At 37.0% G+C, this 144,179-nt stretch overlaps 2 protein-coding genes and 1 non-coding gene across 5 annotated transcripts; 2 read left to right on the forward strand and 1 right to left on the reverse strand.

Moving 5' to 3' along the window:
* Positions 1 to 4,888: 4,888 nt before the first annotated feature.
* Positions 4,889 to 109,176, reverse strand: FAAH2 (fatty acid amide hydrolase 2). Of its 3 annotated transcripts, XM_045538094.1 has the most exons (11): positions 108,831 to 109,174; positions 105,296 to 105,378; positions 89,211 to 89,347; positions 81,192 to 81,401; positions 70,983 to 71,102; positions 51,507 to 51,642; positions 49,515 to 49,632; positions 42,042 to 42,161; positions 38,157 to 38,268; positions 29,283 to 29,477; positions 4,889 to 5,321 (listed from the first exon to the last, which is right to left on the reverse strand). In XM_045538094.1, the coding sequence occupies exons 1-11, from the start codon at positions 109,020 to 109,022 to the stop codon at positions 5,143 to 5,145; spliced, it is 1,602 nt and encodes a 533-aa protein (XP_045394050.1). In that variant the 5' UTR covers positions 109,023 to 109,174; the 3' UTR covers positions 4,889 to 5,142. The 3 variants fall into 3 exon arrangements, with proteins under 3 accessions (XP_045394050.1, XP_045394051.1, XP_045394052.1); XM_045538095.1 differs by lacking the exon at positions 29,283 to 29,477 and having other exon boundaries at positions 108,831 to 109,176; XM_045538096.1 differs by lacking the exon at positions 81,192 to 81,401 and having other exon boundaries at positions 108,831 to 109,172.
* Positions 95,338 to 96,528, forward strand: LOC123628393 (high mobility group protein B1-like). Its single transcript, XM_045538097.1, has one exon. It carries the CDS (start codon positions 95,437 to 95,439, stop codon positions 96,073 to 96,075), a length of 639 nt encoding a protein of 212 aa, XP_045394053.1. The 5' UTR covers positions 95,338 to 95,436; the 3' UTR covers positions 96,076 to 96,528.
* Positions 109,177 to 130,096: 20,920 nt separating the features above from the next.
* LOC123628948 lies at positions 130,097 to 130,202 on the forward strand. The gene has a single exon (XR_006731827.1). It is a non-coding gene; the product is annotated as a U6 spliceosomal RNA (small nuclear RNA).
* The last annotated feature ends 13,977 nt before the right edge of the window (positions 130,203 to 144,179 follow it).

The raw sequence follows: 144,179 nt of genomic DNA on the forward strand, positions 1-144,179 counted from the left end.
TTGTAGGTTAGATATGTTTCCTGAAGATGGCAGATAGTTGGCTTGTATATATTTTTCTGTTCATTCAGCCTATGTCCCTTCAGTATGCAGTTAAAGCCATTCATATTTATTTATTCATTTATTTAGACAGAGTCTCACTCTGTTGCCTGGGCTACAGTACTGTGGAATCAGCCTAGCTCACAGCAACCTCAAATTCCTGGGCTCAAGCAATCCTTCTGCCTCAGCCTCCCAAGTAGCTGGGACTACAGGCATGTGCGACCATGCCTGGATAATTTTTTCTATATATTTTTAGCTGTCCAGATCATTTCTTTCTATTTTTAGTAGAGATGGGGTATCGCTCTTGCTCAGGCTGCTCTCGAACACCTGACCTCTAGTGATCCTCCTGCCTTGGCCTCCCAGAGTGCTAAGATTACAGGCATGTGCCACCACACCTGGCCACATTCATGTTTACTGAAAGAATTGATAAGTGGGGTGAATTTCTGTTCATCCTGTTGGCTTAAACTTTGTTGCTTTGTTTCATCTCTTGAGCCATTGTGGTTTCTGGTGTTTAACCTTTATCTTTTTGGTAACTTTACATTGGTAAGCATTATTTTGCTGATCTGAGAATAATACAGTTCTCAGTACTTCCTGTAGGGTGGGTGTTGTTTTGACGAAGTCCCTCAGTGTTTGCTTATCTGAGAAAAAATTTATTTTTCCCTAATATACAAAACTTAGCTTTGCAGGATACAAAATTCTCAGCTGGGCATTATTCTGTTTGAGAACACTGAGAATGTGCCCCCAAACCCTTCTGGCTTGTAGGGCCTCATATGAGAAATCTGCAGTTAGTCTGATGGGTTTTCCTTTGTAAGTTACCTGCTGTTTTTACCTTATGTCTTGTAGGAGCACCTCTTTGGTGTTTATTTTAGCCAGTGTGATGACTATGTGTTGTGGTGTATTCCTCTGTGTGATAAGTCTCCCAGGAGTCATATGAGCTTCTTGTACATGGATATCTAAATTCCTACCAAGGCCAAGGATATTTTCTTCAATTTTTCCCTCAAATAATTATACAACCATTGTGTATTTTCTTCATCACCCTCAGGGATGCCTGTGATTTTCATGTTAGGCCTCTTTACATAATCCCATATTTCTTGTAGGCTTTGCTCATTCTTCTTATTTCTCTGCTCTATCTCTATGACTGACTTGTTTAATTGAAAGGTGTTGTCTTCAATCTCTGAGATTCTTTCTTATGCCTGATCTAACCTATTCTTAAGACTTTCCACTGTGTTTTGTAATTTCTTGAATTAATTTTTCATTTCCAGAATTTCTTTTTTATTTTTCTTTAATAATTCAATTCCTCTAGTGAATTTTTCATTCATTTCCTCCATTGTTTTTGTGGTTTCTTTGTGTTGGGTTTCTGTGTTGTATCATGTCATTAGCCTTCCTAACAATCCATGTTTGAAATTCTTTATCTGTCTTTTCAATATTCTGCTTTTGGTGGGTATCCCTAGCTAGGGAGCTGATGTTCTTTTTGGAGGGTAAATTTTTGCTCTGATTCTTGATATTTCCAGAGTTCGTTCACTTGTTCCTTCTCATCTAGAACAGATGTTGCTTCTTACTTTTGAAATTTCTTTTGTTTGGACAATGACACATGCATTTTAATCTCTGAATATTTAGGTGGTGTTTGTGGTTGATGATCCAACACACCCTCTATTATTCACTCAGTGAATTCTCTAAAAGATGTGCAAATTTACCTCCCTGTCAGTAGGTGGTGTTTGCTGGATTGAACAAGCTGCACTGTTGTGTTTGAATCCTGTGACCAGCTCTAGTTCCTCCAGAGAAGCCCTTTAATGCCTCTGGTGGTGGGTGGGGGCCTGGGTGTTCCAGGTGATGCCTTTTTTAACCACCACAGTAGAGGCAGGTGGGGGAATGAGACTGGGTGGCATTAGGTTGGGTGAACTTTCCTTCCAGCTACACAAACACTGGTAAGTTGTATGCAGGGGTTAATAGTCTGTTCCCTGCCTCTGGGCTAAGCTGCCTGGGAGGGGCTGAAGTGGCCACACTCAACCAGAGAGTCTGCTCCCTATCCCCAGAAAACTCCACTAGGGGACATTCCCACGAGGGGAATAGTGGCAGCTCAAGGAACTCTTGGATCAAACTGAACTCCCTATTAAAATGAGTGGCAAGGGAGGGCAGCTGCTGTGCTTCAGCATGAGGCATCAGAGGCATTTGGTTGCCATGGGAACCTGTACTTATGCAACTTAAGTCTCCCAGGTTCGGTAAACTCCAATTTGTCAGTTCTCTGGGGAGGTGGGAAGGGGGCACACTTACACAGCCCTGTTATTCTGTGCTCCTTCACACCTGCCCTATAGGCACAGGCTCTCACTAGCTGCCCAACCCTGAAACTAGGATCTCTCCCCAGTGCCTCCCCACCCACCTCCTGTGCTGGCAGCAGGTGCATGCCCCAAACACCTGTAGGGAGAAGTTTACAAACTGAGGCTGCTCTGCTGGCTTGGGGAGGAAATGCTGCCCTGGTGCTGAAAGTGGGCCACTCATCACAGACCACTCCAGCAACTGCTATGGTGGGGGGAACGGGCCTCGGTCTTTCTGTATCACTCTCGAGCTCAGGAGAGCACCAGTTCACCCTCCTTCTCTCCATGGCTTTGGCACAGTGACCGCCCTCCTCTCTGAGCTGCAATGACGGCTACTTTGTTTAAGGCAGGCTCGGCCGGGATTGCACTCCCCATTGTCTGAGGCAGGCTCAGTCACTTAGCACAAGGCACTTTGGAAGCCGCTATGGGGTGGGTGCAGCCACATGGCTATGAGCAGCTTGAGCCAAAATTACCTCCTGGGATGTCATGAGTGGAGGAGATGCAGAGAAGGGGCGCATCCAGATGCAGGGATGCTGGCTTTCTGGTTCCTTGTGACACTCCTCCATAGGATGAGAGCCCTTTTCCCTGTTGCACACCTGAAGCACCCAGGTGAGGGAGGGGAAAAATCCCTTGCCCTTTCCCCAGGCTCTGGAGCTCCCTTGACTTGGTTCATGCCAATTTCTCCCTTCTGTCCACCTGTCTCAGCTGTTCAGCTCCTGCTGGTGGTGTCCTGGACTTCACTGGTGTCAGACCCTGTGGTCCACTCCCAATCAGCTATCACCCTCCACTACACTCAGTCCAACCCTCAACTCCTCTACTGGGAATGTTTGACAAGCCTTGACTCTAGTTGGCCATCTTGAACTCTCTCCCATTTCTCTTTCCACTCTGTCTGAACATACTTCATTTATGTTATATTTGCTGAGATGATTATGTCATTGCTAATGACACAGACATTCTCCTACCACCTGGAAAATCCAGATAAGTCACAGTAGGATAGCATCCACGTGAAGTTCTATAATGTGCTGAATAAAACCTCAGAGGTTGTCTGTGTCCAGGAATTTATCCATTTTCTATAGGATTTCCAATTTGTTAGTGTATAGTTATTTATACTAGTCTCAGATGATCTTTTGTATTTCAGTGGTATCAGTTATAATATCTCGTTTCTCATTTCTGATTTTGCTTATATGGGTATCCTCTCTTGAATTATTGCTTGGTCTAGCTAGCAGTTTACTGATTTTATTTATTTTCAATAAGACAGCTTTTTGTTTCATTGATACTTTCTAATTTTTGTTAGTCTATATTTCATTTAGTTCTGCTCTGATATTTATTATTTCTTTATTTCTACTAATTTTGGGTTTAGTGAGTTCTTGCTGTTTTTGTCCTTGAGGTGCATGATTAGATTGTTTATTTGAAATGTTTCTACCTTTATGATGTAGGCATTTATTGCTATAGTCTTCCCTCTTTAGCACTGCTTTTGTTATTTCCCATAGGTTATAATATGTTGTGTTTCCATTTTTATTTGTTTCAAGAAATATTTTTATTTCCTCTTTAATTTCTTGCTTGACCCTGTGTTCATTCAGGATCATGTTAATTTCCATGTATTTACACAATTTCCAAAGGTCTTCTTGTTATTGATTTCTGATTTTATTGCATTGTAATCTAAGATACTTGATATGATTTTGATTTTTTACTGATACTAAATATTTTACATGTGTATGGGGTACATGTAAGTGTTTGGTACATGCATAGAATATGTAATTATCATTCAGAGCATTTGGGGTACTCATCACCTTGAGTATTATTTCTATGTGTTACTATGATTTATATAGTCGGTCATCATTTTGCAATCATCTTTATCATCTATCTATCTATCTGTCATCTATTTATCTCTTCCCTCTTCTCTACTCTCATTTGAATTGTAATCTATTACTGTTATTCATTTCTATATTCAAATTGTCCCAAGTTGGGCCAGGGGGAGCCTCATTAAACTAGTCCCTTGACATCTTGACATAGCCTTATTCAATTTTGAGCACCTAGTATCTGGTGAAAAATATGTTCCAGGTTTATCTTGTTTTTCTGTCTCAGTCCAGAAACAGTCTTTTTCTCCAAGGAGCTTTTCTTCCTTTTACTGGAGAAAGGTATTTGAAAACAAAAATATGGGTGCTATGTGTGATTATTTGTACTGAGATACCATTGCTGCTAGGACCTCTTAGTGGAAAAAACTATGAAATATTTTTTCCTTGGGATATTGGAAAAACTTTTCCTGGTGCAGTTGCATTGCTTCTCTACCCCTCTTCCATTCTCTACCAGTCATATTATTAATAATGTACAACTATGTGAACACACCGTGTAGCTTCATGCCTTCCTTTTGTCACTATAACTCCTTCTAACTGGAATTCCCTTACTCCATGTCCTGCCTGAAAAACATATAACTCTCAGTTTAAACATCATCTCCTCTGTGAAGTTTCATAACACACCCTCATTAGAATTGAATATTCTATCCTTTTATCTTCCTACTGTACCCCAAACAGATTCTATTACAGCATCTAGGAAACTTTATTGTATTCATTCATTTACATGTCCACATTCTCCAGTAAGTGAAGGCAGGAATGAAATATTATCATTTTAGTTAGACCAACAATTGGTGCAGGAAATAAAAGTAGAAAGAAAAACTGAATGAGTAAATAAACTACCCAGTTGTTTTTTCTCTACTTGCCTGCTGGTGCTTGATCTCACCCAATTAATAAAAATACACACATGCACATACACACAATCTTTGACCTTGGAGAAGGTCCTACTGAAACTTTCCAGGACAAACCCAGCCCCCAAAAGTTTTCTCAAAATACTGGGCTACAGCGATGGTCAAGTGATCATTAAAGGGTCCAGCCACAACCTGGATGCCTAGAGGAAGTCCTTCAGCATTCAGACCCAGTGGGCACTGGGTCACAGGCAAACCCAGGACATTGAAGATACCTGAAGGAAATAAATAAGAATAATGTGATAAGTCAAGGCCAATTTCTGAAAACTTCTTTCCACCCTCATTTGATTAATAATGAATATAATAGCTTCAAACATATAATTATAGTTTACTACCTGCTAAGGATTCATCTAGGGACTTCATGTGTATTAAACACTTGAATCATCACAGCAAACCCATTATATAGGAGCTATTAATTATCCCTAATTTACCAATGAAATAACTAAAGAATAGAAAAGTTAGATAACACGTCCAAGGTTACTTGGATAATAAAAGTTTGAATCAGAATATGAATGCAGAAAATGTGAATAAGAGCCTTAATGCTTTCCCACTATGCTATTCTTAACTTGTCCCATGTAGCATTTTCAGAAAAATCACAGTAAATGTAAGGTGGGATAAAATGTTCTCAAATACATTGATTTTCTTTTTACTTGTGAACTTTTTGTAAAATCAATTTGCACTAATCAAGAGTTGTAATTTTTAATTACTTACCTAATTTTTGCTGTTAAAAAGCTTTCTTACAGCATAATTTACATAAAATAAGATTCTCCCTGTTAGAACTATACAATTCAATGTCTGTTAATAAATTTACAGAATTGTGCAACCATCACCGCAATCTAAGTTTAGAACATTTCAACACTTCCTAAAAAAAACTCCATAACAAATAACAGTTATTTTCCATTTCCAGATATTCCAACCCCCTAGAAACTAATAATCTACTTTTTATCTCTATGGATTTCATATTCTGGTGATTTCCAATATGTTGAATTAGATAACACATAGTGTTTTGTATAATATATAGTGTCTGACTTCTACTTAGCATAATGCTTTCAAGGTTTATCCAAGTAGTTCTTTTTTATTGCTGATGATTATTCCATTGAATAAATGTGCCAAATTTTGATTATCCATTCAACAATTGATGGACAATTGATTTAACACTTTTTGTCTATTACAAATTACATTGTGATAAACATCAGCACTATTATATATATATTTATAATTCTTTGTATGAACATATATTTCCATTCCTCAAGTGTGTATACATGGGTAAAATTGTTGGATCATATAATAAATTTCAATTTAACATTATAAAAAAATGTCAAACTGTCTAGGAAAGACCTTGCACCAATTTTGCGATAGTCTCATGGCCTCAGAACATAGGCAGCAGCTCAGCCCAACTAGAGAACCCAAGAACAATGTTAGACTGTCCAGGGTTGCTACCAGCCAGTCCATCCAAAATCCCAGGTTGGAATAAACAGAGGAAGACTATCACTGCCAAAGAGCACCTGCAAAGGCTGGAAGATGTGGCTATTTCCTCAAATTCATAGACATCAACACAAGTACACAGCATTTGCAAAAAATTTGGAAAATATAACACCACTAAATAAACTAACAAAGCTCCAATTATGGACCTTGAAGAAATGGAGTTCTATGAAATAATTTACACTAATCCTCTTAAACTAGTTAAGGGAAGTTTAAGGAAATATGGATAAAATATTAAATAAAAATTGGAAAACAATTAATGAACCAAATGGGAAGTTTTAAAAAGGAACACTAAATAAAACCAAAGAGAAATCCTAGGATAAAGACTATAACTGCATATTGCTTTCCACAGAGGTTGTAAAAGTTTGCAGTCCCACCCGCAGTGTATGAGTACTCTTATCTCTCAGCATCCATGCCAGCATTTATTGTTTTGGTACTTTTTAATAAAGGTCATTCTCACTGGAGATAAGTGATTCCTCATTGTGGTTTTGATTTGCATTTCCCGGATGATTAGAGATGTTGAGCATTTTTTCATATGTTTGTTAGTCATTAGTCTATCTTCTTTTGAAAAGTTTCCTTCATGTCCTTTGCCCACTGTTTGATAGGGTTGTTTTATTTTTTCTTGCTGATTTTCCTGAACTCTATATAGATTCTAGTTATCAGCCCTTTATTGGATGTGTAACATGTGAATGTTTTCTCCCATTCTGTAGGTTGTCTGTATGCTCTCATAATAGTTTACCTGGCTGTAAAAAAGCTTTTTAAATTAATCAGGTCCCATTTGAAAGCAATATGGAGGCACCTCAAAGAGATACAAGTAGAACTACCATTAAGGCCGGGCGCGGTGGCTCACGCCTGTAATCCTAGCTCTGGGAGGCCGAGGCGGGTGGATCGCTCGAGGTCAGGAGTTCGAGACCAGCCTGAGCAAGAGTGAGACCCCATCTCTACCAAAAATAGAAAGAAATTATCTGGCCAACTAAAAATATATATACAAAAAAATTAGCCGGGCATGGTGGCTCATGCCTGTAGTCCCAGCTACTCGGGAGGCTGAGGCAGTAGGATCGCTTAAGCCCAGGAGTCTGAGGTTGCTGTGAGCTAGGCTGATGCCACGGCACTCACTCTAGCCCGGGCAACAAAGTGAGACTCTGTCTCAAAAAAAAAAAAAAAAAAAAAAAAAAAAAAGAACTACCATTTGATCCAGGAATCCCATTACTGGGAATCTACCAAAAAAACAAAAGACATTCTATAAAAAAGACATTTGCACTCGAATATTTATAGAAGCACAATTCACAATTGCAAAGATGTAGAAACAACTCAAGTGCACATTAATACACGATTGTATCAATACAATGTGATATATGTATACCATGGAGTTCTACTCAGCCACAAAAGAACAATGGTGATTTAGCACCTCTTGTATTATCCTGGATAGAGGTGGAACCTATTCTACTAAGTGAAGTATCCTAAGAATGGAAAAACAAGCACCACATATATTCACCATCCAATTGGTATTAATTGATCAACACTTAAGGGCATATATGGTAATAACATTCATCGTGTGTCGGGCAAATGGGAAGGGGTGGAGGGGATGGGAATATACACATGCAATGGGTGCGGTGTGCACCATCTGGGGTATGGACATGCTTGAAGCTCTGACTCAGGTGGGGCAAGAGAAATGCATGTAACCTAAACATCTGCATCCCCAGAATATGCTAAAGTAAAAAAAAATTAATAAAAATAAAAATATATAACTGAACTAAAGAAATCAACAGAAGATTTCAACAATGGTCTTGATCAAAGGAAAGAATCAGTGAGCTTGAAGACAAGACATTTGAAATTATACAGTCAGAAGAGAAAAGAATAGAAAATAATGAAAATAATGAAAAAAAGCATATAAGGATTATGGAACATCATCAAGATAGTTAATGTTTGCATAAAAGTATTTACAGCAGATGAGAGAGAAAACATCCCAGAAAGCATATTTTAGAAAATAGTATGACAGTGGTCCCCACTCTTCACCACTTCTTTTCAACAGTACTGAAAGTGCTGGCCAAAGCAATTAGGCAAGAAAAAGAAATAAAAGGTACCTTAATAAAATAGGAAGAAATAAAATTAAAATTTTCTTTATTAGCTGATAACATAATCTTATACATAGGAAACCCCATAGATGCCATAGATATCACCGAAAAACAGTTAGAACTGATAAACCAATTCAGTACAGTTGCAGGATATAAAAATCACTGTGTAAAAAATCAGTAGCTTTCCTATAGTCTATGATATAACTTCAAAAAAGGAAATTGAAAAACAGGCTCATTTACAATAACTACAAAAAATGAAATGCTTAGGAGTAAATTTAACCAAGTAAGTGTAAGACAAGTATGCTGAAAACTATCAAACACTGATAAAAGAAATTCAGGTAAACACAAATAAATTTTTAAAATCCCATGTTCATGAATTATAAGAATAAATATTGTTAAAATATCTATATCACCCAAATCAATCAACACATTCAATGCAATTCCTATAAAAATTCCAATATCATTTTTTACAAAAATGAAAGAAAAATCCTAAAATTTATGCAAAACCATAAAAGACTCCAAATGGCCAAAATGATCTTGAGTAAAAACAGCAAAGCTGGAAGCATCATTCTCCTTGATTCCAAAATATATTATGAAGTAATAGTAATCAAAATAACAAGGTACTGGAATAAAAACAGAATCATAGATGAATGAACATAATACAGAGGCCAGAAATAAACCCATACATTTAAGGTCAAGTGATTTTTGACAAAGATGCCAAGAACACACAATGGGAAATGAACAGTCTCTTCAATAAACGGTGTTGGAACAAGTGTATATCCAGATATAGAAGAATGAAACTTGATACTTAATTCACATTGTGTACAAAAAATCAATCCCAAATAGATTAAAGACTTAAATATAGCATCTTAAACTATAAAGCTATTAGAAATTATAGGAAAATGCTCTATAACATTTATATGGGCAATGATTTTTTGGATTTGACCCTGAAAGAACAGGCAACAAAAACCAAAACAGACAAATGGGATTATATCAAAGTAAAAAGATTCTGTGCAGCAAGAGAAACAATTAACAAAATAAAGATACAACCCACAGAATTTTCAAACTGTATATATGATAAGGGTTTATTATTTAGCATATATAAGAAACTCAAACAACTCATTAGCAAGAAGAAAAATAGCCTGATTTTTTTAAATGGGCAAAAACCCTAAACAGACAGTTTCAAAATAAGACATATTAATGGCTAAGAGGTTTCTGCAAAAATGTTCAGTGTCACTAATCACTAGAGAAATCCAAATTAAAAGCACAATTACGGATCACTTCACATCTGTTAGAATGGCTGTTACTGAAAAGCAAAAATATAAGTGTTGGTGAGGATGTGGAGAAAATGGAACCCTGTAGTATGTTGGTTGCAAAAAAAAATTAATAGAGCCATTTTGGAAAATGGTATAAAAGTTCCTCAAAAAAATAAGAAAAGCACTTCTCTATGATTCTACAATCCCCCTACTGGGTATATACCCAAGGAATTGAAATCTCTATGCCAAACAGATGGCTTCACTTCCATGATCATTATAGCATTATTTACAAAATCCAAGATGTAGACACCACCTAAGCATACATTGATGGATGAATGAATTAAAGAAATGCAGTATATACACCATGAAATACTATTTAGCCTTACCAAAAACAGTTCTTTCACTTGAAACAACATGGATGAACCTAAGGGATATTATGTTAAGTGAAATAATCCAGGCATAAAAAGACAAATACAACAGGATCTCACTCATATTTGGAAACCAAAAACACTAAACTTATGGAAATTGAGAGTAGAATTATGGTTACTGAGGCTACAAGAAGAGGGCATGAGAAGGAGGGGACTGGGGTATTGTTAATCAAAGAGAACAACTACAGAGCATTCAACATGATAAAGAGAACAGTATCTCATATATCAATACTAACATTGAACATAAACTCATGATGCAACATTTAAAACATGTATACTGGCTGAATGGATAAAAACACGCACCACAAGTATATTCTGTATCCAAGAAACCCAGTTAACTCACAAGAATTCTCATAATCTCAAGGTAAAGGGGTGAAAAATAATATTCCATGCAAATGGAAACCAAAAGCAAGTAGGAGTAGCTATTCTCTTAAAGAAAAAAATAGCCATTAAATAAAAATTGGTACAAAAAGACAAAGATGGTCATTATATAATGATAAAACGAGAAATTCAACAACAATATATTACAACCATAAATATATATGCACCCAACACAGAAGCTCCCACATTTATAAATTAAATACTCCTAGATCTAAGCAAAGAAATAAATAACAACATCATAATTGCTGTAACCTTAACACTCCATTGACAAAACTGGATAGATCATTGAGGCAAAGATCAAAAAAGAAACACTGGACATAAACAGGACTCTAGATCAAAAGGACCTAATGAACACCTACAGAACATTCTACCCCAAAACTGCAGACAATATATTATTTTCATCAGCACATGGGACAATTTCGAAAGTGATCATGTGTTACTCCACATAAGTTTCAAGACTATTAGAAAAATCAAGATCATTTCATGCATCTTCTCATATCACAGTAGAATAAAACTATAAATCAACTTCAAGAGGAACTGTAAAATCTATGCAAAGTCATGGAAACTAACTTCCTGCTGAACAATCCTAGGGTCAATGATGAAATAAAGATGGAAATAAAAAGATTTTTTAAACCGAATGATGACTGTGGCAAAAGAATCTATAATCTATGGAATGTATTAAAACCAGTGTTAACAGGGAAGTTCATAGCCTTAAATCCTTCATCAAAAAGACAGAAAGAGATCACACATTAACAATTTAATGTCACAATTCATGGAACCAGAAAAAGAACAAACCAACCTGAAGCTAGCAGAAGAAAAGAAATTACAAGATCAGAGCAGAACTGAAATAATTGAAACAAATAAACAAAAATCAGTACAAAAGATCAGTGAAACAAAAAGTTGGTTCTGTGAAGAGATAAACGAAATTGATAGACCACTAGCCAGATTAACCATAAATAGAAGAGAAATGATTCAGGTAAGCTCAATTAGAAATAAAAAAGGAGAAATTAAAACTAATACCAGAGAAATATAAAATATTATCAGTCACTACTATGAAAACATCTATGTGCATTCAAAATAGAAGATCTAGAGGAAATGCATAAATTTATGGAAACACACAAACTCTCGAGATTGAATCAAGAATAAATGGAAATCCTGAGCACACCAATAATAAGTAACAAGATTGAAATTGTAATAAACAGTCTCCCCCTGCCAAAAAAGTAAAAACAGATGAAACAGATTCACAAGAAAATTATACCTGACCTGCAAAGAAGAATTGGCATTCATTTTACTGAAACTTTTGCATAACATCAAGGAGTAAATCCTCCTGAACTCCTTGTACGAGGCCACTACCACCCTGAAAACAAAGCCAAGATAGGACACAACAAAAAATAGAAACTACAGACAAATATCCCTTATGAGCATAGATGAAAAAATCCTCAACACAAGACTAGCAACCTGAATTCAAAGGCACATCAAAAAAATTATCCACCATGATCAAGTGGGATTCATTCCATTGATACAAGGTTGGTTCAATATTGTAAATTAATAAATGTGATTCTCCACATAAATAGAATTTTTAAAAAATCACATGATCATCTCAATAGATGCATAAAAAACACTGGCTATAATCCAGCACCGCTTCATGATAAAAACCCTCAACAAATTGGGCATAGAAGAAACATACCCCGAAATTATAAAAGCTATATATGGCAAACACATCCTCAACACCACACTGAAAGGGGAAAAGCTAAAACCATTCCCCCTATGACCTGGAACAAGAAAAGTGTGCCGACTGTCACCACATCTATTCAAAACAGTATTGGAAGTCCTAGCTAGTGCAATGAGGAAAGAAAAACAAATAAAGGTCATCCAAATCAGGACATAGGAGGTCAAACTATCCTTGTTTGCCACTGATATGATCTTATACCTAGAAAACCCTAAAAACTCCAATGAAGGATTATTAGAATTGATAAATGCAGTAGTTTCAGATTATAAAATTATTGCACAGAAATAAATAGCATTTCTATATACTAATAACAGTTAAACTGAGAGTCAAATCAAGAACTCAATATTATTTACAATAACTATGAAATAAATAAAATACCTAGAAATGTACTTAACCAAAGAGGTAAAGAATCTCCATAAGAAGACTCACAAAACACTGATGAAAGAAATCATAGATAACACAAGCAAATAGAAAAACATCCCATGCTCGTAGAGTAGAAGTATCAATATTGTTAAAATGTCCATACTACCCAAAGTGATTTAAAGATTTTACACAATTCCCACAAAAATTCCAATGTTATTTCTCTCAGATCTAGAAAAATAATCCTAAACTTCATATGGAACAAAACAGTACCCAAATAGCCAAAAAATCCTAAGCAAAATGAAAAAAAAATTGTAACCATCTGCTTGCCCAACTTCAATAATACTACAATGCTATAGTAACATAAACAGCATGGTACTGGAATAAAGGTAGACACTTATACCAATGGAACAGAATAGAGAATCCAGAAATAAAACCATCTACTTACAACCAGCTGATTTTTTATAAAGCAGACAAAAATATACACTGGGGAAAGACTGCCATTCAATAAATGGGGTTGGGGAAACTGGATATAGCACCATGCAGAAAAATGAATCGAAATTGAGTCTTTCACCAGATACAAAAATTAAATCAAGTTGGATTAAATACTTTAATGACATAACCAAATCCATAAAAATTCTAGAAATAACCATAGAAAAAATCTTCTAGATGTTGGCATAGACAAAGAACTTATGAGTAAATTAGCATTCAAATTATAGGTATCCCTGAAGGAGAAGAAGAAAGAGGTAAAAGCATGGAAAGCCTATTTGAGACAATTATTAAGGAAAACTTCCCTGATATTGACAGATATTCAGAAATACAGACACAAGATAGTCATTGAACACTGGGAAGATTCATAGCAAATAGGACATCTCCAAGACACATAGTCATCAACCTGACCAATGTCAAAATGAGGAGAAAATTCGGCAAGCAACTAGATGAAAGCAACAAATAGCATGAAAAGGAAAACCATCAGGCTAATGGTAGACTACTCAGTGTAAAGCTTACAAAACAAAGGTACTAGGGCCCCATCTTCAATCTTCTTAAACAGAACAACTGCCAGGCTACAATTTGTATTCTGCAAAAGTAGGTTTCACAATTTCTCTTGATAGAGAAATTAAGACTTTGCCAGACAAGCAAACACTGAGGGAATTTTCCATGACCAAACCTGCCCTGCAAGAAATACTCTCAACTGCATTATACACTAATCAGCACAACATATATCCACCAGTGCAGAATCACCTCCAAAACCCTAAAACTTACAGCTCTTATAAACCAATAGGAAAAGAGGGTAAACAAAGCAAAAAGGTACTACCCACCATGAAAAACAGATCAACATCCCACATATAAATTCTATGACTCAAAGTTAACGGTCTGAATGAAAGACATAGGCTGGCGGAATATATGAAAAAACACAAGCTAAGCATCTGTTATCTCCAGGAGACACATCTAAACCACAATGACACACACAGGATCAATGTGAAAGGGTAGAAAAAATATTCCATGCAAATAGAAATCAAAGGAGAGTAGGGATAATCATTCGCATATCAGATTAAATTGACTTTAAAGCAACAAAGGTAAGGAAAGACAAAATGGATCATTTTATAATAGTAAAGGAAACACTTCAACAAGAAGACATAACAATATTAAATATGTATGGGACTAATATAGAAGCTCCTAGATAAATAAAACAGATTTTACCAGAGCTAAGCAGAGAAATAAAGAGTACCATTGTAATTTCTGGGCACCTCAATACTCCACTGTCACAGCTGGACAAATTGTCAAAGCAGAAAATAAATAAGGAAACAATGGACTTAAACTGGACTCTAAATTAAATAGACCTAACAGACATTTACAGAACATTCTACCCAAAAAGTACTTAATACACATTGTTCTCAGCATCACATGGGACATTATCCAAGACTGACCATATCTTAAGCTATACAATAGGTCTCAACAAATTCAAAAAAATTGAAATCATACTATCTATATTCTCAGACCATAGAGAATAAAACTAGAAATCAATCAAAGAGAAACACTCAAACCAATACAACATCATGAAAATTAAATAACCTGCTAATAAATGGCTATTGGATCAAGAATAAAATTAAGATGAAAACCACAAGATTCTATGCGCTGAATGACAAAGGTAACACAAGCTATCAAAACCTATAGGGCTCAGGAAAAGTATTCCTAAGGGGAAAATTTATAGCCTTAAATGCCTACATCAAAAAGATAGAAAGATCAGAAATTAACAACCTAATGTCACAGCTCAAGTAACTAGAAAATGAAGAGCAAAGAAAACCCAAAACCAGCAGCAAAAAATATATAATGAGGTCAGAGTAGAGCTCAATGAAATAGAAAACAAAATGATAATACAAAGGATCAACAAAACAATAAATTCATTCTTTGAAAAGATTTAACAAATAGATATAACTTCTGCTAGATTATCCAGGAATAGAAGAGAAAGGACCAAAATAAGCTCAATCAGATATGAAATATGAGATATTGCAACTGATACCACAGGAATATAAAACATCACCCATAGATAATATGAAAATCTCTATGCACCTAAACTAGGAAATGTAGAAGAAATGGACAAATTTCTGGAAGCACACAATCTCTCAAGACTCATACAGGGATAAATCGAACTCCTGAACAGACCAATAGTGAGCAGTGAGATCAAAACAGTAACAAAAAATTTTACAGCAAAAAGTAGCCCCAGACCAGTTGGATTCATATCCAAAAACTACCAGATCTATAAAAGAGGTGGTACCCATATAACCCAAATTATTTCATAATATTAGACAGAAGGAATCCTCCTCAACTCAATGTATGAAAATAATGTCACCTTGCTACCAAAGTGAGGAATGGACACAATATACACAACAACAAATAAAATAAAACAGACCAGTACCCCTTATAAATATAGATGCAAATATCTTCAATAAACTATTAGCAAAGCGACTTCAACAGCACATGAAAAAGTAATCCACCATGACCAAGTAGGCTTAATCCCAGTGATGCAAGGATGGTTCAACAAATGTAAATCAATAAATGTGATTCACCACATAAACAGAAGGGAAAACAAAGATCACATAATCATATTAGTAGATTCAGAAAAAATATTCAACAAAATCCAGCACCTTTTCATAATTAAAAAAAAAAAAACTTAAAATACCTTAAACAGATTCAAGTAGACCTACCATTCAATCCAGCAATCCCATTATTGGGCATCTACCCAGAAGAACAAAAGTCATTCTATAAAAAAGACACCTGCACCCGAATGTTTATAGCAGCACAATTCACAATTGCAAAGATGTAGAAACAACCCAATTGCCCATCAATACATGAATGGATTAGCAAAATGTGGTATATATATACCATGGAATATTACTCAGCTATAAGAAATGGTCATATGGCATCTCTTTGGTTCTCCTGGAGAGAGTTGGAACCCATTCTATTAAGTGAAGTATCCCAAAAATGGAAAAATAAGCACCACATGTACTCACCAGCAAACTGGTTTCCCTGATCATCACCTAAGTGCACATTTGGGAATAACACCAATTGGGTATCGGACAGAGGTGGGGGCCGGGGGGAAGGGATGGGTGTATATGTACTTGATGAGTGCAATACGCACTGTCTGGGGAATGCCATGCTTGAAGTTCTGACTGGGGGGGATGGGGGAGGGGATGGGTGCATACCTACGTGATGAGTGCAATGAGCACTGTCTAGGGAATGGACACGCTTGAAGCTCAGACTCGGGGGGATGGGTGGGTATAGGCAATATATATAACCTGAACTTTTGTACCCCCATAATGAGCTGAAATAAAAAAAACAAAAACTAGGCATAGAAGGAATACATCTCAGAATTATAAAAGCCACAGATGACAAATCCACAGCCAACATCATGCTGAATGGGGAGATGTAGAAAACAATCCCACTAAGAACTGGAACAATACAAGGGTGCCCATGGTCACCACTTCTATTCAACATATTGGTGGAAGTCCTTACCAGAGCAATCAGACAAGAGCAAGAAATAAGGCAGATCCAAATTGGGAAAGGGGAGGTCAAACTATGGCATTTTGCTGATTATATGATCTTGTATCTAGAAAAATCTCAAAGACCCCACCAAGAGACCCCTGGAATTGATAAACAAATTTATCAGTGTCTCAGGTTACAAAATTGATGTACGTAAATCAGTAGCATTTCTATATACGAATAACAGTCAAGCTGAGAATCAAATCAAAGGCTCAGTACCATTCACAATAGCTACAAATAAAATAAAATACCTATGAATATGCTTAACTAAGGGTGTGAAAGATCTCTACAAGGAAAACTGCCAAACTCTGAGGACAGAAGTTTTAAAGGACACCTACAAATGGAAAAACATATGCTAATGGACAAGTAGAATCTACATTGTTAAAATGTCCATACTATCCAAAGTAAATTACAGATTCAATGCAATCCCCAATAAAATACTAATGTCATACTTCACAGATTGAGAAAAAATAATTCTGTGCTTTGTGTGGAACCACAAATGAGCCTAAATAGCCAAATCAATATAAGCAAAAAGAACAAATGAGGACAAGCAGCAAGATGGAGGAACAAAGATACCACAAGCCAAAACATCTCCATAAGAAAGAGAAGTTTTAGATGAAAAAGAAGAAACAAACAGACAAACATAGATCAGAAGAGGGTCTGAAGGAAGGTTACCTGAACCTACAGGAGACTCCTGGGGAAGAGGTTGCAGAGGATAACTGTAAGGGGAAAGGCATCAGCACGAATTAAGCCCCGGGAGGTTGGGAGACCAGCGAGGAGGGTAAGTGGCTTGGTTAGGATCCCCCTCTCTTGGACTGTTGGTGGTCTCCTAAGCTGCTGGAGAGACCTTCTGCCAATGTAATCCCAGAGACTGCTGCTGCCAGTGAGTAGAGAGCTTCTTGTTTGCAGGGCACCAGGCCCCCAGCTCCATCCAGGGAGACTCCACCCCACAGACCTGAGCCAGATGGGAGGTGCCATACTGTTTATTTGCCCACCAGTGCCTTTGTCCTCCCCGGGGGGGCACAAAACCTCATGTTCTGTCTTGCTCATCCCCACAAAGACATTTTGCAACTCCAGCCAAGACTGCAGGAGCCACAAGGGTCCAGTGGGAGCTGGGTGATCTGTGTGACTCCAGAGCCCCATCATTTTGGGAGGACTGCCTCTTGAGAGAAGGTTGGAGATGACCAGAGGGCAGACATAACTTCACCTAGACTTCTTCTCCCCTTCCCCTCCCCCACCAGAAGCTGTTGAGATAGAGAACTGAGCCACCACACAGAGGCTTCCACAGGAAATGGGGCTCAGACCTTTCCTTTTGGGATCCTGCAGCAGACTGAGAGCTGCTCAGACTATGAGCTCCCTGATTGCTGGCCCTTCCTGGTGCTGCTTTCCTGGTGACTCCAGCATAGCAGGACATACCCCAAGATGGAGGGACACTTAACCAGCTTGGGCACCCCCGTCAGACACTTGGGACTGGCATCCTTGTCCCTAGCATGGTCAGGGATTGATCTCTGGGATCCAGATGACAGGCCTGCAGTCCAGATCCTGTACACCCAGGTCTCAATTGCATCACCCAGGGGCACAGAGGAGGTATTCGTGAATTAGTCTTGTGAGGTATGGGTGCCTCCAGGAGAAGATTGGGGTGAGAGTGCAGTGTGGGTCCAAGTAGCAGTGTGCTTAAATGATTCCCCTTCTCCCAGGTCTGGCTGGGATCCTGGGCAGGGAAAATCCCAGTCCACATCACAGCCATGGGGAGCTCAGCTGGCTCAAGGTCTTGCCTGCTGGCAGGGGCCAGGAGACATGGTGGAATACGGGAGGGTGGAAAGGTGCAAGTCCTGCTGCAGTCTGCCTGAGTGAGTGTTTCATACAGCCCCATCTTCACACAGAGACTTTCTGGCCGAGTGGGAACACATCAGCCCCTCCCTGGCAGCTTTGCCCAGAGCCAGGGAACAGACTTTTGACCCTGGCTAAAAGCATTTGTGGAGCTTGAGGGCAAGCTTACCCAACCCGGCCACACCCAGCCTCACTCCCCCTTGCGCTCCTGCTGAGGTGGAGAATCAGGAAATACCTTGAAGTTCCAGGGCTCCACCTACTACCTGGGGCATTAGAGTACTTCTGAGGAACTAGAGCTGAACACAGGAACCAAAAACAACATTGCAGCTTGTTCCTTCAAGAAAGCCCGGCCTACTGGCAGGAAGGTCAATTTGCACACCCTTTTACTGCATTTACTGACTCATTATACAGAATGTGGTTGATTCTCACACACAAGCACCACCTACTGGCTCAGAGATTAAAGTGGGCATGTCTTTATTTAAACAAAAGAAATTCCAAAGGTAAGAAGCAGCAGCTGCTCCAGGTGAGAAGGAATCAGCAAAACAACTCCAGAATTATGAAGAATCAAACAGAAAGGATACCCTCAAAAGGGAAAATGAGCTTACTAACAATGGCTACCAACCAAAATCAGAATATTAAAATGACAGATGAAGAATTTTGAACATGGATTGTAATGAAGTTCAATGAAATGCAAGATAAAACGGAAACCCACCACAAAGAAACCACAAAAACAATGCAGGAAATGAAAGAAAAAATCAGTAAAGAAATTAACATATTAAAGAAAAATAAAAAAGAACTTCTGGAAATGAAAAATTCATTCAAGGAATTACAAAACACAGTGGAAAGCCTTGAGAATAGGTTAGATCAGGCAGAAGAAAGAATCTCAGAGATTGGACACATCACCTTTCAATTAAACATGTCAGTTATGGAGCTAGAGCAGAGAATAAGAGGAATGATCAAAGCCTACAAGAAATATGGGCCTAGCATAATAATCATAGGCATCCATGAGAGTGAAAAAGAAAATACACAAGGATAATTTATTTTAGGGAATAATTTAGGAAAATTCCCCTGGCCTTCCTAGAAATCTAGATATCCAGGTACAAAAAGCTCAAAGGACACCTAGGATATCACAAAGAGGCAAACATCACAACACACAGTCATTAGACTGGCCACAATAAACACGAAAGAGACACTCCTATGCCATAAGGCAAAGTAGCTTATAAAGGAAAACCCAACAGACTAACTAAAGACTTCTCAACTCAGACATTACAAGCCAGAAGGGATTGGAGCCCCATTCACAAAGTGTAAACAAACAGAAGAATTCCCAGCCTAGAATTTTGCATCTTGAAAAACTAAGTTTCATATATGAGGCGGATATAAATAAACACTGAGGGAAGTTGTCAAGACAAGACCTACCCTGCAGGAAGTACTCAAAACTGCATTATGCTGGGATCAACATAATAGACATTCAACAGTATAAAATCACCCAAAAGGTAAAGGTCAAAGGCCAAATACCACAATGGCTCAAGAATTTAAAAAAGCAACAAAGTTCTACTCAACAGGATGAACAGAAATCCACCCCACTTATCAGTTCTTTCAATAAATGTGAATGGCTTTAACTGCACACTGAGGAGACATTGGCTGGGACACAGATCTATATACACAGAGCCAGGTATCTTCTGTCTTCAGGAAACAGGCCTAATCCAAAAGGACTCATTCAGACTCAAGGTGAAGGGACGGAAAACAATATGTCATGCAAATGGAAACCAAAAGAAAGCTTGTGTAGCAGTTTTCATATCAGATAACTTATTCTTCAAATCAACAAAAGTAATAAAATATAAAGATGGTCTTTGATAATGATAAAGGAAAGAATTCAGGAAGAAGACATAATGATTCTAAATATGTATGCACCCAATGCAGGTGCACTCAGATTTATAAAGCAAATCCTACTTGATCTAAACAAAATGAAAAGCAGGAGAACCATAATGGTTGAGGACTTCGACACCCCTTTGACAGGACAGGACAGATTCTCCAAACAGAAAATGAACAAAGAAACAATGGACTTAAACAGAACTCTAGAGCAAATGGACCTAACAGACTCCAATAGAAACACTTATCTCTACACAAAGTCATGGAAACTAAACAATCTACTACTGAATGATACTCAGGTCAAGGAGGAAATTAAGATGGAAATCAAAAGACTCTTTGAGCTAAATGATAAAGGGGCACAAGTTATCAAAATCTGTATGACACAGCTAAAGTAGTCCTGAGAGGAAAACTCATGGCCATAAATGCCTACATCCAAAAGACAGAAAGTTTACATATCAACAATCTAATGAATTGGCTCAAACAACTAGAGAATGAGGACCAAACCAATTCCAAACACAGCAGAAGAAAAAAAAATGGCCAAGATCAGAGCAAAAGTAAATGAAATAAAAAACAAAATAACTATACAGACAATTAATTTTAAAAAGTTGGTTCTTTGAAAAGATAAACAAAATTGAAAGGCCTCTTGCCAGATTAACTGGAAGGACAAAAGAAAGGTCTCTAATAAACTAAATCATGTCTGAAAAAGGAGAAATTGCAACTGATACCACAGAAATACACATCATCTATGAATACTATGAAAACCTCTACGCACATAAACTTCAAAATGTGGAGGGAATGGACAAATTCTTAGAAACACACAGCCTCCCTAGGCTTAATCAGGAAGATATGGAATTCCTGAACAGAATAATATCAAGTACCAAAACAGAAGCAGTAATAAAATCAACGTTGTCAAAATATCTATAATACCAAAAATGATTTACAGATTCAATGGAGTGCCTATTAAAATACCAACATCATTTTACACAGTCCTAGAAAAAAAAAAACAGTTCTATGCTATGTATGAAACTAGAGAAGACCCCATATAGCCAAAGCAATCTTAATAAAAAAGAACAAATTTGGACACATAAATTTACCAGACTTCAGGGTATACTACAAGGCTATAGTAATGAAAACATAATGGAAACAGCATGATACTGGCACAAGAACAGAAACATAGACCAATGGAACAGGGCTGAGAATCCTGATATGAAACAATCTTCATATGGCCACCTGATCTTTGAAAAAGTAGACAACAGCATACACTGGAGAAAAGAATCCCTATTCTATACATGGTGCTAGGAAAATTGGATAGCCACATGTAGAAGATTAAAACAGGATTCACACTTCTCACAAAACAAAACTCACGATGTATAACAGACTTAAACCTAAGGCAGGAAACATAAGAATTCTAGAAAAAATGTTGGAAAAACTCTTATAGACATCAGCCAGGGCAAAGAATTTATGAAGATGACTTCAAAAGCTATCACAGCATCAATAAAAATAAGTATATGGGACCTGATCAAATTAAAAAGTTTCTACATGGCCAAAGAAAATATCACTGGAGAGAATAGACAACCTACAGAAAGGGAGAAATTATTTGCATGCTGTATATCTGATAAAGGGCTAATAACTAGAATCTATATGGAACTCAGGAAAATCAGCAAGAAAAAAAATCAAACCACCCCACTAAATGTGGGCAAGGGACATGAACAGAAACTTTTCAAAGGAAGATGGACTAATGGCCAAGAAACATATGAGAAAATGCTCAACATCTCTAATCATCATGAAAAAATGCAAATCAAAACCACAATAAGATGTCATTTAACTCCAGTGAGAATGGTTTTTATCAAAAAGTCCCAAAACAACCCATGTTGGCATGGATGCAGAGAGATAGGAACATGAATATACTTCTGGTGGGACTCCAAACTAGTACAACCTCTATTGAAAATAGTATGGAGATAATTCAAAGAACTAAAAGTAGAACTACCGTTTAATCCAGCAATCCCACTACTGCGTGTCTACACAAAGGATGAAAAGACATTCTACAAAAATGACATCTGTACTTGAATGCTTATAGCAGAACAATTAACAATTGCAAAGATGTGAAAACAATCAAGTGCCCATCAATACATGAGTGGATAACAAAATGTGGCATATGTATAACATGGAGTACTAATCAGCCATAAAAAAGGATGAATTAATACCTTTTGCAACAATTTGGGTGTGACTGGTAGACCATTATCCTCAGTGAAGTTTCTGAAGAGTGGAAAACAAACCCCACGTGTACTCGCTATTAAACTGGAACTAACTGATGAGTACACATGTCTACAGAGGGAACTAAAACTCAGTGGAAATCCTGCAGTGAGGGGGGGAATGAGGGTAGGTGCAAAAACCTACCTGATGTGTACAATAATCATTCTTTTGGTGATGGAAACTCTTATAGCCATGACTCAAGTATTACAATGTTATCCATGTAACCAAAAACATTCGTACCGTTACTATTTTTTTTTTTTCGTTAAGGTTCTAATTCATCTGGACTTTATTTTTGTGAATCACATGGCATAGAAGTCTGATTTTGTTAAACTTTTTAATCAGATGACTAATTGTCTATTTTTTTACTTCAGCATATTATGGGGGTACAAAAGTTTAGGTTATGTATGTTGCCCATGCCCCCCCCAAGTCAGAGCTTCAAACATGTCCATTCCCCAGATGATGTGCATTGCACTCATTATGTAGGTATACACCCATCCCTTCCCCCCCATCTGCCCAACACCCGATTGGTGTTATTCCCAAATGTGCACTTAGGTGATGATCAGGGAAACTAATTTGCTGGTGAGCACATGTGGTGCTTATTTTTCCATTCTTGGGATACTTCACTTAGTAGAATGGGTTCCAACTCTATCCAGGAGAACATAAGAGATTGTATATCACTGTTACTATTTTGAAATTAAAAAATGCTTATCCTCACTAATTGTTAGGGAAATGCAAATTAAATCCTCCATGAAATCCCACTTTATCCTTGTGAGAATACCCATTATTAAAAAGTAAACAGAAAAAAATTATAGCTATTGGTATGGTTGCAGTGAATAGGGAACACTTATACACTTTTGTTGGGAATGTAAAAGAGTATAACTGCTATGGAAATCAGTATGGAAATTCCTCAAAGAACTGAAATTAGCCCTACCCTTTGGCCCAGCAATCTCACTACTAGATATCTACCCAAAGGAAAAGAAATCATTTTATAAAAAAGACACCTGAACCTGATTGTTTATTGCAACACAATTCACTATAGTAAAGATGTTGAATCAATCTAAGTTCCCATCAACTGATTAGTGGATAAAGAAAATGTGGTATATATTATATATACTGTGGTATACTACTTAGCTCAAAACCACAATGAGATATCACTTAACTCCAGTGAGAATGGCCTTTATCAAAAAGTCCCATAACAACAAATTTTGGCATGGATGCAGAGAGACAGGAACACTCATACACTGCTGGTGGGACTGCAAACTAATGCAACCTCTGTGGAAAGCAATATGGAGATACCTTGAACAGATACAAGTAGATCTACCATTTGATCCAGCAATCCCATTATTGGGCATCTACCCAAAATAACAAAAGACATTCTATAACAAAGATATCTGCACCTGAATGTTTATAGCAGCACAACTGTGAAGATGTGGAAACAACCCAAGTGTCCATCAATACATGAATTGATTAATAAAATGTGGTATATGTATACCATGGAGTACTACTCAGCTATAAGAAACAATGGTGATATAGCACCTCTTGTATTTTCCTGGAAAGAGTTGGAACCCATTCTACTAAGTGAAGTATCCCAAGAATGGAAAAATAAGCACCACATGTACTCACCATCAAATTGGTTTCACTGATCATCACCTAAGAGCACATTTAGGAATAACATTGGTTGGGTGTCGGGCAGTTGTGGGTCGGGGAGGGGATGTGTGTATACATACATAATGAGTATGATGCACACTGTCTAGGGGATGGACACATTTGAAGCTCTGACTCAGGGTGGGTGGGGGGTCAAGGGCATTAAACGTAACCTAAACTTTTGTACCCCCACAGTATGCTGAAACAAGAATAAAAAATAAATAAAATAATGTCTTTTGCAGCAGCTTGGATTGAATTGAAGATCATTATCCTAAATGAAGTATCTCAGAAATGGAAAAATGACACACGTTTTCATTTATCAGTGGGAGCTAAACAAAGGACAAAATGGTCATAAAGAGCAATGATATACATTGGAAGCTAAGAAGAGGAAAATATGTGGAGGGATGATTGATTAAAAAATCTATCTGTTGAGTACACAATGTACACTCTTCTTTTGACTGGTACATTGAAAGCCCTGACACAAGCATAAAACAATTTATCCTCATAAAACCAAAAACTTGCACCTCCTACATTTTTGAAATAAAAATAAAAAATGAAAAAAAGTACAAAAATATTTATTCCTAAGCATTTTACCTTTTCTATGCTATTGTGAATAGAACTATCTTAATTCCATGTTCAGATATTTTGCTATTGTAAAAAATAAAATGGAATTTTATATATGCACCTTTTATCCTATGACATTGCTGAACTAGTTTATCAGTTTTATCATGTTTTTGAAAAAATTCTTTAGGGATTTTTACATACTAATCATACATTTAGTGACTGAAGACAATTTTATTCTTTTTAAAAATCAAGATGCCTTTATTTCCTTTTTCTTGGTTAATTTCAGTCACTAGAACTTCCTGTACAATATCAAATACAGTTAGTTTAAATGTAGGGGAAAGGAAATCCTTTTCTTATTCCTGATTCCATGGGGAAAGAATTCTTTCACTATTAATTAAGAAGTTATTTGTGCGGGGTTTTTTTTTTTTGGTAGAATCTATTTATCAGGTTGAGAAAGATCCCACTAATTTTTAAGTTTTTGGATTTTTTTTTTTACCATGAAAGGGTGTCTTATTTTGTAAAATGATTTTTCTGCCTCTATGTATTAAGTTTATATTCTTTACCTTATTAATATATTACATTACCTGATCATTGAATGTTACAGCCACCTTACATTCCTAGAATAAATCCCATTTGGCCATGGTATATTATCCTGTATATCTTACTGAATTTTGTGTGCTAATATTGTGTTGAGGGTTTTTCATCCATATTAATGAGGGATGTTGATTTATAGGTTTTTCTTGTGATGTCTTTAATCTAGCTTTGGTATCACAGTTACTGGCCTCATAACAGAAGGGAAGAAATGAAAAAAGAGGAAGAAATAAAGAAAGAAAAGGAAAAAGAAGAATAGAGGAGAGGAGTGGGGAGGGTAGGGGAGGGGAAGAAAGAAGGAGACAAACTTTATTACTGGACTCACAGAATAAATTCAACACTTATGTGCACATATGGAAATACACATCAGAAATCAAACAGATGGGGGGATGGGGAAATTCACACCTAATGGTACAATGCACACCATCTGGCGGATGGACACACTTATCACTTTGACTCAAATGGTACAAAAACAATTTATATAACCAAAATGTTTGCACCCCCATAATATTCTGAAATAATTTTTTTTTAAAAAAAGTGTTTCCTCCTTTATTTTCTGGAGGTGTTTGTGAAAGTTAGCATTAATTATCTAAATATTTGGTAAAATTTGCCATTGAAGCCATTTGGATCTGGATGTTTGTGGGAAGTTCTAAAATTACTAATCAAATATCTTATTATAGGTTTTCTATCTTTTCTCAAGTCAGTTTTGGCAGTTTGAGATATTTGAAGACTTCTTTCCATTTTATATTAGTCTAATATCTTGGCATATACTTGAATATGGTATTCTCTTACAATTTCTTTAATTCATTTAAGGTTGGTAATGATGTTGCCTTTTTCATCTTTATTTTAGTAATTTGAGTCTTTCTTTTTTATTGATCAATATAGCTAATGATTTGTCAGATTTTTTGAGGTTTTCAAAGAACTAACTTTTGGACACCAGCAGTATAGCAGAATAGGAGGTACATGAGTCTCTCTCCTTCCAAATTCATGCCCTTCCTATCAATAACAATAACTCCTCCAATAACAATTTTCATTCTCTAGTTAGTGTAATGTTTACACTCCCCATCCACAATGCTCCGGATGTGCTTTTTCTGTGCTATAGCTCATGGCATTTCTAATGCCTAGACAATTGTACCCCTTTCTCAACTCCCTTAGCCTGGAAAATTTCTACTCATTTAGGACCCAGGTCAGGTGTCACCTTCTCCAGAAAGTCTTCCTTTGCTGTTGTATTTGCTTCCCTCTGTGGAAATTCCTTGGTTACATTTGTCTGTTTCTTGTACTAAGCTGGGAGTTCCCTGAGGGCAGAGAATGTGTCTGGCTCATCTCTCTAACCCCAGCACACACAGACTGGTCTGCAATAGTGCTTGATAAATCTCTTCTCATCCAAAGTGTCAATGTAGCAAAGTAGGAAATGGCACTATGGTGTACTGAGTAGCAAAAGAGGCAGAAGAACAAGGGAGGAGAGTTAAGAGTAATAGAATTTGGAGTTAGACAGACCTGGGTTTGAATCCTTATCCCACGACTTCATAGCTGAGGGACCTTGTCTAACCTCTTGTTTCCTCCTCTGTATAGTAAATTATCTCACTAACTCTGGAATCAAGAGGCCTGTGTTCAATTCCCAGGTCCAATACTGTCTTAGCTATGTGACTTTGGAAATGTATCTGAAGTTCTTTGTGCCTGAATTCCTTCATCAGTATAATGAGGATAATAATAGTATTTCTCCTTTTTATAGAGCTGCTATAGGATAAAATTACATGCAACATGTAAAATTATTAGAACAATTCCTGGAACAGAGAAAAGAAGGAAAACATATATAGCTAATATTATTAAGTAAAACAGAGATATTAATATTACTTACATTAATGCCAATATAAACATACACATATGTTCAATAAATGGTTTTATTACCACTATTCTTAATACTTTGAAGGCACTTTATACACATTATCACATTAAATCCTTCCAACCATCCTGCAAAGTTTATGTAGGATCATTATCATTCCTATAAGAAAACCAAGGATCAAAAATTAAATATCTGACTTAATTTATCCATCTTGTAAGTACAAGACATACATAAGAAGCATGATTAAGAAACTGAGAGGGATATTGCTCAGCATGGAAAAAAAAGTTATACATTTTGACAGAAGGTCTCCAAAACCTGGTAAGTTTTCAGCTTCATTGAAGAGAAAGAAAACAAAATGGGACTGAGTATTATCAACCCATGCATGTAGTGAAAATCACATTGGCTGTGAAGTCAGATAGAACACAGTTGAATTCTAGCCCTGACCCTTAAGGCAATTTTTAAGTCACTTAGTTTCCTCATCTTTTACACAAGGATAACTGCACCTACCATGAAGGATTTTGTGGAGAATTGAAGGGAATAATGTATAGAATTCCCAGCTTAGAGTATCTTTCACATAGTACATATTTGATAAATTACAGCTATCACCTATCATAGATCTTGTATTTATATCACCTGGAGCACCACCTGACTTATGATGGACATTGTCTGAATGTGTTCAGGATTAAAGTAGAGGAAAAGGTTCAAAATTATGGGAAACTTCAAACTGAGGAAAACGCCTCCAAAAAGCTGTAATCAGTAACTTTCTCTTTGGGTTCTCCTCTACACACTAAAATATTCTTCCTGTCTTCAGAAGCTGAGTAACGAGGTGATACAAACTGAACCAGAACAATTTAGGCAAAAACTTCTTTCAAAGACTTAAAGAATTAGATATGAGTGGCAAAAGCCAAGGAACAGAGTAAGGGTGAGGAAATGAAAGATAAGAACTATTTTATACCCTCTCAGCCCATCCTCCATAACCCTTATGCTATTTACTTTACATGAATTATTTAACTTAATCTTGACAGCAACACTGCAAGGCATAGATTACTCTGACTTCCTAGATAAGAAAATATGTTCAGAAAGATTCAGTATCTTGCTCTAAGATGCACAAGTAGAAAGTGGCAGAGCCAAGGATTTGAACTCAAATAAGTAAGCTCCAAATTCCAAGTTTAAGTGGACCACAGGCTTCTTGAATGGGAATTCATATTTAATGAAGACCCTTCTACAGTCATACCAGAAAGCAGTGTCGTTCCCTGGAAAAGATCTTAGAGAAGTCATACAAACTGACCTACTACATATTGAGGGGATTTTATATCTTATATAACCATGGTTCAGCCACAGCTCCCAAACCAGCTGAAGAAAGTTAGTTTGATGAACAGTAGAATGAATCAAATTCACAAAGGATGATAGCTAAGGCAAATATGTGGTCCCCTGGGAATTATTTATATACTAGAATCTTCTGGAGACCACAGATCCTCAGAAAATCTTTACTTGGCTTTACCATCTATCAAAACAGCCAGAGGGGCCTTTGGATTCAGTGATATCACACTGTGTTGATTGAAGACATGTCACAGAACCTCCCTGAGGCTCACTTCTGTAAAACATGGATACTGATACCCACTTACACGGTTCTATCTGAAAGACTCCAGATGCTAGCAAAGTATCTTCCACATACAACATTAGCATCTGTTTTCTCAAGCTTATTTTTAGGCACATAGCATTTTTATACATGTATCTCCAAAACTTTCCAACAGCAAAGAAACTATGCTTTTCTTGGAAGGTATCTCTATTTCTTTACGATTGCAAAGTTCAAGGAATACAAATAGGTACCTGTGTAAGCAAAGTTGAAAGGCCTTGTTAGAGGAACATGATGCTTGGGTGCCACTGTGGGATGTGAGGGATATAAGAACACACCATCATCACTTAGCATCTCCACCAGTTCTTTATGCAGGCTTTCTTCCACTGCCTTAAACTTTTTGTATTTTTCATTGTTATATTTGAGCTTTTCCTCCAACAAAGCCAACCCTACAGAATGGTAACATATATAAAGTTAACGTAAGAAACTTCATTTTAGATCCTATTGTTCTTTATTTTCTCTTATTCAAGTAATACATGATCACTATAGAACACTAAGAAAGTAAGACAGTGATGCAAAAGTAAACCCTATAACCTTACGACCCACACACGAGCATATTTGATCATCTACTGGTCTCTCCTTTTAGTCATTTTTAGTAATGCTATATAAAGAGTTTCTAGCCTCTCCCACAGCATATTATATCATAAGGATATTTCATATCATTAAAAACCCATTACAGATATGCTTAATCATATGAATGCATAATATCTTAATACTAGGAATGTATCATAGTTTTTCTTTTATTTAACTAGCCCATGATTTGGGGGCATGTAGAATGTTTTCAAAATTTAAATGCTATCGTACACATCTTCATGAACAAAACACTTGACAAAAGTTTATAATAGAAGTATATCTCTAGAAAATTCTACCCAAAATGTCTTCATGCTTTTATTTATTTATTTTTATTTTTTTAATTTCAGCATATTACAGTGGTACAAATGTTTAGGTTATGTATATTGCCATTGCCCCACCTGAGTCAGAGGTTCAAGCCTGTCCATCCCCCAAACGGTGCGAAACAAAACACTTACGTGTGTATATACCATTCCCTCCTGCCCCTTCCAATCTGCCTAACACCAATGAATGTTATTACTACATATGCCCTAAAGGGTTGATCAGTTAATACCAATTGAATGGTGAGTACATGTGGTGCTTGTTTTTCCATTCTTGGGATACTTCACTTAGTAGAATGGGTTCCAGCTCTATCAACAATAATAAAAGAGGTACTATCTCACCATTGTTTTTTGTGGCTGAATAGAACTCCATGCTATACATATACCATATTTTATTAATCCACTCATGCACTGATGGGGACCTGGGTTGTTTCCACATCTTTGCAATTGTGAATTGTGCTGCTATAAACATTCTAGTGGAGATGTCTTTTTATAGAATGTCTTTTGCTCTTTTGGGTAGATGTCCAGTAATGGGATTGATGGATCAAATGGTAGTTCTACTTGTAGCTCTTTGAGGTATCTCCATATTGCTTTCCACAGAGGTTGTAGTAGTCTTTTTGTGGTTTCTTTGTCCCACCAGCAGTGTATGAGTGTTCCTATCTTTTCGCATCCATACCAACATTTACTATTTTGGAACTTTTTGATAAAGGCCATTCTTACTGGAGATAAGTGATATCTCATTGGGGATTTGATTTCCATCTCCCTGATGATTAGAGATGTTGAGCATTTTTTCATATATTTGTTGGACATTAGTCTGTCTCCTTTTAAAAAGTTTCTGTTCATGTCCTTTGCCCATTTTTTTGATAGGGTTGTTTGATTTCTTCTTGATGATTTTCCTGAGTTCTATATAGATTCTAGTTATTAGCCCTTTATGTGTAACATGAATATTTTCTCCCATTCTGTAGGTTGTCTGTTTGCTCTCCTGATAGTTTCCTTAGCTGTCCAGAAGGTTTTTAATTTGATCAGGCCCCATTTATTTATTTTTGTTGTTGCTGTGATTGCCTTTGAGACCTTCTTCATAAATTCTTTGCCTAGGCTAATGTCTATAAGAGACTTCCCAACATTATCATCCAGAATTCTTAAGGTTCTACACCTTAGATTTAAGTCTCTTATCCATAGTGAGTTTATTTTTGTGAGAGGTGAGAGGTGCAGATCCTGTTTCAGGATTCAACATGTGACTACTAGTTTTCCCAGCACCACTTATTGACTAAGGATCCTTTTCTCCAGTGTATGTTTTTGTCTGCTTTGTCAAAGATTAGATGGATATATGAGGATGGTTTTATATCTGGGTTCTCAGTTCTGTTCCATTGGTCTATGTCTCTGTTCTTGTGCCAGTACCATGCTGTTTTAGTTACTATAGCCTTGTAGGATAGCTTGAACTCTGGTAAATTTATACCTCCCAATTTGTTCTTTTTGCTTAAGATTGCTTTTGTCATATGGGGTCTTCTCTGGTTTGATACAAAGCATAGAATTACATTTCCTAGATCTGTGAAAGAGACATTGATCCAGCCTGGGAAACTCGTGGGTGACTAGAGATCAACACTTCTTTCCCTGGCAGGGCTAGGGATTGATCTCTAGGGGCCAGGTGACAGGTCTGAAGATAAGATCCCATACACACAGGTCTTGATCACATCACCCTGGCGCACAGATGGGATATTTGTGAACAAGCCTATTTAGGTATGTGTGACTTCAGGGGAAGATCAGTGTGCTTGAGGGGCAACCCTCCTTTCACAAGAGGGATGTAAACCCAGCTCAGGCTGTGATGCTGGAGAGGGACCCTCCTGGCCAGCATCACAGCTAGGGGAGATCCACTGGCTGTAAGTCCTGCCTGATGGCAAAGACCTGGGAGAAACTGTGAAATAGGGGAGGGTGGAAAGGAGCCAGGCCTGCTCCAGACTACAGGTCTCAGACAGCCCCACCCCACAAGCAAAATTTTTGGCTAAGTGGGGCCATTTGAGCCCCTCCCTGACAGCTTTGCCCAGAAGCAGAGAATAGAACTTGACCCCCACTAACAGCATTTGTGGTGTTTGAGGGCAGGATCTCTCAACCCAGCTCTGCCCAGACTCAATCCCCATCTGGTACTACTGAGGTGGAGAATCTGGAGACACATGGAAGTCACAGGGCACCACACACCACCTGAGGCACTAGAGTGCCTCTTCAGAGTAACAAGAGCTGGTTACAGGACCCCAAAACAACACTACAGCCTGCTCCTCCCAGCAAGCACCACCTACTGACAGGGAGGTCATTCTCCACACATTTTAAGTACATCTACTGACTCATCATACACGGTGTGGTAGAATCTCACCCACAAACACCACCTGCTGGCTCAGAGACTAAACAGGGCGTATCCTTATTCAAACAAAAATCTAAAGGTAAGAAGCAATAGCTGATCTATATGGGAAGGAATCAGCAAAAGAACGCTGGAAGTATGAAGAAACAAACGGAAAGCACACCACCAAACGGGAACACCAGCTCTATAGCAATGAACATCAACCAAATTCAGAACACTAAAATGACAGAATTTTGAGCATGGACTGTAAAAAAACTGAAATGATATGCAAGAAAAAATGGATAACCAACTCAAAGAAATCACCAAAAAAAATCTAGGACTTGGAAGAAAAATTCACTAAAGAACTTGAAATATTAAAGAAAATCAAACCAAACTTCTGGATATGAAGTATTTATTCAAGGATTTCCAAAACATAGTAGAAAGCCCCAAGAACAGGGTAGATCAAACAGAAGAAAGAATCTCAGGGATTGAAGATAACACCTTTCAATTAAATAAGTCAGTTGTTGAGATAGAGCAGAGAAATAAGAGAAAAGAGCAAAGCCTACAAGAAATGTGGGATTATGTGAAGAAGCCTAAGGTGAGAATCATAAGCATCCCTGAGGGTGAAGTAGAAAATGCACAAGGGTTGGATAAGCTATTTGAGCATATAATAGAGGAAAATTTCCCAGGCCTTCCTAAAAGTCTAGATATCCAGGAACAAGAAGCTCAAAGGACTCCTGTGAGATACATTGCAAACAGTCATCAGACTGACAAAAATAACCACCAAAGAGGCCCTCCTATGAGCTGTAAGGTGAAAGAAGCAGGTAACCTACAAAGGAAAACCTTTCAGACTAGCATCAGACTTCTCATTGAGACCTTACAAGCAAGAAGAGATTGGGGCCCCATTCTCACTCCTCTCAAACAGAATAATGCCCAGCCTAGAATCTTGTACTCCACAAAACTATGTTTTGTACATGAAGGAAAAATAAAAACCTTCACAGATAAGAAAAGACTGAGGGAATTAATCAAGACAAGGCATGCCCTCCAGGAAGTGCTCAAAACAGTATTACAAATGGATCAGCACAGTATGCGCTCACCAATGTAATATCATCAAAAGCTAAAAGTAAAACGCCAGATACCACAATGGCTCAAGAGAGAAAACAAAGCAAAAATGTTCAACTCAACAGCATGAACAGAAACCTGCTCCAATTATCAATTGTCTCAATAAATGTGAATGGCTTCAACTGCCCACTAAAGAGAAACGGGCTGGCCAAATGGGTAAATACACACAAGCTAAGTATCTGTTGTGTTCAGGAAACACATCTAACCCAGAAGGATGCATTCATAGTCAAGGTGAAGGAATGGAAAACAATATTTCAATCAAACAGAAGCCAAAAAAAAAGCTGGCATAGTGGTCCTTATTTCAGATAACTTAGTCTTCAAATCAACAAAAGTGATGAAAGACAAAGAGGTTCAATATAATGGTTCAGGGTAAAATTCGACAAGAAGACATAACAAACCTAAATATTTATGTACCTAAATGAGGTGCACCCAGATTCATAAAGCAAATTCTACTTGACCTAAACAAAATAATAAATAGCAACACCATAATAGCCAGAGACTTCAACACTGCTGTGACAGAACAGGACAGATCCTCCAAACAGAAAATAAACAAAGAAACAATGGACTTAAACAGAACTCTAGAACAAATTGGCCTGATTGACATTTACAGAAAGTTTTACCCCAAAACCACTGCACATATATTTTTCTCATCAGCTCATGGGACATTCTCTAAGATTGACCATATCCTAGGCCACAAAGCATGTCTAAAATATCAAAAAAATAGAAATTATACTATGCATCTTCTGAGACCACAGTGGAATAAAATTAGAAATCAACTCTAATAGAAACTCTAATTTCTACTAAAAGTCATGGAAACTAAACAAACTTCTGCTAAATGATTATTTCATTAAGGAGAAAATCAAGATGTAAATCAAAATATTCTTTGAACTAAATGATAAAGGAGACACAAGTTATCAAAATCTATGGGACACAGCTAAGAAGTCCTGAGAGGAAAATTTATATCCATAAATTCCTACATCCAAAAGACAAAAAGATCACAAATAAACAATCTAATGATTCACCGGAAAGAACTGGAAGAGGATGAGCAAACTGACCCCAAACCCAGCATAAGAAAAATAATAACAAAGATCAGAGTAGAACTAAATGAAACTGATAATAAAAAAGTAAACAGAAGATTAATAAAACAAAAAGTTGGGGTTTTTTTTGAAAAATAAACAAAACTGCCATACCTCTGGCTAGATTAATGAGAAGCAGAAAAGAAAAAACTCTAATAAGCTACTTCAGGAATTAAAAAGGAGAAATTACAAGTGATGTCATGGAAATACAAAATATCATCTATGAATACTATAAAAATCTATATGCACATAAACTTTAAAATGTAGAGGAAATGGACAAATTCTTAGAAACACACAACCTCCCAAGGCTCAATCAGGAAGAAATAGAATTCCTGAACAGACCAATATAAAGTACTGAAATTGAAATAGCAATAAAAAAACCTCCCTAAAAAGAAAAGCCATAGACTAGATGGCTTCACACCTGAATTTTACAAGACTTACAAAGAAGACCTTGTGACTATCCTGAAGAAATTATTCCACAACATCGAGAAGGAAGGAATCCTCCCCAACACATTTTATGAAGCCAATATCACCCTGACACCAAAACCAGGAAAGGGCACAGCAAAAAAAAACAAATCTGCAGACCAATATCCCTTATGAATATAGATGCAAAAATCTTCAACAAAATCCCAAATTTTCTTCTAAAATTCTAATAGTTTCACTCCTAAGATTTAAGTCTGTTATCCACCGTGATTTGATTTTTGTGAGAGGTGAAAGGTGTGAGTCCTGTTTCAGTCTTCTACATGTAGCTATCCAGTTTTCCTGGCACAATTTATTGAATAGGTATTCTTTTCCCCAGAGCATGTTTTTGTCTGCTTTGTCAAAGATTAGATGGCTATATGAGGATGGTTTTATATCTGGATTCTCGATTCTGTTCCACTAGTCTGTGTCCCTGTTCTTGTGCCAATATCAAGCTGTTTTAATAACCACAGCCTTGTAGTATAGTTTGAAGTCTGGTAAATTAATATCTCCCATTTTGTTCTTATTGCTTAAAATTGCTTTTGCTAAACAGGGTCTTCTCTGGTTCCATACAAAGTGTAAAATTATTTTTTCTATATCTGTGAAAAATGATGTCGGTAATTTAATAGGGACTGCATTGAATCTGTAGATCACTTTGGGTAGTAGAGACATTTTAACAATGTTGATTCTTCCAATCCATGAGCATGGTATGGTTTTCCACCTGTTTATGTGCTCTGTGATTTCCTTCCTCAGTGTTTCATAGTTCTCCCTGTGGAGGTCTTTTACCTCCTTGGTTAAATGTATTCCTAGGTACTTTATTTTCTTTGTTGCTATCATGAAGGGTATTGAATCTTTGATTTGGTTCTCAGTTTGACTGTTAATGGCATATATGAATGCCTCTGATTTGTGTGTATTGATTTTGTATCCTGAGATTCTACTGAATTCATTTATCAGTTCCAGAAGTCTCTTGGTTGAATCCTTGGGGTTTGCTAGATATAATATGATATCATCAGCAAAGAGTGCGAGTTTGATCTCTTCTGTGCCCATTTGGACACCCTTGATTCTGCTCTCTTGCCTGATTGCTCTCACAAGGACTTCTAGCCTAGCAAACTGAATTCAGGTGCTTATCAAAAAAGTAATCCATCACAACCAAGTGGGCTTCATCCCAGAGATACAGGGATCATTCAACATACGCAAATCTATAAATGTAATTCACCACATAAACAGAAGCAAAAACAAAGACCATATCATCCTTTCAGTAGATGCAGAAAAAGCATTTGACAAAATTCAACACCCTTTTATGATAAGAATGCTTAACAAAATAGGCATAGACAGGACTTAGCTAAAAATGATACAAGCCATATATGACAAACCCACCACCAATATCATACTGAATGGGGAAAATTTGATAGCATTTTCACTTAGAACTGGAACCAGAGAAGGTTGCCTTTATCACCACTTCTATTCATCATAATGCTGGAAGTCCTAGCCAGAGCAATCAGAGAAGAGAAAGAAATCGAGGGCATCCAAATGGGGACAGAAGAGGTCAAACTTCACTCTTTGCTGATGATATGATCTTATATCTACAAAACCCCAAAGTTTCTGCCATGAGACTACTGGAATTGATAAACAAATTCAGCAAATCTCAGGTTACAAAATGAATGTACAGAAATCAGTAACTTTCCTATACACCAAGAACAGTCAAACTGAGAACCAAATCAAAGACTCAATACCCTTCACAAGAGCAACAAAGAAAGTAAAATACCTAGGAATATATTTAACTAAGGAGGTAAAAGACCTCTGCAGGGAGAACTATGAAACCCTGAGGAAGGAAAAGCAATGTATCTTCATGTTTTTAATTATTTCATAAAAACCACAAACATATACATATATATATCTTGCACTTTAGTTAAATAGACATTATAAGTGCTTAATAAATATTAGAATATTTAGTATTTAATATTTTCATCTTGTAAAATAAGGTTTATAAGTTTATTTTTCCTATTATGAAAGGAAAACATAAGTCATGCAGAAAATAAGAACAATTTCAAATGGTTAAAGTAGCATAAAAAACTCACACAGAAATAAAATGTCCCAAGGAAATAATTGTAAACATGTTATTACACTTAGTTTGTATACTTTGTTATACAAATATTGTATTCTTATAGCACAGTTAATACCATATGTAAAATTTTTCCTTTTTCCACTATTATACACACATTTCCATGTCATTAACACAGCTTCATGAACTTGACTTTACATGACTGCATGCAATTTCATCCTATATATGAATAATAATTTGCCACCTATTGTTATACATTTAGAATGTTTCTAATTTTGAGTCTGGCTTTTGGACAAAAACCCTATATGTTTTCCAGGTCCAACCATAGTCAGTTACAAAGGCTTTAACAGGCAGACCTCACTAGGAAAAGCTGCCTTTCCCAAACCAGACATAGTGGTCAGCCAGTGCATTCCAATCTATAAAGGGTGTTTCAGTCAAGGACTCAGAATCCTCTGGCCAGTCATGCTGTTATGTATATTTCATTCCTATCTAAAGCCTCTTCATTTCAGATATATATTGTTATTCTTTTTATGGAGAAATAGCATACAAATTTATTAGCATCCATGGGGGAGACTATCTTGAATGAATATTTTTTTTACAACAGTAATCATCAACTCTGTAACAAGTATGCCCAACTACACTAATTTGTTGAGCTCCTTGAATTGAATTTACTCTACATAAACAATAATTATGATTTTGATAAGTTAATCATTCAAAATATTCTTGAGCATGCCTATCCCTAAAGTCAAATATATTGTCCAAAATTTACATTTCACTATTAAGAAATAATAAAAGATGCACAGAAAACATCACAGGCTTTTGAGTTTGTAGAACCATTGCTTGAAGAGTGCTTCATAACTTGGTTGCAATGTAATCTTGCTGAATTATGGTTTATAATCATACAAAATGGGCATCATAATAGATACGCTGCAAATCTATAGGATAAAGTGCACATGACAGCACTTGGAACACAGTGAGAAATCAGCATATGGATGATACTTTCATTTATTCATATGTTACAGCTTCCCTCAAAGGATTGAGAGTGATTACTATTAAGATACTTTTGGTAGAATGCTCTTTTCTCCCCTAAAGACATCAAACCAGTGTAGGAGAAAAGATGATTTACATACCAATAGAAGGAATGGTGTACACTGACAGACCCAGGCACCATTTGATCAATTCCCACAGAGGATTAACAGGCTTTCCATGGTCACCAAGCAGATCCACAAATTTCACAGGTTCCTGAGATTGAAGACAAGAAAGAAAATCCAAGAGTATTTTCTCTAAAAAGTATGGTTAAGACAAAACCACGTATAGGAATTTTCATAGCAGCATTATTCATAGTAGCCAAATACCAATTAATTGGGGAATAGATAAATAATACATTGATCCAATAAAATATTATTTAGCCTCACAAAGAAATGAAATACTGATACATGGTACAACATGGATAAATCTTGAAATATTATGCTAAGACAATGAAGCCAGTAACAAAACACCACACAACGTATGATTCAACTTGCATGACATGTTCAGAATAAGCAAAGTGATAGAGACAGAAAGTAGATTAGCAGTTACTTAAGGCTGAGGAAGGATGGAGAGATTGCAGAGTATAAGGTCTCTCTATAATATGATTAAAATGTTCTAAAATTGTGGTGATGGTCTCACAACTCTGAATATACTAAAAACCATTAGATTGTATGCTTTAAATGGGAAAATTGCATGGTATGTGAATTATAACTCAATAACAACGCTATTAAAAAACAGCTACATTACAATAAAAAGCATAGTTCAGAAAATGGCCACATCCTTTTCCCATGTTAAAAGCTTCAAGTACTATCACAGAATCTACCTATTATTAAGAGATGAGCTATTAGTGAGTGACATGGTACTGTGGTTATGACCACCAGCTCTCAGTGAGGCATTACAATTCAAGGTAACAAGAGAACATTATCTTTCCTTCTTTATCTTTCTTCAGGTTTTTAATTTCAAGACCAATTTTAATAACCAGTATGTGTTGAGCCTAAGAATACTGAGTTATAGAAATGCCCCCTGTATTTTTGGAGACAAGATTTGATCTCAGAAGTCAAATAAGGCTTTGCCTTAAAGAAAAAATAAATGTATTAGTTCAAAGGCTGCCTCGCCTCAGGAGAGCGTCTCATTGGTCAGTAACAGCTGTACTTCAAAGAGACAGCTGTAAACTGGGTCTATGGTTCTCACCTGTTTTGAAAGACAAGACAGGCTTTACCTAGGGCCATGGGTTGCGGGAGCTGACTGACAAAGACTCCCCCCTCAGATGAGAGCTGATCAAATAGATATGCTAATGCCCAAGCCAGGCCCAGATGGAACCATGTGGTTAAAGTAATTAACACAAAGCACAGCTCACGTTGACTTCTGAGATCATCTCTGTCTCCAAGAACACAATCACTGGAGCCAAGATGTCTCTGTTTTTTGCTAAAGTAATAGCCTTATCATAAAACTTAGAAGTTTGCCCCAAGAAGATTTTTTTAACTCATTGTTCCCCTAGATAGAGTTAGTTAAAGGATCTGTAGTAGCCTTCTAGAAGACTTTGACCCTAAACCAAACTGCCTGTTAGTATGTAAATCCTGTTGCCCTTGGCAACAGGAGCCTGTATCTACCCTATAAAATAACTGTGTGGAGTTTCAGTCTTTGATATATTTTTTGCAGGAAGAAATATATCCATCCAGACATCCTCCTTTTGTCTACTTTCATAAACCTTTACTTTATAAACTATATCTTTGGCTCTGCGTATTATTATTATTCTTTTATTTCTGTTTCCTACTGTTTTTTCATTCTTTGCGACGACCCCTGCCTGAGAGATCCGACCGGAAAGAGAAAAACCTCTCTGCGGGGAGCGTAGCTAACTCCCCGCAAGTATGCATGTTAAGAGGTTCTCTAAATTACAAGAGAGTATCTCCTGGAAGTGGATTCAGAACAAACATTTTATTAATGACCTTTGGTTTAGTTTTTTTTATTTATTCAGGAAATTATGGGGGTACAAACATTTTGGGTATATGTAATGCTGCTTACCCCACCCAAGCCAGGGCTACAAGCATGTCCCTCCCCCATACAGTGTATTCTGCTTCTAGTAGTTGTGAATTTATTCCACCCACCCCACCCCTACCGGCAACCAGTGAGTATAACTACCATGTGAACAACTTAGTGTTGGTCAGTTAGTACCAATTTGTGAAAATTCTTTACTTTAGTTTTGATCCAATACTCTGATTATGAACTTACATTTCAGAATCAAACATCCTTAGCTTGTGGATTTACAGAAACTTCCTGTTTGGGAAGATTTCTAAGGTATTTATATGAAGGAAATTGGATACTTATTTTTTAAAAATAAGGATAGTGACTGATTATTTATGTTGTTTAATGTAGAAAGGAATTATGTGAGTTCTTATTGAAGGGCTACTCTATGACAGACACTTTACAAGAAACATTCTTACCACACAATTCTCCTGTAACAATAGACATCAGTAGCCTCATTTTTCATAGGAGTAAATTGCAAAATACATAAGTAACTTGCCCAAGATAACAAAGCTAGGAAGTGGTCTCAACAAGCATAAAGAAATCACAGTATAAGGGAAACTTCTTTCACAAGTACCCATATCAGCTTCTAATCTTGCAGATATAAATATGAGGGGAAAAATACACAAGAGAAAAGCAGACAGCTGTGTGTATGTCTCTAAAAACATGAGCAGGGCGTCAGAGCCAGAATCAGAGCCATACATGTGGCGAGGCTGATCTGACCTGGAGGGTGGGATCAGGGCCAAGCAGCTGGCAGGCTGTTAGGACTTCAAGGGCAGGGTCAGGGCCAAGCAAATGTAAGGCTGTTCTGCAGGCTTGGGGACCCCACAGATGCGAAGTCACATGGACAGACGTTGGTTTCAGTGGCCCAGGGGCTGCAGAATTATCCACAAGCCCCAGGACCCACCAAAGCAGTCACCCAAAGCCTCCCAGGTCAGAGACTGCAGTGCCCATGCTCAGATCCCATTGTGCTGTGGGAGAGGACAACTTGGCTTCCAGTCACAGGGTATGGCTCAGAGGAGCCTCCAGTTAGTCCATTACCTCCTCAGCCCAGTGTGAGTGATGTGAAGGCTGCTGCCACAAAGCTGAGACCCATGTCAACCTTGTGCCATGTACCCAAGAGCTCAGGATGGCTTTAGCTGTTGCCTGATCCCCACTGTGCCTGTCACTTGGTGTAATGACTGCACAGACTCCAGGCAGGTTCCCAGTCTGTCCAAGCCAAGGTCTGTGGCAGTGGAGAGAGACCTCTCACAACTCAGCCACAGCACCTGTTGGCGAATGTGGCACTCCAGCACTCTATCCTCCTATTCTTTCCCATATGTACTTTGATTTTGTCAAATGTATCACCCTGTCATCTTTACTTCATATGCTGAGTGTCCTGCATTGCTTCTCTATGATTTCTCAATGTTCCTTCTGAGAACAATCCACATACAGGCAGCTGTCTGTAATTTTCACTTCTTTCTTTGAGAATAGCATGTTCACAGGCTGCTTCTAGTCCACCATTTTTCAGTCTCCTCCCAAGGTTATCATTTCCAAATACAGTGTTCTATCTTGCTTAGGTAAACAACCTGGCAACTTTTTCTGTTTTTTGTCGACATAGTGTGTTGCTCTTGCTCAGGCTGGTCTCAATCTCCTGGTCTCAAGCAATCCTCCTGCCTTTGCCTCCCAAAGAGCTAGGATTATAGGCATGAGCCATTGCAGCAGGCCTACATCCTGTAATCTGAGGAGTGTTTAATAAAATCACATGTTACAAAAGTCTAGGAAAGAGTTAGGAAAGCCCCAGGAATCTTCCAGAATCCTGAAGCTAATTACTGAAAGAGGAGGTGGGGATAAAGGAACCAAGGGGAATTCCTTATTTTTACTGTGATTTTCTTTTCTCTATATCTCTAACATATGGCACACAATAGAAGCTCATTAAATATTTACAAAAGAAAAAAGGGAAGGAAAGAAAGAAGTGAACATACCTTCCCATCATGTCCCTTTGCTGACATCATTGTGATCCACAACTGCAAGGAATACTTCATTTTCTTCAGTTTAACATGTTGCACTGAGGCTCCTAGAATAGTTTCGAGGTGAGCCACAACCTTATAAAATGAAGATATAAGAATAGACAAATATGATGAGAAAAAGATTTACCACTGTACAGTGGCATGAGCAAGACGGCATACTAGGAGGCTCCAGGCCCTCATTCTCCCATGGAAATACCCACTCGTGTGTATGTATATATATACACATATATATATATATGTGTGTGTGTGTGTGTGTGTGTGTGTGTGTGTGTGTGTGTGTGTATACCAAAGTACCTTTGTGAAAACTCTAGAAACCAGTTAAGAAGCTGTGGCAACCAAGAAAATGCATAAAAGCCTAAAAAAAACCCAAAATGCTAGGAAATTTCATAGCACTTTTGTTTGCCATTGTCCTACCTGTGCCCCACCCCCACCCCCCAGCACAGCATGGTACAGTTGGGAAGAAGCCAGCCAATTACTGGATTCTCCCTCAGTATGAAAGGAAACATGTGGAACTTGCTTACAAAGTTCTGGCTTGTCTGGGGGCAGCCAAAGGAATTGTTTTCTCTTTTGCCTGACTTGAAGCACTGACAAGAATGGTGGAATAGTTTAGATTGTAGGTTAGAGGCTGATTAAAGCAGTGATGGGAGCTATAGCATTGAGTGAGATGCAGGATTATTGTAGACCTGTGGGTGCCTGTGGGCAAGAGATTATCAGCAGAGAATAAAGAACTAAACTTCTGAGAAGAAGCAGGGGTGAGACACTCCTGATGATCCTCAGGACTCACCATACCACCCTCCTTTGCTTCTAGACACAATTCCAAGCAAGCCATGAGGTATAAAGTGCTACCCATGAGGAAGTACAGTAAACTCCAAAAGAGCTACATGATTTTTACAATTTATACAGACATAAATTCAGAGAATATGCATGGCAATGGATATTCAACATATGGAATAATGGTGGAAGGAACACAAAGTTGGAACAGGCCAAATTTATTGACATGGGCCTACGAAGAAGAAAGTCTGGATTTAATATTGCAGCTCACAGTATAAGGAAAAGCTCTAAACAGTTGAGTGAAACATGGACCAAAGGTGCTCTACACTAAACGAAGTTGAAATTCTACTCCTGCCTTGCATGCTGTAGAGGGAGGGATTCAAATTCTTACTGAAGTTTATCATTTAAGATTTTCTCACTCACCTTGGGAGGGTCTAGGGAACAACTTTTCATGACAATTGTAAGAAACAAATTTGTGAGAAACCCCGTAATCTTAGAAAAGCTCTGTGATTACTTTTTTTCTGTAGGTCCAATATTAAAGGAAGGAGTGCTGCCATTCAACTGAAAAATCTAATTTCAATGGGAGTAATTGGATACTCAGGTGGCAGGGCCCAAGTGCCAGCACTTAATTGGCAAAATCTGGGTGGACATGGTTACTGTAATAGGCAGAAAAGTCAAATCAGCAATCAGAATAATCTGACTCACACACTCATATAGACCCATGACATTGGCTAGTTATCATGTTTATAATAGTGAGATAGATGAGAAATCAATTAAATTCTTACTAAATCTGTATAAGCAGAAGAGTTCTCAGTCAACAGAAGTCTAATGTGTGCTGTAAATACAGAGTCATTGCCCCTCAATCGATTCTCAGACTTGAGTCAATTTCCAGACTCCTAACCCTTTGAATGAAAAGGAAAATGGGTCCCCTAGAGGAAGGATCCCACTATACTGCCAAAAATTTATACTGTTAATTTTTCTCACAGTCTTCTCCAAAAGGACATACAGCCTTTTACTGGGAATTGGTGAAAAAGAAATAATCAGAATTATCAAGGATTATTGGACATGGGTTCTGAACTGGCATTAATGCCAGGAGGCCCAAAACATCACTATAGTCTACCAGTCAGAATAAGAGCATATGGAGGTCAGGTAATCAATAGGGTTTTATCTCAGGGTACTTGAAAGAAGCAAAAGAAATTGCTTGAGAATGTTGAATGTGTATGGGTTAGGTTAAGAGATGCTGGGAGAACTGTGTGAGGTCCCAAGGTGTCTACTTTGAAGGGGAGTAAGGCATCATTGTCCTATGTACAATGTTTCTTGTATCTTGTATTTTCTTCAATAAATGTCTCTATTTTTCATATTACATGGCTGGATACTTTCCAGACAGACCTTGTATTTTGCTCCTTGGTATTGCCTAATTGAATAGAAAATTTATTTCCATCGATAAAGTTCACATGAATGTTTGTAACCATATTGTTCATACATGCTAACACTTAGAAGCAACCAAGACGTCTGTCACTGGGTCACTGTATAAATACATAGTGGTATGTCCTTATAAAGGAATATTATTCAGCAATAAACAATGAGTTATAAAGCCACAAATAATAAATGGAGGAGCCTTAAATGCATATTTCTACATGAAAGAGGCAAGTTTGGAAAGGTTAAATAATGTGTATTCTAAGTATATGATATTGTGAAAAATGTGAAAGTATAGAGACAATAAAAAATCATTGGTTACCAGGGGGAGTAGGGAGAGTGTAGGAATAAATGGATTACATACATGGGATTTTTAAAGTGGTGAAATTATTCTATATGATATTGTAATGGATAGATGCCATTATGCATTTTTCAAACATAGAACTATACAATAGCAAGAGTGAACACTAATGTAAACTATGAAATTTAAATAATAATGTACCAATATTGCTTCATCAGTTGTGACAAATGTACCACACTAATGCAAGACAATAATAACAAAAGCATCTGTGTGCAGAAAAGAAGGAATACCCATGAATTCTCTATACTATATGCTCAATTTTTTGGTAAATGTATAATTGTTCTAAAAGTAAAGTCTACTAATTAAAATAATCCAACAACACACAAGACCTTGGTGTTCTTTTCTATAAAATGAGTAAAAGTAATGTTCTGCTAGGAAATAAAGAAATGATAAAAAAAAAGACTTGGGCCATAAAATATTCTGAACAAAGTTATATGTTCTAATTCCTTCTTTTTCCTTCTGACCTAGAAAGAATTACATACCAACGTCAGTTAGCAGCCATTGAGTTTCTGCTATAAAATCAAAATAGATTTCTCTTTTCATTGAACCTGGAAGTGGCTAAAGTTCAAAAGGCTGTATAAAGTTATTAACCTTAGGAAAATATTTAAATAAATTATGCCACTTAAAAACCCTGGAATACTACATCCTTGAAAATATTTTTGATTCTCTCAAATCAAAAGTTATCATTTCTTTTGGCTGTTTATTCTGGCAGGAGAAGATTAATATTATCTCAACTTACATAAGAAAAATTACCAATTTGATTTTAGTTGCTATCAAATAAAGCCTCACCATCCCCAAATATGAAATTTTTCTGCCAATAGCTTGGGAAGGGTGGAGGTGGCACACATCTTTACCATAGCCCCAACCATATTACAAGGCCTTACCCCCTGACCTCCTCTATCCTCATATAAACACACTATTCATTGTCACCCTTCCCTTCTTCCTCCTTTTAAGAAAATAAACAGAAACTAAATAAACTAATGCATGAATGACAGATTAATCCACATGACAGCGTGTCTGTTGGTGTTTCAGAAACACCTTTGTGTATGATGTAGTTTTGTGCTGTGTTTGGAAACTTTATAAAATGGGATGATAATTGTAATCCCACTAACACTGATCATATAGGCTATGGAGCATAACCTCCAACAACCCAAGCTATAAAATGAAGTTTCTCTTTTTATGTATAATTCATTTTAAAACTCATAATAAAGTTTTATTTTTTGTTTCAATTTTTCTCAGGTAAGTCCTATACCTTTACTTTCAGAGTCTGTAGATATTTTGTGGGTCTCTCTCTCTCTCTCTCTCTGCTGTTCTTTTTTCCACTCTACTTTCTAACTGGTTATTGCTGATAAATTAAATATGCTTGCAATGTTTTTTCCTCATATTCATCTCACATTCTAACCTTTGTTGAACTCATTTATTCTAACATATTCTTTAATAATACTCCTTGACTTTTTTATTTCAAAATATTAAGGGGGTACAGATGCTTTTGATACATGGCTTGAGTCAGGACTATAAATGTGCTTACCACTCAAATACGATTCATTGTACACGTTAGATGGGATTTTGCCCTTCACCTTATCCCCTTTCTCCTGCTTGATTTCCAATTACTTTTACTTTTCTCTGTGTACTTGTGTGGCCATTCGTTAGTTCCAATTAATTGGAGAGTACCTGTGGTGTTTGTTTTTCCATTCTTGAGATAATTTGCTTAGAATAGTGGTCTCCAGTTCATTCCACATTGCTGCAAAAGGCTTTGATTCACCCTTTGTTATGGGTGAGTAGTATTCCATGATATCCATATACCCCATTTCGTTAATCCACTCATGAATTGATGGGCACTTGGATTGACTCTGCATCTTTACAATTGTGGATTGTACTGACATAAACATTCGAGTGCAGGTGTCTTTTTGATAAACCGACTTGTTTTCCTTTGGGTAGATACCCAGTAATGGGAATGCTGGATCGAATGGTAGCTCTACTTTTAATTCTTTGAGAAATCTCCATACTGTTTTCCATAGAGGTTGTACTAATTTGCAGTACCACTAACAGTGTATAAGCATTCCTTTCTTTCTGCATCCACACCAACATCTATTGTTTTGGGACTTTTTAATAAAAACCATTCTATCAGGAGTAAAGTAATATCTTATTGTGGTTTTAATTTGCATTTCCCTGATGATTAGTGATGTTGAACATTTTTTTTTCATATATTTGTTGGGCATTTGTCTATATTCCTTTGAAAAACTTCTGTTCATGTTTTTGCCCACTTTTTAATGGGGTTAATTTTTTTCTTGCTGATTTGTGTAAACATGCTTTGATTTTGCAAGAATATACTCATATCTTAATCTACAAATATGTTTTTCAGTTTTTCATAATTACACCTCTAATCTCTGAGATCTTCTTTACATAATAATGGTGATAGTTGGCATGCTTGTACTACTACAGATTTTAAAGAGATTTCCCCTGTATTTTATATATATAACAAAAAAGAACACTTAGTACGGCAAAATTTAGTTTTTAATCAGAAATAAGTATTTGAATTTTATAAAATGCTTTCTTGAAAAAGATTGACCCAATTGGTAAGGTATACTACAGTATTTTGATTTTTGTCTGCCAAATATCTATTTTTACTAGAGCCTGTTGTAAAATGATACACTATGACATGAAACTCCTGAATGGCTTTAGATATATTTCAATCTGTTTCTTTTATAACATGAGACTATTTTAAACTGTTACTTCAAACTGAAGTGTTCAGCGGTGGCTCTGCCTGCTAGCTGATTCTGGCAGGTTATGAAGTCTGCATCATTTTCACTTCTGGCACTCCAAAGAGAGTCTCAATAATTCAAAGCGAGACTCTTTGTTGGTATCAGCAGCGGAAAAAAACACTCAGGAAAATGGACTGTTCATATAGTACACATGAATTTCAGGCCAGCAAAGACTATTTTGATATGCTAAAGGAAGGTTTTGGGAGCATAATACTAAATAGGTTTGATAATTTGGCATTGAAGATAAAGAAACTATATACTACATTATTAAAATTTTTGCTTAAGTTATTAAACAGAAGTTGGGGGGTCATTCTGCTATGAGAGCAACTTACAGTTGGGACGGGATTCAGTGTGACTAATTTATTTCCAACCACCTATTTTCTCCTCCTTTCTTTTGCTCCTGGCTTCATAATTTTTCATTTATTCTTCAGACTGTACCAATTTGCTTTTCCACTTGCATTCTATGACTTATCCACCCAAACAATCGAGGAATACTATCTTACTTTTTATAGTTGGTTTTAATTTAATTATTTATAAGGTTAAACATTTTTTATGTTTTCATTATTCACTTATGTGTGTGCATGTGTGTATACATATATACATATATTCTTTTATAATTTACCTTTCTCCTTTTCCTATGTCTGTTGTGATATTTCTCTTATCATGGGTTATAGCCTATTTAAGGTTAATACTCCTCTATCATTTTTATTGAAAGTGTTTTCTGTAATTTCTTTTCAGTGTTATCAATGCAGATTTGTGACGCTAACTTAGTACACATAAAAAGTTAATATAGGAAGAAAGTCTGCTTCTGGGTTTATAATTTATTATTCAGATCTCACTTTTCCTTTTTTACCCACTTAACATTATGAAATATTAAAAATCCATCGGGTTTTTATTTTAATTACATTTTACCTATAGATTTTTTAATAATGTATATTATTATAACATGATTTCCAAATCTAGTAACACAGTAAGGTAGTCACATATGCTATTGTATGAATGCATCTCCTCCAAAATTTGGGTGTTGCCAATGTGATAGTATTAACAGGTGGAGCCTTTAAGAGGTAATTAGGCCATAAGGGATGCCCCCCTAGTTAATGGAATTAAGGCCTTTTTAAAAGAGGCTGCACACAACATTAGCTAGCTATCCCTTACACCCTTCTTCCATGTTCCTCCCTCTGGAGAATGCAGCAAGAAGGACTGCACCGGACATCAAACCTGTTGGCATCTTGATCTTGGATTTACCAGCCTCCAGAACTGTGAAAAATAAGTTTCTCTTCTTTATAAATTACGCAGTATCAGGCATTTTGTTATAGTGGCACAAAACAAAGACAGAATTATTAAAGCCATTTTTGTAGCACTCAATTTTATAATTTTCTTCATCTAGTTTTCACATATACGTTTCAGCTAATTCATAAGTATTGCAAAACCATTTCCTACTAGTTTTTTGTATACCAGGATGATTCTGATTTGGGGATTATCTGACTTTCATGAAGATACTTTGCTAACTCTTACTGTGAGTTTTACGTGGATTTTTCTGAGGATTGAATATACAATTACACATTGCTACCAAATAATACTCTGTACTATTTTAAATGGTGCCACAGGTTAATTTACTGTAGTTTTTTTATAAAAGTGCTTTTAAAATTTGATAGGGCTCTTCCCCCTATTACTTTTCTTTTCCAAATGAGCTTTTTATTTTAAAAAGACAAATTTCTTTCATTATTTTATCTGATTGTAAAAGTATTTAAAAATAAAAATAAGACTAAAATTATTACATATATAATGTTATCTCAATCATGTAAATTTTACATCTATACATAGCCATAGAAAAACCACTGGACAGAAATAATCCACATTATTAATAAGTTACCTCTGAGCAATTTCTTTCTTATCTTTATTATACTTTACTTTCAAAATAATCCTTTTATTATTAAAAAATAAAGTATATAAAATGACTGAAAACCCACACCAGAAATTACTGAGTATAACTATTCTGATCACCTTAATTCTGTATGTTAATACAGAAATATCTGGCAGAAAGTAAAGGAAAAAGATCAGAATGGCATCTGTTTGATTGAATATGTATTCTATTAAACAAATTCTATTTAAAATTACCTTTCTCTGAGCCAGGATGAGATCTTGGTCCACCTTGGACATTAAAAATGAACCTCCATCATGTTCCATCCAGTAAAATTTTATGTCCTTCAAATGTACATTTGCATCCAGTTTTAACCTGTGGAGGATGAAAAAGAAACTGATGTCAACAAATTATTTATATATGCTTACTAGTTCATTCCTAATATCTGACCCTACACTCTAATGGAGTCCTCCGCCCCCAGCATTGTGTGCCAGAAACAGTGCTATACCTTCAGAATTTATATTTGGATTTAAGAATATTACTCAGCCTTCAAGGGAAGGAACAGTTTGAAATGGGTCAAGATTGGAGAGGGAGTGACAAGTCAGAAGACTATGGTAGTAGTCCAGGAGAGAAATGATTGTGCCTTAACTAGAATTGTAACCATGGTGGTGGAGAGGAAGGTAAAGATGTAAGAAAATAATTAGGAGGTAGTTTTAATAGGACTCAAACCTATGTGGTCCAGTCACCAAAACTGGGTAAGAATAGAGATAGTGGATCATGTTTGGGGGGCTTGGAAAGAAAACAAGATCAATTTTAGACATACTGAATTTCAGGTATCTGAGATGGGTAGTATGCCAGTGAATACATAGCCCTGTAGCTTAGGTGAGAAGAATAAGCCTGAGATGAAGATCTGGGCATCATCTATGCATGGTAAATAGTTGAAGTGGAACTTGTAGATGGAGTCGTTTTGAAAGGTTGAGTAGAGATAACAGGGAAGCAAACCAGATCCCTCTAGAGTACCAATATATAAGGGATGAGCAGCAGCAGAAGATCCAGCAAGGGAGATTGAAAGTGAAAGGAACTATATCAAAACAGTGTGAATCACAAAAGCCAAGAGCAGAGATTGTTTCATGGAAGGTGTAGTCAATAATATTACCAGTTATGAGATTATGAATAGTAAATATTGAGGAGTTGTCATTATCCTTAGCAACAAAAAAATCAGAGACCCTTGCAAGAATGATTTCAGTGGTGGACACCAGTATGTAGTGGGTTGAGAAATGAGAGGGCAATGTGAGAATTTTGACCCAATGAGTATAATTAATTCATATAGGAAATTTGGTTATGAAGGCAAAAGGGAACATAAAGTAGTACCTTTAGGAGAATGTGGGGCTGAGAAAGACTTTTGCCTGTTTTTAAGATGAGAGACATTTAGGCGCATTTAGTAATAATGAGAAGGTGCCTATATATATATATATAAAATCTCTTCCCCCCACCCTCTGTGTGTGTGTGTGTGTGTGTGTGTGTGTGTGTGTGTGTGTGTGTGTATGAGAGAAGTTGAAGTCATAGTAAGGTAAGTAATGAAACAAAGACCTTAGAGTAAGATAACATGAGATCCAGAACATAGGTGAAAATATTTATATACTAAAGCAAAAAGGAAAGACATTTTCTCCAGTCTAAGAGAAGAAAAAAATGCAGAATGAATGGCTGGAGACCTAGGAAAGTTTGATGGTAAGAAACTGAAGGAAGTTCCGTACAGATTGCACTTTCTTGGTGAAATAGGAAGTGGGGTTATTTACTTAAGTTTTAAGGAGAGGATGAGATTACAAGTTTGCTGGAAACAGAAATACTATGAGATCAGTGCTATAGAGAATGTGATAAAGAGCTATCTAGGGAAAACAGATATTCAGGCAGCATAGATGGCACAAGCAATGCAGAAGAAACAGAAAGGTTCAATTTAAAGTGAGCTAAGTCCTTATACTCAAATTGACAAACAACAAAGTGATCTTCTGCTTCTATCCCAAAATGAGGCCTCTCTTTGCTTGTATTTTCTCAGTAAAATGTTATTACATAATGTCCTCCCAATTTGTGAAGCATGAAGTCTGCTTATATAAAAAGCTCCCTCATAAAAATCTCTAATACTTCTTTGCCTGAGGATTGAAAGTTTACCTCTATGACACTAATAAACAAGGAGAGAATGTCAGAACAGGAGGCAGAGGAAATAAAGGAAATAGATGAACATATGAACATACTTTTTGATCCCAGATCCTGCCATGACCCTCAGCATGGGGGTGAGGTCTTCAGCATAGCGACACATCGGACCAGTGCACTGAGACTGCTCCTGGGCTCCTCCAGCCACAGGAAATTGGCCTTCGTTAGAAACCACACCTTAAAGGTTAGACACTCAAGTTAGCTGCAAAAAATAAGACATGATCCCTGCATGTTCTATTTCACCATGACATTTAGTCTATCTTAAATGTCTTTATCCTGTTTAAAATTTTCAAAGCCTTCTTGTTTTTTATTGCAGTAGTTTTCACAAGTTTGCTAGTGTTTTAAAAAGCAGTCAATCTTTTGGAGGTCCAGTACAGACCTCCAAATAAAAACAGGCAAAACCAGAGCTTCTCTGATGATGGAAACAAGGTCTCTACCCATTAGACTATTCTCTTTCTGGAGATGGCTGTAAAGGCCTATAGACCATAGGTGGATAATGGCTAGATAAAACACGAACCAAAATGTCCTGACTTAGAGGACAAAGTTCAGAATTCCTTTATCTTGTATACAATGCCCTCTGCAACCTGGCACCTAAAGAGAAGCCATAACAAAATGTTTGTAATTTTCCACAAAGAACAGACCATTTTAATTTAATTTCTTAATTTTTTTATTTCAGTAGGTCTAGGGGGTATAAGTGGTTTTTTGTTATATGAATGAATTGTATAGCAGTGAAGTCTGGGCTTTTAGTGTACTGGTCACCCTAGTAGTGTACATTGTACCTAATTGGTAATTTTTTATCCCTCACACACATTCCATCCTCCCCCTTCTGAGTCTCCAGTATCTATTAGGTTGCTCTGTATGATATTGCATACCTATAGCTTAGCTCCCACTTATAAGTGAAAGCAGGTGGTAATTGTTTTTCCCTTCCTGAGTTATTTCATTTAGGATAATGGCTCCAGTTCCTCCAAGTTGCTCCAAAAGACATTATTTCATTCTTTTTTTATGGCTGAATTGTATTTGATGGTGTGTGTACACACACACACACACACACACATATAATGTATGTATATATCACATATTCTTTATCCATTCATCAGTTGATGTATACGTGGGTTGATTCCATATCTTTGCAATTTTGAATTATGCTGCAATAAGTACATGAGTGCAAGTGTCTTTTTGATATAGTGACCTTGTTTCCTTTGGGTAGTAGTGGGATTCCTGGATTGAATGGTAGGGTTACTTTTAGTTCATTGGGGAATATCCATACTGTTTTCCATAGATATTTTACTAATTTACATTCATACCAATAGTGTCTGAGTGTTTCCTTTTTACTGCATCTGCTCAAACATCTACTGTTTTTTGACTTTTTATAGTGGTCATTCTGACAGTCGTAAGGTGGTATCTCATTGTAGTTCTAATTAGCATTTCCCTGATGATCAGTGATGTTAGCATTTTTCATATGTTTATTGGCCATTTGTACCTTTTCTTTTGAAAAATGTCTGTTTATGATATCTTTCCACTTTTTAATAGTTATTTGTTGTTGTTTTTCTTGCTGATTTGAATTCCTTATAGATTTTGGATATTATTCGTTTGTCAAATGTATAGTTTGCAAATATTTTCTCCCATTCTGTAGGTTGTGTATTTACTCTGTTGACTATTTCTTTTGCTTTTTTTAGTTTAAGTCCCATTTGTTTATTTTTGGCTTTGTTGCATTTGTTCTTTGGACCTTAAACATAATTTTTTTTTGCCTAGTCCAATGTACAGAACAGTTTTTCTTAGGTTTTATTCTAGAATTTTTATGGTTTTAGCACTTACATTTGTCTGCATTATCTCTTGAGTAAATTTTTACACAAGGTGAGAGATAGGGATCCGCTTTCATTCTTTTGCATGTGGCTGCCCCATTTACCCAGGACCATTTATTGAATAGGGGGTACTTTCCCCAGTGTATGTTTTTGTGTGCATTGTTAAAAATCAGTTGGTTGTAGACATATGGTTTTATTTCTGGGTTCTCCATTTTGTTTCATTGATCTATATATCTATTTTCATAGTAATACCACGCTGTGTGGGTTACTTATAGCCTTGTCATATAATTTGAAGTTGGGTATATGTGGTGACTCTCAATTTGTTCTTTAGCTATTTAGGGTCTTTTTTGGTTTCATATAAAATTTAGGATTGTTTTTTTCTAAATATCTGAAAAGTGACACTTGCATTTTCATAGGAATTGCACTGAATCTATAGATTACTTTGGGCAGTATAATTGGTCATTTTAACAATATTGATTTTTCATAGGATGTTTATCCATTTAATTGTATCAGCTATGATTCTTTTTCAAATCAGTGCTTTTTGGTTCTCCTTGTCAAGTTCTTTCACCACCTTGGAAAAGTATATTTCTAGGTATTTTTTATTGCAGGTATTTTAAATGAGATTGAGTTCTTCATTTGATTCTCAGCTTGGTCAGTATTGGATTACAGAATTTCAACATTGATTTTGTAACCTGAGACTTTACTGAATTTATTTATTAATTCTAAGAGTATTTGAAGCAGGCTTCAGGGTTTTCTAAGCATAAGATTATATCAGGAGGAAGGAATCCTTATTCAAATAGCCAATAATATATGAAAAAATGCTCAGCATCACTAATCATCAGGGAAATCCAAAGAAAAACCACAATGAGATATCAACTAACCAAAGTGAAAGTGGATTTTATTAAAAAATCCAAAAGTAATAGATGCTGGCATGGATGTGGAGAGAAAGGAACACTTACACACTGTTGGTGTGACTGCAAATTAGTACAACCTCTATGAAAAACAGTGTGGAGATTCCTCAAAGTTCTAAAAGTATACGTACCACTTGATGTAGGAATCCCACTATTGGACATTTGCCCAAAGGAAAAAAAAGACTTTTCACCAAAAAGATACCTGCACTCAAATGTTTATTGCAGCACAATTCGCTATCACAAAGATGTGGAATCAACCAAGTACCCATCAATTCATGAGTGGATTAATAAAATGTGGTATATGTGTACCATGGAGTACTACTCAGCCATAAAAAATGATGAATTAATACCTTTTGCAACAATCTGGATGGGACTGGAGACCATTCTCCAGAGTAAAGTATCACAAGAATGGGAAAAAAAAACACCACATGTACTCACTATTAAACTGGAACTAACAGAACAGCACTCAAGTGAACAGTAGAAAGTAAAACTCAATGGAAATCAAGGAGGTGGGGGGGAGGAGGAGATGAGTGAAATCATACCTACCATGTACAATGTACACTATCTGGGTGATGGGCACACTTATAACCTTGTCTCAAGCAATACAAAAGCAATCCATGTAACCAAAACATTTGTACCCCTAGAATATTCTGAAAAATTTAAAAAGGATTATATTATTTGTAAAAAGAGGTAGTTTGACATCTTGTATTTCAATTTAGGTAATCTTTATTTCTTTCTTTTGCCTGACTTCTCTGGGTAGGACTTCTGATACTATGTTGAATAGAAATGGTGAAAGTGGGCATCCTTGTCTTGTTCCAGTTTTTAGAGGGAATGCTTTCAACTTTTCCCCATTGATTATGATGTTTGCCATGGATTTGTCATTTGTGGTTTTTACTATTTTGAGGTATGTTCCTTCTGTGCCTAGTTTGTTGAGGATTATTATCATGAAGGGATGCTGGATTTCACTGAATGCTTTTGCCATATCTATTGAGATGGTTTTATGGGTTTTTTTTTAATTTCTGTTTAACTGGTGAACCACATTTATTGATTTGAATATGTTGAACCATCCTTGCATCCCCAGAATGAAATCTACTTGATCCTGATGAATTATCTTTTCGAGGTACTGTTGAATTTGATTTGCTAGTATTTTATTGAGTATATTTGCATCTATGTTCATTAGGGATATTGATATGTAGCTTTCTTTTTTGTTGTGCCCTTTCCTGGATTTGGTGTCGGGGTAATACTGGCTTCATGGAATGAGTTAGGGAGGATTCTCTCCTTCACAATCTTTTGGAACTCTTTCAGTAAGATTGGTATTAGTTCTTTTACATCTGGTAGAACGGGGCTGGGAATTCATTTGGTTCTGGACATTTTTTTGTTGTTGTTGGGAGATTTGTCTATTACTGATTCAATATTACTATTCATCATTGGTCTGTTCAGGATTGCTGTTTCTTTCTTATTCAAGCTTTAAGGGGAGGAGTTGTAGGTTTTCAGATATTTATCCATTTTGTCTGGGTTTTCTACTTTGTATGCATAGAGGTCTTCTATGATCAGATCATCATTTGTTTTTCTCTTGTATCAGTTATAATGTTTCCCTTTTTATTTCTGATTGAGCTTATTTAAATCCTCTTTCTTCTCTTCTTGGTTAATGTAGCTAGTGGTATATCAATTTTATTAATATTTTCCAAGAACCAACTTTTTCTTTCATTCATTGGGTTTATTTTTATTTTCAATTTGAATTAACTCTGCTCTGATCTTTGTTATTTGTTCTCCTGCCAGCTTTTGATTTGTTCTTACTTTTCTAATTCACTGAGGTATGATGTTAGGTTGTTAATTTCTGACCTTTCTGTCTTTTTGTTGTATGCATTTAGTGCTATAAACTTACACTATAGCACTGCTTTTGCAATCCCTCAGAGATTTTGATAACTTTTTTCACTGTTATTATTCATTTTAAAAAATTTTAATTTCCATCTTGATTTCATCATTGACCCAAAGGTCATTCAGGAGCAGGCTGTATAATTCCCATGTAATTTATATAGTTTTGAGAGTTCTTCCAGGAATTGATTTCTAGTTTTATTCCCTTATGGTCTAAGATAGTTGATATAATTTCAATTTTCTGAAAATGTATTGAGACTTCTTTTGTGGCCTAGCATATGATCTATCTTGGAAAATATTCCATGTACCAATGGAAGAACGTATATTCTGCAGTTTGGGGGCAAATATCTATTACTTCCATTTGTCCTAGAGTCCAGTGTAAATTTAGTGTTTCTTTGTTGATTTCATGCCTTGATGATCTGTGTAATGCAGTCAGTGGAGTGTTGAAGTCCCCTACTATTACTGTATTATAGTCTATTTTTTAATAAATTTGAGAGCCCTCGTGTTAGGTACATATACATTTAGGAGTTTATATTATTATGTTGATTTGGTCCCTTTGTCATTATATAATGACCTCCTTTGTCTTGTTTTACTGTTATTGATTTAAAGTATGTTTTATCTGATATAAGTATAGATACTCCTGATCTCTTTTGGTATCCATTTACATAAAGATTTTTCTACCCCTTTACATTGAGTCTATAAGAATCTTTATGAGTTAAACTATTCTTTTGAAGGCAACAGGTATTTGGGTTGTTTTATAAATCCATTCCATCAATTAAGTGGGACATTTAGACCATTTACATTCAATGTTAATACTGATATGTGAAATACTGTTACAGTCATCATATTGATTTCTACCTAGTTGCTTTGTATTCCACTTGTGTTACCATTTTATAAGAGTTGTGGGGGGGATTCCTGTGATGGCAGAGTGGAGGTGACCTCCTGGATTCGTGCTCCTGGAGAGGAAGGCATGGATCTCAGCCTGCCACAACTCTAGAAGATCACTCCCCCACAAGAACAGTGGTGTGAATCCATGGAGAATCAGCGTGGGACACAGAGAGCAAGAAAAGACTGAGGTGAACGGGAAATAGGATCGTGAAAATCTGGAGAGTGAGGGACAGACAATAGAGATTGGAGTGCGGGAGGGCTGTACCCGCCTCACCAGTGAGTGAGGTGGGTTCAGCCCCACAGGAAAGCAGCTTGTTCTCCCCACTGACCTCCACACCCACTCAATTAGGGATCTGCCTGAAGTTGGTGCACAATCACCACAGGAGATGTGGGGCTCCATGCAGAGGAGACATCAACAGGAAACAGCTTGGACTCTAGGGGTTCTGCGCCTGGATGGTGCTTAGAGGGGGAAGGATGGAGCTGCGCTAAGGTGAAAGGCAGCTCAGAGATGCCAAATTACAGCTTTTATTTGGTGGCCATCTAGTCGGGGAGCTACTGTGGGCTCCTGAGCTCACCAGGCCTCCGGCTCTGGTGCCTGCTGGACCCTGAACATTCACCCCTAGCGCCGGCAATCTGCAGGTGGGTAGTCGCTGTCTTGGGGTCCACAGCCTAGCCGCTGCGGAGCCATAGCATGCTGGACGGCTCCCTGGGCAGGTCCCTCCCCTAGTCTGGGAACCCATGCTAAGAGCTCTGGCTTTGTATGAACTCTGTGGACAGGAGACATTAATGGGAAACAGCTTGGACTCTAGGGGTTCTGCGCCGGAACAGCACTTGGCGGGGCAGGGATGGAGCTGCGCTAAGGCAAAAGGCAGCTTGGAGACACTGAATTATAGCTTTCATTCAGCAGTCCTCTAACCAGGGAGCTAATGTGCGCTCCTGAGCTTGCCAGGTCCCCGGCTCTGGTGCCTGCCAGATCCTGAACATTCACTCTCAGTGCTGGCGATCTGTGGGCAGGCAGTTGCCATCATGGGGTCCACAGCCTAGCCGCTGCAGAGCAATAGGGTGCCGGGTGGCTCCCTGGGCAGCTCGCTCCCCTAGTCCATGGACCCTCTCTAGGGGCCCCACCCTTGTGTGAACACTGAGGGCTTCCCCACTCCCGAGAGTGTCGAGGCTGGACCTTGAGGACATTGAGGTGGGGCAGACCTTTGCCTGTGGGAGCTGAAGCAATTGGGGCACTGAGCAAACGAGGGCACTGCCCCCTCCCCCTAGCCAGTGTCTTTCCTGTGGAAAGAGGCAGAAACCACCCCTCAAGAAGAAGAGTTGGAAAAAAAAAAAAAGAGAGAGACTTTCTGGCTGCAACTAGTGTGAATCCTGGCTGCTAACTGAAAGTCCACAACACAGTGACTTAACTCGCCAAACCAGTCTTAGATCAAACCAATCTTCTGGGGCTGGATCCATCAGGAGCAGCCCCCCAACTGAGGTGGAAAAAATTCTAAACAATACACAACAGTCTCCCCCCCTAGACAAAGGAAGCAACATACCTAGATTGCTTCACAGCCTAAGAACAGAGTACAAGGCGTGCTGCTATCTGGACTAAAGCTGTAAGAAGAGATCTAACGATTGATCCAGATGGGAAGGGCTCAGCGAAAGAACACGGGGATATAAAGAATGAAATGGAAATCTCATCCCCAAAGAGGAATACCAGCTCTCTACCAATTGACACAAACCAGATTCAAAATACCAACATGTCACAGGAAGAATTTCAATTATGGATTATAAACAAGCTGAATAATATACAAGAAAAAATGGATAACCAACACAAAGAAACCACAAAAAAAAAAAAAAAAACAGGATTTGGAAGAAAAATTCACTAAACAAACCAAAATATTGAAAAAAAACCAAACTGAACTCCAGGAAATGAAGAATTTATTCAGGGAGCTTCAAAACACAGTGGAAAGTGTCAAGAGCAGGGTAGATTAAACAGAAGAAAGAATCTCAGAGGTTGAAGATAACTCCTTTAAATTAAATAAGTCAGTCACAGAGATAGAGCAAAAAATAAGAAAAAAGATCAGAGTCTACAAGAAATGTGGGATTATGAGAAGAAGCCTAACGTGAGAGTTATCGGCATTCCTGAGGGTGAAGAAGATAATAAGCATGGGTTGGATAAGCTATTTCAAGATATAATTGAGGAAAATTTCCCAGGCCTTGCTAAAACTCTAGATATACAGGTTCAAGAAGCTCTAAAAACCCATGGGAGATTCACAACAAATAGGAAAACACCACGCCACGTAATCATCAGACTGACCAAAATATCCACTAAAGAGACCCTTCTTCGAGCTGTAAGGAGAAAGAAACAAGTAACATACAAAGGAAAGCCCATTAGAATTACGCCAGATTTCCCAACTGAAACCCTAAAGCAAGAAGAGGTTGGAGCCCCATTCTCACTCTTCTGAAACAGAATAATACCCAGCCTAGAATCTTGTACCCAGCTAAGCTAAGTTTTCTATACGAAGGAGAAATTAAGATATTCTCAGATAAACAAGGACTGAGGGAATTCACCAAGATAAGACTAGTCCTCCAAGAAGTACTCAAAACAGAGTTACACGTGGACCAGCACAAGAAAGACCCACAAATGTAAAACTACTCAAAGGCTAAAGATCAAATTCCAGCAACGACAATGGCTCAAGAGAGAAAACATAGCAATGAAGTTATACCCAACAAGATGAACAGAATTCTGTCCCACTTATCAGTTCTCTCAATAAATGTGAATGACTTGAATTCCCCACTCAAGAGACATAGACTGGCCCAATGGATAAAAAAAACACAAACCAGGTATCTGCTGTCTTCAGGAAACTCACCTAACCTGCAGAGATGCATTTAGATTGAAAATAAAAGGATGGAAATAGATATTTCAAGCAAACGGTAGCCAAAAGAAAGCTGGCGGGGCAGTTTTAATTTCCAATAACTTAGTTTTAAAACCAACAAAAGTAATAAAAGACAAAGATGGTTACTATATACTGGTGAAAGGCAGAATTCAACAAGAAGATATAACTATACTTAATATATAGGCACCCAACTTAGGTGCGCCCAGATTCACAAAGCAAACCCTACTTGATCTGAACCAAATGATAGATAACACTACTGTAATAGTTGGAGACTTTAACACCCCACTGATAGTACAGGACAGATCCTCCAAACAGAAAATTAACAAAGAAATAATGGACTTAAATAGAATGCTAGAACAAATGAGCCTGACTGACATCTACCAGACATTCCACCCAAAATCCACTGAATGTACTTTCTTCTCACCAGCTCATGGGACATTCTCTAAGATTGACCATATCCTAGGACATAAAGCATGTCTTAAAAAATTTAAAAAAATAGAAATTATACCATGCATCTTCTCAGATCACAGCAGAATAAAAGTAATAATGAACCCTAACAGAAATTCTTATTCCTACTCAAAGTCATGGAAGCTAAACAACCATCTCCTGAATGATTACTTTATAAATGAAGAAATCAAGATGGAAATCAAAAGATTCTTTGAATTAAATGACAAAGGAAACACAACTTATCAAAATCTGTGGGACACAGCTAAAGCAGTCCTGAGAGGAAAATTCATATCCATAAATGCCTATATCAAAAGGACAGAAAACTTACAAATAGACAAACTAATGAACAGACTCAAAGAGCTGGAGAAAGAAGAACAGACCGACCGACTTAGGAAAAGAAACTTAACTTGATTGAAACATGTCAGGAGCAGTCAGGTAGGTATGTTTATAAAGAGTACCTAATACTGAAGAAATGAAAATAAAGTGAATTCTGATAAAAAAAAAAAAGAAAAGAAAAACCAAACCCAGCAGAAGTTGAGAAATTATTAAGATCAAATCAGAACTGAATGAAAAGGACAACAAAAAAACCATAAGGGAAATTAATAAAACAAAAAGGTGGTTCTTTGAAAACATAAACAAAATAGACACACCTCTGGCTAGACTAACCAAGAACAGAAAAGAAAAATCTCTAATAACCTCCATCAGGAACATGAAAGGAGAAATGACAACTGATGCCACAGAGATACACGATATTATCTATGAATTCTACAAAAATCTTTATGCACACAAACTGAAAAACGAGGAGGAAGTGGACAAATTTTTAGAAACACAAAGCCTTCCCAGGCTCACCCAGGAAGAAATAGAATTCCGGAATAGACCAATATCTAGATCTAAAATCAAAACAGCAAAAAAAACCTTCCCAAAAAGAAAAGCCCTGGACCAGATGGGTTCACACCTGAATTTTACCATACCTACAAAGAACTGGTGCCCATCCTACATAAATTATTCTCCAATATTGAGAAGGATGCAATTCTCCCCAACACATTTTACCAAGCCAACAAAATTTTAATACCAAAACCAGGAAAGGATGCAACAAAAAAACAAAACTACAGACCAATATTCCTTATGAATATAGATGCAAAAATTCTCAATAAAATCCTAGCAATTCGAATCCAAGTGCTTATCAAAAAAATAATCCATCATGACCAAGTGGGCTTCATCCCGGAGATGCAGGGATGGTTTAACATATGGAAATCTATAAATGTAATTCACCACATAAATAGAAGCAAAAATAAAGACCATATGATCCTTTCAATAGATCCAGAAAAAGCATTTGACAAAATTCAACACCCTTTTATGATAAGAACACTTAACAAAATAGGCATAGATGGGGCCTATCTAAAAATGATACAAGCCATATATGACAAACCCACAGCCAACATCATACTCAATGGGGAAAACTTGAAAGCATTCCCACTTCGAACTGGAACCAGACAAGGCTACCCACTGTCCCCACTACTTTTCAACATAGTATTGGAAGTCCTTGCGAGAGCTATCAGGCAAGAGAGCAGAATCAAGGGAGTCCAAATAGGGAAGGAAGAGATCAAACTCTCACTCTTTGCTGATGATATGATGTTATATCTAGAAAACCCCAAGGATTCAACCAAGAGACTTCTGGGATTGATAAATGAATTCAGTGAAGTCTCAGGATACAAAATCAATACACACAAATCAGAGGCATTCATATATGCCAATAACAGTCAAACAGAGAACCAAATTAAGGACTCAATAGCCTTCAAAATAGCAACAAAGAAAATAAAATACCTAGGGATATATTTAACTAAGGAGGTAAAGGACCTCTATAGGGAGAACTATGAAACACTGAGGAGGGAAATAGCAGAGCATGTAAATAGGTGGAAAACCATACTATGCTCGTGGATCGGAAGAATCAACATTGTTAAAATGTCTATACTGCCCAAAGTTATCTACAGATTCAATGCAATCCCTATTAAATTACCAACATCATTTTTGACAGATATAGAAAGAATAATTTTACGCTTTGTATGGAACCAGAGAAGACCCCATTTAGCAAAAGCAATTTTAAGCAACAAAAACAAAATGGGAGGAATTAATTTGCCAGACTTCAAACTATACTACAAAGCTGTGATTATTAAAACTGCTTGGTATTGGCACAAGGGCAGGGACATGGACCAGTGGAACAAAACAGAAAATCCAAATATAAAACCATCCTCATATAGCCATCTAATCTTTGACAAAGCAGATATAAACATACTCTGGGGAAAAGATTCCTTATTTAGCAAATGGTGCTGGGAAAACTGGATAGCCACATGTAGAAGACTAAAACAGGACCCACAGCTTTCACCTCTCACAAAAATCAAATCACAGTGGATAACAGACTTAAACATTAGGTCGGAAACTATTAGAAACCTAGAAGAAAATGTAGGAAAGACTCTTACAGACATTGGCCTAGGCAAAGAATTTATGAAGAAGACCCCTAAGGCAATCACAGCAACAACAAAAATAAATGAATGGGACCTGATCAAATTAAAAAGCTTCTGCACAGCCAAAGAAACAGTCATGAGAGTAAACAGACAACCTACAGAATGGGAAAAAATTTTCACATACTACACATCAGATAAAGGACTGATAACAAGAATCTATTTAGAACTCAGGAAAATCAGTAAGAAAAAATCGAACAACCCTAGCAAAAAGTGGGCAAAGGACATGAATAGAAATTTTTCAAAAGAAGATATAAGAATGGCTAAAAAACGTATGAAAAAATGCTCAACATCCCTAATCATCAGGGAAATGCAAATCAAAACCACAATGAGATACCACTTAACCCCAGTGAGAATGGCCTTTATCAAAAAGTCCCAAAACAGTACATGTTGGCATGGATGCGGCGAGACAGGAACACTCATACACTGCTGGTGGGACTGTAAACTAGTGCAACCCCTATGGAAAACAATATGGAGATACCTTAAATAGATTCAAGTAGACCTACCATTCGATCCAGCAATCCCATTATTGGGCATCTACCCAGAAGAACAAAAGTCATTCTATAAAAAAGACACCTGTACCCGAATGTTTATAGCAGCACAATTCACAATTGCAAAGATGTGGAAACAACCGAAATGCCCATCCATTCATGAATGGATTAGTAAATTGTGGTATATGTATACCATGGAGTATTACTCAGCTACAAGAAATAACGGTGATACGACATCTCTTTGGTTCTCCTGGAGAGAATTGGAACCCATTATATTAAGTGAAGTATCCCAAGAATGGAAAAACAAGCACCACATGTACTCGCCAGAAAATTGGTTTCCCTGATCATCACCTAAGTGCACATTTGGGAATAACACCAATTGGGTATCGGACAGAGGTGGGAGCTGGGGGGGAAGGGATGGGTGTATACCTACTTGATGAGTGCGATGCGTACTGTCTGGGCAATGCCACGCTTGAAGTTCTGACTCGGGGGCATGGGGGGAGGGGATGGGTGCATACCTACGTGATGAGTGCAATGAGCACTGTCTAGGGTTGGACACGCTTGAAGCTCAGATTCAGGGGGATGGGGGGGTATAGGCAATATATATAACCTGAGCTTTTGTACCCCCATAATAAGCTGAAATAAAAAAAACAGATTTGGAAAAAAAATGGAACACACAGGTTGATAATTGCATAGATAGAAACAGATTAGTAGTTTTCAGGGACTATGGGAAAGAGGAAATGCGAAACTAAACAACCTGCTGTTGAAAGATAGTTTGGTAAAAGAGGAAATTAAAATGAAAATCAAGACTATTTGAACTACATGATAGAGGGGACACAAGACATCAAAATCTGTGCGCTACAGCTATAGTAGTCCTGAGAGTAAAATTCATAGCCCTAAATGCCTACATCCAAAAGACAAAAAGATCACAAATCAACAATTTAGTGAATCATCTCAAAGCACTGGAAAAGGAAGAGCAAACCAATCCAAAACCCAGCAGAAGAAAAGAAATAACCACGATCAGAGCAGAACTAAATTAAATCAATGATAAAATAATTATACAGATTAATGAAACAAAAAGTTGGCTCTTTGAAAAGATAAACAAAATTGCCAGGCCTCTCGCTAGATTAACAAGAAGCATGAAAGAAAGGACTCTATTAAGCTGAATCAGAAATTATAAAGGAGAAACCACAACTGATACCATTGAAATACAAATATCATCTCTGAATACTATAAAAATCACTATGCACATAAATTTGAAAACGTGGAGTAAATGTGCAAATACTTGGAAACACGCAGCCTCACTTAGGAATAAAATTCCTGAACAGACCAATATCAAGTATCAAAATTGAAATCAGCAATAAAAATTCTTCCAACAAAAAAATTCCCAGGTCAGATGGTTTCACACATGAATTTTACCATACCTTCAAAGAACTGGTACCTCTACTACAGAAATTATTTCATAATATCGAGGAGAAAGGAATCCTCTCCAACTCATCTTACTAAGCCAGTATCACTTTGATATCAAAGACAGAAAAGAATACAACAAAAAATGAAAACTACAGACCAATATCCCTTATGAATATAGATGCAAAAATTGTCAATAAAATCCTGGCAAACTCAATTCAGCTGCACATCAAAAAATAATCCATTATGACCAAGTTGATTTCATACGAGAGATGCAAGTTTGCTTCAACTTATGCAAACCTATAAACATAATTCACAACATAAATAGGAAAAAAGATCATATGATCCTCTCAATAGACACAGAAAAAGCATTTGACAAAATCCTGCACACTTTTTGATAAGAATGTTTAACAAAATAGGCATAGATGAGACTTACCTCAAAAGTATAAAAGCCATATATGAAAAATCCACAGCCAACATCATACTGAATGGAGAAATATTGAAAGTATTTCTGCTTACAACTGGAACCAGTTGCCCAGTATCACCTTTCTATTGAACATAACGGTAGAAGTCCTAGCCAGAGCAATCGGACAAGAGAAGGAAATTAATGGTATCCAAATGTGGAAAGAAGTGGTCAAACTATCTCTCTTTGTTGACCATATGATCTCATATCTATAAAACCTTAATGATTCTGCCCAGAGACTCGTGGAAATGACAAACAAATTCAGCAAAGTTTCAGGTTACAAAATCAATGGATGCACATCTGTGGCATTCCTATACACCAACAATAGTCAAGCTGAGAATCAAATTAAAGACTCAATACCTTTCAAAATAGCAACAAAGAAAACAAAATACCTAGGAACATACATAACTAAGGAGATGAAAGGCATCTACAGGGAGAACTAGAAAACATTGAGGAAGGAAATAGCAGAGGACATAAAGAGATGGAAAACCATACCATGCTCATGGATCTGCATAAAAACATTCTTAAAATGTCTATATTACCCAAAGTGATCTAGAGATTCAATGTAATACTCATTAAAATACTAACATCATTTTTCACGGATCTAGGAAAAATAGTTCTAGGCTTCATATGGAACCAAAAAAGACCCTGAATAGCCAAAGCAACCTTAAGCAATAAGAACAAATCAGAAGGCATCAATTTACCAGATGTCAAGCTATACTATAAGGGTATAGTTAGCAAAACAGCATGGTACTGGAACAAAAACAGAGACATAGACCTATGAAACAGATCTGAAAACCCAGATAAAAACCATCCTCATATTGCCATCTGATCTATAACAAAGCAGACAAAAACATACACTGGAGAAAAGAATTTCTGCTTAATAATTGGTTCTGGGAATTAGATAGCAACATGTATAAGACTGAAAAGGGATCCACATCTCTTACCATCCACAAAAATTAATTCACAATGGATAAAAGACTTCAACCTAAGACATAAAACTATAAGAATTCCAGAAGAAGATGTTGAAAAAACACTACTAGATATAGGCCTACACAAAGAATCTATGAAGAACACTCCAAAGGCAATAACACCAACAACAAAAATTAACAAATGGGCCTTGATTAAATTGAAAGGTTCTATACAGCCAAGGAAACAATCAATAGAGTGAATAGACAACCTACAGAACAGGATAAAATATTTGCATGCAATACATCCAATAAAGGGCTAATAACCAGAATCTACAAGGAACTCAATTGAATCAAAAAGAAAAGATCAAGCAACCCCATTGAAAGTGGGCAAAAGACATGAACAGAAGCTTTTCAAAAGGTGATAGACTAATGGCCAACAAAATATGAGAGATGCTCAATGTCTCTCATCATCAGGCAAAGGCAAATCAAAACCTCAATGAGATATCATCTAACCACAGTGAGAATGGCTTTTATCCAAAAGTCCCGAAGGAACAGATGCTGGTGTGGATTTGGAGAGAAAGGTACACTTACACACCATTGGTGGGAGTGAAAACTAGTACAACCTCTATGTAAAATAGTATGGAGATACGTCAAAGAACTAAAATAGACCTACCATTTGATCCAGCAATCCCACTATTGGGTATTGCCATAAAGAATAAAGGTAATTTTTTGAAAAAGACACATATACTCGAATGTTTATTGTAACACAATTCACAGTCACAAACATGTGGAATTAACCCAAGTGCCCAGCAATACATGAGTGGATTAATGAAATGTGGTATATGTATACTTGGGAGTACTACTTGACCATAAAAAATGGTGAACTATTATTACCTTTTGTAACAACCTGTATGGAACTGGAGACCATTCTTCTAATAAATCTATTGCAAGAATGGAAAAACAAATACCACATGTACTCACTATTAAATTGGAACTAATCAATAAACACCCATGTGCACATAAGGTCATAAAACTCAACAGAAACCAAGCAGGTGGGAGGAGAAGAAGGCAATGGGTAAATTTACTCCTAACGGGTACAATGCATGGTACCTTTGTGACGATCACACTTATAATTTTGACTCAAACTGCACAAAAGCAAATCATGTAACCCAGACATTTGTTGTCCCATAATATTCTGAATTTTTAAAAATATATCTACCCAGTAGTGGAACTGCTGGATCAAATGGTAGGTCTATTTTAGTTCTTTGAGTTATCTCCATATTATTTTCCATAGAGATTGTACTAGTTTGCAGTCTCACCAGCAGTGTATGAGTGTTCCTATCTCTCTATGTCCATGCTAACATTTATTGTTGTGAGACTTTTTGATAAAAGCCATCCTCTTCAGCACAATTTACAATCGCAAAGATGTGGAAACAACCCAAATGCCCATCAATTCATGAATGGATTAGTAAATTGTGGTATATGTACACCATGGAGTATTAGCTATAAGAAATAACAGTGATATAGAATCCCTTTTGTTCTCCTGGAGAGAGTTGGAACCCATTCTATTAAGTGAAGTATCCCAAGAATGGAAAAACAAGCACCACATGTACTCACCAGCAAATTGGTTTCCCTGATTATCACCTAAGTGCACATTTGGGAATAACACCAATTGGGTATCGGACTGAGGTGGGGGGTGGGGAGAGGGGATGGGTGTATACCTACATGATGAGTGTGTTGCGCACCATCTGGGGAATGGTCACGCTTGAATGTTCTGACTCAGGGGGATGGGGGTGGAGGGGAGGGGATGGGGGTATAACTACATGATGAGTGCAATGCGCACTGCCTGGGGAATGGACATGCTTGAAGTTCTGACTTGGGGGGATGGGATGGACATGGGCAATATATATAACCTGAACTGTTGTACCCCCATAATAAGCTGAAATACAAATAAATGAATAAATAAACATAAAATAAATATTTAAGTTTTTGTTTTAAATACATGTTTTAATCTATATGAGGTTGATTTTATATATTGTTTGGTAGAAATTACATTTTATGTTTGTCCCTATGATTAATATTTTCTCAAGAAACTTATTAAAATTCAGTAGGTTTAATTTTCTTCAAAAAAATAAGCCATTCTCATGGTGTGTTAAGTGATATCTCATTGCGGTTCTGGTTTGTGTTTCCCTGATGATTAGAGATGTGCATTATTTTCACATTTCTTGGCCATTAGTCTATCTTCTTTTAAAAAGTTTCTGTTCATGTTATTTGCCCACTACTGGGTATCTACCCAAAAGAAAAAAAGACATTCTATAAAAAAGACATATGCATTCGAATGTTTATAGCAGCAAAATTCACAATTGCAAAGGTGTGGAAATCATCCAATTTCCCATCAATACATGAGTAGATTAATAAAATGTGATATAGGTATACAATGGAGTACTACTCAGCTGTAATAAAAAAAAGTATGAACTACTTATTGTATTATACTGGATGGAGCTGGAGCCCATTCCTCTAAGTACAGTATCACAAGAATGGAAAAACAAACACCACACATACTTACCATTAAATTGGTACTAACTGATCAACACTAATGTGTATATATGGGAAGTAAAATTCATAGGGTGTCAGGCACGTGGGAGGGGGGAGGATGGGATGGGTAAATCCACACCTAACAGATGTGAGGCGCACTGTCTGGGGATGGGCATACTTGCCAGGCAGTGCAAAGGCAATTTACATAACCAAAGTGTTTGTACTGCTGTAATATTCTGAAGAACAAAAAATATATATACCTACCATATGATCCAGCCATTCCACTCATAGGTATTCACACAAGAGAAGTTAATATATTTCCATATAAAGACTTGTACATGAATGGTCATAGTCACATTATTTGTAATAGTCAAAAAGTGGAAACCCAAATGTCCATTAACAGGTGACTGGATAAATAAACTGGGTTATAGCTAGAACATGGAATGGTACTCGGCAATGAAAAGAAATCAGTACAATAAAATGGGTGAATCATATTGATATTATGCTGACTTAAAGAAGTCAGATTCTTTTTAAAAGGGCAATGCAAAGTGTGTGATTCTATTTATATGAAGTTCTAGGAAGTGCAAACTAATCTATAACAACAGAAAGTACATTATCAGTATCACATGGATGTTACAGCAGGTGATGGGAACCATGATTTTAAAGGTCTATGGGGAACCTTTTGTGTGTGATTATCTTCATGTGGTGATGGTTTCATGGATTTACACATATGTCAAAACTTATCAAATTGTGCAGTTTAAGTATGTATTGTTTATAGTATGTCAATTATACCTCAAGCAGTTAAAACATTAAATCTAACTTGTAACTGTGACATCATAGTTGTATGTTGAAAATGAAGAATATGGTATAATAATGAAGAAGTTGTAGGTACAGAAATAAAAGGCCTTTTAATTTTTATTATTTCAATGAACACATGGTAGTTTGAAGTACATGGAAGATATTCATTCCTATGTAATATAATAAAATATTTTCTTCTGAATGATAAATATCCATGTACATGGAAGTGCAGTGAAAGACAAATTTTCTATCATTGCCTATGAAAACATAAAATAGTCTGACCATTTTGAATAACAATGGAACACAGTGCATCAAGAGGTTTCAGTTATTCTGTTCTGAGAAGTTACATCATAAAAACACAATAAATATAAAAAGATCTTTTAAAATATTTATGTTTGTTAACCATAATTCTACTTCCAGTAATTCATTCTCAGATGTATAAAAACAGTTAAGAACAAGCAGCAGAACTGCAGCACTAATATAACAACAAAAATTTGAAACTAACACAAACAGCCTATAATAAGGGATTACTAGGCTAAATTTGGGGCATCCAGATGATAAATCTGAATCCACTAAAAATGGTACTTTTTATTAAATTTAGGGACATAGGAAAATGCTGAAATAGAGCTTAGTGGGTGGAAAAAGAGGTTACAAACCAAGATGTACAGTATGATCCTTATTTTAAGTACAAAACAAAATGCTTGGGGGGGTGTTGGTATCCATGTGTGTGTGTGTGCATATATGTGTGTGTGTGTGTGTGTGTGTATTCTTATGCATATATGTATGCATGTGTGAGAGACAGAAGATATTAATTTTTATGCATCCATGTCTGTGTTTGGGGTTGTTTATATATATGGAAACACACAATGTCTGGCACATATTAGGCAAAAAATATATACTAATGTATACCACAAAAACATACCTACAGAAAAGATATTACAAGTGCATAGCATAGAAGTTATGAATGAATTTTAGTACATAGAATTAAGAGTGATTTTATTTTCTTGATATTTGTTATTTTCCAAATTGTCAACAATCGGTATGCATTGTTTTTACATTGAAAACAAAAACCCCCAAAATGTTAATAATAGTTTTCTTTACATGAAAGAATTTTTATTTTTATTTTTTACTTTCCAGTGTTTTTGAAATTGTGTTTTATTACTTTTCTTCAGCATATTATGGGGGAAATCAAATTTAATTGATGGATCGGTTTAGTATAGTGGATAGAGGACAGCCTCTGGTAACCAAAGTGGGTTTGAATACTAGCACTACCATTTATTTATTTAACTTTGTAATTGGAGCAGTTTTATGTAATCTTTCTGACCTTTGAATTTGTCATTTGAAAAATGGGGATATCTTCCTGAAAAGGTTACTATGGGGATTAAATAAAATTAATTATAGAAGACATCTTGCACATTTTTGAGCATCAATCCCAGAGTTGGTGCTCAATAAACAATAGCTATATTTTTTTATTTAAGAACATTGAACAATGTATAATAATCATCCTGATAAGCAAGATTATGCTTCTAGGGACCAAATTTCAACATTTCTCTAAACCATCCTTCCCAACATAGATTAACATTACCTGGAGAAGGCTTGTGTCCAAATATGCCATTGAAGAAAGCGGGCATCCGGATACTGCCACCAATATCAGAGCCCACACCAATCACTGAGCAGGCAGCTGCCACTGTGCAGCCTTCACCACCTAGAGGAAACACAAAATACTCCTTTCAAATAAATAAATTACCTAAATCACTGTTTACATGGAATATTATTTCTCACCTTCCACTTTCAATCTTTCTTTTTTTATTTCCTTAAATACATTATTTGTGAAAAGAAAACAATGAATGCAAAATGAAAACCTTTCCCTCATTCATTCATACAGCAAATAAACATGAACAGAGTATGTTTTTTGTGTTAGGGTTGACACAAAAACGATTCTGCTTATCCAAAATTTTTAAAAAGATTAAGATAAAAATGGATCGAAATAAGTTATTGTTATAATAAATGACTTAAATAACATTGGCAATCAATAAATATTGAGCAATGACAAACTAGTGTCATGAAGTAAAAAATTACAATTTATTTTTGGTCATATATTGTTGGCCTTGAAATTGACAACTCCATTCCAAAGTGTTACAACAATTTTATGATGGCATCATCTTTTCTTTTTTTTCTTCTTTATTTCAGCATATTATGGGGGTACAAATCTTTAGATTATGTATATTGCCCATGTCCTACCTGAGTCAGAGCTTCAAGCATGTCCATCTCCCAGACGGTGCACACCACATCCATTCTGTGGGTATATACCCATCAGCTCTTCCCCCCTCACATCTGCCCAACACTTGATGAATGTTATTGCTATATGTGCACTTTAGTGGTGATCAGTTAAAACTAATTTGATGGTGAGTACATGTGGTGTTAGTTTTTCCATTCTTGGTATACTGCACTTAGTAGAATGGGTTCCAGCTCCATCCAGGAAAATACAGGGGTGCTATATCACCACTGTTTTTGTGGCTGAATAGAACACCATGGTATACATATACCACACTTTATGAATCCACTCATGTATTGATGGGCACTTGGGTTGTTTCCACATCTCTGCAATTGTGACTTGTGCTGCTATCAACATATAGTAGGCCACAAAGCATGTCTCAAAAAATTTAGAAAAATAGAAATTACACCATGCATCTTCTCAGACCACAGTAGAATAAAATTAGAAATCAACCCCAACAGAAACTCTAATCTCTAAACAAAGTCATGGAAATGAAATAACCTTCTGCTGAACAATTATTTCACTAAGGAGGAAATCATAATGGAAATCAAAAGATTCTTTGAACTAAATGATAAAGGAGACCCAAGTTATTCAAAATTGGTAGGACACAGCTAAAGCAGTCCTGAGAGGAAAATATATATCCATAAATGCCTACATGCAAAAGACAGAAAGATCACAAATAAATAATCTAATGGATCATCTCAAAGAACTAGAAAAGGATGAGCAAACTGACCCCAAACTCAGCAGAAGAAAAGAAATAACAAAGATCAGAGCAAAACTACATGAAATTGCAAATAAAAAAACTATACAGAAGATTAATAAAACAAAAAGTTGGTTCTTTGAAAAAATAAACAAAATTGACATGTCTCTGGCTAGATTAATGAGAAGCAGAAAAGAAAGAACTCTAATAAGCTACTTCAGGAATGAAAAAGAAGAAATTACAAAATATCATGGAAATACAAAATATCACCTATGAATACTATAAAAACCTCTATGCACATAAACTGGAAAATGCAGAGGAAATGGACAAATTTTTAGAAACACACAGCCTCCCAAGGCTCAAACAGAAAGAAATAGAATTCCTGAACAGACTGATATCAAGTACCAAAAGTGAAACAGCAATAAAAACCTTCCTAAAAAGAAAAGTCCCAGACCAGATGGTTTCACACCTGAATTTTACCAGACCTACAAAGAAGAACTGGTGCCTAACCTGCAGCAATTATTCCACAACACTGAGAAGGAAGCAATCATCCCAAGACATTTTATGAAGTCAACATCACCCTGACACCAAAACCCAGAAAGGACACAACCAAAAAAGAAAACTACAGACCAATATCCCTTATGATTATAGATGTAAACATGCTCAATAAAATCCTTGCAAACCAAATTCAGGTGCTTATCAAAAATAATAATCCATTATGACCAAGTGGGCTTCATCCCTGAGATGCAGAGATGGTTCAACACATGCAAATCTATAAATTTAATTCACAACATAAATAGAAACAAATACAAAGACCATATGATCCTCTCAATAGATGCAGAAAAAACATTCGACAAAATTCAACATTCTTTTTTTTTTTTTTTTTTTGAGACAGAGTCTCGCTTTGTTGCCCGGGCTAGAGTGAGTGCCGTGGCATCCGCCTAGCTCACAGCAACCTCACACTCCTGGGCTTAAGCGATCCGACTGCCTCAGCCTCCCGGGTAGCTGGGACTACAGGCATGCGCCACCATGCCTGGCTAATTTTTTCTATGTATATATTTAGTTTGCCAGATAATTTCTTACTATTTTTAGTAGAGACAGGGTCTCGCTCTTGCTCAGGCTGGTCTTAAACTCCTGAGCTCAAACGATCCGCCCACCTCAGCCTCCCAGAGTACTAGGATTACAGGCATGAGCCACCGCACCCGGCCTAAAATTCAACATTCTTTTATGATAAGAACACTCAACAAAATAGGCATAGATGGGACTTAGGTAAAATTGACACAAGTCATATATGACAAATGCACAGCCAACATCATACTGAATGGGGAAAAATTGAAAGCATTCCCACTTAGAACTGGAACCAGACAAGGTTGCCCTCTATCATCACTTATATTCAACTATGTGCTGTAAGTTCTAGCCAGAGCAATCAGACAAAAGGAGGAAATCAAGGGCATCCAAATGGGGGCAGAAGAGATCAAACTATCTCTCTTTGCTGATGATATGATCTTATACCTAGAAAAACCCAAAGATTCTGCCATGAGACTACTAAAATTGATAAACAAATTCAGCAAAGTCTCAGGTTACAAAATCAACATACAGAAATCAGTGCCTTTCCTGTACGTCAACACAGTCAAACTGAGAACCAAATCAAAGACTCAGTACCCTTCACAATAGCAACAAAGAAAATAAAATACCTAGGAACATATTTAAATAAGGAGGTAAAAGACCTCTACAGGGATAATTATGAAACACTGAGGAAGGAAATAGCAGAGGACATAAACAGGTGGAAAACCATACCATGCTCATGGGTCAGCAGAATCAACATTGTTAAAATGTCTATACTACTCAAAGTGACCTACAGATTCAATGCAATCCCTATTAAAATACCAACATCATTTTTCACAGATATAGAAAAAATAATTCTACACTTCGTATGGATACAGAGAAGACCCTGGATAGCAAAAGCAATCTTAAGCAAAATGAACAAATTGGGAGGCATGAATTTATCAGACTTCAAGCTATATTACAAGGCTATAGTAGCTAAAATGCAATGGTACTGGCACAAGAATAGAGACATAGATCCATGGAACAGAACTGAGAACCCAGATATAAAACCATCCTCATATAGCCATCTAATCTTTGACAAAGCAGACAAAAACATACACTGGGGAAAAGAATCCTTATTCAATAAATGGTGCTGGGAAAACTGGATAGCCACATGTAGAAGACTGAAACAGGATTCACACATTTCACCTCTCACAAAAATCAAGTCACGGTGGATAACTGACTTAAACCTAAGGCATGAAACTATAAGAATTCTAGAAGAAAATGTTGGAAAATCTGTTATAGACATTGGCCTAGGCAAAGAATTTATGAAGAAGACCCCAAAGGCAATCACAGCAACAATAAAAATAAATAAATGGGACCTGATCAAATTGAAAAGCTTCTGGTCAGCAAAGGAAACTATCACAAGAGCAAACAGACAACCTACAGAATGAGAGAAAATATTCACATGTTACACATCTGATAAAGCGCTGGTAAATAGAATCTACATAGAACTCAGGAAAATCAGCAAGAAAAAATCAAAAACCCTATGAAAAAGTGGGCAAAGGACACAAACAGAAAATTTTCAAAAGAAGATAGACTAATGGCTAACAAACCTATGAAAACATTTTCAATATCTCTAATCATCAGGGAAATGCAAATCAAAACCATGATGAGATATCACTTATCTCCAGTGAGAATGGCTTTTATCAAAAAGTCCCAAAACAATAAATGTTGGCATGGATGTGGAGAGATAGGAACACTCATACACTGCTGGTGGGACTGCAAACTAGCACAACCTCTGAGATACCTCAAAGAGATACAAGTAGAACTACCATTTGACCCAGAAATCGCATTACTGGGCATCTACCCAAAAGAACAAAAGACATTCTATAAGAAAGACATCTGCACTAGAATGTTTATAGCAGCACTTTCAATCTTTCTGGGTCTTTAGATCTAAAGTTAGTCTCTTATAGACAGCATTTATTTGTATCATGATTTAAATCCACTCTGCCAATCTATAGATTTTGGGGATATTATTCCATTTACACTTATAGTAATTACTGATCAGGTATTTTCTTAGAAGGTGTCTTGCCTGGGTCTGTGTCTGTGTGTGTGTGTGTGCTTTTTTTAATTGCCCCTTTATAAAGTAGTGCTTTTAAATGTCTTAATATCCCAAGTATTCTCATCCTAGCTTTTTCTCGGGTCCTTAGATATTCCATTGTATTTCTATACATATAAACTATTTCTCCAGATATCTGAAGGTCTGGAATCCCCATGTAACTTTCATGAGCAGTGCCTACTCTTTCTTGCAGATTTTTTCGACATTAGATGCAAGCAATCTTGCCTTTCCCTATCTGAGCTCTCAGTTAGGCAAAACAAAGACCAGTCATTCAGGCATGCCCCAGACAGGTTAGAACATTGCAGATTAGTTCTTCTCTGCTTCCTATGTTGGAAGCAAGAATTGGGCAGTTGCTTCCTCCCACCTGCACTGTGCCAGGGAGTGGCATGAGTCAAGAGTGAGCAAAATTTCTATGAAATTTCCTACCATTTTGAATATGGCTTTATCTTTGATTGTGTGTTCACTTAATAGCTATAAACCTTTGTTTCCCAGAACTCCTATAAAGTTATTTTAGTCAGTCTCTAGCTGTTCTTTTTAATTTTTTCTATAGGGTGAATGAAGGCCTAGAGCTTCCTAGTCTGCAACTTTGCTAAAAAACACTCCCCAACAAATTTGATGTGTTGTATTTTCAATTCTGTTTATTTTTTAAATGTCCCTTGAGGCTTCTTCTTAAATCCATTTTTATTTAGAAATGTACCATTTAATTTCCAAATATTTTGAGTATTTTAAGCTCTCTTGCTGCAATTGATTACTAGTTTAATTCTACTGTGGTAGAATTAAGTACTCATTATATGAGTCTATTCCTTTAAATTTGTTAAGGAGTGTTTTATGATCCAGAATATGGTCTATCTTGTTGAAAGTTCCCTGTGAGCTTGAGAAAAATGTGTATTTTACAGTTCTTAGATGAAGAGATCTATAGATGTCAATTAGATCAAGTTTATTGATGGTGTCATTTAGTTCAACTATGTCCTTACTAATTTTCTGCCTTTCTGATCTGTCAGTTGCTGACAGGGCTATTGATGTATTCAGATAAAATTGTGGATATATTATTTCTTATTGAAATTCTACCAGTTTTTGTCCCATACATTTTGATATTCTGTTATTAGGCATATACACATCAAGAATTCTTATTTCTTCTTGAAGAATTGACCCTTGTTATCATTATGTAATGCCTCTCTTTATCCCCAGTGATCTTCCTTTCCCTAAAAACTGCTTTGTCTGAAAATGATATAGTTACTCCAATTTTCATTTGATTAGTGCTAGCATGATTTATCTTTCTCTATCCCTTCACTTTTAATCTATGTCTTTCTATTTGAAGTTTCTTGTAGACAACATATAAGTTGGTTCTTTTTCTATTCCACGCTGACAGTTTCTGTCTTAATAATTGGTATATTTAGATCATCGACGTTTAAAATGATGATTGATACTGACCATATTTGATACTATTTTCTATTCACTGTCCTCGGTCTTTATTTATTTTTCTGCCTACTCTGGTTTTAACTGGCTATATTGTATGTTTCCATTTTTTCTTCTCTTGTATCATATCAAGTATACATTGTGGGTTTTTTTTTTTTTTTACTTTTTTTAGCGTTTTCCCTTGAGTTTACAATATACATTTACAACTAACCCAAGTTTTCCTTTAAATGACACTATGCCATTTCCCAGTGTAATTACCTTATAAAAGAGCATTCCCAATTCCTCCATCCCTTCTCTTCTAACATTGCTGCTATTCATTTCATTTATATATAAGCTATAATCACTCATTATTATTTTAAACAAAACTGTTATATGTTAGATCCACCAAGAATTTTAAAAGTGAAATATTTTATTTTACATTCATCTATTCCTTCTCTAATGTTTTTCTTTTCTTTATATAGATGCAAGTTTGTGACCTATATTATTAATATTTTCTTTCTCTCTATAGAACTTCTTATAATATTTCTTGTGATAGAGGTCTATTGGCAATAAATTCCTTCAATATTTGTTTGTCTGAGAAAGTCTTTATTTCTCCTTCACTTTTGAAGGCTCTTTCTACTAAAGAGTTCTAGCTTGGTAGTTCTTTCAACAGTTTGAATATTTCACTCCAATCTCTTCTTACTTGCATGTTTTTTGAAGAAAAGAGCAATGTAATACTTTTGTTGCTCCTCTATAAGTAAGGTGTATTTTTTCCTCTTCTTTTGAGATTTTATTTCTTTCCTTTTGATTTTCTTTATGTTGAATAGTATGCCTAGGTGTAGATATTTGGTATTTATCTCGCTTGGTGTTCTCTGAACTTCCTAGATCTGTACTTTGTTGTCTATTACTAATTTGGGTTAATTTATTGTTTCAAACATTTCTTCTGTTGTTTTTGCTTTTTTTTCCTCTTCCTAGTGTCCCCATTGTGTGTATGCTATGCCTGTTGTAATCCCACAGTTCTTAGATATTCTGTTCTATCTTTTCCATTCTGATTTTCTCTTTGTATTCCAGTTTTGGATGTTTCTATTAACATTTCTTGCATATCACTAATTCTTTCCTTGGTTGTGTCTAATGTATTGATGAGCCCATCAAAGACATTCTTCATTTTTTATGGTAATTTTGACTTTTAGCATTTCCTTTTTATTCTTAGAGTTTTCATCTCTCTGCTTACTTTATAGATATATGTTTGCATGTTATCTGTCCACTTTTTCCATTAAAGACATAAGCATATTAATTATAGGTGTTTTAAATTCTCAGTCTGATAATTACAACATCTCTGCCATATCTGAGTCTGGTTTTGATGCCTGCTGTCTTTTCAAACTATGTTTTTTGTCTTTTAGTATGCCTTGCAATTTTTTTTTCAAGTCCGACATGATGTACTGGATAAAAAGAACTGAGGAAAATTGGCCTTTATTGTAAGGTTTTGTTTGTCTGACTATGGGTTAGTCCGTGTTTGCTGTTTGCTGTAACTTCAGATGTCAGATGTTAAATTCTCATCTGGTATTCTTGTTTTTATCTCCTATGTTGTCTTTGGGTTTCCCTAAAAACTTCTTAAATAACACCTATCATGCACAGTTCTTCTAATTTATTCCCTTGTTATATAGAAGCTTTATTAATGTAGTGGTGAAATGCATGTGAGCAAGAGGAGAAAGCACTCTGTAGTCATAAGATTAGGTCTTAGTTATTTAGTTAGCCTGTGTTCCTGCCCTGTGACCCTAGTAGGTTCTTCTCAGTTTTATTTTATATTTCCCCTTTAGGTGGGACAGGAAGCCTAGAGGGGGCTGGAGTTGGATATTTTATTTCTCCTAAGTCAGTGCTGTTAGTCTCTGATAAAACTCCAATCAGTTATACTCTCGTAAAATGGTTTCTCCAAGGGCATTCTTTGTCAGAAGAAAAGAATGCTTTGGGAGTAGTATTTCAAGATGGCTACTTTTCTCATAACCCTACCAGAAGCATGGGGGGGGCATGGATTTTTCTCCAATTTTCACTATGAGAACCTGGTAACACTCCTGAGGGTAAAACACCTGAAAGTGTGGGGGCCCCCTAAGACAGAGCCAACTTCTGAAATTTTGACTCTGAGACATTTCTACACTGAAGCTCCAGCAATTCATCAACTACAATTTAGGTTTTCCTTCGTCTGTACTGGTTCACACAGAGTTTTCTGATTCTAGGCTTCTGCTAAGTTTTGATTCTCTCTATATGCCTGTTTTTCTCTTTAATTTTGGGGGGACTGGTTTGCCCCATGACCTCAGTGTTCTGATAGATCTAAGAAAGGTTGTTAATTTTCAGTTTGTTAAGATTTTTTTTGCTTATTGTGTGAATGATAGTGGTAATTTCCAACCTCCATACATGCCATATCAGAAACCTGGAGTCACACTTAACATTTTTGATCATCACACTAACCTAACAAGGCAGGTTTCTTTATTATGGCCATTATACAGCTAAGCAAACTGAACATCTACTTCATATGACCAGTGTTACATAATAAAAGAAGTGTCAAATGGTAGAAGTACTACTCAACCATAAAAAATGGTAAACTAATATCTTTTATAACAACTTGCATGGAACTGGAGACTATTCTTCTAAGCGAGGTATCTCAAGAATGGAAAAACAAATATCACATGTACTCACTATTAAATTGGAACTAATCAGTCAACACCGATGTGCACATATGGTAGTAAAACTCAACAGAAGCCAAGCAGGTGGGAGGCAGGAGGAGGGGATGGGTAAATTCACACCTAATGGGTACAATGCAGGCTACCTTGGTGATAATCACACTTATAACTTTGACTCAAACTGCACAAAAGCAAATCATGTAACCAAAATGTTTGTACTCCATGATATTCTGAAATAAAAAAGAAGTGTCAAGGATCTATTTGACTGTAGTATCTACAAGCTTAAACATCATATTTTACTAACCCACATATACACCCTTTTTAGGTTTGATAAAAGCCTTGTAATTTCTAGTCTCTAATACACTCTCTTATGTTTCCCTTCTACATCACTTATAGTTCATTCTCAATTTCTTTTGCTAGCTACTTTTTCTCTGTTCACCTTCAACATGTCAGAGTTGACCAAGTCCGCTATGGGCCCCATTTTGTCTCTATCAACACATACATCCTGGGTTTTTGCATCCATTCTTAGACACTGTAGATAGATCAGATACAGTACCATGTTTATGATAACATCTCCTAAGTTATTACTAGCTCAGATCTTTGCTCTGACCTAGATATATATCCAATAGGCCACTTGATGCCTCCACTGGATGTCTCACAAACATCTTAAACATAATATGCTCAAAATGGTATTCCTAAATCATGCTGCTGACATTTGCCCCCACTCCAGATTTCCCCACCTGAATAAATCTCTGTACTATCCCTCAAGTGAGAAAACCTGGAATTATTGTTTACTTTTATTTTTAACTTTATACCAACATCTGCATATCCAACTTACCAGCAAGTTATGTTCAAGTCTACCTTTGCTATGCCTCTTGTATACCATCTACTTTTCTTCATCTCAACAAGCACTAGTTGAAGCCACTATCATTTGTCTCCTGTACTTCTAAAATAGATTCCTAATTTCTCTGTTTGCTTCTTCTTTTGTTCCTCTACATTATCTTGCCTGCACCAACCTTTCTAATTTCATCTCTATTTCCTCTCTGTCTTACACACTATACTGGCCTCCTTTCACTTCACTGAGCACACTAAGCATGCTCTCATCTTGTGTTCTCTCCACCTAGAATGCCCTCTGCCACACCTACTTCCACTCCCAATGAACAGTTAGCTCTGATTGACCCTTTGGGCTTCATTGCAAATATTGCTTCCTCAGAGAGGATTTCTATGACCACATCTGCTATATTCCTGCATTAACACAGTTCCTAGCCCACGGTTATGAGAGCTCAATGTTCGTACATTATCTTATCATCTTTGTCTCCAGAAGAAACAGGTTGTAGCTAAACCAGCTTTACTAACTCACATCTTCTCACTCTGTGTCTCTCTCCCTCTCTCCCCACCCACACATTTTTGCAAAGGAACTCAGGATATGACTTTTCATTGTCCACAATGCTCTTCAACAATCTGTGTTGCATTTTGCAACTTCTCTTACCATAAACAGTTAATCATTGCTTTCTCAGAGGTGTGTGCAAAAGTATCTCTACACCTCTCTTTAGAGGGATTTTCTGCAAAAATGTCCAACTCACCAGAACTTCCACCTACAATATGCCGTAAATCATATGGGTTGTTGGATCGGCCATAGATCTTGTTACTGGATTCATACCACATGCACAATTCACTACAGTTGGTTATGCCAAGGGGAATAGCACCAGCTTCCTTTAGTAATGCCACCACAGCGGCATCTGTTTTGGAAATGGCATCACGACGGCTCATGAGGCCAGAAGAATTGGGCATTCCTATAAGGGTCACAGAAGAGGAAGTAAAAATGTTCTTAAATAAAAATTTACAAAAGCATCTATTTATTGAATACCTACAATGAACCAACCCAGGTATTATTCTAGGTAATTTGCTTAGTACTAAGAGGTAACATGACTTACTGAGAAGTGCACGAGCTTTTGAGTCAGAACTGAGCAACTCTATACCTAAGCAACTCTTCACACTTTGGGCAAATTATTTAACTTTTCTGAATTTCAGGTTTATGAGGATTACATGAGAGAATAAATGTAAAGTGTTCAAAAAAATTGATAAATAGCAGGTTTTCTTAAAAAATCATCATCCAACAAACCAAACTGTTAAGTACTTTTATTAATCCATCTTAGAGATGAATAGGCTTAGAGAAGTAAAAAGACTGAACCATGGTCATACAGAAACACAACAGAAAGGTCAGAAAAGAACTCAGGTATATATGAAACATGGTATAGATGTGGCATTTAGATCCATAAGAAAAGAATGACTTACTGATCTAAATCAGAAAGGAAAAGAATCAGAAAGATAAGAAATAGAAAAGGAAAGAAAAAGACCAGAAAGAAAAGAATGGTACTAAGAAAACTAGCTTTCAATATGGAAATTTACATATCCTTACACCATATTAAAAAATAACAGCGAAGTGCACATATAGGAATAACATTCATCAGGTGTCAGGCAGATGGGAGGGGGGTGGAGGGGATGGATATATACATACATAATGTGTGCGATGCACACTGTCTGGGGAATGGACATGCTTAAAGCTCTGACTGGGGGCGGGCAAGGGCAATATACATAAGCTAAACATTTGTATCCCCATAATATGATGAAATAAAAAAATAAAAAATAAAATAAAATATGGACAAACTAAACACTTAAATGTGAAAAATAAAGCTTCAAAAATGTTAGAAGAAATTATATGTAAAGATTTTCATAACCACAAAGTTGGACAATATTTTGTAAATAGAACATAAAGGCAGAAATTACAAAATAAAAAATTTATTCATTCCAAAATATTAGATACTTTTGTTTAACAAAAGTAGCCATAAAGTTAAAAGACAAGCAACAAAGTGGGAGAAGTTATTTGCACCATAAACATTAAAGGATTAGTATCCAAAATATATCAAAACATCACATAGATGAACAATAAAAAGACAAACATGCTAATATAAAGTATGCAAAGGAAATTAACAAGAATTATACAAAGAATCCTGAAAGGCAAAAAAACATATGAGAAGAATCTCAGTCTTGAAAGTAATTAAGGAAATTTCAAGAAAAAATCAAACAACCCCATTAAAAGTGGGCAAGGGACATGAACAGAAATTTTGTAAAAGAAGACAAAATAATGGCCAGCCAACATATAAAAAAGTGCTCAACAACTCTCATCATCAGAGAAATGCAAATCAAAACCACAATGAGATATCACTTAACGCCAGTGATAATGGCTTTTATCAAAAACACTCAACATAACAAATGCTGGTGTGGATGCAGAGGGAAAAGAACACTCTTACACTGCTGGTGGGACTACAAATTAGTACAACCTCTATCAAAATTAATATGGAGATATCTCAAAGAACTAAAGATAGAAATACCATTTGATCCAGTAATCCCACTACTAAGAATCTACCCAAAACAACAAAAGACATTCTATAAAAAAGCCATCTGCACTTGAATGTATATAGCAGCACAATTCACAATTGCAAAGATGTGGAAACAACCCAAGTGCCCATCAGTACATGAGTTGATTAATAAAATGTGATATATACATATATATAACATATACCATGATATATATATACATATATGTGTATATATATGTATTTATATGTCATGGAGTACTACTCAACCATAAAAAAATCAATGGTGAACTACTACCTCTTGTATTATCCTGGTTGGAGCTAGAGCCTATTCTACTAAATGAAGTATCACAAGAATGGAAAAACAAGCACCACATGTACTTACCATCAAATTGGTACTAACTGATCAGCACTTAAGTGCACACATGTAAGTGATATTCACTGGGTGCCAGACAGGTGGGAGAGAGCTAGAGGGAATGGGTAAATTCATAACTAATGGGTGCGGAGCACACTGTCTAGGGGATGGACACACTTGTAGCTCTGGCTTGGGTGATGCAAAGGTGATATATGTAACCAAAATGTTTGTACCCCCATAGTATTCTGAAATTAAAAAAAATAAATCAAGAAAAAAGAAATTAAGGAAATCTCAAATTAAAACTGTAATGAGATACCATTCCTCACCATTGTGCTGGAAAAAAAATTAAATTCTAGCAACACTGAGTATGGGCAAAAACACAGAGAAATGGAACTAGTTCCATCCTTCTACTAGAATGTAAACTGATAAGATAGTATAGTAAGCAATGTCACAACATCTAGTAAAATAGATGTTTTTTACCGTATGAACCAGCAATACCACCATTAGATATATATCCAGGAAAAACTCTCACAAATGTACACATTGTTTATAATAGAAAAAATAGAACCTAAGCAGAAGAATGAAAACATTAATTTTACTTTATTCACAGGATGATATAATTTCAGAAATGAAAATAAAAGAATTAAGGACACATATATAAATAGAGATAAAAATACCAACCATAATATTGAGTGACATGAGCAAACTATAAAAGGGAATATATAGTATGACAAGGTTTATGAAAAAATTAATACCACACAGAACACACAGAAATAATACTGATTATATAATATTGAATTAATAAGCACATAAAGTATTAAGAATAACTTGAAAGACAGCATATCAAATTCAGGATAGTGGTTGTATCTGCTGTTGGGTGGGAAAGGCAAAGAAAAGGAGCATGCACTTAGGAATGGGGGACAATAGAGACATCAAATTTTTCTGTAATATTCTACATTGTTTTTATAAAAATAATTGCCCATTAGGGAAGTACAAATTACTTTTTTTAATTTCAGAATATTACAGGGCTACAAATATTTTGGTTACATGGATTGCTTTTGCATTGCTTGATTCAAAGTTATAAGTCCGTCCATTACCCAGATAGTGCACATTGTACGTGTTAGGTATGATTTCACCCATCTCGTCCTCCTCCTCCCCCTCCCACCTGCTTGATTTCCATGGAGTTTTACTTTCATCTGTGCACATGAGTGCTGACTGGTTAGCTCCAATTTAATAGGTTATCTTCCTATTAAATTGGAAGTGCAGATTAAAATCACAACGAGATACCATTTCACAGCCACTAAGATGGCTGTAATAAAAAAGACAGACAATAACAAATGTTGGTGAGGATGTGGATAAACAGGAACTCTCAGATGCTGCTAGGTGAGAATTGAAAACATGACCACACAAAAAACTGGTACACAAATTTTTATGGCAGCACTGTTCCTAATATCCAAAATGTGGAAACATTATGAATTTCCATAAATCTAATGGATAAATAAAATGTAATATATAATAGAATACTATTCAGCAATAAAAGGAATAAAGTACTAATACATGCTACAATAGGGATGAACATAAAATCATCATGCTATGTGATTACTACACTATGTGTATATTACAGTATTATTTCATTTATAGGAATTGTACAGAAAAGGCAAATATATGAAGATATAAAGTAATTGATTGGGTGCTTGGGCCTGGCGGTGGGAATAGAGATTAACTGTAAATGGAATCAATAAGACAGATCGTATTGAGGTGAACAACATGTTCTAAAACTAGATTGTGGTAATAGATGCACAACTTGGTAAATTCACAAAAAGCCTTTGAATTTGTGCACTTACAATTAATGGGCAAAGGATCTAAATAAACATTTATGAAAAGAAGACATAGAAATGGCCAAAAGGTACATGAAAAATGTGCTACATCATTAGTCATTAGAGAAATCCAAATCAGAACTACAATGAGATATCATCTCAGCCCAGTTAAAACGGATTTTATCAAAAAGATGATAAAATGACATGAATACCTGCAATGATGAATGCTTGTGAGGATGTGGAGAAAGGGGAACCCTCGTGCACTGTTGGTGGGAATGTAAATTAGTGCAACCGCTACGGTAAACAGTACGGAGGTTCCTTATAAAACTAAAAATAGAACTACCATATGAACCAGCAATCTCATCACTGGGTATATATCCAAAGGATGGGAATTCAGTATATCGAAAAGATATCTGCACTCTCATGTTTACTGCAGCACTATTCACCATAGCCAAGATATGGAATCAACCTAAGTGTCCAACAGTGGATGAATGGATAAAGAAATTGTGGTATATATAAATAATAGAATATTATAAAGCTAGAAGAAAGAATGAAATTCTGCCAGTTGCACAAACATGGATGGGACTGGAGAGCATTACGTGAAGTGAAATAAGCCAAGCACAGAAAAACAAATCTCACGAGTTCTCACTCATATGTGGGAGTTAAATATTAAAAACAATTCATCTCATGGAGACTGAGAGTAGAATGATGGTTACCAGAGGCTGGGAAGGGTAGTGGGGCGGGGTGAAAAAGTTGGGGTAGTTAAAGGATACAAAAATATAGTCAGATAGTTAGAATGAACAACATTTGATCGCACAACAAAGTGACCATAATCAATAATCAGTTAGGGTATATAATTAAAAGAATGAAATTGGAATGTTCCTAACACAAACAAATGTTAAATGCCTGAGGTGATGGGTACCCAAATTACCATGATTTGCTTAATTCACATTGTATGCCTGTATCAGAACATCACATGTAACCTATAAAGATATACAACTGTTATGTCCCATAATAATTTAAAATAAAAAAATTTAAAAATAATGAATTCTATTGTATGTAAATGAAACATGAAAAAAGAATGACTCTTCTTATCTGTAAAAAGAAAAAAAAGCATAATCTTAATATATCATGAAGAAAACCCAGACAAACCCCAACTAGGAACATTCTACAAAACAACTACCCAATACTGTTCAAAAATGTCAATAACATGAAAGACACAGAATGAAAAAGTGTTTCAAATTAAAGAATACTAAAGAGATCTAGCAACAAAATGCAATGTATAATCCTGGATAGGATCATGGACAAGGAGAAAGAAATATATGAAGGACAATATAGTAACAATTAGTGAAATTGGAATATTGATTATAAATTAGATAACAATATTGTTTCATGGCCAGGAGCAGTGGCTAACACCTGTAATCCTAGCACTTTCAGAGTCCCAGGTAGGAGGATTGTTTGAGGCCAGGAGTTCCAGACCAACCTGAGTAATATAGAGAGACCCTGTCTTTACAAAAAAATTAAAGAATTAGCCAGCATGATAATGTGTGCCTATAGTCCCAGCTACTCAGGAGGCTGAGAAGGAGGATCGCATGGGCCCATGAATTTGAGGTTGCAGTGAGCTATGATGATGGCACTGTAGCCCACAGAGCAAGACACTGTCTCAAAAAAAATAGTATTGTTTCAATGATAAATTTCCTGAATTTAACAACTATATTGTGGTTATTTAAGAGTGTCCCCTATGTTCTTTAGAAACACACAAGTATTTTGAGGCAAAGACACATGATATGTGCAATCTATCATCAAATATTTCAGAAAACAGAGAGGGAGAAAAAGGAAAGAGGAAGGAAGGGAAAGAGAGAGACTGCAAAATGGGGGTAAGGGAAAGGAAGAAGGGGAGGAAAGAGGAAGAGAGGGAGGATGAGGGAGAGGTAAAGAGAGAGAGAGGGAGACAGAGAGAGAGAAATTAAGCAAACGAGGCAAAATGTTAACAACTGGTAAATATAGATAAGGGATATACTAGATTTTTTGTGCTATTCTTGCAATTTTTGTATACATTTGAAATTATTTCTATATAAAAAGTTTAAAATTGAAAAAATGATTCAAAGTCATGCAACTAAGAAAAGGAAGAGCTAAGATTAAATTACAGGTTCATGTGACTCCAGTCTGTGTATTTCTACTGTGCTCCCTCTCAATTACCAGAGAAGTAAGGGTTACAGGTTTAGAATAATAAGCCAACTTCTTTATTTACTTTACTTTTTAAAAAATCAGCTTTAATGTGCATTTGCCTTGTGACCTTGCTGAACTTGTCAATTCCAGTAAGTTTCACTGCTACTAAACTAACCTTGCATTCCTTGGATAAATTTCAGTTGGTCATTATATATAATCCTTTTTAGATATTGCTAGCTTCATTTTGTTACCATTTTGTTGATTTTTGCACTTACATTCATGAGAGATATTGGTCTGTAGTTTTCTTTAATTGTGATGCCTTTTTCTAGCTTTGGTATTAGGGTAATACCAGCCTCAAAAAATGAGTTGGGAATTGTTTCCTCCTTCTCCATTTTCCAGAAGAGATTTTTAAGGATTTAGGTATTATTTCCTCATTAAATATTTGATAGAATTCACTAATTATGTCATCTGGACATAAATTTTTCTATTTGGGATGATTATAAAGTACTAAGCCAATCTCTTTTCTTGCTATAGATCTAATCATATTTTCCCTTTTTCTTTGAGTCAGTTTTGCTCATTTGTTATCTTTCTAGGAATCTTTCTATTTCATTTAAGTTGGCTAATTTATTGGAAAGAGGTTTTTCATAATATTATAATATTTTAAATATGTTTAGAAACTGTATTCATGTCACCTCCTTCCTGTCTGGTTTTATCTCTTTTTTTCTTGGTCACCTACCTAAATGTTTGTCAGTTCTGTTAATCTTTTCAAAGAACCAATTTTAGGCTTCATTGATTTTACCTATTGTTTTAGTGTTTTCTAGCTCATTAATTTCTATTGGTTTTTTTTCAGCATATTATGGGGATACAAAAGTTTAGGTTACATATATAGCCCTTGCTCCCCACCCCAAATCAGAGCTTCAAGCATGTCCATTGCCTAGATGGTGCGCTTCGCACTCATTATGTATGTATACACCTATCCCCTCCCCCCACATCTGCCTGACACCTGATTGATGTTATTCCTAAATGTGCTCTTAGGTGATGATCAATGAAACCAATCTGATGGTGAGTACATGTGGTGCTTATTTTTCCATTCTTGGGATATTTCACTTAGTAGAATGGGTTTCAGCTCTATCCAGGAAAATATAAGAGGTGCTATATCACCATTGTTTCTTATAGCTGAGTAGTACTCCATGGTATACATATACCACATTTTATTAATCCACTCATGTATTGATGGTCTACTTGCTTTGGGTTTAGTTTGTTCTTTTTTTTTTTTTTTTTAGTTTCCCAAGGTGGAAGCTTAAGTTATTGACTTGAAATCTTTCTTCTTTCCAAATATACAAAGTTATAAATTTCCCTATAAATACCACTTTAGCTGCATCCCATAAGTTTTAGAGTGCTCTTTTTTCATTTTAAAAGTTTTCTTGTGATTTATTTCTTTGACTCATGGGTTATTTAAAACTGTGTTGTTTAAATTCAAAACATTTGGGATTTTCATTTACTTTTGAGGCTAGCAGGAAGTCATAACACAAAAAGTGCATTACGGAGAAAGCAGAGGCCTTTATCAGAATCCCAACTTGATTTTAGGCAAACTATTTACTGAAAAAATAGATTAACGATACTGTTCTTCTAAGTTCGCTGGGAGGATCAATGGGTACTGAGCATAGTGCCTCCACAAGCCATACAACCCTAACAGAGGATGACCATTATCTTTTCTCTTCTCAGTGGAAATTGCTAAATATTTTCCCTCATTTCAAATTGAATAGGAAGCTTTGATTAATATTCCACTTTGATAATATCATTTTGAGTTTATAAGTTTTGAAAATGTATGTCACTGTGAGTTAAATTCATGTAGCTAAAGAAATACAAAAAAAAAAATTGTACCCTGTAGCTGGAAAGATTCCTTGACTGTCAAAGGAACTCCAAGAAAGGGCCATTTCTTTTCCAGAGTGGCTTCATCTTCTTGCTTCTCTGCAAGCCTTTGATCTACAGCATGAGCCTCCTTCTTAGCTGCCTCAAACCTAGGAAGAAATGAAACAGTGCAAACCTAAACTACATAAAGAAGCCACCTAAATAACTTTATTAAAATAAAGAACATTGATCAACATAGTAAAATTAGTGTACTTTTGAAGTGTTTTATAAAGCTGGTCATTTGAACCAGTAATTCTCCTTTTAGGAGTCCATCATATGAGCAATAATACAACACATTAAGTGCACATACAGTAGGAACATTCATCGGGTGTCAGGAAGATGGGAGGAGGGAGGAGGGAATGGGTATATTCACACCTAGTGGGTGTAGTGCGCACCGTCTGGAGGATGGACACACTTGAAGCTCTGACTCAGGTGGGGCAAAGGCAATATATGTAACTTAAACGTTTGTACACCCATAATATGCTGAAATAAAAAAAAAATAATAATAATAATTAAAAAAACAAAGATCCACACAGAAAGCTGGTCAGTGCATCATTATTTATATTAGATAAAATAAGAAAGTACCCTGTCTACTATGGAAAACTGTAAGGCCAATAAAAGTGATATTGCCTAAAAGTTTTACTATGAAGTACTATGATTCAATTTAAGCAAAAAGAGAAGGCTACAGAATTAAATTCCTAGCATAGTCTCAACCATATGAAAAATGTGCATGCACTTATAACCACTCTTTTGGTACTAAGATTATGGGTAAATTATTTTTATTTTTGCAAATGTTCTATAATAAACACATATTATAGCGATTCTCAGAAAGAAATACAATGAAATCAATATGCCCAAAAGAACAATTTGAATGTATGTTGTAACACAATGACTAAAGTATGCAATTCCAGTGTAATTTCTCAGTATCTCAAATACTAAATCTTCAAAAGACAAATTAAAAATCCTCCAAATAACCTGTCACGTGACTTAAAATAACTTTAGGAAAAAATCTTCAGGCTCACTGGAAATAGTAATAACGTGTATTGATTACTTTAACAAATACTCAAAGTATTCAAACAAAAATGAATATGATAAAGTCTATGCCTTCAAGGTGAACAAACATTCTGGAGAAAGCCCTTATTTCTTAGTTTTGTGATAAAAGCAAGTTCTTTTATCTCACTAGCTTTCAGTTGCTTCAATTGTAAATTGGTGATAATAATATCTACCTAGCAAGGTTTTTTCAGGATGCATTAAGAAAATGGATACACGCCTGTAATCTTAACACTCTGGGAGGCCAAGGTGGGTGGATCGTTTGAGCTCAGGAGTTCGAGACCAGCCTGAGCAAGAGCAAGACCCCGTCTCTACTAAAAAAAATAGAAAGAAATTAGCTGGACAACTAAAAATATATAGAAAAAATTAGCCAGGCATGGTGGCGCATGCCTGTAGTCCTAGCTACTCAGGACGCTGAGGCAATAGGATCGCTTGAGGCCAGAAGTTTGAGGTTGCTGCGAGTGATGCTGACACCATGGCACTCTAGCCCAGGCAACAGAGTGAGACTCTGTCTCAAAAAAAGAAAGAAAAGAAAAGAAAAGAAAAGAAAAAAAAAGAAAAGAAAAGAAAAGAAAAGAAAAGAAAAGAAAAGAAAAGAAAATGGATACAAAGTGCTGGTAGGAGACTCTAGGAAGCAGGATTTATCATTGGCATGTTTATATGACAATATGCCAGAAATGGAGGAGACATGAGTCACAGAGTGCACCAGGATAATAAATGATGATGATGATGACAATCATTGATACGAACCAAATACTGCTCTAAATATTGTACAGTCACTCAATCCTGACAATCATGTGGCGTAGGTACCATTTATTGCCCACAGTTTACACATGAGGACAAATAAAGCTCCAAGACCTTAAGAATCTTGCCAAAATTACATAGCTGGTAAATGGTAGAATCAGGATTTCATACCAAGGTTTATCTGGTTCTGAAGCCTAAGAACATAGACTCTAGATCTGATCTGCCCAATGTGGTAGACATAAGCTACATGTGGCTACTGAACACTTGAAATATGGCTTGTGCAATCTGTTGACAATATATTTTTGATATATTTAGTTAAATAATATATATTATTTAAATTAATTTTACCTGTTTTTCATTTTTTTAAATGTGGCTGATAGAATATTTAAAATTACATATGTGTCTCACATTTTATTTCCATTGAACAGCATTGACCTAGAGAAAGAATACACAGATCTGTATTCCAGCTCCACTATTTACTGTGTCTCCTTTGACAAGTTCCCTAGTCTTTTTGTATTTCAGTTTCCTTATATGTATAATGGAACTAATAATGTTTGCCTCACAGGATTGTTGATATGATTGAATTAGTTAATGTATTTGTAAAGTGATACAACAGTACCTGGAACATTGTAAGAATTAAAGTGTTAACTATTACTGATATTACGAATGCTTCTTATTAAAGGGAAAGAAAAAACCATGCAGAGAGAATAGAAAGATGCAGGAATGAGAAAATATAGCCCATTTCAGTGAAAACCTATTGAGACATTTGTCTATCCTTTGTTTTCTGAGAACTACTAGCCCACCAACAGGGGTGGGAACTCTGCTGTCATGTCTATACTATAAGATGCTGCTAGTTTCATTGTATTGGATGCCTGAAACAAGTGAGAAAAATAAAATTACCTCTTTCTCTAGAAGTTCAACTAAAAGAACTAGAAACTGGAGTTGGTTAGAACTAAGATATGTCAATGTCAGGGGTCTAAAATGAAGGCTTACAAACCTATTTTTGAGAATCCAGAGCTGCCTCAGTTCCTTCCTGACCTTCCCAGGATCTAGTTGTTCAAATGTCTCCTATATTCTGTAAAAATTGCTAGATCTTTCCAGTTACTGGTCAAACCACATTATTTTTCCCATAAGTTAGTCAAAGTCAGATTCTATTACAATCAAAAGAATCTTAATAAGCACAGCCATTTAGAAATTATATATGTTTCTGCATGTCTATAGCTAGGTACAGTTATTACCATTTGTAGCACAAAGGCCAATACTCTAGGTATTACACATTCCAGGGGCCCTGCAGGTACGTGCACACTGTCTACTTGAGGAAAAGGGCACTTTTTGCTCTGCCTATATCTCATCCCTCACACGTTGGACATAAAGGAGGTCAGAAGGATGTGGAGTTGAGGATACTCACCCTCTGGAAAGAAAAAGCTTTCAGTTACCAATTCAAAGGGAGTTGGGAGCCAATATTTCCAACAGGCAAAAACTTGTTAACCTCAGTAAAATGCCCATATGCTTAAGACTACTACTTAATGACAGCTACTCTGGATGTGAGCCTCATCCAAGGCAGAAGGCCCTGTAGGATTATGTCTAAAAATGTCAGGAGGTAGAAAAAAATGGAACATTAGTGGTGACCTCCTAGCTCTCTGCTCCCAGAGAAGGAGGTGAAGAACACAGACAGCTACACACACGTGGATCTCTCCCCACCCAAGAACAGTGCTGTGAATCTTCAGAGAAACAGTGTAGGACATGCAGCACAGGAGAGGGGAAAGGTGAATGGGAGATACAATTGCAAAGACTGGAGAGTGCAATATATACAGAAGGGAATAGAGCACAGGATGGCCGTGCCCAACTGGCCAGCCAGTGCAATGTGATCTGACCCACAGGAGAATGCCAAGCTCCTCCACTGACCTCCACACCCACTCAGACAGGTACACACTTGAAGTTGGTGCAAAGTCATGGCATGGGACGACAGACTCTGTGGAGAGGAGACAATAGCAAAAAACATTTTGAACTCCCCGGTGCTCTATGCTGTGACAATACTGGGCAGGGGAGGGACTGGTTTGAGTGGTTATTTCTCGTGACTATGTGAGAGAGTTTGGAGATAGGCACCTAGCCTCTGGTGGTCAGCAGAACCAGAAAAAGAAAAAGAAGTGAATACTGAAAATGGGGCTCTACCCCCAGAAACCGCTGATGATTGGGCTGGCTCAGGGAGGGACAGAAAGAGCAGGACCATCTGCTAGGCAGATGTGAGACTGCGGGACTGTGATGCAGAGGGGACAGCTGGCGGCCTGTTGATTCAGTCCACTAAAGGAGCCTCTGCCAAATCCTAAGTGGTCGCCCCCATCACTAGCCACTACTGTTTTGGGCAGCACCCCTCCCCCAGCCCAGGGACTTTCACGTGGGCATGACAGGCTCCACCCTGGCAGGTGGGGAAAAGCGAGGAGAGCCACTTTTTTCATGTGGCTGGCATGAATCCATGGGACTTTGGTGCTGAAAAATAGTCCATGACCTACTTGTTTGGCTAGCTGGGCCACTGTCACCAGATGAATATTGAGTACTGTCCCCCAACACTAGTTCTCCAGGGGTGGATGACCACCATCTGTGGGATTGCCAGCCCAGAGATTAGACCCTCAACAACAGATATCAATTTAAATGAAATGATTAAAATAATGGAGGAAGAATTCTGAAGGTGGATTGTAAGAAAACTCAATGGAATTGAAGAGAAAATAAAATCCAACACAAAGAAGGCATAACAATACAGGAAATGAATGAAAAAAATCTCTAAAGAAATTAAAATATTATGAAAGAACCAAACAGAAATACTGGAACTAAAAGAGGCATTCAAGGAAATACAAAACACAGTGGAAAGCCTTAATAATAGAATGGATCATGCACAGGAAAGAATTTCAGAGCTTGAAAAGATAATGCCTATGTGCTAAACAAATCAGATGAAGAAAAAGAACACAGAAGCAAGAGACAAGAACAAAACATACAAGAAATGTAGGATTATGTAAAGAAACCAAATATAAGAATTATAGGAATCCGGAGAGAGAAGAAGAAAATACACATGGGTTGGAAAATTTTTTCATTGGAATACTGGAAGAAAATCTGCCTGGCCTGGCCAGAAATCTAGATATCCAGGTACAAGAAGCACACAGAACTCCTGGGAGACTCAATGTGAAAATGCAATCACCACATCACATAATTATTAGCCTGGGAGAAGTACACAGAAAAGAGGCAATTCTTCAAGCAGTAAGATGAAAACAACAGATAACCTACAAAGGAAAACCTATCAGACTCACTGCAGACTTCTCAACTGAAACCTTACAAGCCAGAAGGAACAGAGGACTCATCCTCAATCTTCTAAAACAGAATAATGGCCAACCTAGAATTTTTTACCTAGCAAAACTAAGCTTCATCTATGAGGAAGAAATAAAGACCTTCCCAGACAAGCAATCACGGACGGAATTTGCAGAGACCAGACATACCCTGCAGGAAGTACTCAGATCTGCATTATGCATTGAACAGCACAATAGACACCCACCAAAGTAAAATCATTCAAGAGTTAAAATGCAGAACCTGTAGTCTACAATGGCTTGAGAGGTAAAGCAAAACAATAAGAATTTATACAACCATACGAACAGAAATCTACCCCAAATATCAATTATATTAATAAAGGTGAATTACTTGAATTGTCAAATAAAGACACATAATGGGCTGAATGGATAAAAAATCACAAGCCAAGTATCTGTTGTCTCCAAGAAATGCATCTAGCCTAAAAAGATGCTTTCAGACTCAAGGTCAAGGGTTTGAAAACAAACTTCCAGGCAAATGGAAGCCAACAGAAAGCAGGGGGTAGCTATTCTTATATCAGATAACATAAACTTTAAAGAAGCAAAAGTAAAGAAAGACAAAGATGGTCACTAAATACTGGTGAAAGGAAAAATCCAACATGAAGACTTAACAATTCATAACATTTATGCACCCAACACAGGAGCATCCAGATACAGAAAGCAAACCCAGCTTCATTTAATAGCATGATAAACAATAATGCCATAGTAGCTGAGGACTTGAACACCCCATTGACTGAAATGGACAGATCCTCCAAAGCAGAAAATAAGCAAAGAAACAATGGACTTGAACAGAGCTCTAGAATAAATGGGGATAACAGACATTTACAGAACATTCCACCCAAACAAAACCAAATATACATTTTTCTCATCAGCTCATGGAACTTTCTCCAAAATTGATCACATCCTAGGCCACAAATCATACCTCAACAAATTTAAAAAAATAGAAATTGACAGCCACTGCAGTACATTGAGCTCCATAGAGACAGCGCCGGGGCAAGTGAGAGCCGGACGGGCACTGGGCGACTCTGTGCCTCGCTGAGGAAAAATAACTAAACATGGGCAAAGGAGATCCTAAGAAGCCGAGAGGCAAAATGTCATCAGACACATTCTTTGTGCAAACTTGCCGGGAGGAACACAAGAAGAAGCACTCAGATGCTTCAGTCAACTTCTCAGAATTTTCTAAGAAGTGCTCAGAGAGGTGGAAGACCATGTCTGCTAAAGAGAAAGGAAAGTTTGAAGATACAGCAAAGGCGGACAAGGCCCGTTATGAAAGAGAAATGAAAACCTATATCCCTCCTAAAGGGGAAACAAAAAAGAAGTTCAAGGATCCCAATGCATCCAAGAGGCCTCCTTCGGCCTTTTTCTTGTTTTGTTCTGAGTATCGCCCTAAAATCAAAGAAGAACATCCTGGCCTATCCATTGGTGATGCTGCAAAGAAACTGGGAGAGATGTGGAATAACACTGCTGCAGATAACAAGCAGCCTTATGAAAAGAAGGCTGCAAAGCTGAAGGAAAAGTATGAAAAGGATATTGCTGCATACAAAGCTAAAGGAAAGTCTGATGCAGCAAAAAAGGGAGTTGTCAAGGCTGAAAAAAGCAAGAAAAAGAAGGAAGAGGAGGAAGATGAAGAAGATGAAGAGGATGAAGAGGAGGAGGAAGATGAAGAAGATGAAGAAGAAGATGATGATGAATAAGTTGGTTCTAGTGCAGTTTTTTTTCTTGTCTATAAAGCATTTAACCCCCCTGTACACAATTCACTCCTTTTAAAGAAAAAAACTGAAATGTAAGGCTGTGTAAGATTTGTTTTTAAACTGTACAGTGTCTTTTTTTGTATAGTTAACACACTACCAAATGTGTCTTTAGCTAGCCCTGTCCTGGTGGTATTTTCAATAGCCACTAACCTTGCCTGGTACAGTATGGGGGTTGTAAATTGGCATGGAAATTTAAAGCAGGTTCTTGGTGCACAGCACAAATTAGTTATATATGGGGATGGTAGTTTTTTCATCTTCAGTTGTCTCTGATGCAGCTTATACGAAATAATTGTTGTTCTGTTAACTGAATACCACTCTGTAATTGCAAAAAAAAAGTTGCAGCTGTTTTGTTGACATTCTGAATGCTTCTAAGTAAATACAATTTTTTTTATAAAAAAAAAATAGAAATTATGCCATGTGTCTTCTCAGACCACAGTGATATTACATTAGAGATTAATTCCAACAGAAACACTCAACACTTCACAAAGTCACAGAAATTAAATAATCTACTGTTGAAAGACTATTGGGTCAAGGAGGATATCCACATGGAAATCAAAACATTCTTCAAATTAAATAATAACAGGAACACAGGTTATCAAAAATCTATGGAACCCAGTAAAAGCATTCCTGAGAGGAAAACTGATAGCATTAAATGCTCAGATCCAAAGACAGAAACCACACAAATCAACAAACTAATAAACAGTCTTAAGGAACTGGAAAAGGAAGAGAAAATTAATTCTAAACCTAGCAGAAGAAAAGAAATAACTGAGATCAGAGTAGAACTAAATGAAATTGAGAATAAAAGAACTATACAAAAGATTAATGAAACAAAAAGTTGTTTTTTTGAAAAGATAAACAAAATGACAGTCCAATTGCTAGATAGGCAAGAACAAGAAAGGAAAGGATGCTAATAAAATCAATTAGAAATGAAAAAGGAAAGGAGACTACAGACATCACAAGAATACAAAACATTGTCTTTGACTACTATAAAAATCTATATGCCCCAAAGCTGCAAAATGGGGAGGAAATGGAAAAATACTTACAAACACACAACGTTTTTAGGCTCTACCAGGAAGAAATAGAATTCCTGAACAGACCAATAATAAGCACAGAAGTTGAAGCAGCAATTAAACATCTTCCAACAGAAAAAAGTGCTGGACCACATGGGTTCACACATGAATTTTACCAAACCTACAAAGAAGAACTCATACCTGTACTACAGAAATTATTTCAAAACATTGAGAAGGATGGTATCTTCCCCAACCCATTCTATGAAGCCAATATCACCTTCTTACCAAAGCCAGAAAAGGGCACAACAAAAAAGAAAACTACGTACCAATATCCCTCATAAATATAGATGCAAAAATCCTCAACAAAATCTTAGCAAACCGAATCCAAGAGCACAACAAAAGTATAATTCATCATGACCAGGTGGGCTTTATCCCAGCAATGCAAGATTGGTTCAACACACACAAATTTATAAATGCAATGCACCACATAAGTAAAATCAAGAACAAAGTTTGTATGATTCTCTCAATAAATGCAGAAATAGCATTTGACAAAATCCAGCACACTTTTATGAAAAAAACTCATAAAATAGGCATTGATGGGAAATACCTTAAAATTATGAAGGCCACATATGATAAACCCACAGCCAATATCATACTGAATGGGGAAAAATTGAAACCATTCCCACTCAGAACTGGAACCAGACAAAGTTGCCCACTATCTCCACTTCTATTCAACATAGTGCTGGAAGTCGTTGCCAGAGCAATCAGACAAATGAGGGGAATTAAGGTGGCCAGATGGGGGCAGAAGTGGTCAAACTCTCACTCTTTGCTGACTATATATTATATCTATAAAATCCCAAGGATTCAACCAAGAGACTCCTGCAATTGATAAATGAATTCAGTAAAGTCTCAGGATACAAAATAAATGTGGACAAATCAGTGGCATTTATATACGTCAATAACAGTCAAGCCAAAAATCAAATCAAAGACGTAACACCTTTCACAATAGCATCAAAGAAAATTAAATATTTAGGAATATATTTAACAAAGGATGTGAGAGACCTATATGGGGAGAACTATGAAACACTGAGCAAAGAAATTGTAGAAGATGTAAACAGATGGAAAACCCTACCATGCTCATGGATTGGTAGAATAAATAGTTAAAATGTCCATACTATCTAAAGTGATCTACAGAATTAATGCAATCCCTATCAAAAAGCCATCAATATTCTTTACAGATCTAGAAAAATTATTCTACACTTCGTATGAAACCAGAGAAGATCTCGTATAGCCAAAGTAATCTTAAGCAAAAAGAACCAATTGGGATCCATCAGTCTACCAGACTTCAAGCTTTACTACAAATCTATGGTCACCAAAACAGCATGGTACTGGCACAAGAACAGAGATATAGACCCTTGGAACAGGACTGCAAACCCAGATATAAAACCATCCTCATATTGTCATCTAATCTTTGACAAAGCAGACAAAAATATACATTGGGGAAAAGAATCTCTCTTCAATAAATGGTACTGGGAAAACTGGATAAAGACAAGCAGAGGACTGATACTGGATCGCCAGCTCTCATCTCTAACAAAAATGAAGTCATGATTGATAACAGATTTAAACCTAAGGTGTGAAATCTTAAGAATTCTAGAAGAAAATGTTGGGAAAACTTTTGTAGACATTGGCCTACGCAAAGAATTTATGAAGAAGAACCCCAAAGCAATTACAACAGCAGTAAAAATAAATAAATAGGACCTGATTAAATTAAAAACTTCTGCACAGCCAAGGAAACTATCATTAGAGTGTATAGACAACCTACAGTATGGGAGAAAATATTTACATGCTACATATCCAGTAAAGGGCTGATAGCAAGAATCTATATAGAATTTAAGAAAATTAACAAGAATAAAATCAAACAACCCCAACAAAAAATCAGCAAAGGACATGAACAGAAACTTTTCAGAGGAAGACAGAATGGCCAGTAAACATATTTAAAAAATGCTCAACATCTCTAATCATTAGGGAAATGCAAATCAAAACCACAATGAGATATCACCTAACTCCAGCGAGAATGGCCTTTATCAAAAAGTCCCAAAACAACAAATGCTGGCATGGATTTGGAGAGACTGGGGCACTCTTACACTGATGGTGGGACTGCAAATTCGTACAACCCCTGTGGAATATAATTTGGAGATATCTCAAAGAGCTAAAAATAGAAATACCATTTGATCCAGCAATCTCACTACTAGGCATCTACCCAATGGAAAAAAAGACATTTTATAATAAAGACAACTGCACTCAAATATCTATGGCAGCACAATTCACAATTGCAATGATGTGTAAACAAGCCACGTGCCCATCAATACATGAGTGGATTAACAAAATGTGGTATATATATACCATGGAATACTACTCAAGTACAAAAATCAGTGGTCCACCAGCACCTCTTATATTATCCTGGATAGAGATTAAGCCCATTCTTCGAAGTGAGGTATCACAAGGATGGAAAAACAAGTACTGCATGTACTCATCATCAAATTGGTAATAACTGATCAACACTAAGGTGCTCATGTGGTAGTAATATTCTCTGGGTGCCAGCCAGTTGGGAAGGGGCCAGGGGGGTTGATAAACTCACAACTAATGAAGACGGAGTGCACCATATGGGGGAAGGGCACACCTCTCACCCTGGCTTGGGCCAGGCAAAGGCATTACTTCTAACCAAAATATTTGTACCCCCATAATATTCTGAAATTTTAAAAAGATAATAAATAAATAAATAAATAAATAAATATTTGATCTCATGGCTTCAATTTTGGTCAAGAGTGTGCTAGGAATTCAACTTTTTATTTTATAGATTGTCGTCTAGTTTATCACATGCCTTGTTTATGATACAATTTCCCATATAAAATATTCAGTTTATTATAATAAAACATGTCTATTTTCCTTTAAAAAATGAGAAAGCTGTGATAGTCAGTTAGGCACAGCAAGATATCAATCTGACAATATTATAATCTGGCCCCTGGAAACACACAGAATGTGGCCACCCACAAGGCAGCGCAGGACAATGGTTAGATCCCAGGCTTTCTAGACAAACTGATCTAGGGTGGTTATATAACCTTGCAAGTGACAGCTTCCTAAACTTCAGTTCCCCAACTATAAAATGGTGGTAACAATAGGATCTACATAATGTCATTTAAATGAGATAATGCATAAAACATAGTACCTAGCACACAGTGGCCTCTTAATAAATGGTGGCTATTACTATAATCATTACTAATATCATCAGGTTCTGCTGACAGTCAGCAAAATCCCTGTCAGGAAAATCAAAGGATTAGAATTATAGCAGCTTAAGCCACAGCCAAATCACCCAAATCACCAAGCTCAGTGAAGTGGCAACTTGAAATTTGGAAGTAGGCTACAAGCCTCTGTATCAGAAAAACAATGAGAAGAACTGCAACAGCTACTCTTCAACACCCCCTACTAGTACTGGCATTATCGGCACCATTTACTGACAGCCTATGTGTTGATAGCAAAACAGGTTTCCTGGGACACTTAGCCTAGCCTCCAAGTTTCCCAACCAAGTGGGCAGAGCAGTCAGGCTCCCAAGTTCTATTCTTCCCCAAGGATGGGGCAAAGGTAGTGCCTTACCTATGTACACTTTCCTGAGGTCGTGAAAGTCCCTTCAATAATATTGTCCAAACTTGAGCCACACACAATCAGCAAAGGCAGAGAGCTCTAAGAGAAAGTTGATATAGGTATGAAGAGAACTAGATACCTTTACATTCTATGTGGGCTCAGCACCACAAGGCAGTACTTAAACCCTGACACCAATGAAATCCCCATCATTTCAGCCAAGCTAAAACAAGATACCCCAGTCAAGAATCCTTACCCTTGCCTCTATGGAGACAGATAGAGGATGGGGCCTAAGTGTAGCTGTGACACCAGAATGATACACAGGCTGGCCAGTGTGAGTCAAGTGAAAGACTTTACTGAGGTCTAAGATGTCTTTTTAAAAATCTATATATCCTGAAATACTGCCTTTATCCAGTGATTTAAGCAGAGCTGGGTTTAGGGGAGCAAGATCCAAGGAGGATTCTACTCCCATGCTGTGGTGGAAACCTATGCAGCTCCCCTATTGCATGGTGCTACCATCTGGTTAATTCTTATTCATTCATTCCTCCTAGTTCTTTTTTTTGGGGGGGGGGTAGTTTCTAGTTTCTTAAAGGTTATTTTTTTAATTGATACATAATAATTATACATATTTTAGGGGTACATGTGATATTTTGATATACATATACAATGTATAATAATTCTGTTTTTACATCACTTTCTCCAGAAAATTTTCCCTAACACCTCTTGAGTCTTAGATAGGTACAGGTACACATTCTCTGTGTTCCCATAGAATTCTCTTCTTCCCCTATCGAAACCTTAATTCCACTTTGCCATAAACAATGGTTATTTGCATGTTTCAACTAGACTGGGAGCTAAAAGAGATGAGGGACTATGTTTTGTTCATCTTTGTGTTTTCTGACATCTAGCACAGTGCCAGGCATACAGTAAGCATTCAACAACCATTTATCGGATAAATGAATGAACATGCTAGACACTTTACAAACATTTAATTTTGTAAAACTATAAACCTTGAGGGTCCATATTATTTTCCCATTTTAGAAAGAATGAAACAAAGACTCAGAGAGGTTCAGAAACATGCCAAAGATCACCCAATAACTAACAGAGGAAGAATTCTATCCCAGATCTGTGTGATTCTATAAGTATGTATTTTTATGTCTTGCCATCTCTGGACTCTAGGGCTGCCAGAAAGCTTGCCTTGACCATTTTCCATGTTGTTCAAATATCAGAAAGAACTTATCTATTGGCTGGAATGTATGACCATAGATGTTCTCCAGGGAGCAAGGCCTAAAAGTAGTAGCAAATCTGTACTTTTCCAGGCAAGGAAGAGAAACAGTGAGAAGATTTGGAAAGCCAACAGGTTGCAGAGCATAAGAGTATTTGTGGCTCAAAAATGAACACAGTCTAAGAATAGATGCATTAATTCATCATCTATTAAAAAAATACTACATTTCGGATAATGAGCTAGAAATTGAAAACACTAAGATGAATAAGATATGGTCCCTACTATGGAGGAGTTCACAGTCTGGTGGGTGAGAAAGTCAAGACCACAATGACAATGCAATGTTGAACCGGTTGTTATACTATCATCTCTAGGCCCCGAACCAAACACTTGATATCCCACTTTATGATGTGCCTCAGAAACTAAATTTCCCCTTGCTAGTCAGTGCCCCTCTTAGATCCTTCAAATATAAGGTGCTAGAGAAAGATTAGAAGGAAAAGAAAGATGTAAAGGGATTTATTTCTTTCAGTTTGCTTGCCGTTCCTGACAACACTGTTTCAACAACAGCCTTTCATCAAGGCAACAGTAGCTGGTTCCAGTTCCCTACTTCTTCCCACATTCTAGAACTGGTTTCACTGCACTCCCTCAGAAGTACTGGCACCAGTTAGCTGGCAATTTTCCTCAGAATTCTAAACCACAGTCCTGTGAGATCCCTTTTCTAAGCTTCTGAGGTATCAGCAGTAGCCAGGCAGCACCTCTTCACAAACCTCTGGGTCCCAGCTCTATAGTTACCTCCTCTGAGCTTCTAGGTGCTGATAATTCCAATCTTTTCCCTTTGTTCCCTGAGACCTTGGGGTGGTAGCTGTTTCTATAGTCATCATCTCTGTGTTCCTTAAGTGTTACATTTTTATTTTTTCAGTCCTTAACCACCTATTTCACCAATTCTCTATATAAAATTCTTTGTTGAAATAGTGCAGTTTCTTGACCCTGAATGACACAAGAGTGATATAAGCACAATGTGTTCTCAGAGCTCATAAGTAGACATTTCACACAGGCTGAGATTATTACATAAAGTGAAATTGAGACCTGAGTTGAGTCCTAAAAAATTAAGTTAGCCAAATAAAGAAGAGGTGAGGAAAGGGAGGGTGTTCCAGGCAGAAGGAACAGGATACACAAAGTTACGGCGATAAGAGACAGCATAATGGATCAGGGGAATTGGAGTAGTCCTGTATGGCTAGAAGGATAGGATATGAACGAGCATAGTAGGTTTGGTATGATGGGAAATAAGGAAGAAGAGCCAGTTAAACTTGTTGACTAATTAGAGTTAAAAGATAGATTTGGGAAAGGAATTAAGAAGGTGGAGTATAGGGGTACACTCCGGTGTCTTGTTTGCGTGCCTGGGTGGAAGAACAGGTTTGAGAAGAAGTTAATAAAGTGGTGAATATTTTCTCATCTGTCAATCAAAAGTAAAAAGAGAAAGCTATGGGCCAGGAGAATTAGAGTCCACATTTCCTTCTACTAATTCCTAGCCATGGGATTTTAATCACTGAACTACTCTGAGAGTCAGTTTCAGTGCCAAGTAAGTGGGGATAACAATACAGTAGAACTGTGTATAATCATAAGAACAGCTCCATTTATTGAGCTTCTGTTTTAACAACAACCATAACAATAAAAGAGCTAATACTGAGTGATTGATGTAAGCTTTAATCAATGTACTACAGGTTTTACACAAAATTTTTATTTTAATAACAATATTTTAAATTTCAAGTACATTGTTATTAGGGCAATAAGGCTATTTTGGGCCCTTTAAGGAAGGTATAAAAAACACTGATGTCACACAAAGCATAGATAAACTTCATAAAATTATTTCTGAACATCTTTGTATTTTACCTAAGGTTGTTGTCCTAGAAGCAGCTGTGCTTTCTCTTTCTCCAAATCTTCAATCACCTGACCCTGCTCTGCTTCCCCTATTTGCCTATAAGCAGCCTCTCCAGTCACCTAGTGGTAGCCCAACCCCATTATTTTCAACAAGGACAATTTGATTTGTTATCGGATCTTTATCTGTATCCTCCCACACAGAAACAAGCTCTGTAACAAAAGACTCCCTTCCTTAAGATTCACACTCCTTTTAAAAAGACAACTAAAAACTGTAAATAACAAAATTTCCATCTCTCTCAAATGTTTACAGATATACTCTGTCCAAAAAAGTACCCCTAAATTGCATTTCAGATAAAAGTTGGTCCATAGAGACAAGGGAGAACTCCCTGGAATATAAACACTCCCTGTACTTCTGCTTTGGTAAGCTTTGGCATCATGTGTCTGTATACTTTAATCATGGCTCTGTCACCCTGTACCTATAAATTAACTTTGCTGGGTCACACTTTGCATATCTATAACACAGTAATTATAGTAGTTTTTTGGAAAAGCTGTTAAGATGATTAAATGAGAAAACATATATAAAGTAAGTAGAATGATAAAAATGGATTTGAGGTAGTACTTATATTTCATAAAAATGTTTTAAATGTTTAAAATTTCATAATATTGGGTATTTTTCATTCTATGGGTATTTTTCATTTTATTGACATTAAAAATAACTGTTGATGTTAGTTTTCAATTTTTGTAGTGATTTAAAAATGATTTATTTAAGTTAACATAAGTGATTTGATTTTAATACATAAATTAATTAACAGAGTTGATGTACAAACAAGACAAAAATGTTAAAGGTAGCATAGGAATGACTGAGATCTGCAAAGTGCCACCCTATGTCATGGTGTGCTAAGAACTGTGCTAGTCCTTGGACAGGATGACACAGAAATACTAATCCAAGTTTTTGGCCCTCTAATATTTCACAGCTGCCTAGAAGGATTTACTTAGCATCTGAGATGTAAAAGTCACATATATGATACCTATATAAAAAATGATATACTATGCTAATGTCAAATTGGAGAGTGTGTGTGTAAAAAGAGTCACCACCAAATATTAAATAATTCAATAAGTATTTAATGATGCCCACCAAGTTCCAGGCCTTGTTCTGAACGTTAGATATGCAAAAACCAATAAAATTTAGTTCTTGCCATCAAGGATCATACAGTCAATGGGAGGAGGGTGGCAGACACATAAACATAAATGCTCAAGAAAGGGCAGAAAATGCTGAAATTAGAAGTCAGGGAAGGTCCCAGAGAGTACAAAGGAAGGAGACAGAGAAGGAAGAGTCTAGCCAATTCACTAAGGTGGTGTGGCCACAGAAGTAGAACAAAACCCATCAGGAATGACTCTTTGAGAAAGTGAAACTACTCACCTGTACTTAACAATTCCATTAATCATTGGGTTCACATCCTTGATTCTTTTAATATAAGCCTGAACAACATCTATACATTTTACCTGCAAAATATAATATTTTAGTTACTAGGTGTTTATTCATTGAACAATCAATCCATTCAAGAAGTATTTACTGAAAACCTCCTATGTGCATTAATCATTTTTATTAGAGACACATTTAGTGAATTATCCAGTACAGTCCCCTGTGCAGCAATATATGAAGCTGAGAAGCTAAAAGATGTCTACTTTGAAGCTAAGAAGTCAGGAATGTACTAGTACAAGAAGGTTTCAAACAATGAATAGGGATGAAAGGCATAACCTCCCTCTAAGTAAACAGAAATTGGAGTTCAGAGATACTATGAATATATACTTAACTAGGAAATATTTTGTTCTAGTAAATAACCAGTAAAGCAATAGATACCATTTTATAGTAATATACTGAAACTTAACATTATACATCATCTCTGTAAAACCCAAGAGTTGGGGAGTAGAGACATGAAAGCAAATAAAGGTAAGGTTTTCAAATAAAATACAGGACACCAAGTTAAATTTGAATTTCATATGCATAGAGAATAATTTTTGGCATAAATATGTCCTGATTGTTGCATGGGAATAATTATACTAAAAACTATATGTTGTTTATTTGGAATTCAAATTTAACTAGGTGTATTGTATTATTCACTAAATTTGGGAACCATATACCAAGGGTCTTATGTTAAGCATGTGAGAAGGGATAAGAAAAGTAAAATATCCTGGAGGGAGTGCTATAAGATTATATAATTATTATATACAATTATAGTTTTAATGATAATTATTAGACATGTGACAATAAGCACTGCAAAATTACAAAGCAAATTAGAACCCCCAAATAAAGAGTAAGGAAAAGTAAATGAAGAGAAATTAGATCAAGACAGAAAATGTAAGAAAAGGGAAAGAAAGCAGTATGGTAAATTATAAACATTATATCAAATAGAAAAAATTAAACCAATTACACCATAATAAGTGTGAAGGACTGAATTCTTCTGAGAGCAAAGACATTAAATTTGTTTTTTTTAAGCAAAGTTCAGCTATACATTGTTTATAAGAAATTCACCTAAAACAAAGAGACAATGAAAAATTTCAAACAAAAGTTTAGACAAAGATATGCTAGGTGAATACAAACAACAAGAAAGGAGGAGGTGGTACTTGGAGATCATTTTATATCTTGTACATAAAGAGCTACTTCATTTTTTAATTTGCTGAATATTATCCAATATATAGACATACTGTATCATATTTAATGAGAACCCTGACTTGCCTTTACAAGCATTTACTTTTACAAACAACATATGAGTATATCCTCATATATATGTCATTAGGTGATTTGTATGTGGGACTTATGACTGTAAAACTTCATCAACTTTGGAATCACCAACAAAATCAACTTCCAAATGGACAAAGACAATGACCAGCCTATGGATGGCAGTGACCATGATAAATTGATGTCCTTCTGTAAGGCCCAATCTTGGAGATGAACTGAGGCTGTAGAGGTTCAGATGAAATAGTGGGACCCAGAATTCTGAATAAAAAGAGTAATCATATAGGAATACAAAGGCAAGCATAAAGACAGTAGACCTTGACTCACAGAGAATGGACTGTTCAATCAGAGGTTCAGTTATCAAGAAGCATTGCTCCTTCATGAAGAGCCAATAAAAATCAAATTAGATTAACCTGGCTTAACCACTTCCTAGCTATGTGGCATTGGACAAGCTACTAGAGAGCTCTAAACTTTACTTTCCTCTTCTTTAAATGATGATAATAACACTGACCTCAAAATGTTGTTATGAGGTTTCAAGTTACAAAAATCTAAGTAAACCTTTGCCTTATCAAGTGGCGCACAGTAGGTGCTTCAGAAAAGTTGTTTTCCAGTAAGAATATTTCTACATGTAAGGAAGGAAGAGACTAAGAAAGAACTAGGACAAATAAGACTTTGTACTCTCTCTATTTCTCCCCTTAAGAACATTTCCATATATCTAAATAAACTATATCTAGATAATCTCTTCTCATGGGCAAGCATGAACATATTAAAAATGGCTATCATTACAAAAAACCTCATGATAGTAATAGTTGCTAAGATTTAAAAGGACTATTATGCCAGGCAGTGTTTTATAAGTTTTACATATATGAAATAATATAATTCTCACAATAACTCCATAAGGTAGATTCTATTATGAAGTACATTTTTCTTATGGGATATTGGAGGCACAAAAAGTCAAGCAATGTTTCCAAGATCACAGAGCTAGATAGTAGGAGAGCTAGGATTTATGGACCTAAGCAGTCTGGCTCCAGGGTCCATCTTTCTAATCACTGTGCTACACAATCTACTATGTGCCAGGTGCTTGTTATGTATTATCTGCAATTTCCATGGCATTCCTTATCCAGGGTCATACAGCTATGAAGAGAACAACCAAAATTTGAAATCTATTATTTTTCCACTACATCCCAATGCCTGCCTAACATTTATAAAAGCATGTATGGGGGGTGAAGAGTGAGGAGGGATTACAGGAAGAAGGCAGGGTATGTCATTAAAAGGTAATCAGGAGTGTAATAGAGACATTATTAATTCATGCACTCAGGAATGCATATTCAGATAGGAAATATTTACTGCATGCCTACTCTTTGACAAGTAGTATTCTAGATTCTGGGAATAAAGCAATGAGGAAAATAAATGAAATAACAGAGAGACAAAGACAAGAGTGGTATAAAGAAAGAATACTAGCCCAAGATCTCTAGGGAACCAACTATTCATAAGACAAAGAAATGGATAGTACTGCCTGTACAACTCTAGAGAGAATGGTTGAGCTGCTTAAATTTTTGAACTAAGAATTTCCACTGATTTTTGTGTATTTGTGCCAAACATTTTACCTCAGTTTCCTCATGTGTAAAATAGAGACATTACCTATATAACTGCATCAGTGAGGCAAAATATATTTAAGTACCCAGCACAGAATTTCACATGTAGTAAGCACTAAATATATGGTAGCCAGAGCTGTCATGATACCAGATCAGGTATTACTTTTCTTTTCAATAAAATTTTGAGAAAAAGGAGAATTTCTTGGATGAAAAGCAGCACATAGATCTGGGGCCTGTTTCAGAGAGAGAGAGACACAGACATACAGAAAGACAAACACCGACTTTCCATGGGTGAGAATCAGTTTGAAAATAGTACCTGATTTAGCCCTGCACAATTATTATGCACAAATAGGACAAATGGACAGTAAAGACTAGGAAGGTACCAAAATAGCCCAAGCAATGCCCACAGTAAATGCTCTGGGTACAACAATAGGCATACTACAACTCCCAGAAGTCTCCTTTCATTCCTAGTGAATACCACTCCTTTGTTGCCCTGGTAGAGGGAGGAAAGGAAATTGATTTCCATCAAACTCAATCTTATTACCACAATAGCCACCACTAAGCTTTCTGTAGTCGCCTACTAAGAGACCCGACCCTCCACCTCTTCTGAATTGCACTCTCACCTTCCTCTGTCGTATCAGCTTGGCCAGCCGTACCCCGGAAAGCAGGAGCAAAGGTTCGGTCACCGGCTGGGTGGTCCTTGAGGCAAACTTGGGGCCGCCTAAGGCTAGAGCCGCTCTGCCTACTAGGCCAATGAGAATGCCTAGCGTCCACAGGATCAATAACTGGATGCGGGCGGAGAACGGAGGCGACATAGTGGCCTGGATTCCTCACGGTCCTAGTGCTTGAGGGTTATGTGCACGCTGGGCAAACTAGAAAAGACTAAGCAAGGAGGTGCTTAGCAATCCTTTAGTTTACAAGTCCAATATCTACCCACAATTCCAGAGGAGCATGTTTGTCATCACCGGCTGGGCTCCTGGCCAGAGATGGGGGCGGAGCTGAAACCTTCCCAGCAGCTGCTTGTGTGCAATGCAACCGGTTAGTGCTGGTGTAATCCAGAAGGGAGATAAAAGAAAGAGCACTGGCATTGCAGTTCCTAAAGCCTGACACGGATAACCTTGGCCAATTTACACCATGTCTCGTACTTTGTTTGCTCATATGAAAAATGGGAATAATTATTTCTACATCAAAGAGTTATGGTAAACACTAGATAAAATAAATCAAAACAGCACAACACATGGCAAATAGTATAAGTAGTAGATATTATGATTTATTTCATTTTTAACCATGAAAAAAGTTTTGTAAGTATATCTTTGTATGTAAATATTCAGTATGCTCAACAAACAACTAAATGACAAGCATATACATATGAACCATATGCGTATTATTTAATCTTCATAAGGTCACTAACAGGTAGTACTGATGAATATCAAATCTGTAGCCCATCTTTCTCTCCTAAACTCCAGACACTTAAAATCCAGTGTCTTTTTGACATTTCCATGTGAATGCCTCACAGATTCTTCAAAATCAGCATAGCCAAAACTAATGCTCCTCTAGGCTCACGATTGGTATTTTCATCCACCTGGTCAGCAATGCCAAAAATCTGGAATCAACTCAGATTTTTCCTTTCCTCTCATCCTCATGAATGATCACCAAGTCCAGCCCATGCGTCTCCCTCCCAACTTAGCTTAACTCAGACTCACTGATGTTTACATAAAATTGTACACATAATCTAGCTGATTACTCTGGCTTTATTTCTAGTGTTCCTTTTAATATGCAAATTTATGTTACTTCCCTGCCAATTACTCTGCAATGATTCCCCATTTTTCTCAGGTTCAAGCCCCATCTACTTTGTCTGGCATTCAAAGTTCTCATGATTGGTGTCTGAAAAACTCTGTATCTCATTCCTAACCCTTTCCATCCCTCATATGGTATGCTACTGACAAACTGAACTATCTGAAAGGTCTCTCTCCCCTCCATATCTTTGAGTCTGCTTTCCCAACCTCTTCAATAGCTCGAGACACTTCCTCCAGGAAGTGTTGCCTGGATTCCCTATTCTGTTTGATGCCACAGTTTTCTAACCCTGCACTCTACAGATTAACAATATTATAGCACTTATAACCTTCTATTTAAGTGTTAAGTTTTTATGTTTATGCCCCATCTAGATAGGAACTCCTTGAAGAGCAGGGTCATTCTAATTCTTCTTTGTATTGCCAGATGCAACATAGAGCTTGGCATGCAGTCAATACAGGTTTTTAGGTTGAAGGTTTGTGTTTATGAAAGAATGAATGTTGAAGATAGGACTCAAGATCAATATTTAAGACCTTAGGTGATGGACACACTTATAATTTGGAATCAAACATACCAAAGCAATTTACATAACCAAAACGTTTGTACCCCCATAGTATTCTGAAATTATATATATATGACCTTGAGTAGGTGGAATGAAAAAGTCATCCCAGGGTGGCCAGGCGTGATGGCTCACACCTGTAATCCTAACAACCTGGGAGGCCAAGGCAGGTGGATCATTTGAGCTCAGGAGTTTGAGACCAGCCTGAGCAAGAGCGAGACCCTGTTTCTACTAAAAAATAGAAAGAAATTAGCTAGACAACTAAAAATATATATATATAAAATGAGCTGGGCATGGTGGCGCATGCCTGTTGTCCCAGCTACTTGGGAGGCTGAGGCAGTTGGATTGCTTGAGCCCAGGAGTTTGAGGTTGCTGTGAGCTAGGCTGACGCCATGGCACTCTAGCCCAGGCAACACAGCGAGACTCTGTCTCAAAAAAAAAAAAGTCATTCCAGGCACTGTTGTTCCACCTGCAAAACTCAGGTAGGTACTGAATGTGTCATCACAGCACTTCTAGCATAATTCAGAGCACTTGATAGAATGCAGGTTAATCACTATAAGCATATCTGGCAGATCCAGTAAACACAGCTGATAAAGTAGGTTGTCATAATCTAGGCTCCATTTAAGTTTTGAGCAAAATCTGTAGCTGAGTGAACATTCTTTACCAGAGTGTCTTTGTCAAAGTAAAAGTCTTTCCTTTGCCTAACTTTTGTTACTTTATCTAAATTGTAAATGACTAACATGTGGGCCTGTGGTACAAAGAATACCCACTAATTGGGCACTGACCAGACATACCTGAATTCAAATCCTAGATCCAGCACTCATTATGTTTTTAACCTTGTACAAATCATTTAATATCTCTGACTGTGTTTCCTCATTTGTAAAGTAGGATAATAGCTGCCTCATGGTGTTATGAAGATTAAGCCACATATGTGTGTAAAGCTTTTGACAGTGCCTTCCAAGCACATCAAAGTGCTTTATATTCATTTGTACTGGGAAAAGAAATGGACACTATCTGATGTGAACTAAAATAAAATCGTAAGGCTCACCCACTACCGGCTGACTGAATGGACCCCCTCATGGCCAAAGAAATATCCTAAAACTAAATTGCCTGCCAAGAGGAGGGAGGTAAGACATGCCTCATCATGTCCCCCTCTCTTCTTGGGGACATCTTTTGTAACCCATTAACAGGCCTAAGGGTATTTAAGATAAACCTGCAGGTCCTCAAATTACACAACAAATCTATGTCCGGTGGCTTGTCTCTGATTAACAGCTTCTTATCTTAAAACATTTCAAGCCTCTAGACAAAGTTTCATGTCCTTAGCCAATTACAAGTCAAAGAATTTTTAAACCAACCTATAACCTGTAAGCTCCCACCCCCACCCCCGCTTCGAGATGGCCCACCTTTTCGGGCCAAACCAATGTATGTCTCCCATGTATTGATTTACGACTTTACCTGCAACCCCTGTTTCCCTGAAATGTATAAAACCTAACTGTAACCCAGCCACACGGAGTCCACTTGCTCAAGGCTTCTTGGGCATGGCTCCGGGTCATGGTCCTCAAATTTGGCTCAGAGTAAATCTCTTTAAAATTATTTTAGAGAGTTTGGCTTTTTTTTTTTTCTGTTAACACTGAGTATAAAGGAAAGAGATAGGAGAAATTACCTTTTGTCCCAAAGAGGAAAAAAAAAAAAAGAGAAGTACTGTGTGATAACTTGGGTGTGTGCGTGTGCGTAATCTCCCTATTAAAGTCAGGGAGAATTTATGTAATCTACCATCAATTTGGCAATCAAAATGGAGACTTGGGAGTTATCCTTGACTCCTTCCTAAACCTCACTTAACACTACAGATCTTATGTCCTTAGTGTGTCTACACCCTGTTCTCCAGCTATTACTTCAATTATATACTAGTTTTCTAACTGGTGTTATGCTGCCTTCAAACTGTCATCTTTCTAAACCATTCACTACACTTCGATTTTTTTTCTGTTAAAGTAATTTGTGCTCCTATTTATACTATATGTATTTGCCCTGACTTTCATACCCTCATAAAACTGGGCATTACCTTTTTTACCAAGTTCATAGGTGAAAAATACTCATTGTTGTTTACATTTATATTTATTTGATTTAGAGTAATAATGCATACCTTTTCTACATGATTATAGGTCATTTGCTTCTCTTTTGTTGTGAATGGCATATTTATGCCTACTACCCATTTTTCTTTTGGGTGTTTAGCTTTTTAAAATTTTTAAATTATTTTCACTGATCTATAATAATTGTTCATATTTTTGGAGATTTATCTTTTTAAACTAATCTTCAAGAGTTCTTAATATAGTAAGGGTATTAACCTTGCTTATGTATGCCTTATTTGTTGATAATATTGTCCTCAGCCAAATTATTAACCTTTTTATTACCATGAAAAGTTATGTTTAAATGTAAAGGCATTTTAAATGTTTATTCAAACAAGTCTATCAAATTGTCCCTTTGTGATAACACTCATTGACATTATCTTCAGTGTCCTTTCTCAACTGTCAATTAACAATTCACATATATTATCCTTTTGTGATTTATTATTTTGCAGAGATTTTCCTACTGTGTAGATAGATTCTAGCATTGAGTCAGGGACATTAAGAGCATGATGATTGCTGACTCTCTCAGTTTTATCTTCTACTACTTTTCACACACACACACATCCTTGCTCAGACTATACGAAACTAATTTGCAATTCCCTAAAACAGTGATCTCCAAATTGCAACTGCTATTTAAGATAATTAAAATGCTCCCTAATGTATTTGTATTTATACATTAACTATTTTTTACTGTGCTAACACAAACATTGAGATTATATACTACTAGACTAATATAAAATGTACATTGCAGAACAAAAAGAACAAATAAATTGAAGGATAGGATTTTTTTTAAAGTTCTAGTATTTTCCTTATGACAATGTATTACCTGTACGCTTCCAGAAATGCTTGCACATCCCCTGAACCTTGAAGAACGTTCCCTAAACTGTGTATACTGCATAACAGTCCCATACCTGATATCCACTTTCAGCCTCCCTCTTGCTGCTCCTCTGAAACATGCGCAACTATTCAAACCTAGAGACTCAAGTCAGACATCATATATTTTAGGAAGCTTTCTCTGACCACTGGAATCCCTGTCTGATTAGATATACTTTCTTTTCATTTCCACAGCACAGCATATTGTGCTCTATCATGACACCTGGAACACTGCACTGTAATCAAAATATCCCCCTCCCCCAAAAATGGAAACTCCTTAAGGCAAGGACCCTGTCTAGGTCATCTCTATACCACCAGAGTCTGGAACAAAGTGCTCCAATAGTGTTGATTTTTATTAGTGAATGATTGAATGAAACCATCATAATTTTGTTTAATTCCTATCATTCTATGCTCTCACACACATACACAAAATATTCAACCCACTACCACCCACATGAACAAACACAACCATAAATGCATGTGAAAATACACATCCATATCAATAAATATACTCATAAGGAAAATATGAACCTTTACTCATGGATGAACACACATGTATTCACAACTATGAAATACAAAGTTCTTCTTGCTACCATTTCCCAAATATTAACTGCTACAAAAACAAACACATCTTAGTAACCACAAGTGTGATGAAAGTAGACAAAAGGGTGTGTGGCTTAATAAGTGGTAACAAAATGGATAAACTAATAGAAAATGATAGACTTGGACCATATATCCCCCAAAAGAACTTGGTGTTTTTCACATATTGCTTTAAATTAAACCTTAAATTTTGAGATAATTGTAGATTTAAATAGAGTTGTAAGAAATAATACAGAGAGATTTCAAGTACCCTTTACCCAAATGGTTTCCCCAAATGGTAACATTTTCCAAAATATAGTAAAGTGTCATAATGAGAATACTGGAGTTGATGTAGAATATTTTCATCACAAAAAGTATCTTTTATATTGTTCTTTTATAACCACACCCCTGCCAAATCCCCTTTTTATCACATGACAACCACTAATCTGTTGTCCATTTCTATAAGTTTGTTGTTACAAGAATTTCATATTCAATACTGTATGATATTCACAAATCATACAGTGTTGTAACCAATTGGGGTTTGCTTCTTTTACTCTGAAAAATTCACTGGAGATTCATCCAGGTTGTTGTGTATATCAATACTCCATTCCTTTTTGTTGCTGAGTAGTATTCCATGATATGGATGTGCCAGGGTTTAACCTTTTTGCTATTGAAGGACATCTAGGTTATTTACAGTTTTTGACTATCATGAATAAAGCTGCTTTAAAAATTCGTGTATTACTTTTTGCATGAACATAAGTCTTAATTTCTCTGGGACAAATGCCCAAGAGTTCAGTTGCTGGGTCATATGGTAGATGCATTTTTAGTTTTTATGAAAGTTCCAAATTATTTTGAGAGGGACCATGTCATTTAATATTCCCATCAGTAATCAGCAATATATAAATGATCTAGGTGTTCTTCTTGCTCACCAGCATTTGTTATTGTCACTAACTGTTGTCACTATGGCTATATAATTCTAGCCATTCTGATAGGTGTGGGGTGATATCTCATCAGGGTTTATATTTCCATTTCCCTAATGGCTAATGATGTTTCATATGCTTATATGACATCTGTTTCCATTAGCTGTGGGTTTACCCCCACCAACTCCTCCAACCCTCAACCCATGCCCCCACCTGACCGGCAACCAATGAGTATTACTACCATGTGAGCACCTTAGTGTTGATCAGTTAGTACCAATTTGATGGCGAGCACATGTGCATGTTTTTCTATCCTTGTAATACCTCACTTTGAAGGATGGGCTCAATCGCTATCCAGGATAATATAAGAGCAGCTAGATCACCATTGTTTTTTGTAGTTGAGTAGTATTTTATGGTATATATATATATACCACATTTTATTAATCCACTCATGTATTGATGACCACTTGTGTTGTTTCCATATCTTTGCAATTATGAATTGTGCTGCTATAAATATTCAATTGCAGATGTCTTTATTATAGAATGTCTTTTTCCTTTGGATAGTTGCCTAGTAGTGGGATTGCCGGATCAAATGGTATTTCTATTTTTGGCTCTTGGAGGTATTTCCAAATTACTTTCCACAGGGGTTATACTAAGCTCCAGTCCCACCAGCAGTGTAAGAGAGTTCCAATCTCTCAACATCCACACCAGCATTTGTTATTTGGGGATTTTTTTCATAGAGGCCATACTCACAGGAGTTAGGTGATATCTCATTGTAGTTTTGATTTGCATTTCCCTAATGATTAGAGTTGTTGAGCAATTTTATATGTGTTTGCTGGCCATTAGACTGTCTTCTTTTGAAAAGTTTCTGTTCATGTCCTTTGCCCATTTATTGATGGGGTTGTTTCATTTTGGGGGGTTCTAGATAGATTCTTATCAGCCCTTTATCTGATGTGTAGAAAGCAAATATTTTCTCCCATTCTGTAGGTTGTCTGTTTGCTCTGATGACAGTCTCCTTGGCTGTGCAGAAGCTTTTTAATTGATCAGGTCCTATTTGTTTATTTTTGTTGCTGCTGTGATTGCTTTGGGGGTCTTCTTCATAAATTCTTTACTTAGTCAGATGTCTAAAAGAGTCTTCACATTTTCTTCTGTAATTCTTAAGGTTTTGCCTCTTAGATTAAGTCTCTTATCCATCGTGAGTTGATTTTTGTGAGAGGTGAGAGTTGGGGATACAGTTTCAATCTTCTGCATGTGGATTTCCAGTTTTTCCCACACCACTTATTGAATAGAGATTATTTTCCCCAATGTATACTTTTGTCTGCTTTGTCGAAGATTAGATGGCAATATGAAGATGGTTTTATATCTGGGACCTCCATCCTATTCCAAAGGTCTATATCTCTCTTCTTGTGCCAGTACCATGCTGTTTGGTTACTATAGCCTTCTAGTAAAGTTTGAAGTCTGTCAGAGTGATGCCCTCAATTTGCTGTTTTTGCTTAAGATTGCTTTGGCTGCACGAGCTCTTCTCTGGTTCCAGACAAAGTGTAGAATTATTTTTTCTATATCTGTAAGAATGATGGTGGAATTTTGATAGGGATTGCATTAATTTTGTAGATCAATTTAAGTAGAATGAACATTTTAAGAATATTAATTCTACCAATCCATGAGAATGGTAGGGATTTCCAACTGTGTATATCTTCTACAATTTCTTTTCTCAGTGTTTCATATTTCTCCTCAAAATTATCTCTCACCGCCTCCATTAAATTATTCCCAAATATTTAATTTTCTTTGATACTATTGTGAAAGGTGTTGTGTCTTTGATTTGATTTTCAGCTTGACTGCTATTGACATATATGAATGCCACTGATTTTTGTGCATTAATTTTGTATCCTGAGACTTTACTGAATTCGTGTATCATTTCCTGGAGTCTCTTGGTTGAATCCTTGAGATTTCTAGATATAAAGTGTCATCAGCAAAGAGTGAAAGTTTGACCACTTCTGCCCCCATTTGGATACCATTAATTCCCCTCTCTTGTCTGATTGCCCTGGCAAGGACTTCCAGCACTATGTTGAATAGAAGTGGAGATAGTGGGCAACCTTGTCTCATTCCAGTTTGAGTGGGAATGCTTTCAATTTTTGCCCAGTATCAGTATGATATTGGCTGTGGGTTTATCATATATGGCCTTAATAATTTTAGGGAATGTCCCATCTATGCCTATTTGTTAAGGGTTTTTATCATAAAAGTGTGCTGGATATTATCAAATGCTTTTTCCACATCTGTTGAGAGAATCATATGGTTTTTATTCCTGCTGTTATTTATGTGGTGAATTGCAGTTATAGATTTACGTATGTTGAACCAGCCTTGCATCTCTGGCATAAAGCCCACCTAGTCTTGATGAATTTTTTTTTTTATGTGCTGTTGGATTGCGTTTGCTAAGATTTTGTTGAGGATTTTTGCATATATATTCATGAGGAATATTCGTCTGTAGTTTTCTTTTTTTGCTATATCCTTTCAGGGCATTGCTATCAAGGTGATATTGGCTTTGTTGAATGAGTTGTGGGGGATACCATCCTTGTCAATGTTTTGGAATAATTTCTACAGTATAGGTATGAGTTTTCTTTGTAGGTTTGGTAAAATTCAGGTGTGAACCTATCTGGTTTGGGACGTCATTTTTTTTAAACATTTTTTTTTTTTGCTGTTCCAATTTCTGTGCTTAATATTGGTATGTTCAGGAAACCTATTTCCTCCTGATTGAGGTTAGGGAGGTTGTGTGTTTCTGAGAATTTGTTTGTTTTCTCCACATTTTGTAGTTTTTGGCCCTATAGATTTTTATAGTATTCAAAGATAATGTTTTGTATTTCCATGATGTCTATAATGACCACTCCTTTTTCATTGCTGATTGAGTTTATTAAAGTCCTTTTCTTTCTAGTTCTTGTCAATCTAGCAATAAGGCTATCAATTTTGTTTATCTTTTTGAAAAACCAGCTTTTGGCTTTATTGATCTTCTGTATAGTTCTTTTGTTCTCAATTTCATTTAGTTCTGATCTGATCTTAGTTTTTTTTTTTCCTTTCTTCTGCTAGGTTTATAATTAATTTGCTCTTCCTATTCAAGGTCCTTGGGATGGTTTATTAGTTTGTTGATTTGTGAGTTTTCTGTCTTTTGGATGTGAGCATTTAATGCAATTAGTTTTCCTCTCAGGAATGCTTTTGTGTGTCCCACAGATTGTGATAACTTGTGCCCCTGTTATCATTTAATTCAAATAATTTTTTATCTCCATCTAGTTCTCTTCTTTGACCTAGTAGTCATTCAGTAATAGACTGTTTAATTTCCATGACATTGTGAAGCGGTGAGTGTTTCTGTTGGAACTGATATCTATTTTTATACCACTCTAGTCTGAGAAGATACATGGTACAATTTCTATTATTTCAAATTTGTTAAAGTCTGATTTGTACCCTAGGATGTGGTCAATTTTAGGGAAAGTTCCATAACTGATTAGAAGAATGTGTATTTGGCTTTTTTTGGGGGGGGAGTGTAATGTTCTGTAGATGTCTGTTAGACCAATTTCTTCTAGAGCTCAGTTTAAGTCCATTATTTCTTTGCTTATTTTTTGTTTGGAGAATCTGTCCAATTCAGAAATTGGGGTGTGGAAATCCCCAGCTACTATGGCATTACTGTTTGTCATGCTATTTAAATAAAACAGGGTTTGCTTTATATATCTGGGTACTCCTGTGTTGGGTGTATAGATATTAAGAATTGTTAAGTCTTCTAGCTGGATTTTTCCTTTCACCATTATATGGTGATCATCTTTGTCTTTCTTTACTTTTGCTATTTTAAAATTTATGCTGTATGAAATCAGAATCGCTACCTCCACTCTCTTTTGGTTTCCATTTGCCTGAAAGTTTGTTTTCCAACCCTTGACCTTGAATCTGATAGCATCTTTGTGGGTTAAATGCATTTGTTGGAGACAGCAGATACTTGGCTTATAATTTTTTATCCACTCAGCCAGTCTATTTCTCTTCAAAGGGTAATGAAAAACAATCACATTTATTGTGAGGATTGATATTTAGAGTAGATTTCTGTTCATATTGTTGGATAAATTGTTATTGTTTTGTTTTACCTCTCAAGCCATGGTGGAATCTGAGTTCTGGACTTGAACTCTTGAGTGATTTTAATTTGGTGGGTGTCTATTGCGCTGTTCAGTGTATAATGCAGTTCTGATTACTTCCTGTAGAGCAGGACTAGTCTTTGCAAATTCCATCCGTGATTGCTTGTCTGGGACAGTCTTTACTTCTCCCTCATAGATGAAGCTTAGTTTTGCCAGGTAAAGAATTATAGATTGGCCATTATTTTGTTTTAGAAGATTTAGGGTGGGTCCTCTGTCCCTTCTGGTTTGTAAGTGTTCATTTGAGAAGTCTGCAGTGAGTCTGATAGGTTTTCCTTTGTAGGTTATCTGTTGTTTTCATCTTACTGCTCAAAGGATTGCCTCTTTCATGTTTACTTTGGCCAGTCTGATAATTATGTGACTTGGTGATTGCCTCCTCCCGTTGAGTCTCCCAAGAGTTCTGTATGCTTCTTTTATCTGGATATCTATCTAGATTTCTGGCCAGGCCAAGCATTTTTTTCAGTATTTCCAGTATTCCAAGAAATAGATTTTTTAGCCCTTGTGTATTTTCTTCTTCTCCCTCCAGGATGCCTGTAATTCTTATATTTGATTTCTTTACTTAATCCCACATTTCTTGTATGTTCTGTTCTTGTCTCTTGCTTCTGTATTTTTTTTCTTTACCTGATTTGTTTAGCATATGGACATTATCTTCAAGCTGTGAGATTCTTTCCTCTCCATGATCCTGAGATTCTTTCCTCTGCATGATCCATTCTATTTTTAAGACTTTCCACTATGTTTTGAAGTTCCTTGAATGCTTCTTTCGTTTCCTGATTTCTGGTTTTTTTCTCATAATATTTCATTTTCTTTAGAAAATTTTTCTTTCATTTCCTCTATTGTTCTTGTGGCTTCTTTGTGTTTGGCATCTATTTTCTCTTCAATTCCATTGAATTTCCTTACAATCCATATGCAGAATTCTTCCTCCATCAATTTAATTATTTCTTCTAAATTAGTATCTGATTTTGAGGGTCTCATGATTTTTGGGGGGGTGACTTTTCTCTCTACTCTTTCATATTCCCTGTGTTCTTTCTCTGGTTCTTTCTCATCAGGGTAATTGATTGAGAAGTAGAAGTACTAGGACGGTTTGTGCCCTTAACTTCAAGCGCCCAAGGGACATTCCTTGATAGTGGTGTGAGGACATGCACTGGTCTTACCTCTATTGCCTTAGAGGTATTTTGGCAAATTGGGTTACCTCTGACCTGTTGTCTTCACCTCTTGCCAGTGGAGTTTAGTGACTTTGGTTCCCCAGCTTAAGCTCCCACGCAGTGAATTGCACCTGGGTCTATAACTCCACTGCCTCTAATAGCTTGAGATGGAGGGCACTGTGTTAAACTATGGAGTTACCCTCTCTGTTGTTGGTTGTAGATTGCATGGAGGAGCCAGTTATTGAGGTAATCAATGCCTCTGTGTTGGTCTCTGGTCCCTGGGTGAGGAGTACTAATGCCCCGATCTTTAGGAAGGGTCTTGTCACTCCCAAGGGTTACTTGGTCCGTACTCCCCCTTAAAGTGGTTGTAGGGCCAAGGCAGATCACAGCTCCTGCCTACCAGCCTGGATGTGTGTGCTTCCATGGTTGCTTGATCTGATGCTAGAGGGAGCCGCTAATATGTTATTCAGGGTTCTTCCATTATGCTTGGGAGGCTACTCCTGATGGGAGGGGTTACTTGGTGCATCTGCTGTTGTCTCTGGCCAGTATTTTCCTTCCCAGACCACGAACCCTACTATTGGCAGCTGCCCGGATGTGGAGAGCAGGCCCTAGATTTTGATCTTATTAGATGACCTAAGCTGGTTTGGGAGGCTGAAGCACTGGGCTGTCAATTATTGATCTGCACCAAGGCCCTGCAGATTCACACCAGTCATACAGGAAAAGTGGCTTTTCTTGCTTCTCCTTACCTTCAGGGGCAGAGCTCACCACTCCTGGCATAAAAGCCACTGTGCTAGGGGAGGGGTGATGCCTGAGACCGCCCAGCACCCCAGTGCCTGGGATTCCCGCAGGTGGTGGCCTCCCACTGCTGTGGAACTACCTTTTTGTGGGAGCACTCAAAATTCACCCATCGATACAGGCCTGGCTAGCTTAATCAATAGGTCGTGGAAGGGCAGAGACTGTCATGCCTGCCGGGAGAGACCTCAGACTGGAGAAGGGGTGCTGCCTGAAACCGTAGTGTGCCACAGCTTCCAGGTTGTGGACCCCAAAACTGGCAGCTGCCCACCCACAGAGCACTAGTGCTGGGGTGACTGTTCAGGAATTGGTGGGTGCTGGATTGGGGATCTGAGTCAACAGGAGGCCCACTGTCTCTTGTGTGTCACCATCCCACAACCTCATGCCTGTTGGAAGGAGGTCTTGCTCTTTCTGACCCACCCTGACCACTGGCCTAATCATCAGCGGTTTCCAAGGAACAGCTCCCTTTTCAGTGTTCACCTCCTTTGTTCTGGACCCACTGACCACCAGAGGTGAGGTGCCTGTCTCCTAATTCCCTTGAGCAGTCACTCAGACCAGTCCCTCTACCACCCAGTGCAGTCCTAGCCCAGAGAATTGGGGAGTTTGAAATGTTTCCCACTATTGTCCCCTCTCCAAAGAGCCTGCCCCCTTGTGCCATGATTTTGCAATGACTTCAGGCACGTCCCTGTCTGAGTGGCATGGAGGTCAGTGGGGGAGCAGGACATTCTCCTGTGGGTCAGATCCCACTGCACTCGCTGGCTGGGCAGGTGGGGCCATCCCAGGATCTATTCTCTATTGTTTATCTCACCCTCTCCAGACTTTGGATCGTATCTCACATTCACCTTTTTTTTTTTTTTACCTGTATTGTATGTCCAAACTGTTTCTCTGCAGTTTCACAATGCTGTTCTTGTGGGGGAGCGATCCACTCATGCATAGCCATCCAAGGTCTTCATCTCTTTCTCTTCTCCAATAGCAACCACTTCTTCTCTCCACAAATGTCTCCCACAGGATGATTCCCTGCTTCTTGAGTTCCTGGGTCTGTGGATCCTCAGGTGTCTGTCTTTCCTGTTCTTTCTCTGTAGAATATCTTTTATTAAAAAGTTCAAAAACAATAGATATTGGCATGGATACAGAGAAAAATAAATGCTTATATGCTGTTGGTGCAACTACAAATTAGTACAACCCCTATGAAAAACAGTGTGGAGATTCCTCAAGGAACTGAAATTAGACCTAACATTCAATCTAGCAATCCCACTACTGGGTATCTACCCAAAGTAAAAGAGCTCATTTTACCAGAAAGACATGTTCACTTGAATGTTTATTGCAGCACAATGTACAATAGAAAAGATGTAGAATCAACCTAAGTGCTTGTCAATTCATGAGTGGATTAACAAAATGTCATGTGTGTGTGTATATATATACACACACACACTCACAGTATGAATATATATATATATATATACACACACACACACACACACCATGGAGTACTACTCAGCCACAATAAACGATGAATTAATGCTTTTTGAAGCAATTTGGAAGGAACTGGAGACCATTATCCTAAGCAAAGTATCTCAAGAATGGGCAAACAACACCACATGTACTCTCTAATAAATTTGAACTAACTGATGGGCACAAAAGTTCACAGAGGAAAGTAAAAGTCATTGGAAATCAAACAGGAGGGAGGGGGTGGAGCAGAAGGACAAAACCTCACCTAACATGCACAATGAACACTATTCAGTGATGGGCACATTTATAGCCCTGACTCAAGCCAGGTATCAAAAACAAAATGGGGCTGCAAATAAAGTAAGTTTTGGAATGTCTCAAAGTGTTATCCAGGCAAGTAAAGTCATTTAAGTATGGCTAGTTAATTAAATCATATTTGATTGCAGCAGATGAAGGCTGTTTCTAGAGAAAATAAATTTAAGATCCATTTTGGCAGGAATAGTTGCTCAAAGAGTTGTGGATATGAAACCATACCAATAGTCAATAAGAAAATAATGCACTTATTTCAAGTGTTTGGTTTTATTTATTTTTTTGGCTTTTGATGAGTCAATAGATATTACCAATTTTTCTTAGAATAAGATTCTATGAAGAGTCTATGCCAAGCAGCTCCAGGTGAAAATATTTTTAAAGAAGTCAAGAAAACACTTATTCAATACAGCCTGAATTGGAATATGCTAAGATATGTTACAACTGATGGTGGAAAAATTATGTGTGATGCAGAAAAAGAGTTAGTTTTAAAATATGTAAAATTATTATTGGATAAAAATGGTGGTGTAAAGGTGACCTCCTAGATTCCTGCTCCCAGAGAAAGAGGAATAGATCTCAGTCTGCTACACATGAGTGGATCACTACCCCGCAAGAACAGCGTTGTGAATTGGCAGAGAAACAGCATGGGACACACAAAATAGAAAAAAAAAGGTGAACATGAGATGCAATTACGAAATCTGGACAGTGTGAGACAAACAATAGAGAGCAGAGCATTTGATGGCTGCACCTGCCTGGCCAGCGAGTGCAGTGGGATCTCACCCACAGTAGAATATCCTGCTTCCCCACTGACCTCCAGACCCACTCAGACAGGTACCTGCCTGAAGTCAGTGCAAAATCGTGGCAGGAGACATTGGGCTTTGTGGAGAAGACCATAGCAGAAAGCATCTTGAACTCCCCAGAGCTCTGTGCTAGGGCTGCACTGGGCAGGGGAGGGACTTGTCTGAGCTACCACTGGAGGGAGTTAGGAGACAGGTAACTTGCCTTTGGCACTTAGCAGGTCCAGATCAATGGAGGTTAACACTAAGTAGGGGACTCTAAAATGGAAACCGCTGGAGGCGAATAGGTTGGCTCAGGGTGGGTCAGAAAGAGCAAGATCTCCTGCTGGACAGGTATGAGATTGTGGGAGGGTGACATAAAGAAACAATGGAGCTTCCTGATGACTCAGCTCCCCAATACAGCACCTGCCAACACCCGAACAGTAGTCACCCCTAGTGCTACTGCTCTGCCAGGAGGCAGTTGCCATTTGGGGGTCAACAACCCAAATGCTGCATTGTGCTTCTGTGTCAGGCAGCTCCCTCCCCCAAGCTCCACCCTTACATGACCTATGGTCAACTAGCCAGGCCCGTATTGAAGGGTGAATTCTGAATACTTCCCCAGTCGTGGGAGGCTAACACCTGCGGAATTTACAGGTGCTGAGGCATGGGAGGCTAACACCTGTGGGACTTACAAGTGCTGGGGTGTGCGAGGTTAATGGCTGTGGGACTTACAGGCGCTGGGGCGCTGTGCATACTAGGGCACCACCCCCTACCCCTAGCCAGCAGCTTTCACTCCGAAAGTGGTAGGCTCCACTCCTGGAGGTAGGGAGAGACAAGAAAAGACGCTTTCCCTCTGCAACTAGTGTGAATCTGTGGGGACTTGGCACAGATCAATAGTTGACAGCCCAGTGACTTTGCTTGTCAGACCGGTTTAGGTCATAGTGTAGGATCATAACTCTGGGGCTGGATTTCCATGTTTGGTCGGAGGCCAACAGTGGGGTGCATGGTCAGGGAAAAAAATCCTGGCAAGAGGCCACAGTAAGCTCTCCTAGTAACCCCTCCCATCAGGAGCAGCCTCCCAACTATGGTAAAAGAACCCTGAACAAAATATTAGTAGCTCCCCCTAGCAGGGGATCAAACAACCATAGAAGTGCACACATCAAGGCTGGTAAGCAACAACTGTGATCTGCCTTGCTCCTAAACTGTATCTACTGGAACAGAGCCCAAACAGGGCGTGTTACTTTCCAAACAAAAGCTGAAAGGTGGGAAGCAACAGCTAATCCTGATGGGAAGGACTCAGCAAAAGAACTCTGGAAATATGAAGAATCAAATGGAAAGCACATCCCAAAGAGGAACACCACCTCTCTAGCAATGGACATCAACCAAATTCAGAACACTAAAATGACACAAGAAGAATTTCGAATGTAAATTGTAACAAAACTCAATGCTATGCAAGAAAAAGTGGATAACCAACAAAAAGAAACCACAAAAAATAATCCAGGACTTAGAGGAAAAATTCATTAAAGAAATTGAAATATTAAAGAAAAATCAAACCAAACACCTGGAAATGAAGAATTTATTCAAGGAGATACAAAACACAGTGAAAAGCCTCAAGAACAGGGTAGATCAAACAGAAGAAAGAATCTTAGGGGTTGAAGATAACATGTTTCAATTAAATGAGTTAGTCACAGAGATAGAGCAGAGAAATAAGAGAAAAGAGCAAAGCCTACAAGAAATGTGGGATTATGTAAAGAAGCCTAAGGTGATAATCACAGGCATCCCTGAAGGTGAAGAAGAAAATACACAAGCGTTGGATAAGCTATTTGAGCATATAATAGAGAAAAATTTCCCAGGCCTTGCTAAAAGTCCAGATATCCAAGTACAAGAAGCTCAAAGGATTCCTGGGAGATTCATTGCAAACAGGAAGACACCACGACATGCAGTCATCAGACTGACGAAAATATCACCTCAAGAGGCCCTCGTATGAGCTGTAAGGCAAAACAAGCAAGTAACACACTAAAGGAAAGCTCATCCGAATAACTTGAGACTTCTCAACAGAAACCTTACAGGCAAGAAGAGACTGGGGCCCCATTCTCACTCTTCTCAAACAAAATAATGTCCAGCCTAGAATCTTGTACCTGCAAAAGTAAGGTTTGTATATGAAGGAAAAATAAAGACATTCTCAGATAAGGAAAGACTGAGGGAATTCACAAAGACAAGACCAGCCGTCCAAAAAGTACTCAAAACAGTGTCACACATGGATCAGCACACACACACACACACACACACACACACACACACACACACACAAACTAATGAATGTAAAATCACTCAAAAGCTAAAGATCAAAGGCCAGATACCACAATGGCTCAAGAGAGATAACAAAGCAACAAAGTTCAACCCATCAGGATGAACAGAAATTTGCCCCACCTATCAGTGCTCTCAATAAATGTGAATAGCTTGAACTGCCCATTAAAGAGACATAGGCTGGAAGAATGGATAAATACACACAAGCCAAAGTTCTGCTATCTTCAGGAAACACATCTAACCTGTAAGGATGCATTCAATACAAGGTGAAGAGGTGGAAAATAATATTTCAAGCAAAAAGAAGGCTGTCATGGCAGTTTTGAAATCAGAAAACTTAGTCTTTAAATCAACTAAAGTAATGAAAGACAATGAGGGTCACTGTATAATGGTAAAGGGTACAGTTCAACAAGAAGACATACCAATTCTAAATATGTATGCACCTAACGTAGGTGCACCCAGATGCATAAAGCACACTCTACTTGACCAAACAAAATGATAAACAGCAACACCATAATAGCCGGAGATTTCAGTGCCCCTCTGACAGCACAAGACAGACCCTCAAAACAAGAAATTAACAAAGAAATAATGGATGTAAACAGAACTACAGAACAAATGGGCCTGACTGACATGTACAGAACATTCTACGCAAAAGCACAGAATATACGTTTTCCTCATCACCTCATGGGACATTCTCTAAGATTGACCATATCCTAAGTCACAAAGCATGTTTCAAAAAAATTAAAAAAAAAATAGAAGTTATATCAGGCACCTTCTCAGACCACAGTGGAAAAAAATTAGAAATTAACCCTAGCACATCGGGGAATAATACCAACTGGATATCAGACTGAGGCGGGGGGTGGGGGGAGGGGAAGGGTGTATGCCTACATGATGAGTGCGCTGTGCAACGTCTGGGGAATGGTCATGCTTGAAGGTACTGACTTGGGGAGGTGGAAGGTGGGGGGAGGGGATGGAGGTATGATTACATGGTGAGTGCCAGGCACACTGTCTGGAGAATGGACACGCTTGAGGCTCTGACTCAGGGGGAAGGGTGGGACATGGACAATGTATATAACCTGAGATTTTGTAACCCCATGATGAGCTGAAATAAAAAAAAAAAGAAATTAACCCTAATAGAAATACTCATCTCTACACAAAGTCATGGAAACTAAACAATCTACTGCTGAATGATTATTTCATAAATAAGGAAATCAAGATGGAAATCAAAGATTCTTTGAACTAAATGAAAAAGGAGACACAAGTTATCAGAATCAGAGGGACGTGGATAAAGCAGTCCTGAGAGGAAAATTTATTTCCAGTAATGCCTATATCCAAAAGACAGAAAGATCACAAATAGATAATCTAATAAATCGTCTCAAAGAACTAGAAAAGGATGAGCAGTCTGTCCCCAAACCCAGCAGAAGAAGTGAAATTAGTAAGATCAAATCAGAACTAAATGAAATTGACAAAAAAACTATATGGAAGATTAATAAGACAAAAAGTTGCTTCTTTGAAAAACTAAACAAAATTGACACGCCTTTGGCTAGATTAATGAAAAGCAAAAAAGAAATAACTCTAATAACCTCCATTATGAATGAAAAAGTAGAAATTACAAGTGATGCCACAGAGATACAAAATATCATCTATCACTACTATAATAACCTTTATGGACATAAACTGAAAACAGTGGAGGAAATGGACAAATTCTTAGAAACACACAGCCTCCCTAGGCTCAACCAGGAAGAAATAGAATTCCTCAAAAGACCAACATCAAGTACTGAAATTGAAACAACAATAACAAACCCTGAAAAGAAAAGGCCTGGACCAGATGGTTTCACATCCAAATTTTAGACACATACAAAGAAGAACTGGTGCCTATCCTGCAGAAATTATTGCACAACATCTAGAAGGATGGAATCCCCCCAACACATTTTATGAAGCCAACAAAACCCTGATACCAAAACCAGGAAATGACATAACAAAAAAAGAAAACTACAGACCAATATGAATATTGCCTTATGAATATAGATGCAAAAATTCTCAAAAAAATCCTAGCAAACCGAATCCAGGTGCTTATCAAGAAAGTAATCCATCACGACCAAGTGGGCTTCATCCCAGAGATGCAGGGATGGTTTAACATATGCAAATCTATAAATGTAATTCACCACATAAATAGAAGCAAAAATAAAGATCATATGATCCTCTCAATAGATGCAGAAAAAGCATTTGACAAAATTCAACACCATTTTAAGATAGGAACTCTTAACAAAATAGGCATAGACGGGACCTATCTAAAAATGATATAAGCTATATATGACAAACCCACAGCCAACATCTTACTGAATGGAGAAAAATTGAAAGCATTCCCACTTAGAACCGGAAGCAAACAAGGTTGCCCACTATCTCCATTTCTATTCAACATAGTGCTGGAAGTCCTTCCTAGAGCAATTAGATATGAGAGCAGAATTAAGGGCATCCACATGGGGGCAGAAGAAATTAAACTCTCACTCTTTGCTGATTATATGATATCATATCTGGAACACCCCAAGGATTCAATGAAGAGACTCCTAGAATTGATAAATTAATTCAGTAAAGTCTCAGGATACAAAATCAATACACACAAGTCAGAGGCATTCATATATGCCAATAACAGTCAAACTGAGAACCAAATCAAAGACTTAGTGCCCTCCACAATAGCAAGAAAGAAAATAAAGTACCTAGGAATACATTAAACTAAGGAGGTAAAAGACCTCTAAAGGGAGAACTATAAAGCACTGAGGAAGGAAATAGCAGAGGACGTAGACAGGTGGAAAACAACACCATGCTTGTGGGTCAGCAAAATCAACATTGTCTACACTGCCTAAAATGATCTACAGATTCAATGCAATCCCTATTAAAATACCACCATCATTTTTCACAGATACAAAAAAAATAATTTTATGCCTCGTATGGAACCAGAGAAGATTCCATGTAGCAAAAGCAATCCTAGGCAATAAGAACAAAATGGGAGGCATCAATTTACCAGACTTCAAACTATACTACATGGCTATAGTAATTAAAACAGCTTGATACTGGCACAAGAACAGGGACATTGACCAGTGGAACAGATCTGAGAACTCAGATATAATACTGTGCTCATATAGCCATCTAATCTTTGACAAAGCAGACAAAAACATACACTGGGGGAAAGAATCTTTATTCAATAAATGGTGCTGAGAAAACTGGATTGCCACATGTAGAGACTGAAACAGAATCCACAGCTTTCACCTCTCACAAAAATCAACTCACAATGGGTAACAGACTTAAACCTAAGGCATGAAACTATTAGAATTCTAGAAGAAAATGTTGGAGAAACTCTTATAGACATTGGTCTAGGCAAAGAATTTATGAGGAAGACCCCAAAAGCAATCACAGCAACAACAAAAATAAATAAATGGGACCTGATCAAATTAAAAAGATTCTGTACAGCCAAATAAACTGTCATGAGAGCAAACAGACAACCTACAAAATGGGAGAAAATTTTCACATGCTACACATCTGATAAAAGGCTGATAACTAGAATCTATTTAGAACTCAGGAAAATCAGTAAGAAAAAAATCAAACAACCCTATCAAAAAATGGACAAAGGACATGAACAGAAAATTTTCAAAAGAAGATGGAAGACTGGCCGACAAACATATGAAAAAATGCTCAACATCTCTAATCATTAGGGAAATGCAAATCAAAACCACAATGAGATATCATTTGTCTCCAGTGAGAATTGCCTTTATCAAAAAGTCCCAAAGCAACAAATGTTGGCATGCATGCAGAGAGGTAGGAACACTCATACACTGCTGGTGAAACTGCAAACTGGTACAATCTCTGTGGAAAGCAATATGGAGATACTTCAAATAGATACAAGTAGATCTACCATTTGATCCAGCAGTCCCATTAATGGGCATGTACCCAAAAGAACAAAGGCATTCTATAAAAAAGACATCTGCACTCAAATGTTTATAGCAGCACAATTCACAATTGCAAAGATGTGGAAACAACCCATGTGCCCATCAATACATGAGTGGATTAATAAAATGTGGTGTATGTATACCGTGCAGTACTATTCAGCTACAAGAAACAATGGTGTGCTCACTTCAGCAGCACATATACTAAAATTGGAATGATACAGAGAAGATTAGCATGGCCCTGCATAAGAGTGACATGCAAATTTGTGAACCATTGCCTATTTTTACTCAGACAGGCATTACACATGGAGCAGCACTGTAGAAACTCTCCAAACTAAAATCACTCAAGAGTTGAAGTCTAGAACCTGTTCTCCAAGATGGTTCAAGGAGTAAAACAAAACAATAGCAATTTACCTAATATAAGAATGGAAATATACCTCAAATTTCAATCCTCTCAATAAATGTGGGTGGCTTGAATTGTCCTCTGAAGAGACACAGGCAGAGTGGATAAAGATCCACAAGTCTAGTTTCTGCTGTCTTCAAGAAACCCATCTAACCCACAAAGATTCTTTCAGGCTCAAGGTCAAGCAATGGAAAACAGTCCTCCAGGCAAATGGAAATCAAAAGAAAGCAGGGGTGGCTATACTTATTTCAGATAACATAAGCTTTAAAATACCAAAAGTAAGATTGCACCAAGATGGCCTCTATATAATGGTGAAAGGGAAGATCCAGCAAGAAGACTTAACAATTCTTAATGTTTATGCACCCAACTCAGGAGCACCCAGATATATAAAGCAAACCCTGTCTGATCAAAATAGCATGATAAACAATAACGTCATAATAGCCAGGGACTTCAACACCCCCACTGAATGAACTGGACAGATCTTCTAAACAAAAAATAAGGAGAGAAATAATGGCCTTAAACAGAGCTCTAGAACAAAAGGGTTAGACAGACCTCTACAGAGCATTCCACCAAAATAAAGCTGAATATACCTTCTTCTCATCAGCTCATGGAACTTTTTCCAAAATTTATCACATACTAGGCCACAAATCAGACCTAAACAAGTTAAAAAAAAGTTTAAATAATGCTGTGTATCTTCTCAGATCATAGTGGTATAAAATTAGAGCTCAATTACAACAGAAATACTCACCACCTCACAAAGTCAGGTAAATTAAACAATCTATTATTAAATGACTATAGGGTCAAGGAGAAAATACAGAAGGAAATCCAGAGTTTCTTCAAACTAAATGATAATGGGGACAAAAGTTATCAAAATCTGTGGGACTCAGCAAAAGCATTCTTGAGAGGAAAACTAATAGCATTAAATGCTCACATCCAAAAAGCAGAAAGCTCAAATATCAACAATCTAACAAGCAGTCCCAAGGAATTGGAAAATGAAGAGCAAATCAACTCCAAACCTAGCAGAACAAAAGAGATAACTAAGATCAAAGCAGAACTAAATGAAATTGAGAATAAAAGAACTATACAGAAGATCAACAAAACCAAAAGCTGTTTTTTTTTTTTTAAAGATAAACAAAATTGACAGGTCCCTTGCCAGATTGACAAGGGCTTGAAGGGAAAGGACTCTAGTAAACTCAATTAGAAATGAAAAAGAAGATATCACAAAAGAGACCATAGAAATACAAAATGTTATTTTTGAATACTATAAAAACCTATACACCCAAAAACTAAATAATGTGGAGGAAATGAACAAATTCCTGGAAACATACAATGTCCCTAAATTCACCTATGAGGAAGTAGAATTCCTTAACAGACCAATATCAAGCACAGAAATTGGAGCAGTAATTAAAACCCTTCCAAAAAGGAAAAGTCCCAAACCAGATGGCTACGCTTCTGAGTTCTACCAAACGTTCAAAGAAGAACTCATACCTACACTGCAGAAATCATTCCACAACACTTAGGAAGATGGTATCCTCCCTAACTCATTCTAAGAAGCCAATATCTCATTGATACCAAAACCAGGAAAGGACACAAGAAAAAAGAAAACTACAGACCAATATCCCTCATGAATATAGATGCAAAATCCTCAACAAAATCTTAGCAAATCGAATCAAGCAGCATATCAAAGAAATAATTCATCATGACCAGGTGGGCTTTATGCCAGAGATGCAACGCTGGTTCAGCATATGCAAATCTATAAACGCAATTCACCTCATAAATAAAAGCAAGAACAACGACCATATGATTCTCTCAATAGATGCAGAAAAAGCATTTGAGAAAGTCCAGCACACTTTTATGATAAAAACTCTTAGCAAAATAGGGATAGATGGGTCATGCCTGAAAATTCTCAAAGCCATATATGATAGAACCACAGCAAATATCATTCAGAATGGGGAAAAATTGAAACCATTCCCACTTACTTCAGGAACCAGCCAAGGATGCCCACTATCCCCACTTCTATTCAACATAGTGCTGTAAGTCATTGCTAGAGCAATTAGAAAAGAGAGGGGAATTAAGGGCATCCAAATGGAGGCAGAAGAGGTCAAACTCTCACTCTTTGCTGATGGTATGATATTATATCTAGAAAACCTCAATGATTCAACCAAGAGAATCCTAGAATTTATAAATGAATTCAGTAAAGTCTTGGGATACAAATTTAATATGCACAAATCAGAGACATTCTTATACACCAATAAAAATCAAGTCAAAAGTCAAAAAATGAAGTACCTTTTACAATAGCCTAAAAGAAAATCAAATATTTAGGTATATATTTAACAAAAGAGGTGAGACACATATATAGGGAGAACTACAAAACACTAAGAAAAGATATTGTAGAAGACGTAAACAAATGGAAAAATCTATCTTGCGCATGAATTTCTACAATCAACATTGTTAAAATGTTCATACTACCTAAAGTGATCTACATAATTAAGGCAATCCCCATCAAAGTACCAGCATCATTCTTTACAGATTTAGAAAACATAATTCTATACTTTGTATGGAACCAGAGAATACATCACATAGCCAAAACAATCTTAAGCAAAAAGAACAGACTGGGAGGTATCAGTCTAACAGACTTCAAACATTACTGCAAGGCTATAGTAACTAAAACAACATGGTACTGACACAAGAATACAAACATAGACCTTTGGAACAGGACGGAGAATCCAGAGGTGAAACCATCCATATATTGTCATCTAACCTTTGAAAAAACAAACAAAAGTATACACGGGGCAAAGAATCACTTTGATGCTCGGAAAACTGGATAACTACAGGCAGATATTGAAACTGGATCCCCACCTCTCACCTCTTACAAAAATCAATTCTGGATGGATAACAGACTTAAACCTAAGGCATGAAACATTAAGAATCCTAGGAGAATATGTAGGGAAGACTCTTTCAGACGTTGGCCTAGGTAAAGAATTTATGAAGAACAGCCCCAAAGCAATCACAACAGCTACAAAAATAAATAAATGGGACCTCATCAAATTAAAAAGCTTTTGTACAGCCAAGGAAACTATCATTGGAGTCAATAGACAACCTACAGAATGGGAGAAAATATTTGCTCTCTACACATCCAATAAAGGATTAATAAAAAGAATCTATCTAGAACTCAAAAAAATCAACAAGAAAAAATCAAATAACCCCTTCAATAAATGGGCAAAGGACATGAACAGGAACTTTTCAAAGTAAGACAGAATAATGGCCAGCAAACATATAAAAAAAATGCTTAACATTGCTAATCATCAGGGAAATGCAAATCAAAACCACAGTGGGATACCACCTTCCTCCAGTGAGATTGGCCTGTATCAAAAAATTCAAAAGCAACAAATTCCGGTGAGGATGCAGAGAGATAGCAACACTTTTTACGCTGCTGGTGGGACTGCAAATTAGTACAACCACTGTGGAAAAGAATTTGGAGATACCTCAAAGACCTACAAGTAGAACTACCATTTGATCCAGCAATAGCACTATTAGGCATCTACCCAAAGGAAAAAAGTCATTCTATAATAAAGACATCCGCACTTGAATGTTTATGGAAGCAAAATTCACAATTGCAAGGATGTGGAAACAATCCAAGTGCCCATCAATCAATGAGTGGATTAATAAAATATGGTATATGTATACAATGGAATACTACTCAATTATAAAAAATGATGGTGATCTAGCACCTCTTATATTTTCCTGGATAGAGCTTGAGCCCATCTTCCGAAGTGAGGTATCACAAGAATGGAAGAATAGGCACCACATGCACTCGCCATCAAACTGGCACTGACTGATCAACACTAAGGTGCTCACACAGTAGTAATATTCTTTGGGGGTAGGGGTGTTGGGGGTGGGTAAACTCACAACTAATGGATGCAGTGAGCATTGTAGGGGGGGAAGGCATGTCTCGAATCATGGTTGAAATGTGGCAAAGTCATAACATGTAACCAAAATGTTTGTACCCACATAATTTCCTGAAATAAAAAAAATTTAAAAAATTAAAAGTCAGGCTGAAAGATGGCAGACTGGTGGTGACCTCCTGGATTCGTGCTCCTGGAGAGGAATGCATGGATCTCAGTCTGCCACAATGCTAGAGGATCGCTCCCCTACAAGAACAGCGGTGTGAATCCACAGAGCATCAGCGTGGGACACAGAGAGCAAGAAAAGACTGAGGTGAATGGGAAATCAGATCATGAAAATCTGGAGAGTGCTGGACGGACAATAGAGAGGGAAGCGTGGGACGGCTGTAGCGACCTCACCAGCGAGAGAGGTGGGTTCAGCCCCACAGGAAAGTGGCCTGTTTCTCCACTGACTTCCACTCCCACTCAATTAGGAATCTGCCTGAAGCTGGTGCAGAATCACCGCGGGAGACGCGGGGCTCTGTGGAGAGGAGACTATAGCGGGAGACATTTTGGCCCCCGGAGCTCTGTGGGCAGACTGCAACCGGCGGGAGAGGGCTTGTGCTAGGCTGCAGTGAAAGACACCTAGGGGACGCCAAACTGTCGCCTTTACACAGGCAGCTGGGCTCCCTCAATCCCCGGCTCCTCCGGCCCCTGCCAGACCCTGAACATTCGCCCTCAGCGCCAGCGACCAGTGGGCGGGCAGCCGCCGTTGTCAGGGTCCACAGCCTAGCCGCTGAGAGGCGATAGGGAACTGGGCGGCTCCCTGGGTAGCTCCCTTCTCTAGTCCGTGGACCCCCACTAGGAGCTTTGCCTTTGCGTGAACACTCAGTGCTTCCCCAGTCACGAGGGAATGGACCATGGACCTTGCGGACATTGGGACGGGGTGGAACATTGACCCTGGGAGCTACAGCAGCCAGGGCGCTGGGCAAATGAGGGCACCGCCGCCTCCCCCTAGCCACTGTCTTTCGCACAGAGAGACACAGAAACCACCTCAGGAGAGGAAGAGGCAAGGAAAAAGTCACTTTCCATCTGCAATTAGAATAGCCCAGTGACAGGACTCTCAAACCGGTTTCAGGTCAAATTAATTCTCTGGGGCTGGACCCAACAGGAGGAGCACCCCAGCTGAGGTAGCAAAATCATGAACAACACGTGAAAGGCTCCCCCTAGTGACAGAGGAGGCAGCTTACCTGGGCTGCTGCACAGCCCAAGATCAGCACACAGAGCGTGCCTCTATCCAGACTAAAGCTGAAAGAAGGGACCTAACGATTGATCCAGATGGGAAGCGCTCAGCAAAAGAAATCTGGGAGTATAAAGAATCAAGCTGAAACCTTGCCCTCTAGTTCTCTACCAATTGACACAAACCAGACTCAAAATAGCAGCATGTCACAGGAAGAATTTCAAACATGAATCATAAATAAGCTGAATATTATGCAAGAAAAAATGGATAACCAAAACAAAGAAACCACAAAACAGATCCAGGACTTGGAAGAAAAATTCACTAAAGAAATCAAAATATTGAAGAAAAATCAAACTGAACTCCTGGAAATGAAGAATTTATTCAAGGAGCTACAAACACAGTGGAAAGTCTCAAGAGCAGGGTAGATGAAACAGAGGAAAGAATCTCAGAGATCGAAGATAACACTTTCCAATTAAATAAGTAAGTCACAGAGATGCAGCAAAGAAATAAGAGAAAAGACCAGAGTTTACGAGAAATGTGGGATCATGTGAAGAAGCCTAACGTGAGAGTTATCGGCATTCCTGAGGGTGAAGAAGACAATAAGCAAGGGTTGGGTAAGCTATTTGAAGGCATAATTGAGGAAAATTTCCCAGGCCTTGCCCAAACTCTAGATATACAGGTTCAAGAAGCTCAAAGTACCCCCTGGGAGATTCATACCAAATAGGAAGACACCATGTCATGCAGTTATCAGACTGACCAAAATTTCCACTAAACAAGCCCTTCGTTGAGCTCTAAGGAGAAAGAAATAAGTAACATACAAACGAAAATCCATCCAAATTATGTCAGACTTCTCAACCGAAACCTTACAAGCAAGAAGAGACAGGAGACCCATTCTCACTCTTCTGAAACAGAATAATGCCCAGCCTAGAATCTTATACCCAGCTAAGCTCAGCTTTATATATGAAGGTGAAATTAAGACATTCTCAAATAAACAAAAACTCAGAGAATTCACCAAGACAAGACCAGCTCTCCAACAAGTATTCAAAACAGAGCTACACACGGATCAGCACAAGAAAGACCCATGAATATAAAACTACTCAAGAGAAGATAAAAACCCAGTTATCACAATGGCTCAAGTGAGAAAACAGAATAATGAAATTCAAGCCAACATGAGGAACAGAAATCAGTCTCACTTATCAATTCTCTCATTAAATGTGAATGGATTGAATTCCCCACTCAAGAGACATAGACTGGCCCAACGGTTAAAAAAATACAAGCCAAGTATCTGCTGTCTTCAGGAAACTCATCTAACCTTCAAGGATGCATTTAGACTGAAAATAAAAGGATGGAAATTGATATTTCAAGCAAATGGAAGCCAAAAGAAAGCTGGCGTGGCAGTTTTAATCTCTGATAACTTAGTTTTTAAATCAATAAAAGTAATGAAAGGCAAAGATCGTTACTATATACTGGTGAAGGGTACAATTTAACAAGAAGACATAACTATACTTAATATATATTCACCAAACTTAGGTGCACCCAGATTCATAAAGAAAACCCTACTTGATTTGAACAAAATGATAGATAACAGCACGTTGATAGTCGGAGACTTTAACACGCCGCTGACAGTACAGGACAGATCCTCCAAACAAAAAATAAACAAAGAAATAATGGCCTTAAATAGAATGCTAGAACAAATGGACCTGACTGACATCTACAGGACATTCTACCCAAAATCCACTGAATATACTTTCTTCTCATGAGCTCATGGGACATTCTCCAAGACTGACCATATCCCAGAACATAAAGCATGTCTTAAAAAATGTAAAAAAATAGAAATTATACCATGCATCTTCTCAGATCACAGTGGAATAAAAGTAATAATGAACTCTAACAGAAATTCTCATTCCTACTCAAAGTCATGGAAGCTAAACAACCTTCTCCTGAACAATTATTTTATAAATGAAGAAATCAAGATGGAAATCAAAAGATTCTTTGAATTAAACGACAATGGAGATACAACTTATCAAAATCTGTGGGACACAGCTAAAGCAGTCCTGAGAGGAAAATTTATTTCCATAAATGTCTATATCAAAAAGACAGAAAACTTACAAATAGACAATCTAATGAATAGACTCAAAGAGCTGGAGAAGGAAGAACAGACTGATCCCAAACCCAGCAGAAGGAGAAAAATTATTAATATCTAATCAGAACTGAATGAAAAGGACAACAAACAAACCATAAGGGAGATTAATAAAAAAAAGTTGGTTCTTTGAAAACATAAACAAGACTCACACACCTCTGGCTAGGCTAACCAAAAGCACAAAAGAAAAAACTCTAATAACCTCCATCAGGAACATGAAAGGAGAAATCACAACCAATTGCAAAGAGATACATGACATCATCTATGAATTTTACAAAAATCTCTGTGCACACAAATTGGAAAATGAGGAGGAAATGGACAAATTTTTAGAAACACACAGCCTTCCCAGGTTCAACCAGGAAGAAACAGAATTCCTGAATAGACCAATATCTAGATCTAAAATCAAAACAGCAATAAAAACCTTCCCAAAAAGAAAAGCCCTGGACCAGATGGGTTCACACCTGAATTTTACCATACCTACAAAGAAGAACTGGTGCCCATCCTACATACACTATTCTCCAATATCGAGAAGGATGGAATTCTCCCCAACACATTTTACCAAGCCAACATAATTTTAATACCAAAACCAGGAAAGGATGCAACAAAAAAGAAAACTACAGACCAATATCCCTTATGAATATAGATGCAAAAATTCTCAATAAAATCCTAGCAAATCAAATGCAAGTGCTTATCAAAAAAATAATCCATCACGACCAAGTGGGCTTCATCCCAGAGATACAGGGATGGTTCAACATATGCAAATCTATAAATGTAATTCACCACATAAATAGAAGCAAAAATAAAGATCATATGATCCTTTCAATAGACGCAGAAAAAGCATTTGACAAAATTCAACACCCTTTTATGATAAGAACACTTAACAAAATAGGCATAGACGGGGCCTATCTAAAAATGATACAAGCCATATATGACAAACCCACAGCAAACATCACACTGAATGGGGAAAAATTGAAAGCATTCGCACTTCGAACTGGAACCAGACAAGCCTGCCCACTGTCCCCATTACTTTTCAACATAGTGCTGGAAGTCCTTGCGAGAGCTATCAGGCAAGAGAGCAGAATCAAGGGAGTCCAAATAGAGAAAGAAGAGATCAAACTCTCACTTTTTGCTGATGATGTGATGTTATATCTAGAAAACCCCAAAGATTCAACCAAGAGACTCCTGGAATTGATAAATAAATTCAGTAAAGTCTCGGGATACAAAATCTATACACACAAATCAGAGGCATTCATTTATGCCAATAACGATCAAACGGAGAACCAAATTAAGGACTCAATACACTTCAAAATAGCAACAAAGAAAATAAAATACCTAGGGATATATTTAACTAAGGAGGTAAAGGACCTCTATAGGCAGAACTATGAAACACTGAGGAGGGAAATCACAGAACATGTAAATAGGTGGAAAACCATACCATGCTCGTGGATCGGAAGAATCAACATTGTTAAAATGACTATACTGCCCAAAGTTATCTACATATTCAATGCAATCCCTATTAAATTACCAACATCATTTTTCACAGATATAGAAAAAATAATTTTACGCTTTGTATGGAACCAGAGAAGACCCCGTTTAGCAAAAGCAATTTTAAGCAACAAAAACAAAATGGGAGGTATTAATTTGACAAACTTCAAACTATACCTCAAAGCTGTGATTATTAAAACTCCTTGGTATTGGCACAAGTGCAGGGACACAGACCAATGGAACAGAACAGAAAATCCAAATATAAAACCATCCTCATATAGCCATCTAATCTTTGACAAAGCAGACAAAAACATACTCTGGGGAAATGATTCCTTATTTAATAAATGGTGCTGGGAAAACTGGATAGCCACATGTAGAAGACTAAAACAGGACCCACAGCTTTCACCTCTCACAAAAATCAAATCACAGTAGGATAACAGACTTAATTCTTATGTGGGAAACTATTAGAATTCTACAAGAAAATGTAGGAAAGACTCTTACAGACATTGGTCTAGGCAAAGAATTTATGAAGAAAACCCCTAAGGCAATCACAGCAACAACAAAAATAAATGAATGGGACCTGATCAAATTAAAAAGCTTCTGCACAGCCAAAGAAACAGTCACGAAAATAAACAGACAGCCTACAAAATGGGAAAAAATTTTCGCATACTACACATCAGATAAAGGACTGATAACAAGAATCTATTTAGAACTCAGGAAAATCAGCAAGAAAAAATCAAACAACCCTATTAAAAAGTGGGCAAAGGACATGAATAGAAATTTTTCAAAAGAAGATATAATAATGGCTAACAAAAGTATGAAAAAATGCTCAACATCCCTGATCATCAGGGAAATGCAAATCAAAACCACAGTGAGATATCCCCTAACTCCAGTGAGAATGGCCTTTATCAAAAAGTCCCAAAACAATAAATGTTGGCGTGGATGTGGAGACACAGGAACACTCATACACTGCTGGTGAGACTGCAAACTAGTGCAACCCCTGTGGAAAGCATTATGGAGATACCTTAAACAGATTCAAGTAGACTTACCATTCGATCCAGCAATCCCATTATTGGGCATCTACCCAGAAGAACAAAAGTCATTCTATAACAAAGACACCTGTACCCGAGTGTTTATAGCAGCACAATTCACAACTGCAAAGATGTGGAAACAACCCAAATGCCCATCAATCCACGAATGGATTAGTAAACTGTGGTACATGTATACCATGGAGTATTACACAGCTATAAGAAATAACGGTGATACGACATCTCTTTGGTTCTCCTGGAGAGAATTGGAACCCATTATATTAAGTGAAGTATCCAAAGAATGGAAAAACAAGCATCACATGTAGTCACCAGAAAATTGGTTTCCCTGATCATCACCTAAATGCACATCAGGGAAGGATACCAATTGGATATCAGACTGAGACGAGGGGTGGGGGGAGGGGATGGGTGTATGCCTACATAATGAGTGCGTTGCGCACGGTCTGGGGAATAGTCATGCTTGCAGGTACTGACTTGGGGCGGTGGGGGTGGGGGAAGGGGATGGAGGTATGACTACATGGTGAGTGCCAGGTGCACTGTCTGGAGAATGGACATGCTTGAGGCTCTGACTCAGGGGGATGGGCGGGACATGGACAATGTATATAACCTGAACTTATGTGCCCCCATGATGAGCTGAAATAAAATAAAAAAAAAACTTTCAAAAAAAAAAAACAAAACAAAACAAAAAAAAAAGGTCTATGCCCGTTGAAAGGAGTGTGATAGGTTTGCTAGAGAAGAGAGGGAAACAGCAGAGAGGCATTAAATTAGAGAGAATATAGTCATCCATATTTTAGGTCAATTATAAAATACAAGTCAGTAGTTTCTGAAGCTATGTAGATCTTCACCTTAAACCATGGCAATCCCTCACTGAGGTACAAAATGTCAGAGGCACATAAGCACAGTGACAACAAGTCTCAACAGTAACTCAGTTTCAATTGTGGCAGGGAAGCACACAGAGGCAGATCTGAAGGGACAATGCTATACACCTATTCAGTAGCAAATGAGAACATATAAGATATGACAGACTTTCCCAGTGGCTTGACACTGCCCAATATTATGATGTGAATTAGGAAAGTTCTAGTAAGTGCTGGCCTTAAATTTCTTGACAATAGAGTAAGATAATAGTCTGTATTCAGATTTAATTTGATTTCAAGCAAATAAATTGATATTTCTTACACATAAAATAATAAATTAAGACTCATACCCTCTGTCTCATATCTTTTTTACTCTATGACTAGCATCATGCTATGTATTTTGCATGATGTTATTCATAATACCTAACTGTAATATCTGTTACAAGAATAGGTTTTGAAATCTGGCAAAACTGAGTTTGAGTCTCTGCTATGTGACATTGAGTAAGTTATTTAACATTTTCAAGGCTTAGGTTCTTCACCTGTAAATGGGTTTAATAATTATATCACATGAAGTAAGACATGTACATCTCTTGGCAGCACAATGTTTGGCAATAAATGCTCAATTCACGTTAACTTTTGTTATGTGAGTGTAAAAATTTGATCCCACTGATCATAAAGTCTCCAGGTCTTCAACAGCTCCAAATATGGCAGCATAGGACTGATCATAAATCTTGGTGTTGGAATTCTCAAGAGTGCTTACTTACACTCACATGGCATCTAGAATAAATATAATTAATAGGTATTGTCTTAGTCCATTTTGTGTTGCTATAAAGTGATACTTGAAGCTGGGTAATTTATAAAGCAAAAAGACATCTTTGACTCACAATTCTGATGCCTGGAAAGGTCAAGATTGGACATCTATCTGCACCTGCATCTGGTCATGCATCTTACTGGACATGGCCCAACCTCAGGCTGCCTCGAATCATGAGAGAGTGTGAAGGGAAGCCAGTGAGTACACAGATTTCCTGGAAAGAGAGGAAGCAAGAGGGGGTTTCCAGGCTCTTTTAAATAATCAGCACTTGCAGGAACTAATAGAGTGAGCACTTGCCTGAATGGTGGCATTAATTTATTCATAAGGGATCTGCCCCCATACCACAAACTCCTCTCATTAGGCCCGACCTCCAACATTAGAAACCAAACTTCAATGTGAGGTTTGGAAAGAAGAAATGGCCAAAACATACCAGGTATTAGATTTAAAGTATGTTCCCCAAATATGTATATCTGAAAAGTGAGAGTGTGCATGTTAAAAAATATTATATCCATTCGGTTGCACTTGATCAAACTTAATGAACCTAGAGCATAAACAAAGTTCAAAAGTAGTCTATATGGCATTAAGAACTGTGGTCAATAGCATTGTTACCTCTGATGATCAAACAGTGAGACCAATATATAAACATTACTTGTACACTATCCTGTGACACAGAAAACCCCTTAGGGTATCCTATGGTCCTTCCTTGGAGGGTCCCAATTGAATATCTTTTAACAGAGAAATTATTCTCTTTAAAGGAAATATGTTATGTTGCTGACTGCATCAAATAAAGTAAAATCGCTGGCCTTTATAAATTAAAAAATGAAATATACTGCAAGTATAAAATTTCCACTAGATTTTCAACACGATGTAGAAATAAAATATATTGTTAATAATATTTTATTGATTACATATTGAAAGGATAACATTCCAAATATACTGAGCTAAATAAAATATAAACTTAAAATTCATTTTACCTATTTATTCACACTTATTTTAATATGGCTAGTGGTTAATACTTTAACTGTGTAACTCATATTTTTGTATCACATTATATTAATATTTCTATTGGGCAATGCTAAAATAGAAAGAACCAGAGTTCTTGATCACATTTTAAAATTTTGTTTTTAATTGATACATAATATACATAATAAGTGTGTATATTTATGGGATAAAATGTGATGTTTTGATACATGTATACATTCTGTGATGGTCAAATCAAGGTATGTAGCATATCCATCACTTCATACATTTATTATTTCTTTAAAGTGAGAAATATTCACCTACAAAACATTAAAAATCCTCTCTTCAAGCTATTTTGAAACACATGATACAATAATATTAACCATAGTCAACCTACTGTGCAATAAAAGACCAGAACTTATTCTTTACAACTATAACTTTTTATGTATTGACCAAGCTCTCCCAATCTTCCACTCCCTCCTATACTCCCTAGCCTCTGGAAACCACTATTTTATGCTCTACTTCTATGAGATCAAATTCTTTTTGTTTTATTTCAATACAATTCTGGGTACAAGTGTTTTTTGTTACATGGATGAGTTTTGTAATGTGGAAGTCAAGCCTTTTAGTGTACCTATCAACAGAATAGTATATATTGTCCCCAATAAGTAGAATTTATTCTGCACCTCCTGGGTGCCTTTCCCTTTCTTACTTTTCAATGCTATTACACCACTTTATGAATGTATATACCCCTCATATACCCCCCACTTATACGTGAGAACATAAGGCATTTGTTTTTCCATTCCTGAGTTACTTCACATAGGATAGTGGTCTTCAGTTCCATCCAAGTTGCTGTGGAAGACATCATTTAATTCCTTTTATGGCTGAGTAGTACTCAATGGTGTGTGTGTGTGTGTGTGTGTGTGTGTGTGTGTGTGTGTGCCTGCGCATATGTATATATTACATTTCCTTTATCCACTCATCAGTTGATAGACATTTAGGTTAATTCCATATCTTTGGAATTGTGAATTGGCTTGTGATAAAAATTGGGAGATGTATTTTTGATATAAAGTCTTCTTTTCCTTTTGGTAGATACCCAGTAGTAAGATTGTAGGATTGAATGGTAGATTCCTTTTTAGTTTTTTGAGGAATCTCCCTATCGTTTTCCACAGAGATTATACTAATTTGCATTCCCACCAACAACATATAAGCATAGCCTTCTTAATGAATCAGTAACAACATCTATTGTTTTTTGACTTATTAATAAAAGTCATTCTGACAGGGGTAAGGTGGTATCTCACTGTGATTTTAATTTGCATTTTGTGGATAATTTGTGACGTTGAGAATTTTTTCGTATGTTTATTGGTTTTTTGTCTATCATCTTTTGAAAAAAATCTGTTCATGTATTTTGCCCACTTTTTGATGTGGTTATTTGTGGGTTTT

Source organism: Lemur catta, chromosome X, assembly GCF_020740605.2.
Source record: "Lemur catta isolate mLemCat1 chromosome X, mLemCat1.pri, whole genome shotgun sequence".
NCBI lineage: Eukaryota > Metazoa > Chordata > Mammalia > Primates > Lemuridae > Lemur > Lemur catta.

Excerpts from the sequence above, each read along its gene's own strand:
- LOC123628393 (XM_045538097.1), top strand. The coding sequence starts at position 95,437 with ATGGGCAAAGGAGATCCTAAGAAGCCGAGAGGCAAAATGTCATCAGAC.
- FAAH2 (XM_045538094.1), bottom strand. The coding sequence starts at position 109,022 with ATGTCGCCTCCGTTCTCCGCCCGCATCCAGTTATTGATCCTGTGGACG. Across the intron at positions 51,643-70,982 it reads TGGACACAAGCCTTCTCCAG|GTGTGGTTTCTAACGAAGGC; the intron begins GTAATGTTAATC and ends CTAACCTTTAAG. Across the intron at positions 49,633-51,506 it reads GCAGGATCTGGGATCAAAAA|GTTAAAACTGGATGCAAATG; the intron begins GTATGTTCATAT and ends CATCCTCCACAG.